A 144179-nucleotide genomic window follows, 5' to 3' on the forward strand; every position below is an offset into this window, starting at 1 on the left:
AGACGTTGCCTTCCTCACAGAAACCGGGATGAACGCCTCCTCAGCCCCCGACATCGCAATAGCCATCCTGGAAGGCTACAAGATCACCCAGAGGGACCGCATTAACCAAACCGGAGGAGGCATCACCATCGTCCACAGAAACACCATGCGCATCACAACCAACTCCGAAAACGACCTTACTGCCACCGAGCACCTTCACTTCCAGATACACATCGACCCCAAGACCACCCTCAGAGTCACTCTCATCTACAGACCCCGGGGACCACACACACAATTCAACGAAGCCATCGCAGACTTCATCAGCCCGCACGCCCTCACCTACTCAGACTACATCCTCCAAGGGGACCTCAACTTCCACCTGGAGAACAGCAATGACAGCAACACCGCCGCCTTGCTGGACAACCTCGCCAACCTCGGACTCAAGCAACTGGTGAACACCCCCACCCACTACACCGGCCACACGCTTGACCCCGTCTTTTCCTCCAGCAAGCACATCTCCTTCAGCCACTCCACCGGACTACACTGGACTGATCACAGCTGCGTCCACTTCAACTTCAGGAGAACCACGACTCACCACCACCCACAACAGGTTCCCCGCAGGAGCTTGAGCAAGATCACCGTCGACCAGCTCACCACCTCCCTCAGCCAGAACCCTCCCACCAATACAACGGACCCCAACAAAGCAGCCCGCAACTTCACACAGTGGCTCACCAACTGCGCCGATGACCTCGCACCACTGAAGAACCCTCCCAGCAGACCCAGCAACAAGAAAGCCTTGTGGTTCACCAACGAACTCAAAACCTCCAAGAAAAACTGCCGCACCCTCGAGGAAGCCTGGCGCCACAACCAGACTACAGAAAACATGACAGCCCTCTAGAATGCCACCCGCATACACCACCAGCTGATCCGCACCACCAAAAGGGCAACATTCAAAGAACGACTGGACAACAACACCCAAAACTGCAAGGAACTTTTCAGCATCGTCAAAGAGCTCTCGAACCCCAGCGCCTGCAACAACGACATCACACCCTCGCAAGACCTCTGCGACTCACTCGCCTCGTTCTTCCACCGCAAAATCGCAACATACACAACAGCTTCGCCGCACACACCACGCACCCAACCACCGAACCAGCGTCCCCCACCACCACCCTCTGCAACTGGACGCCGGTCAGCACCGAAGACACCACCCGCACGATGAACACCATCCACTCCGGATCCCCAACCGACCCCTGCCCGCACCACGTCTTCATCAAGGACAACTCCATCATCGCACCCCAACTCCGGGACATCATCAACATCTCCTTCGCCACCGCCACCTTCCCGAAGAACTGGAAATATGCTGAGCTCAGCGCCCTCCTGAAGAAACTCACCGCGGACCCCACGGACCTCAAGAACTTTCGCTCCTCCCTTTTCCTGCCAAAGTCATCGCGAAGACCGTCAACAAAGAACTTGCCGCCTTCCTCAAGACAAACGGATACCTCGACCCCGCACAGTCTGGTTTCCGAGCTAACCACAGCACCGAGACCACCCTCATCGCAGCCACCGACGACATCAAATCCCTGCTTGACAATGGGGAAACAGCTGCCCTCATCCTCCTGGATCTCTCAGCAGCGTTCGACACAGTATGCCACCGCACACTAATACAGCGCCTCAGCAACACCGGAATCCAAGGGAAGGCACTGGAGTGGATCGTCTCGTTCCTCACCGGAAGAACCCAGAGAGTCCGCCTCCCCCGTTCCGATCCGCGGCCATCGAAGTCATCTGCTGCGTACCTCAAGGATCCTCGCTCAGCCCCACCATCTTCAACGTCTACATGAGCCCCCTCGGAGCCATCGCACGCCAACACAACTTCAACATTATTTCCTACGCTAAAGACACCCAGCTGATCCTCTCCCTCACCAACGACCCCGCCACCGCCAGTGCCAACCTCCAGGAAGGAATGAAAGACGTCGCAGAATGGATGAAGTCCAGCCACCTGAAATTGAACTCAACGTTGCGGATGGGAGTGATCAAGAGGAAGAAGGCCAATATGGGGCTGTCTGATTTCCCTGCACTGGGCCTACTTAACGAAGTGGCGTCATGATAGATAAACCCCCCAAGCCAAGGGAAAGTCCCTTGAGCATATGTTAGTGAACCTCAAAGTTAAAAATATGTGGCTCAGCAGTCAGCTGGGCAGGTAGCCGACTATAGAGACATGCCTGGGTGGGAGGGTAGGGTGGGGGAATAGCTGGGGTAAGGTTAAGATAATATGTCTGCATCATCTGATTTACAACTCACAACGTCACATGCAATATTGATACTGTGTAAGTAATACCTATTCCAGAATTGGGGTTATGGAATTAACTGGTAAGCACTTGCTCCCAGTGGGATAATTAAGGGGAAACCATATTCTCTACAATGCCGTAGAAATACTAAGACGAGAAAGGCAACCTATTATTGTTTGATTGTAATACTTAATTGAAAATGCAATCAAATCTGTTTGCAAAAAAATGGGGAAAAGGGAAGGGGAATGCACATAGGACCATGCGGAAAAAAGGGAGGGGTAGGGGTTTGACACAGATAAAAGAGGGCAGAAGAAAGGGGCTCCACAGTGGACCATGCAGGGAAGACAGGAGGAGTAGTTGCAGGAGGGAGGGGATAGGGGCTCGGAACTTGGACAGGTAGGGTATAAGTTCCAGAGACAGGCACAGCCATCTGACCATGCAAGACAGGTGGGAGGGGTAGTGCTAGCTTCACAGAACACTCAGAGAAGATAGGAGGCTGGCAAGTCCATTAAATATAGTTGGCAGAAAGGAGGGAGCAGGGCAATGCACATAGCTATCAGAGGGCAGGTGGATTGAGAGTAGGGGCAGCAAGCCAAGCACATAGGCTAGACAGTAGGGCAATGATGGGGCACAGGATTGGAGAATAGCCCCCCACTGTGCATTGCGATGGACATCTTACTTAACGTTTAAAAAAACTTTGAAGTTCAATAAAAAAAACAAAGGTTACAGGGATGTTATAGTTCGGAAAAAGAATTAAAAACCTTAACGATTCACTGAAAAAAACAAAGGGTACAGGGACATTAGAGTTAGGATTAGATTTCACTCATTTAAGACCATTGAAATTCAGCAGTTATAGTTACCTTTGCTAAATGTAGCCGATGCCCCACAATCCACTGCTTATGACCTCACATACTACATCACTGATGACATCTCAAAGGAGCTCACTGATGACATCAAGTCAGTGTAAGTGTTTTGTAAGAGTTTATGAGTGTTAAACACATATACTAACCTACTAGTAAAGTTACATTAGTATACTAGTTGTACTACTAATAAGTGATATATTTTCTAACATTTGATCTGAGAGGCTATGTGACTGTCTGTATCAGTGTGCGAGTGGGTGTTTGAGTGGCTGTATGGGTTTGTGAGTGTGTGCATGTGTGGCTGTATGGGTGAGTGAGTGGGTTTCTGACTAGTTCTGTGGGTTTGTGATTGGTTGTATTGGTATGTGAGGCGGTGTCTACGTGGTTGTATGGGTATGTGAGTTGTTTGTAGATGTGTGAATATGTTACTGTTAGAAATGAGGGTCTCCATTTGTCCAAGTAGGGACCCTTCCTCCTAGTCAGGGTAAGGGAGTGACACTCCTAAAATAACCCCTGCTCACCCCCTTGGTAGCTTGGCATGAGCAGTCAGGCTTATCTCAGAGGCAGTGTGTAAAGTATTTGCACATAACCAACAGTAATACAGTGAGAACACTACAAAAGAACACCACACCAGTTTAGAAAAATATCCAATAATTTATATATTTTAAAACTAGACCAAAATGATAAAAATCCAACATACAGTTACTTAAAATAATGCATTGTGCAGGAATACTTAAATAAATACAGTTGAAGTCTATGAAGTCGGTAGGTCCATCCGGTGCTACTGCGAAACTGAAAACAACAGAATCCAATAGTTCAGTCTGACCACGTTGGGCGGGAGTGTTGGTAGACTTGTAAACAATTATTTTTGTGCTGTGGCCGGCACGTTGGTGTGGGCCGGTCGTGGCAACAGTCATGGCTGTGATGCGAAATGTAGCAGTTTGGCTTGCTGTGCTTTCAAGTCACGGTGCAGGCAGCGGCTTGGTGATGGTTATCCATCGGCGTCGGTGAAAACAGGGCTGTGGCGGAGAGTGAAGGCGGTGCTTGATGCAGTACTGACAGATCACGTGGCAGGCGACAGAGTTAGTCTTGTGGAGCTGGCGTCGGTTGGTTCAAACTGTGGTTTAGGATGGCAGTGCATCATGAGGCTTACGAGCAGTGCCCCCAAGCCACGATGCGGTCACAGAAGTCACGGTCTGCGCGCAGCGACGGCGTCGGTGAGACCAGGTGAAGTGAGTCAGTGCGGAGTGCGGTGCCCACAAGTCTCAGTGCAAGCAGCAGGAGGGAGTGGCAGCGTCGGTTTTCATTGTTGGTTAAACAGGGTTGCTGTGTGAGATGTGGACAGTGCCCTCTACTGTGTTTTCAGGACGTAGAGCCAATGACAGAGATGGGGGCTTTCCCCCCTCTGTGGCAACTGCAGCCACGGTTCCAGAGGCAGTACACAGAGGTCGGTGAAGTCTTTTCTGTCCCTGTGACTTCAGAATTAGAGGCAAGCTCTACTTCATGCCCTTGGAGATACTCAGCACAAGTAAAGAAAGTTCAGTTCAGTTCTTTCACTGCCCAAGGCAGAAGCAGCAACTGCAGGTCAACCCAACAAAGCAACAACTCAGCAAATGGGCAGTAGTCCTCCCAGCAGTTCTTCCAGCTCTTCTTCTTGACAGGCTCAATGATTCCAGCGGTTCTAAAGTTCTGGGTTTTGGGCCCCAATATTTATACTTAGTTTCTCTTTGTTCTCTGAGGCAGAGAGACTCTGGGCTCAGTCCAAAGCAGTTCTGTCCTCTCTGGCCCAGCATCCCAGCATGGGATGGAGACAACATTGTGTAAGGCAGACCAGGCGCATTCAGGTGCACAGAAATTTCCTCCCATTACTGTAAATGAAGCCCAGTTCTATTCAGCCCAGCCCTGAGTCACACAGGAAAGGCAGGACACACATCAACCTCTACAGTGGCTGTCTACAGTGAATGCATATCCCCAGCCCCTGTCACTCCAAAGCCAGACAGTCAATCCACAAAACCTGCATAGGCACACAGGATGGCTAAGCAAGAGAATACCTACTTTCTAAAAGTGACATTTTCAATACACAGAACATAAAAATCAACTTTACTAAAAGATGCATTTTTACATTCTGAGTCCAGGTATACCAAACTCCATTTCTCAATGTTGTTCCAATGGGAAGATATGCTTGTAAGATTTTATAAGCAACCTTCTATTCTATCCTATGGAACAGATAGCTTTGCAGTGGTGAAAAACAAAATAATGTATTTCACCACCAGGACATGTAACACACACCAGTACATGCCCTACATTGAACATACACAGCACCCTGCCTACAGGGGTACCTTGGGCCTACCTGTGGGGTATCGTACATGTAAGAAAAGGGAAGATAAGGGCATGGCAAGTAGGTGCATTTGTCAAGTCTGCACTGCAGTTACAAATTGTGTGCAGACACTTCAGCTGCAGGTCTGAGATCCCTTTTCAGGGCTGCTTGGTTGGGTGGCCCAATCAGTGCTGCAGGCCCACTAGCAGCATTTGAATTACAGTCCCTGGCACTCTCAGTACACTTTACTAGGGACTTACTAGTAAAACCAAACATGCCAATCATGGAAACACCAATCCATAATCCAATTTAAAACTGGAGTACTTGCACTTTAACACTGAATAGCAGTGATAAAGTATGCAGACACAAACAACTAGCAAAAAACAGAGTCAAAACTGGGAGGTCAGGAAGCAAAAAGCAAAGGGAAACACGCCAAAAGATGCAAGGTCTGGATTCTCAACCCTCATCAGCATTAACCATCTGAGAGGCCTGTGGTCTGTCTGAACTCCGAAGTGAGTGCCAAACAGCTAGGGTCTTAGTTTCTTGAGTGCCCAGACCACAGCAATAGCTTCTCTTTCTATGTCACTCCATCTCTGTTCCCTGGGGAGTAGTCTCCTGCAAAGGAAGACTACAGGTTGGTCTAGGCCCTCATCGTTCATTTGTTAGAGCACCGCTCACACACCATGCTCTGAAGAGTCAGTCTGCTCTACAAATTCCTTGGAGAAGTCGGGTGCCTTGAGCACGGGTGCCATGCACAAGGCTGCCTTCAGGCATCAAAAGCTTTTGGCAGGCAACAGTCTGGATGACCTTCCTGGGTTGCTTCCTGGAAGTAAGCTCTGTTAAGGGAGCAACAATGGTGCCATAGCCCTTAACAAATCTCCAATAGTACCCGGTGAGACCTTAAAAGGCTCTCACCTCTGTTTGGGGGGCTCCCAAGCCAGAATGGTGTCAATCTTAGGCAGTTGGGCCTTGATCGTGAGGCCTGCCTTCTGCAGAGCCTTCAACACTTCCCAGAGGTGTTGCAAGTGATCCTCCCAGCTGGAGCTGAACCCTGCAATGTCGTCCAGGTAGGCATCACTGAAATCCTCCAGTCCAGTCAACACCTTGATGACCAACCTCTGAAAGGTTGAAGGGGCATTATTTAATACAAAGGGCTTTACCCAGAATTGATAAGGCCCCTCAGGGGTTGAGAGTGCTGACCTCTCCTTGGCCCCATTGGTTAGAGCAATCAGCCAGTCTCCCTTCGTCATATCAAATGTGCTGAAGAACTTAGCAGCTCCCAGTCAATCAATGAGCTCATCAGCTCTGGGGATGGGATGTGCGTTAGTACTGGTGATGGCATTGAGCCCACGTTAGTCCACACAGAACAGCAGTTCAGGAAGGGCAGCCTTTGGGACCTATACCATGGGGCTGGCCCAAGGACTGTTGAATGGCTCAATCACCCTTAAAGCCAACATCTTAGAGTACTCTTATTTGATGCTGGCCCTGACCCGGTCCATTAGCCTGTAAATATTGTTTTACAGGAGGGCAGTCACCAGTATCCATGTCATGGGTACACTAGTGAGTAACATCTGGGGTCAGAGAGAACAGTGTGGCGAACTGTCCCTAGTTGTAGGACACCCCCGCGCCGCACGGCCACCAGCTGCTGCGTGTGCCCCCTTGCCTTGCCTGCCTCGTTGCCTGCCTCGCCTCCGCCGCGTGACCACGCCCCCTCCTTCGAGCGGCGTGGTCCGTGCTCGCCTGGTGGTTTAGTTTTGTTAGTGTTTTGTTTTTGTCTATCTTTAGTGCCTGTTCTGTAATTTTGTGATCGTAATTGCGTTTTCCTTCCTGTTTGCCCTGTTGTCTTGCCGCCCTTCGTACTCCCTCCCCGCTTCCTGCCACCGACGCTAACCCCGCCCCTTTTTCCCTTCTGTACCCTCCCCGCTCCCGCCTCCCAGCTGCTCCGCCCCCCGCGCACTTCGCCATATATGGCGACCGTGCGAACGCGCAGCGGTCACGCGCAGCGGGTGCGCTGATTGTGCGCCGAAGGCGCGCCAAAGGTAAGCCCGTCTGCACCCGTCCGCGACCGGACCGCGCCCAGCGCCTGGACCCCTGGCCCACGAGGACCCCGACCGACCCGCCTGACGTACACCGCCGCCAACCTCAGCGCACTCAACGCCGGTCGACCCCCAGGATGCTACCAAGCCACCCCGAGACGAACCCACGGACCCTTCAGCTGCCACGCCTGCAAGTTCACCTGCATCCGGACCTGCCTCGCACCAGCACCCGCCAAGTCGAACACCAGCAGCAACCACCTCAAGTGCATCCTGCTCAACACCCGCTCCGTCCACAGACACGCCATCGAACTGTGGAACCTCCTCGACACCACAGCTCCAGATGTTGCCTTCCTCACGGAGACCTGGATGAACGCCTCTTCAGCTCCCGACATCGCCATCCCAGAGGGCTACAAGATCACCCGGAGGGATCGCACCGCCAACCAGATGGGAGGAGGCATCGCCATCATCCACAGGAACACCATCCGTCTCAGGACCAGCACCGACAACACCCTGACCACCGCCGAACACCTGCATTTCCAGATCCACACCGACCCGAAGACCACCCTCAGAGGCACCCTGATCTACCGACCTCCGGGACCACGCACCCAATTCAGCGAGGACATCGCCGACTTCGTCAGCCCGCATGCCCTCCCCTCCGCTGACTACATCCTCCTGGGGGACCTCAACTTCCACCTGGAGAACAACAACGACCGCAACACCAGCACCCTGCTCGACAACCTTGCCAATCTTGGACTCAAGCAGCTGGTGTCCACCCCCGCCCACCTCTCCGGACACACACTCGACGCAGTCTTCTCATCCAGCACAGACATCGCCTTCAGCCACGCCACAGAGCTTCAATGGACGGACCACAGCTGCGTCCACTTCACCTTCAAAAGAACGACGACCCACCACCACCAGCAACAGGCTGCCCGCAGAAGCTGGAACAAGATCACAGCCGACCAGCTCGCAACCTCCCTGAGCCAGCACCCCCCTGCCAGCTCAGCGAACCCCAGCCAGGCCGCCGACAACCTCACGAAGTGGATCAGCAACTGCGCGGACGAGCTCGCCCCGCTGAGGACCCCGCCCAGCAGACCCGGCAGCAAGAAAGCCCCATGGTTCACCGACGAACTCAAGAGCTCCAAGAAGAACTGCCGAGACCTCGAGAAAGTCTGGAGAAGGGAACCAACACCAGACAACCTGACCACCTTCAAGCTTGCCACCCGGAAGCACCACCAGCTGATCCGCGCCGCCAAGAAAACTGCATTCAAGGACCGGCTGGACAACAACGCACACAACTGCAAGGAACTCTTCAACATCGTGAAAGAGCTATCCAACCCCAGCGCAGGAAACAACGACATCACCCCATCGCAAGACCTCTGCAACTCCCTCGCCTCATACTTCCACAACAAGATCGCGGACATACACAACAGCTTCAACAACCAACCAACGCACACCATGACCGAACAACCACCCCCCACCACCACCCTCCACGCCTGGATTCCGATTAGCACCGAAGACACCATCCGCACGATGAACTCCATCCACTCCGGATCTCCGACCGACCCCTGCCGTCACCACGTCTTCAACAAGGCCGACGCTGTCATCGCACCCCACCTGCGAAACATCATCAACACATCCTTCGACACCGCCACCTTCCCTGAGAGCTGGAAGCACGCCGAACTCAGCGCTCTAGTCAAGAAACCCACAGCGGACCCCACCGAACTCAAGAATTACCGCCCCATCTCGCTCCTCCCGTTTCCAGCCAAAGTCATCGAGAAGACCGTCAACAAGCAGCTGGCCGCCTTCCTGGAGACGAATGGATCCCTCGACCCCTCACAGTCTGGCTTCCGAGCCAACCACAGCACCGAGACCGCCCTCATCGCCGCCACCGATGACATCCGAGCCCTGATGGACAACGGAGAAACAGCGGCCCTCATCCTCCTAGACCTCTCCGCGGCATTCGACACTGTCTGCCACCGCACCCTAGTACAGCGCCTCAGCAACGTCAGAATCCAGGAGAAGGCTCTGGAATGGATCATCTCCTTCCTCGACGGAAGAACACAGAGAGTCCGCCTACCACCGTACAAGTCAGAGGCCACCGAAGTCATCTGCGGCGTCCCTCAAGGATCCTCGCTGAGCCCCACCCTCTTCAACGTCTACATGAGCCCCCTCGCGGCCATCGCACACCAACACAACCTCAGCATAATCTCCTACGCCGACGACACCCAGCTGATCCTCTCCCTGACCAACGACCCCGCCGCCGCCAGAGCCAACCTGCACGAAGGGATGAAAGAGGTAGCCGAGTGGATGACGACCAGCCGCCTGAAACTGAACTCAGACAAGACGGAGGTCCTCATCCTGGGCTCTTCACCCTCCGCCTGGGACGACTCCTGGTGGCCTCCCGCCCTGGGCACCGCACCCAAACCGACAGACCACGCACGCAACCTGGGCTTCATCCTGGACTCCTCCCTCTCCATGACCAGGCAAGTCAACAACGTCTCCTCGGCGTGCTTCAACATCCTACCCATGCTACGGAAGATCTTATGGTGGATCCCCACCGAGACCAGGAAGACCGTCACCCAGGCCCTCGTCACCAGTCGACTGGACTACGGCAACGCCCTCTACGCCGGTACCACCGCCAAGCTCCAGAAGAGACTCCAGCGGATCCAGAACGCCTCAGCCAGACTCATCCTCGACATCCCACGAACCAGCCACATCTCCGGACATCTGAGAGACCTGCTTTGGCTCCCCGTCAACAAAAGAATCACCTTCCGCCTCCTCACCCACGCACACAAAGCCCTACACGACCAAGGCCCGAGCTACCTCAACAACCGAATCAACTTCTACGCTCCCAAACGCCACCTCCGATCAGCCAACCACGCCCTCGCCGCCGTCCCCCGCATCCGAAGAGCGACTACAGGAGGAAGGTCCTTCTCCTACCTGGCCGCCAAGACCTGGAACTCCCTCCCGACCGACCTGCGCCTGACCCAAGACCACTTTTCCTTCAGGAAGAAGCTGAAGACCTGGCTGTTCGAGCAGTAGCGGCACCCCCCTCCCCCCAGCGCCTTGAGACCCTACGGGTAAGTAGTGCGCTCTACAAATGTCTTTGATTGATTGATTGATTGAACAGCTGGTGACATTCACTCTGCTTTTCTGGGGTCAGTGTAGGGGAGAGGACCACACATACCACTGACCCATCGTGCTCCTTGATAGAGGTCAGGGAGAGGTTCACTCTACTTTTCCACCACATCATCTTTCGCCAAGAGCATGCTCACTTTGGACCTCTCATAAGTGAGGCTTGAGGTGTTTCACGTGGAGGACCCTCAAAGGGTTTCTGGGAGTCTGCAAATTCACCAGGTAGGTGACATCACTTTTGCGCTCCACCAACTCAAAAGGCCCAGTCCACTTGTCCTTAAAGGCACAAAGTTCCACTTGGGCCATGACCCACACTTTCTGGCCTGGCTAAAACACTTTGCAAGAATACTTTAAAAATTGAGTTCTTTGAAGTCAGTAGCTCTGTCCGGTGCCTCTGCGGTACTGAAAACAACAGAATCTAACAGTTCTGTCTTACCTTGTTGGTGAGAGGTGTCAGCAGGCTTGTAAAGAGTGCATTTTATGTTGCACCCAACATGTTGGTGCATGCCGGTTGTGGCAACCGCTGGGATGCAAAATGTAGCAGTGCGGCATGCCGTACCCTAAAGTCGCAGTGCAGGCAACAACTCGGAGTTGTTGAGACCAGGGCTGTAGTGCAAAATGAAGACAGTGCTTGTTGCGGTGCTAACAAATCACAGTGCAGGTGACAGAGCTGGCGTGGTTGGTCCCGACTGCGGTGTAGGATGGGGCAGTACATCGTGAGACTTAAGAGCAGGGCCCCCAAGCCATGATGTGGTCATGGAAGTCACAGTCAGAATGCAGCATCGGCATTGGTGAGACCAGGTTGGCAAAAGCATGGAGTGCGGTGTCCACAGGTCATGGTGCAAGCAGCGGATCGGTGGTGGTTGCATCTGTCATTGTCATCAGTGAGACCAGGGTTGCGGTGCGAGATGCGGAAGGTGCCCTCTGCAGTGGCTTCAGGACATATAACCAGCGACAGAGTAGGTGACTGAGTTGGTTGCTTTTCTCCCTCTGGTAACTGAAATCACAGTTCCAGATGTAAGTATGTTCGTTCTCTTAGTTATTCTAAGGGTCTCTCAATGTGTATGTAAGGAACTGCATGGATTGCTCACTGGCTGTGTGAGTGAGTTTTCTGGTATTTTACGGTGTATGCAACTTTCTACAGGATATATAAGAGTTGTATGTGTGTGTGAGTGAATGCTTAAGTGCCTCTTTCACTGTCTGACTGGGTGTATTAGTGACTATCGTTTTACACATAAGTATGTCATTACCAGTATGGGTAGAAGACTCCATCTACAACTGGACATATGGGTCTGCAAATGCGCATAAAACTCAATCAAACTTGAAACATGTCTTATCTTTTAAGCTCATAACTCCCTGTCTTATAGTCTACCTACAGCCTATTTTAGGGGTGACTTATATGTAGTAGAAAAAAATATAACTACTGCTCTCTGTGGAAAAGAACAAGTGATGGCAATCTTTTCACTCTTGTTTGAGTGATACTGATGTACTTAGCAAATCGGAAAATTTTCTGTCATTTTTTTCTGTTATTCAACTTCTGAATGGTCAGTTTTTAACATTTTCGTGAATCCATCGCGATGCTCAGCGCGGCCTCCCTGTGTACCTTCGAATCTAATTAGCAAGTCTCTATGGGAGTCTGTTAATGCATTTACCATTATACTACTATTATTTTTCATCTCCATTTCACATACAGTGATAGTGCTAATTTAGGAAATTTGTTTTTCTGAATAGGTAGGATGTGTAAACCACTCTCCTTTCAAATTTGAAAGTACACTGCATTTAGAACATATCCCATACACTGTTTTACCTCAGTTGCCATGGCAACCTCCTTTGCAACACTCTACTCTACCAGTAGGTCATAAGTTCACAGCACTTTCAGTTAACAGCATACTAGCTTCAAGTTCAACTGTAGCAGGTGAAGTTAAGTGTTTGAAAATGTTACCATTTCCAAAACAGAATGCCCTTTTTTTTAAACTAACCAGAACCAACCACAGATCTATTTTCTTTATGTATTGAATCACTACCTATTTTTAGCTACCAACATATTTACAGCATCTAATCAAGTAGGTCCCTTTTAAAAGCAGCATCTGACCTCCATTTTAACTGCAGTTCATTTTGAAGACTGCCTCATCCAGCTCCTGTGAGTAGGTACATTTGGGCCAGAGTGGGCCTGTGAGTGGGTGTAACAGTGTCTCAGTGGATGTGTGAGAGTGTGTGTGAGTGGGTTTGTGAGTGCTTGCATAAGTCTCTGAGTTGGTCTGTGAGTGGTTGCCTGGGTATTTCAGAGGGTCTGTGAGTGGGTACATTAAGGCCATAACGGGTGTTTGACTGAATGTATGAGGGACTGAGTAGGTGTGAGAATGACAGAGTGGTGTGTGAGTGCATTTGTGAGTGGCTAAGTGGGTGTGTGAGTGGGTGTATACCTCTCTGATTTGGTCTGTGAGTGGGTTTGTGAGTGTCTCAGTGGGTCTTTGAATAGGTACATGAGGGTCTGTGTGGGTGTGGCAGTGGGTTTGTAAATTTCTTAGTGGTCTGTATGTGGTTGCGTGAGTGTCTCAGTGAGTCCGTGAGTGGGTTTGAGAGTGTCTGAGTGGGTGTGTGAGTGCATGTGGGAAGGGCTGAGTGGGTGCGTGACTGAGTACATTAGTCTCTGAGTCAGTCTGTGAGTGGGTGGTAGGTGGGTGTCTCAGTGGATCTATGAGTGGCTATGTGAGAATCTGAGTGGGTGTGTGAGTAGGTGCATAAATCTCTGAGTGGGTCTGTGAGGGGTGCGTGAGCTTCTCAGTGAGTCTGTTAGTGGGACATGAGGGTCAGAGTGGGTGTATCAGCGTATGCATGAGTGACTGAGTGAGTGGTGTGAGAATCTGAGTGGGTCTGAGTGCATGTGTTATTTGCTGAGTAGGCTTGTGAGTGGGTGCAAGAGTGACAGAATAGGTCTTTGAGTGGGTTCATGAGGGCCAGAGTGGGTGTGTGAGTGGATGCATGAGTGACTGAGTGACTGGGTGTGAGAGTATCTGAGTGGGTCTGTGAGTGCATGTGAGTGACTAGGTGGTTATGTGCTAGAGTGTCAGAGTGGGTCTGTTAGAACATGGGTAAGCATCTGAGTGAGTTACTGAGGCTTTTTTAAATATTTATTGATAGAATTTGCGAATCTGTCACAAACATACACAGCGTGCTGCACTGAGCACCATGATGAATTTGCGAATATATTCACGCATGGAATTAAAAAATGCCTCTGGGCGTGTTCTTCTCACTAAAGGTCCCTCACAAATCCTTATGTACCTCCCAGGGGTTCAGGGTACCTCTACCCTAAATCTACATTTCATATTTTTTTCTACAGAGGACTGTTCTACAGTATTTAAAATAGTGGCTGCAACTTTATACCCAGGATGCGACCAGCCAGTCACAACTGTGCTATTGGCACATGTATGTATAGTATGTATGTATGTATAGGCATTTATATAGCGCACTACTTACCCGGAGGGTCCCAAGGCGCTTCGACCGCTGCGAAACCCTTCCTGGCTTCCCTGAGAGATGGTCCCTTAATGGGTATCTCCAGGGTGAGACCAGGCATCCCCGGCGGTCTGGTGGGGCCGTTGGTGAAGATGAGGCAAGCTAATGCCCAGAGTTGCCGAGTGTGATCGCTGATCAGAGTGGGCACCGAGGCGAGAGAATTATCGAGTCCGCTGACCCTGGTCCAGAAACCTGCCGCGCCGGGAATCGAACCCTGGTCCCGGGCCGTCCTCTGCTCTCGGGTCTGCCGCCTCTAACCAGTGAGCCACACTACTTCACTTGATTCTGCAGGAATTGCATGAATTTGCGAAGCACCATGAATGGTTGGCAAAGAATTTGCGCCTCTAGATATTTAAATTTGGATTTCATTTAGTGTCTCCAAAACTACTTAGCAGATTTATACCAAATAACAAAAAGTATGCTTTCTTCACCAAAAGTTACCTTTCTGCCAAATGTGGTGTAATTCCATACAGAAGTTCAGGCTGTAGCGGTGTTTAAAATCCCTCCGGAAATTACCATTGAAAATGCACTTTTTTGACTCCCTTCTTTTTCTCTGCCCTTGATTTACGGCTCACCCCGAAAATTTCCAAGCACAAATAGAATTACCAGAACCCTTTTTGGGAAACTTTTGTGATGATTCATCGAACAGTGCCAAGGTTATAAGCAAATCAAAAAACGCTTGGCCTATGGAAACATGGTCCTACCTATAACTACCTACTGGCAATTCCTGCAGAATCCTGTGGCAGCCGAAAGAAATGCAGGCACTACAGGATGCTCTGCAGTAAATACATCATTTATTGACTACACGGAACACAGCGTCCCCGCCGACACATTTCGGCTGTAAACAACCTTTGAAATATTTATTTAGATAGATACATGGATGGGTGGATAGATAGATAGATAGATAGATAGATAGATAGATAGATAGATAGATAGATAGATAGATAGATAGATAGATAGATAGATAGATAGATAGATAGATAGATAGATAGATAGATAGATAGATAGATAGATAGATAGATAGATAGATAGATAGATAGATAGATAGATAGATAGATAGGATGTGAAATTGTCAGTTTAAATTGAACATTGTAAATTCAAAGAACCACTGAAATCCTCCAGTTAAAGTTAACTCAGGTAACTATGGGGCATATTAGCAAGAACATCGTTAAAATATCGCTGTTTTAGCGGCAGGAAACTGCCCCTAAAACGGCAATAATGGGCTTGCTAATATGCGCTTTAGAATGCCAATAGAAGCCCGGGTTAGATGTGCAGGACATCTAACCTGGGCTTCTATGAGAATTCTATAATGCAAATTAGTAAGCCCATTATCGCCATTTTAACGTCAGTTTCCTGCTGCTAAAACAGCGATAATTTTAACAAGATTCTAGCTAATATGCCCCTATATACCTTGCACCCTTACCTGGCACAGTGATGTCATTTCAGTTGTCATCGGTGATGTTATCCATGATGTCATACAACATGTCATGAGTGTTGCAATATGTGAGATTTTAAGCACTACAGGGAGCCAGGTCCTGTTCCCAGCCCCTCAGCGGGCAACACCCCGCAAGCCCAATGGACACCAACCCTCGATTTTTTGTATTGCTTTCCTCAGTCTACGGGAATCACGCAGTCCAGTGTGGGGCTGCGCTGGCTTGGGTGGGACATGCCACTGGAGTCTAGGGGCCAGCAATGGCTCCTGTGGGAGTCCTGTGGGATCATGGTGCACCCCCCATATTTATTTTTTTAATTTGATGCCATGGGGTCTCTCTGTGACACTCCAAAGGACCAGGGGTTCAAAGTTCCCCTTCCCTGCCCCCTTATACTCTATTTTCATTCAGGACAAGGAGATTGAGTCCCCAAACCTGTAATGGCTGCCACAACATTTATGTTCATGTTTTAGCCAGTCAGAACAAAAGCTCCCACAGGAGCGATTCGCTCCCATGGGAGGAAGAGGGCAGGTGGGAAAAAGAGACCTCTCAGGCAATCAGAATCTTTACTTTTACAATTTGCATGCCCCTGAGACTCCTGCGAGCCCAATCTTTCAAATATCCATACATTTTTAACTCTAACATCTCCATAACTACTGAACGATTTACAACAAATCACAAAAAGCACACTTTCTGAATAAACATTTAGCTTTCTGCCAAATTTGGTGTAGTTCGATTTGGCTGTTATTGCTGTAGATCTGTTTGAAAATCCGTATAGAAACCACATGGAGAAATTGCATTTAGGGAACCCCTTTATCTCAGCCCCCACTTGATGGATCGCCCTGAAACTTTGCGGAAAGGAGCTAATAAAAAAAGAACTTTTTATGGAAAGTTTCATGAAGATTTATCAAACACCGCCAAAGTTATCAGCAAATCAAAAGGCAATTTCCCATTGAAACACCATCCTAACTCTAACTACCCAGTGGGTAATATATACATATTTAAAGGTGCATGCATGGGTGAAGAGCACATAACATTCCCAAATCATACTCTAACCTCCAAGGAGATATGCACTCTGGTGCAAAATAATACAAAGTATTATTTCAGCTTAAATAAACAAGGGTGTCATCATGCGACAAAACAAAACAAAGCGTGTGGGTGTGGCTTTGTATATTACTTTTTTATTGAAAATCCACATAAGTTAAAGGTCAGATATTTTTCTGCAAACAAAACCCAGGGAAAGCCCAGAAATTTGTCAGCTATTGTATCCATGGTGCAAAGCATGCTCTAACTCTAGACCCACCACCATGTTTTGCTCTTGGTAGACAGTCTTTTTCCCTTTGGTACCGGCAACATCATCCATTGCAGATGATAGGAGGTGAATTACTGGGATTTTTCTGGCTTGTATTAGCTGAACAATAATTGAGCATCTTTTTCAGTGCTTATTGTTTCTTTATGATGTATGACATCAGTTCGGCATGTTTTTAAAAAGAAATAATCTTTATTATTGCATGTTACATATATATTACTTCCCTCCCCTCCCTTCCACACCCTCCCACCCCACTCAGACAATACATTTCAGTATATTACAAACTTGATTCGTCTAGAGCAACTAATATCATCCCAGCAACTAATTCTATAACAAAATCATTTCCTGATGCATTTTGTTGTTTGTACAATCAGGACCGCCGGGAACCTAACCTGCTCTCTTTTGGCTTTGCATCCACTGCATTAGGAGATCCCAAATTTCCAGCCCCTTTTTCAGTTTATTTCATCCCTTCCTTCTATATATAGCTCCCTCTAAGCTACATGACGCCAGCAATCGTGCATGCCTTGTTGGAATACAGACGGCTTCTAATCCAGCCAAGTGGAAGCTATACATATTCTAAACACCGCCATTGACACAAATATCAGTCCTTGCATGTTACTTGGTCGAATATCTCCATCTATACCTAACATTATTTCTCCCGTTGTAATTTCGTTTCTTACATTAAATATCTTAGATAAAAAGCCAGATACGTCCTTTATCAACTCTTGTAGTGCGTCACATGTTGCAAATATATGTATAATGTCGGCTTCCAATAAGGCACTCATGGACATTCCGTTGCCCTACCAGATCCCCACTTAGCTCTCCTGCTTGGTGTGTAGTACAATTGAAAAAACATCTTGTAATACTGAGCTTGTAATCTCGCGGAAATTAATATAAACTGAAATAATTCATACGATTTAAGACATATTTCTGCTGTTGTCCCCAGTTTATCCTGACATTTTAACAAAAATGTATTCATATCGTCTGGGAGTGAAGCGATCATACTATCATAGATTTCTCTAGTCTTTTCTGATATAATCTTATTTATTATTTTGATGGTTTGGATTTTGGGGAATTTAGCTCTGCCCCCCGCTTTCTTTGTTAGAAAATCCCTAACTTGAAGGAATTTGAAGAAATCCATTTAATCTAACATATAATCACTTCTTAATTCTTCAAATGATTTTAGCCCAGCAGTGGAGTAAACACACCCTAATTGGGTGATCCCTACGTTCATCCATCTATTCATACATACGTCATTGAATATCTCTGTAAGATTATAGTTTTTAGATAATACTGTATAGCAAGAATACCTTCCAATTCCCAGAAGTTTATGCACGTTATTCCAAGCTTTATGTATGTCAATAGTGGTTTTAAAGTGTACTTTTTTGAAGTAGTTATCATATTTGTGTCGCCATAGAAACCCTCTAACTTCAGTACCCAAGATAAGTTCTTGTGGTGTTGGTATCAAACTGCTTGTCCTATTATCTCAGTTTAGCGTCAATAGTTAAAATTCTCCCTGTGAGGTCTTTTTTAATTCCATATAAACCATGAAAACATACTATCTATGGCTTTAAACAATTATGGTGTAAACTCCAAACAAAGTGCCCTGAAAAAATACAATAATTTTGGAAAAAAGCATTTTGATCACATACACCTACATTCAATAGATAGGAGCAGGTTATTTAGTCTGTTAAGATCTTTTTCAGTCTGTTGTATTACTGGATCCATATTAGCCTTTACTAAACTATCAAGATTAGGTGTTATGCACCAGATATATGGCTTTCTCCACTACTCGATCGTTCCTGATCGTAAATTTATTATTAAGCACTATCTTAGTTTTCTCCTGATTCAGCTTATACCGGGATACCTCTCCAAAAAATGTAGCCTCCTCTTCTATTGGCTTTATTGCGACAACTGGATCACTGGTAACCAGTGCTATGTCATCCGCATAAACCAATGTTTTTGTGTCCCAGGTTAGCGACCATATTGGTGAGATTAACAGATTATTTTTGAGTTTACGGATAAAGGGGTCAATACATTTCCAAATAATAGGGGAGAGCATGGGCATCCCTATCTTGTCCCTCTGGTTATATCTCTCTTTTCTAATACTGCCCCATTTACCATCACTACAGCTTCTGGTACTGCATATAACATTTGAATTGCTTTAATGAAAGGCTCCCTATACCACTTCTTGACATCGCTGTCTACTAGTATTTCCAGGAGACCCTATTGAAGGCTTTCTCAGCATCCAGTAGTATGAGTGCCATAGGGTCTCCTGCAACCTCGGTAATGTCAAAAAGTGTGATTACTCTGTACATGGGCGGTGGTAGATCTCCCTGGGATAAACCCATGCTGGCGACCAGATACGATTTTAGGAATAATTGGCGCCAACCGACTACCTACAAGTTTCGCATATATGTTTGAGTCACCGTTTAGTAGGGTGATGGGACAATATGATCCAAGTTCTGTAGCGTCTTTATTTTTTTTTTTTTAAACACAATTTTGGCTCGAGCCCATGATCCCGGGGGATGACCATCCTGGAAGATATGTACAAATAGGTCACTTAAAATCCTCTTTAGTGGCTTGAAAAAATAGCATAAAACCCTGAGGGTATCCCATCCATTCCAGCTGCCTTCCCCTTAGCTAGACTATTCATTGACAGTAGAATTTCTTCCCACTGTGGCATACCATCCAGGCTATCTTGATCCTCTTGTGCCAATATTAATGTTGGAATCTGATCTAGATATTCCTCAGTCTTATGCTGTCGTATACTGGTCTCTTCATACAACTCTTGATAATATCTTTGAAATTCAGCTTTTATCTCTTTAGGATCAGCCTTATGACCATATATTGGACCTTTAATCTCCCTTATTACGTTGTCTGTGTTTTGTTGTCTAGTTCGAACTGCCAATTGGTGACCGACTTGCTCGCTCAGCTCATATATATTTTCCCTATTCATTGTTGCCTTGCTTATCGCTTTTTCTGAGAAAATATCAATAATAGTATTTTTAGCAATTGTCACCAATCTTAGTTCCCTTTCAATTTTCCAACCTTCTTGAACCGCCCTTATCAGGCCCTCCACGGCTAAGGCCAGATTTCTTTGCAATATCACCATTTTCTGTTTAGCTTCTTTGTTAAGGTTTAATGAAAATCATAACGCTTCCCCGTTTATTTCTGCTTTCAAGGCGTCCCAAACGATCTCAATAGAGATGCTACCCAGTTTAACCTCCAAAAAATGTGGGTATCCATTTGTTCATATGTTGGCAGTACTCTTTGTTCAGCAGCAAAGTGCTCTCAAACGCCCAGATATTAGAGTCATTGTTCTTTCCTCCACTTTCTACACTCATAATTAGGGGGTTATGATCCAATAGCATCTGTGGTAATATCTCTATTGAAAAACTAGAATTTATAGCACTAGACATAAATATGTAGTCTAATCTAGAAAATGTTACATGTGGGTTAGAGAAAAACATAAAATCTGGATCAATTGAATGTTTTGTCTGCCAACAGTCCTTCAAGCCATGGGTTACACATAATTCTTTGAGGACCTGAAAAATCTTTGGCTTCCTCCCCTTATACGTAAATCCAGAGTCTAATGACCAATCACATAGGATGTTCAGATTATAATCGCCACAAATAATCAGTTTTGGAAATAAATTCTAATACGCACGGGTCATCAGTGACACTTCCGTATATTGTATATACAGTCATCTTTTTATCATTATTATACTGATATTCCACAATTGCTCATCGATCATATTTGTCGGCCGCTGATCTAGCAAATTGTATCCCACTCGCCTTTGCCAGAATAGCAACCCCCCTTGTTCTTGTGCCCTGCATTGTTTCTGCAATCAATCTATACCCTAGGGTTTTAAGAAGATGCTGTTGTGATCCCTCGATGTGTGTCTCTTTGTTATCCTCTCCGTCCTCAGGATCAGCTTGTGGTATAAGTAGGCCACCTCCAGATCTATCCAAGCCCCGAATGCTGTTATAGCCGTGGGCTAGAGAAGGATCAGGTGAGGGCAAAATAAAAACAGGAAGGAAAGGAAGGGGACTGCAGGGAGGGAGAGCTGTGAAGACAGAAAACAAACAAATAATTTATTGGTATCTATTCTCCTGAATGTCTTCTTATTACTATGGCTATCAATCAGGATATACTGTCTTATACCTGTGACTGGAAAGCGAACAGCACTAACTCAGGAGATGCTTCTCTTCCACTGAGAACACGTAAATTCAGCCTGTGTCTGTCTTCCCCTGTAAACACAAACCTCACTATTGGAACAGCCCATAAGACCCCAGTAAAAGTAAACCTATACTGGTAAATAAGGATACTACATACCATGATATCTTTCCCTCAGAGTCCTGAAGAAACGTGGTCAGAGTTCCAAAAATAATGACAGTACACAGTATCTCCCTGCAAACTAAACAAGGGTTACGTCACCCGAAAGTAATGAGAATAACGGTTACCTGAATAGTCGTGCGTTCAGGTGAAATCAAACAAAACTCTTCGTCCCAGCCTGGGACCTATTAATGGAAATCCTCCGCAATAGCCGGTGCAAGAAGGCTTTCCAACGGAGGATTTAAATCGATAGATAACGCTTATTTAACAACCAAATGTTTCCTCCGCAATAGCCCTTACAAAAAGGCTCGCCAACGGAGGAAACGGAATCGGAATCAACTCCCCTTAACTGGAGTATAGCAAACGTGTCCTCCGCAAGAGCCGATGAAAAGAGGCTCGCCAACGGAGACACGCTAATGGTAAACACTGCGACGGAAAAACCGTCCTCCGCAATAGCCGGTGATAAAGGCTCTCCAACGGAGGACAAAATAGGGAAACAATGCGGTTTCACTCACGACAAACTCTCTCCAAACCTCAAGGACGACAGGAACAATGGCGGTCACGAACCAAAATATCCGACACCGGCTGCCGGAAGTGGTGTCTAATTTATACCCCGCCTCCTAACCGCTGAGCATTCTGGGACATGTAGTTTTTACCCGGTCCTTACCCGTTTGTTACCTCGAGGCGCGACAGAATCTGACAGTACATCCCCCCTCACCTAGAGCGCCGAAGGGGACCGGGGCGCTCAGGGAATTGGCGATGATAAGCAGCCACCAGGCGAGGAGCATGAACACCAGATGCAGGCTCCCACGAATTCTCTTCGGGACCGTAACCTTTCCAAGCCACCAGATACCTAAGGCCACGTCCCCGCCACCTTGAGTCTAGAATACCCTCCACCTCGTATTCCAGGCCTTCAGGGACCAGCAGAGGGGGAGGGAGGCGCCGTACTACCGCAGCTGTCGGCTTGAGCAGGGACACATGGAAAACGGGATGTATACGCAGATGTCTCGGTAGCAGCAACTTCACCGCCACCTGGTTGATGCGTTGCACAACACGGAACGGACCAATGAAGCAAGGGTTAAACACACTGTAGTGCCTGAACCTGAAGTTCCGGGTGGACAACCATACCCAATCCCCCACCTGATACAAAGGACCTGGACGACGTCTTTTGTCAGCCGTATTCTTATATGCCACCTTGGATGTTTTCAGGGAGTCCTGTACACGCTCCAATACCATCTTGAGTTGGGAAACCCTCCTGGCGGCTTCAGGCACCGTCTCCTCAGTGTAAGGCTGTACAAATGGAAGAAACCGGGGATGATGACCATAAGTACTAAAGAAAGGCGATACTCTCGTGGCAGAATGTGTCGCATTGTTGTATGCCACCTCCGCAAGCCAAAGGTGCTCCACCCAATTATTCATACCCTGGGACACATAGCATCGCAAGAATTGTTTCAATGTCTGGTTGAGACGTTCCGTCTGTCCATCAGTCTGTGGATGGAAGCTCGTGGACAGAGCTGTTTCAATATGAAGAGAGGAACACCATGCCTTCCAAAACCTTGCGGTAAATTGAGAGCCCCTATCTGACACTATGACTTTTGGCAGGCCATGCAGACGCACAACATGGATCATGAGAAGCTGTGCCAATTGACCTGCCGTAGGCACCTGAGGACAAGCAATGAAATGCCCCATCTTAGTCAAATAGTCAATGACTACCAACACTGCTGTACAACCCTGATCTCTTGGTAGACCTACCACAAAGTCCAATGAAATACGCTCCCACGGGGTAAAAGGGGTAGGCATGGGCTGCAGAAGCCCTGCAGGACGACGGTGATCTGACTTGGCGCGAGCACAAACATCACACTCAGTCACCCATCTCCTTACATCGTCTTTTATCGTTGGCCACCAACATCTACGCTGAATTAGGTCCATAGTCTTCTCTCCTCCAACGTGTCCAGCACTGGGAGAATTGTGACACCAAGAGAACATTTGTTTCCGCAAGGATTCAGTGGGAATCAACAATCGCCCTTGATTAATCGGAAAGCCATGTTGTAAGTGCCATTCAGGATGTGTCTGCAACCATCTCTTCCAGGGGTCCGTCCTTATCCCATACCGTATGCCCTGCAAAAAGGCATCAGGTTGGATACCACAGACCACCTTGACAGGGTCCACTATAGGGGTTTCTAACATGGCATCAGATGACTTCGTGGATGATTGACGGGACAAGGCATCCGCCTTTCTATTGTCCGCTCCGGGCCTGAAAGTAATAATGAAATGAAACTCTGAAAAGAAAAGCATCCACCTTAGTTGTCTAGGGGTGAGATGTCTAGCCGCTGACATAAACTGCAGATTACGGTGATCGGTATAGACCGTCACCACGTGCTTGGCCCCCATGAGAAAATGTCTCCATTCTGTGAATGCATTCTTGATAGCCAAGAGTTCCTTTTCTGCAATGCAGTAGTTGAGTTCTGCCCCCGTAAGTTTACGTGACATAAAAGCCACTGGATGTAATTGTCCTGTGGTCTTATGTCTTTGTGAAAGAATGGCTCCTATAGCAACCTCAGAAGCGTCTGCCTCAACTATAAACGGGATATCGGAATTGGGATGTGTCAATATTGGAGCAGTGACAAACGCTTCCTTTAGAGTTACAAACGCCTCCTGAGCTTTCTCATCCCACCCGAACCTTTGGTCTTTTTTCAGCAGTCTGGTTATGGGAGCCACCACTTTCAAGAACTGGTTGATAAAGCGCCTGTAGAAATTGGCGAATCCTAGGAAACATTGAACATCCTTGATGTTTCGAGGAATCGGCCAATCTCGCACTGCTTGAATCTTTCTCTCCGCCATTTCCTGCCCCTGAGGGGTGAGCATAACCCCCAAAAATTCTACGGTGGTAACGTGAAAGTCACATTTGGACAGTTTGCAATATAGATGGTGTTGTTGTAGGATACTCAAGACAGATTTGACATGCTGCACGTGCATGTCCTCCGACTCAGAATAGATGAGTATATCATCTATATACACTATGACGTGTCTATCCAGTATTTCTCTCAATACGTCGTTTAAGAAAAACTGGAACGCTGCAGGGGCATTACATAGCCCGAAAGGCATGACCAGGTATTCGAACAACCCATACCTGGTCTGGAAGGCCGTTTTCCATTCATCCCCTGCTCTCATTCTCACGAGATGATATGCTCCTTTCAAGTCTAACTTGGTGAATACCTTGGCCTTTTTCACCTGTTCCAATAGTGCGTTAATTAACGGCAAAGGGTATCTGTTTTTTACCGTTACTGCGTTGAGGGCTCGAAAGTCTACACAGGCTCTTAAGTCCCCATTGGCCTTGGGGATGAAAAACAAAGGGGATGCTGCCGGTGATCGTGAAGGGCTTATGAACCCCAATTCTAATAGTTTGTCTAGATATGTTCTCAAGTAAGCGTTTTCTGGCTCCGTCAACGCATACAGCCTACCCTTGGGAATCACTGCCCCAGGAACTAATTCAATCTGGCAATCGTATGGCCTATGTGGAGGCAACTCTTCGGCCAGTACTTCATCGAATACCCCTTCATAGTCCTGATATACCTCTGGAAGAGTTACTGCCTTTTCCGCTGCCGTGGCTATCCGATCCCCACATGCCAAAGCAAACGAAGGACTCTGTGCGTATCTAAAACAATGCTCCTCGCAATGTTTGGAATTCATCGTTATGGTGTCTGTTTCCCAATTGATGTCAGGGTTATGTCTTTTCAGCCAAGGAATGCCTAGGATCACCCCATACTGCGGTGCCTTGATTATGCTGAAAGAAACTCTTTCTCTGTGATACCCAAACCTCATCTCTGTCAGGGCCGTCTGATAACTTATGGGCCCTGTATTCAGTTTCCTGCCATCCACTGCAAACACATCGGTACCATCTTCTTTAGGGATCAGCGGAATGCCTAATCTTTCTGCTTCCTTCATGTCCATAAAAAAGCCCATGGCCCCTGAATCCACCATGGCTTGTGTATGCACCTCCATCATGCCTATCATCAATATTATCTTGATGAATAAATGTTGCGCTCCCACTACCATACTCAACATAGAAGGGATACTAACATGACTCCAGGGAACCCCTTCATCAACCCCAGAGCCCTTCAGTTTTCCGCCGGTTTCTCTGTGGCCGTTGAAACCCCCTATTCAAGCGGAATTTGGAAAACTTGGGTTTGACAGGGCATTCTCTAACAAAATGGCCCTTTTTGCCACAATAAAGACAAAGACCAAACTTGCGCCTCTGTTCCTTTTCGGTAGCGGTTAAGGCCGCACGGACAGCTCCAATTTCCATAGGCTCAGGGGTGTGAGATACCGAACTGTCAGGGGTCTTTACCGGTACAGAAGAGGGAATTGTCCGGTTCTTAGCTCCGCTACCGCCTTTACGATTCTTCATCCTATGATCTAATCGTAATACCAAATTGATCAAATCCTCACATGACACTGGTTGGGGGTCTATTTGAGCTATGATGTCTTGCATTTCCTCAGTTAAACCCTGATGAAAGATTGATGCTTGTTTGGCTTCTGGCCATTTAGTTTCAGCAACTAGTCGTCTGAAATGATTCAGATAAGTTACTATATCTTGATTCCCCTGACGCAAGCCTAACAGCTCTTTATCCGCCGTATACGTATCTGCTCTTCTATCGAACACTTTCGTGAACGCGTCCCAATCATGTAACATTGGGTCATTTCTCTGGACTATCGGAACTGCCCATTGAGCCGCGTCCCCCACTAAATACGAAATGACGAACGCAACCTTTGACTGGTTGGTGGGGAATGATCGGGGTTTGCAGGAAAATTGCATCATTGCTTGCGTCAGAAACACTTGCACTGACCCAGCGTCTCCGTTAAATCGTTCTGGATGTGCTAACAGAATGCTAGGGGGGATCTCCACCACTACTGAACCGGCCGTACCAGACCCTGAAGCCCCAGCACTAAAAGGGTTTTTCTGGATGTTATCTAACCGGTTCCTTAAGTCAGTGCTTTCTTGTCTGGATGCTATCAACTCAGATTGCACCATGACTAAAGCAGCCATCACCTCGTCCAGAGTAGCCATAACCCTTCAACTGATCGGGAGGAATACAACTCTTGGGTCGGATATTCTGTTATCCTCTCCCTCCTCAGGATCAGCTTGTGGTATAAGTAGGCCACCTCCAGATCTATCCAAGCCCCGAATGCTGTTATAGCCGTGGGCTAGAGAAGGATCAGGTGAGGGCAAAATAAAAACAGGAAGGAAAGGAAGGGGACTGCAGGGAGGGAGAGCTGTGAAGACAGAAAACAAACAAATAATTGATTGGTATCTATGCTCCTGAATGTCTTCTTATTACTATGGCTATCAATCAGGATATACTGTCTTATACCTGTGACTGGAAAGCGAACAGCACTAACTCAGGAGATGCTTCTCTTCCACTGAGAACACGTAAATTCAGCCTGTGTCTGTCTTCCCCTGTAAACACAAACCTCACTATTGGAACAGCCCATAAGACCCCAGTAAAAGTAAACCTATACTGGTAAATAAGGATACTACATACCCTGATATCTTTCCCTCAGAGTCCTGAAGAAACGTGGTCAGAGTTCCAAAAATAATGACAGTACACAGTATCTCCCTGCAAACTAAACAAGGGTTACGTCACCCGAAAGTAATGAGAATAACGGTTACCTGAATAGTCGTGCGTTCAGGTGAAATCAAACAAAACTCTTCGTCCCAGCCTGGGACCTATTAATGGAAATCCTCCGCAATAGCCGGTGCAAGAAGGCTTTCCAACGGAGGATTTAAATCGATAGATAACGCTTATTTAACAACCAAATGTTACCTCCGCAATAGCCGTTGCAAAAAGGCTCGCCAACGGAGGAAACGGAATCGGAATCAACTCCCCTTAACTGGAGTATAGCAAACGTGTCCTCCGCAAGAGCCGATGAAAAGAGGCTCGCCAACGGAGACACGCTAATGGTAAACACTGCGACGGAAAAACCGTCCTCCGCAATAGCCGGTGATAAAGGCTCTCCAACGGAGGACAAAATAGGGAAACAATGCGGTTCCACTCACGACAAACTCTCTCCAAACCTCAAGGACGACAGGAACAATGGCGGTCACGAACCAAAATATCCGACACCGGCTGCAGGAAGTGGTGTCTAATTTATACCCCGCCTCCTAACCGCTGAGCATTCTGGGACATGTAGTTTTTACCCGGTCCTTACCCGTTTGTTACCTCGAGGCGCGACAGAATCTGACACTCTTGAAGACAAATGATATTAGCCCCTATCGCTTGCAGACCCATCGCCACTCTTTGTCTTTTTTTCGGGTCATTGAGACCACAAATATTGATAGAGAAAATCTTCAGTCTAGCAATTAAAAGCTATATTTTTGCCTGTCTGCCTATTCTTCTGGTTCAGAATTACCATCCTTTTATGCCATTCCTGGCCTTTGTTCTGTTTCTTGAGCAATGATTCACCTTTCCTGATTAAATGCCTTATATCTGTTTAATGTCTGAGATCTCTCTTGCCCTCCCCCACCCTCACCCCCAAGTCCACCCCCCACCCATCTTAGGGCAATCAGGCTCAATCCTGAGCCTGCATGAAAGAGTCCGGATCATCCTTACCCACACTCCTCCCCCCCGCTGCCTCCCCGTGCCCATGATCACGAACAAAAGAAGAATACTGTCCTTGTATATATAGAGAAAGCACATTTTGCAACACACACCTATTTTTCATTTTTCAGTCTTCATAAATATTTCAATCAACCAAACCAGAAGAAGACAGAGAGCCGCTTGTTTCCCAAACAAATGAAAAGAGGAAAAAGAAGGAAAAAAATACTATACATATAATGTCCTGCTCCTGGCTTCCTTATTGTCTTAGTATGAATCATTTTGTTTAGCTATTTAGCCTTGGCAGTCCTGCCTTCCCCTGTTGAGATCTCCTCTAATAGTTTCTGGGCTTGTATTCTGGATGTAAAATAGTAGTTCCATCCTTGAGAAATGACTTTTAGTTTAGCCGGATTCTGTAGAAAGGCTGTAGCTGTGGCTTTTTGAAAAGGAGATATAAGCTGCCTGGGTCTCCATCTTCTTTCCATGGTGGGGTGTGCAAAGTCTAGTTTTGTGAAATAAGAAAAGTTCTCCCACTTCCAAATCATATTGGGTCTAGCCAGATCATACACGGCCTGTCCGAGCAGAAAGTTTCCAAAGTATATTAAAATCACACAAGGGTACGCTTGAGTATCTGTAGGGCGCTTGGAAATTGACAAAGGAAATCTATGCACCCGTTGGATTTCCTTATCCCACTCCCAGTGTGCTAGTTTTGGTTAGGAGTTTTTCAGTATGGTTATTATAAATTTCCTAATATCATTGCCTTCGCTATTTTCTGGTATTCCGAGTAGCCTCAGATTATTGCAGCGTTGGCGATTTTCTGCTTCTTCTAATTTCTACATTATGTCCTTTAGCATGTTATCTTGCAAAGTCGCCTGCTCCTTCAAATTGTCTATGGTATTTTTGAGATCCTCTGTACATTTTCCACCATGCTTAGCATCTCTGCAATCTCTGTGCAGGTTTTCCCAATTTTTTACATAGTACCTTGAATTTTCTTTGAGGCTAGCCGCGCTTGATGGTTTTCGATTTTGACCTCATCCTGGAACGATCTCAATGATTGAAAGATCAACAATAGGGAGGACTCTGCAGGTTTGTCATATTTTTTATGTGCCTTCAAGCCAGTTTGCTGTTTGCTAGCGAGTTTTCCTGCCTCTTTCGGGCTGTTGGGAGGTAGCAGTTTTGTGGATGAAAAGTCCAATCCTAGTTCTCCTTCTTCTTCTCCCAGCGTTTTCTTGTGATTGTTTCTTTTCCATTCTGACACCCATTTATTTCTCTTTGGTATCCTTTTCTCGTCTTGCTAGCTGTAGATACTCGTGGATGAATCCTCGCATTCCACATTTTCACTACTACTAGAAAGTCCAAGATCTGAATCCGCTGATTTTTCATTTACGAAATTACATTTTTCCAGGGAGTCCGGGGAGAGATATCCCGCCTCTAAGCTCCTTTTCTGGATGGTCTATTGTATTTGCTCTGACATATTTACCCACTCTGTGGTCTCTCTGATTGCATTATAAGCGCTGTCCTTACCCGGGGGTTTTCCCTTTGCATTATCCTCTCTTTGGGGGGGCCCAATTATGTTCTTTGGGTGAGTCTCGTACTGTGTTCTCATTGCACAACCCCAGAAGGGCCTTCCCTCCTCCACAAGCCCCAGTGACACATCCAATGTGGTCTTCTGGGGATTTTCCGTGTTTACTAACTCTTTACCATCAGCGTCAGCTAGTTTATTCTGCACACCCAACTCTTTTTCTTTCTTACTGTCCATGGGTGAAAACATACTAGTTATCGCAACTTGTTTTTTCCCTCCTGGCCCCCCCAGTGGCAAGCCTCTCATATCGGTATTTTTAAGCGCCTCAGTTATTTCTTTATTTCTTCCTATTTACACCCCCTAACCGGAGAGTATCTCTGGTTTCTTTGTGTCCCTATGCATCTTTGAGTCACTCTCTTTACGAGCAGCAGACTGCACGTTCAGGCGCGTCTTACCTCGCCCTCCTCGCGCTGTCATGGTCTTTGTGCAGTAATCTCTGCGGCTTCTCTTGATGTCATCATTGCTGGACAACTCCAGCCGGCAGCCGGCACAGATTCTCCCCCGTAAACTGTCAGGAGAAGCCAAGCGATGGATTCCCAGTGCGTACAGCAGGCTGTCACACATCCATGTTCCCCCTGTCTCTGGACCCCGTCAAGCCTCCTGGTCCACCGGGTCCATCGAATGTTTTCTGCCACTCGCATTCTTTCCTTCCGATACCGCCTCGTACGTTTCGTCCTTGTGATCTGCTTCAGGTCTCCTTTATCCCTTGACGAGGTGATCGTTTTTCTGTCGCCCATCATCCGTCCTGTTCGGTAGAGAGTAGAGCAGGTAGTGGAGCGGAGCGGAGGTGAGTGACTGTGATCTCACTCAGACGCAATCTTGCCTCCCCAATTTGGCATGTTCTCCATTGCAGAATTGGCCACAGGGCCTGGCCTACTCTCAAGACCTGTTCTCAACCCATCGTGGTTGGTGAAACCCAGCCAGTTATACACCAATGAGCAGCCTATCTGCTCAGCCTTTTGCTGTGAACCATAGGGTTTAGCTACAGGCCCTGTAGCTAGACCCTGCTAGCTACAGGGCCTGCTTCAATCATGCTGTGGCTGTACACAGTGTCTGGCCATCTGTACTAGAGTATGAACACAAGGAACAACCTCTAATCAGGCCTGCAGCCCCTGCTCGTGCGTCCCACCAAGGGCTTCCCTCATCCATGGCTTTTTATTTATTTGAAAAAATAAAATTCTCACAATTGTGATTGTTTTTAGAAACTGAAGTCTGTTTTTACAAATACAACATGAGTGCCAAATCATCACAATTTACTTGGACATTACAACTTTGACTTCATGATTTTTGTTCTGTTTCTTAACCGACCTAGCCATGTATTTAAAGTGCCACCTCATTGCTTCAAAAAATTCAAATGTAACTGACTGAAGTCACAATTTTCTCAATCGCAATTTTAAATACACAGGATATACAAACGTGTTATCCCTGTCATATACGCCTGCTACCATTTTAAAACCATAAGATCTCAAAAACGTCTGGACCAGCAAAAGTAATTGAAACTTTATGAGTAAAGTTCTTCTTTCTCCATTGTCTTCTTTAAATAAACTAGAAATTCTCTTCAGTAAAGGTGGATTCTGCCTCCTTAGCCTAAAAGAATATCATTTATAATACATCATTCATCTTTTATCAAACAACAGTTTCTTCCCCTCTAAAATGAGCTACGTGAACAGACAGGCAATACTTTCTTTCCTGTTTTCAAAATGGTGGAGGTCAGGATTTATCAAGCAAGATAGAATGCATTTAGCTGGATCTGCATTTTAATAACTCATAATGAAAAACAATTTTTAAATGTATTGCTTCATTGAGCTCTGATCTAGGTCTAGGACCGTGAGAGGTTTAAATGACACCAGCGTAAATCGTGTAATTTTGTGTTACTTCGCATAGTTATGTGCCAATTGCTGTAAAAATGTACTCAAACACACCATTAAGAGTAAACATTTACCACAAATGCACGGAACCAACAGAACACAAAGAGCTGTTGTTCACAGTGCTTTTGTTTTTGCACTATTTTTTGACACTTAGGTCCTAATTTACAAGGAACGGACGCATCTGCATAGATGCGTAAGTTTCCTTGTGCCATCACCAAATGTCCTTGCGCCACCATGGATGAGCTGTATTTACAATGCAGTGATCCATGGTGCAAGGATTAATAGATGTGTCAGGAACTCTGACGCATCTGTTGGTGCAAAAGTGACGCATTGCCGGAGTTGCTCATGAAAGTGGCGCAACTCCAGCACTGCGCAACAACAGATAGGTGAGTCCCATTCAAAAAGCCTTGTGTCATTCCTTACGCCTGGTCTTAGCAGGCATAGGGGCTTTGATGCAGTAAAGACGTAGAGTGATGCAGTAAAATGTTGTAAATTTAACTGCGTCAGATCTACATGGCTTTTTGAGTGGGAACGCCCACCCTGCATACATTATACCTGACGCAGGTATAATGTGGCGAAGGGCTTTACAACGTGACGCATCTCTCTAGATGAGTCACCTTGTAAACGGCCTGTAACATGGCACAGTGTTTACGCAGTCACTGCGTCACAAAAAGTGATGCAACTGTGGCACAAAAGTGTCACAAAGGGCTTGTAAATCTGCCCCATAATGTGTTCTTATGTTAAAAATTGACATTTCACATTACAGCATTAAATGATGGATTTTCATTTTGCATAATTTTGCATAATCTTGCTAAAATTGTTGTGTACTTATGGCAAAGCAAATAACTTAAATTTGGCACATCCACATTTTGTACAATGGGAACATATATTCAATGAAAATGAGAATATCACTTCAAAGCAAATGTTGCCTTAAGAAGAACATCTTTTCATTACATGAAGTAGTAATTGAAAAGCGTGTGGTGACTTACAACCAACAGATGAGAAATTACAGAAAACAGTATAAAATCGGATTTGCCTAGGAGGACAGAGCACTATTATCGGACATTAATCCAATTATTTTACACCCATGAGAGTCCCGTTCTTGAAAAATGCATTGACATTTGCTCAATGACAATGTATTCTGCCTCTCTAATCATAAAATGGATTGGTATCAGATTGAAGGTAAACCATCTCTATTCAGCAGTGATAGTAATATATAATTCATATATTTCTTAGATACGTGTGTCTTACAAATTTAGGGCCAGATTTACTAACAGTTCATGCAACACATTGCAGAGAGGTAGGTTGCTGTGCTGCGTTGCATCAAAAGGAAAGAACTGAATTGCACCATATTTACAAAGATATGGTGCTGTTCATCTCTGCGCTGGACAGATTGTGGCATCTGAGCTTCAAAGCATGTACCCTTGCACCATTGATGCCTACGTTTTAAGCAGGGCGGTGTTTGTGCAGAAAGGCTTACCTTCCTGCACAAAAACTACCCTCAGAGGTGAATTCCTCTTTGTGTGAGGGCTGCAGAATGCAGCACATAGAAGAAGTAACAACTAGAAATAAAGATATTCCTCTTCGTTATTCAAGCCTCAAGTAGATTCCTCCTTTTTATGACAGCCTCAAGTAGTGAAATCATTTTGGCACCAACCCAGCTTTACATAGTTTTGTAAATCTGGGTTTGTGTCAAAATATATGGAAGGATGCACTAAAATACCCATGCTCCACTAATGTAACACCTCTCTGATGTAAGGTAACACAAGGCAATCCTTAGCACTGTCTTGTAATACTTTTTATTTTCTAAGTCATGCAAGCCATGCAAGTCTGTCTTTGCATGGCTTTGTAAATACCAAACAGATTTTGTGGAGGGGCTGTGACAAAAAAGTGTTACATCCCTGATGCAAAATCTTTAATAACCTGTCCGAAAATTTGTCTACGAGAAACTATTTCTGACAGCCACTTGGACGGGGCATAACGTGGAAAAATAGGCATATTTACAAGCCACTTGCGCCACTTTTACATCACGTTTAACATGGGAAAAGTGACGCAAAAGTGGCGCAAGAGGCTTATAAATCTGCCCCTTGATGTTTTTGTTGAATTTTCAAAAATATTAAACTGGTGGAAAGATTTAGCTGACACAATAACCCTAATTATATCTACTAATTTAAAATCTGTGGTGTGCGCTCTAGTCTACCGGCGTACACGCGATGACGCGTGACGCCGTAGGCTAGAACGGAATAGGCGCGCATGCGCAGAAGAGCTAAAGTGTAAGGCGCGAACGTTAGGAAACGGAGTTGGCGACCGGAGCTCTCCTCAGTTAGACGCTCGGCGCCCTTAGCTTGTATCCTGCATGTAAATGAGAATAAACGGAGTTCTACATACATCCTTGTGTCAGAGTGTCCTGTGGGGGAGAATACAAACATTACAGTGGCGACGAGGCTGAGATCCGGACACCACCAGGTGCAGTGGACGACGGCAAGGAAATTAAAACCCCCCACAGCCCACACCCACGAGCCAGCAAAGGCACAAGTCCTGCAAGGAAGAGCAAGGGCGTGGCAGCAGCGCAGCAGCACGGCCAGGAACAAAACACCAACCTCACAAGCCAGGTTAGTGTGGCCCAAGACCCCAGGAGCCCCCAGGCAGCAACCTGGCTACCAAGGGAGACACCCCCAAGCCAGAGGAAGGGGGGAGGACAGCGCAGACAGCGCACACTACGAGGGACAATACCCCAGGTAGCCCAAGGGGTCAAGGTGACACGGCAGAGAGCGCAGGAGCGTCCGGTGAGCCTACCCAAAGGGCCCAGGAAGGAGGACCTAGAGGCGAAGGCAGAATGGCGAATCAGGCGTCAGCCCTAATGGCACCAGTCCCGTTCCTAACCAGACCAGGTGAACCCCAACTAAAATGGGAAGACTGGAAGGAATATTTCCTCAATTACATTGAGGCCCTGGAAGATGAGAGCGAAGGGGAATACAAGCCGGAAAGAAAAAAGAGGCTGTTGCTCCACAACTTAGGCCCAGAAGGGGTCAGGGTGTTTAAGAACCTGGTGCCCAAAGAGAGGGGTGCGGCGGAGACGGACGTCTTTGTGAACGCACTGGACGACCTGGACAGCCATTACCGCCCAGCGGTTTGCGTCTCGATAGACCGCTATAACTTCCAACAGAGAAAACAAGAGGCAGGAGAATCCATTGATGACTATGTGGCAGCTCTCCGCCGGCTAGCAATCACGTGTAGGTATGGGAACCTGCAGGATGAATACATCAAAGACCAAATTGTAATGCACACCACCAGCAGAGCAGTCCAAGACAAGCTATGGGCGATGAATGAAACAACCCTGAAAGAAGTCGTGGCGATGGTCAAGAAGGCGGAAATGTCGAAGAGAGGGGCAGACGCGGCAAAAAGAGAAAGTGGGCCGAGACAGATGATCAACAAGATCGATGAGGCGCCACAATCCAGCAAGCCCAAAAGCACCTACGGAGACCCAAAGAAGGACACAAGAGGGTCTGGGAAGCAGATACCTCGCCCCAGCCAGGGAACGAAATTTGCGTGCTACAGATGTGGCAGTGCAGCGCACGCGGCCCAGGACAGGCGGTGCCCCGCGTTTCGCGCCAGGTGCTCATTCTGCGGGTTGACCGGTCACTTTGAAAAGGTCTGCCGAAAGAAAGGGTCGAAGTCCACGGTCAAGTGCATCGACGCGGCCACGGCCAACGTAAGTGAGGAAGACGACCAGGAAGAAGACGACCTGGTGCTGTGCATTGAGGATCAAGTGCTGGACGTATCCGGGAAGCGAAGGGATAAGCCCCGCACCGACATGCGCATCGGGGGCGTCAAGGTATATGTGGCCGTGGATTCTGGGTCCCCCTGGACCATAGTGCAAAGATCGATATGGGAAGAGGATTTCGTGCCAGTATTAGGACCCGACCTAGAGCCGCCGGACATCAGACCCATATCGTATACCGAGGATTCCATACCACTGGTAGGATGCAGGGACTTGGAGTTCGAATTTAGAGGACGGTCAGCCACGTGCACCCTGTATGTAGCGGAAAAGGGCCCTTCCGTCCTAGGATGGAGAGACGCAGGTGCTCTCGGCATCATACTCAATCCTGGAGGGAAAGAACAGATCCTGCTAACAGACGAATGGCCCCTCTCGAGGGAGGAAGACTGGAAAGCAGCATACCCCAAGGTTTTTGAGGGCACGGTTGGCAAACTGGACAAATTCGTGCATAAAATGGTCCTTAAGGAGGGAGCAGTACCAGTAGTGCATAAGGTCCGGAACATACCGATATCCACGAGTGAGGCAGTGCGCCAGGAACTACGGAAGTTGGAAGAGCTGGATATCATCGAGCCAGTGGACAGTGCGGAATGGCTATCGCCCTTGGTAGTGGTTAAAAAGCCCAATGGTAAGGTCCGGCTCTGTGTGGACCTGAGGGAGCTTAACAAAAACCTCATAGTGGAGAGGTTCCCGCTCCCCAGAATAGAGGAGATGCTAGCAAGGACAAAAGGCATCACCCACTTTTCCACCATAGACCTCACGTCTGCATACTACCAGATAGAACTGCACCCGTCGAGCAGGAAGTACACAGCCTTCATAACGCCCTTTGGATGCTACCAATTCAGGAGAATGCCCTTCGGCCTGGCATCCGCTGCGGCCGTTTTCCAGAAGTTGATGCACAGGTTGTTTAAGGACATCTCGGGAGTGCAATACTTCCAAGACGACATCCTAGTGATGGGCTCCGACAAAGGCGATCACGACAAGAAACTACATCAAGTGCTGGGAGTGCTGCAAGGCAAAGGACTGACGGCGGAATGGAGCAAGTGCAGAATTGGGTCTCGCTCAGTGACCTACCTAGGGCACGAGATAGGAACGCATGGCATCTCGCCGAAGGAGCAAAATGTGAAGGCAATAAAGGACGCCAAAGCCCCAACAACCAAAGAGGAAGTGCGGTCATTCCTGGGAATGGCCGAGTATTACAGCAAGTTTGTCAGACATTTTGCCACGAGAACGTACAGGATGAGACAACTAACCAGGCACAATACAAAATTCGAATGGGATAAGGAGGCCCAGTCCGAATTTGAGTCCGTTAAAGACTGTATCAGCCATGCCATCCCACTGCAGGGGTATGTCCCCACAGGCAAGACTATGGTAACAACAGACGCAAGCGACAAGGGCTTGGGGGCTGTCTTGGCGCAGGAAAGGGAGGACGGAACCAAAGAAACCATCAGTTTTGCATCCCGGGCGCTGTCCCCGACGGAACAAAGGTACAGCGTAATTGAAAAGGAGATGCTGGCGGTCACGTGGGCGTTGAGCAAATTTCGTCAGTTCATATGGGGCACGAGATTCAGGCTCCAGACGGATCACAAGCCACTTATCAAAGTATTGACGTCATCAGGCCATGACACAGCCACCCCGAGAATAGCGAAAATGACCCTGAAGTTGCTAGATTATACATACGATGTAGAATACCTTCCAGGTACGCAGAACAGGGTAGCTGATTACCTCAGCCGGGCATCGGCCATGGAAGAGGCGCCGGGAGAGACCCCGGACACAGAGGAGATGGTCGCCAGCATGGAGGATCATGAGTCATCCATCAGTGCGCAGGAATGGCAGGCGGCCTACGAGCTCGATGAGGAGAAGATGGAAGTAAGGAAACATCTTACGTTGGGGTGGCCGGACAAGAAGAAGCTAACGGAGGGTGTCCGACGTTTCTATGAGATGAGAGAAGAATTGTCCCTGAGTGACTCGGGGATATTCTTGTACAGAGGAGAGAGAGGGGTGCCCCCAGTGACTCTGATACCCCGACTGCTGAAAGTGCTCCACGAGGGGCATCTGGGCATAGTGAAAACCAAGGCGTTGGTCAAACAGATGTATTGGTGGCCAGGAATGGATGCCCACATCGAGAGACAAGTGCGGGAGTGCGGACAGTGCCAAGGAGCGGACAAGGTGCTCCGCCCACTCCGACCTGCACTGGGGAAGTTCGACACCCCGCATGGCCCCTGGGAGGATGTGGCCATAGATATCCTGGGGCCCGTCCTGGACAGTAGAGGCGTGAATAAGTACATCTGTGTGTTAATAGACAAGTATTCTAAGTGGCCAGAAGTGGACATACAAGAGTCGATGGACACAGACACGATCTTGAAGTTCCTAACCGGGGTGTTCCTCAGAGAGGGAATACCCAAAACCATCCTCAGCGACAATGGACCGCAATTTGTGTCGGACAAGTGGGGGAGATACATGAAGAGGAACGGGATCGAGGTGAGACACACTGCCGTGTACCATCCAGCTTGCAACGGCCAGGTCGAAAGGTTCAATAGGGTGCTCATGGGCTCCATCCAGGCAGCCATATCGCAAGGAAAGGACTGGGAGGTGGAAATGATGAACATGATATGGGCCTACCGGATAACGCCCGCTGTGGTGGGGTATAGTCCGTTCCAAGTGTTAAGAGGACGGCATCCCTTCACCCGGGACAACGTAGCATGGAGGGAGAAGACCATCACCAGCAAGTGGTCCCCAGCCGTGGTGCAGCACAATCTGGAGAAGGCCCAGAAGATCTATGCAGCACACTATGACAAGCGACGTAGCACGAAGGAAACGGCGCTGGAAGAAGGGGAGTGGGTGAGGATCAAACTCCCCACCCTACAAAAGAAGGGCGAAAGCAAATTCAGCCAGCCGCTACAAGTCAAGGAGGTGCGTGGCAGGGCGGCTCTCCTTAGTGACGGCAAGGTCTGGTCGCAAGATCGCATGGCCAGAGTCAACAAAATATTAGTCTGGCCCAAGGCCGAGGAAGTCGAAAGATGCATGGATCACCAGGAGGTTAGACCTCTTTCTGAGTTCGGCACAGACAACCAAGGGGAAGCTGCAGGTGAGGACAATGAAGAAGTTGTCCAGAGAGCCAGGCTGACTGACGGAGGAGGAATACAAGCGAGTGCGGAGCAAGGAACAGACGTGAGAGAAGCTGGGGTGTCCCAAGGAGAGACAGAGGCGAGAGAGAACATGCCGGTAAGACACACCCGCAGCGGAAGGGCAGTTGTAGTGCCCTCTCGTTATAGTGACTTTGTGATGGACGGACACTAGCTTGGTTCCGGCCCCCCTGGGCGCCCCACATAGACTATGTTCACAGTTGGAGGACACTTACCGTTGGGGGGAATGTTATACTTTGTGTTTGGTAAAGGGGGGAGATATGTGGTGTGCGCTCTAGTCTACCGGCGTACACGCGATGACGCGTGACGCCGTAGGCTAGAACGGAATAGGCGCGCATGCGCAGAAGAGCTAAAGTGTAAGGCGCGAACGTTAGGAAACGGAGTTGGCGACCGGAGCTCTCCTCAGTTAGACGCTCGGCGCCCTTAGCTTGTATCCTGCATGTAAATGAGAATAAACGGAGTTCTACATACATCCTTGTGTCAGAGTGTCCTGTGGGGGAGAATACAAACATTACAAAATCGACTTAGAAAGAAATTCTCTTTAATAATTTTGAGAAAGTATGCCTTAGGTAAAAACAAAATTCTTTCTATGCTCAAAATGCACCATTGGGATATGGCTAAAACTCAGAAATAGAGAAAGCATATGCTGAAATATTAGTTAGCTATATACAATCGCCTATAGGAGTTCTTCCAAAAACGACATGATTGTTAAGATTGTACTATTATTTTGAATTTGGATAAACAATTTCACTTGTAGAGGATTTTTGGGGAATAACGTGTCCCCATTACGTGCTAGATCAACTTTTGGGCAATATGCCTGTTCATCAGGTGGTCTTCATATGTTTCATGTGTTTACTAATAAGCCCCCTACTTTGATCAAATCTAAAGATTATTTTATTGGTTAATGTTAATCATATCAATGTATTTATAACCCCTATTATAACTGTTTAGTATCAAACAGTAAACACATGAAACAAAGATCTACATCTTCGACCGGGAAGCTAGCAGTGTTATCATATGGTGGAAAAGTTTTTTTATTTAACCCCTTGCGTGCTCGTGACGGAACCACTCCGTCACGAGCCACGGACGTGCTGTGCTGGTGAGGGAGTGGTTCTGACACGGCGCAGCCCCCCCGCCCACGCTGCAGGTTTTTTGCACCTGCGCGGGCGTTCTATTGAGCGGGCGGGTCGTGATAGAACTATATTCCGCCACAAGCACAGCACGCCCGTGACTGAGTGGTTCCATATCGAGCATGGCGGCGCAGCACGGACCCCCCTCCCCCCAGTGCCTCGGTGGAATTAACACTGTGGCAAGGGGTTAACTTAGTGTAAGTGTTGCAAAATTGGGTGCATATTAGCAAGAGCCTCGTTAAATTTATCGCCGTTTTAGCAGCAGGAAACTGCCGCTAATACGGCGATAATGGGCTTGCTAATATGCATTATAGAATTCCAATAGAAGCCCAGGTTATATGTCCTGCACATCTAACCTGGGCTTCTATTGGAATTCTATAACGCATATTTTAGCTGCAGTTTCCTGCCACTAAAACAGCGATAATTTTAATGAGGTTCATGCTAATATGCCCCTTCGTTTTATGAAGAATGTCACCCATTTCAATAGCTGCAATAGTGGCATTTAAACGTTTGCAGTAATTACCAAAATATGTTTTGGTATCAATGATGAGTACATAGTAATTACCTCGAATATCTCCGGCAGGTAAAGACTCCTGGAATGTGAATGTGGCAAGTGGTAACAGTGTGACTGCTCATTATCACCATTTTTTTTGCAAGCAACTAAATACGACCGCATATTGTAATGTAAATAGGCACACTGGAAGGGCATGGTGTTACTTATATGCTTCCAGCTAGTAGATTTCTATTTTGGGGTTGTTGCTTTTGCTTGTTACAACAAGAGGATGTGGCCTAACAGCTATGGCGGTCGATCTCAAATCTGGGGAACCGGGTTCGAGTCTCAGCAATGACACTCAACAGCCCGTGTTTCTGGCAAATCACTTAATCTCCCTGTACGTAACAAAAAAATTATGAATGTGTCCTTGTGTGTAATGCAATTTGTGCTCATGTAAAGCGCTCTGATATTTTCGGGTCGAATTTGTGCTATATAAAACTCAAAAAAACAATTCACAAAACAAAATATAATGTATTCATGTAGTATGTGTTTTTTATTAGGTTTTGGCTACAGAACAGCTTTAGCTATCTGTAGGAAGACCTATTGTTTCCCATATATTTAGAGTGCGCTTTGGATCAGGCTTTTGCTCATGACAGGATGGCTTAGTTGCAGTGGTGGCTCACAGTGGGAGTTCTGCAGGGCAGTGGGGTGGGGCGGGGAAGGTGCAGAGTAGGGGTGTGGTGGAGTCAGACATACGACGGCCACTAGTAGAGTAAGTAAATACATTTAAAAAACTATTTACTTTTGCGCTCCCTGCATCGCCGAGTTGTGTTCTGGAGTCTGGAGTTCACTCACTGAGTTCTAGGATACTAATGGATTCCCCAGAAAAAATTGGAATTATGGCATGTACAGGCCCTTTCCCTTTCATACAGTGCAGCAAGGTGGCTTGCCATGTTGTATTGATATTTATGAAATATGAACCCTAGGGTGCCATAATGCACACATGCATGCAAGACAGTAATGCAAGGTAGCTTGGTGTGTAGTCCTGTGTGAAAGGTGGTGTGCAGGATATTGTGAGGTTTAACAACATAGGACATCCCTTGGCTAGTGCTCGGATGTAAACTGATGGCTAGAGCAAATGCAGGCACCCCTGCTACATGGTGCAATGGTCTCTACAGTGGTGCTAAGAAGCCACGTTTCCATCAGTGCAGATACACAGCAGAAATGCTATGTAACTTGTAAAATGTTCCCTATTCCTGCACTCACTCTTTCAAGCAGGGAAGCAAACAGCCACCTAGCTGTGTTGCATTGTGTGAAATGTACACAAACTGGACCCCTTGTGAATACTGAGGTTGTGTGGAAAACGTACATGTATTACCATCTAAAAAGCAAAAATAGTACAACATGGCCATATACACTTGTAGAAACATATGTTCCACATATATCCCTAAATAAAAATTGTGTCAGAATGTTATAGAAATCACTTATGTCATAATCAGAATAGCCTGCCCGTGATGCTCAACCTGTTGAGGACACCATCCTGACCCCCATGGATGAGACACCTTCCGGCAGCTCCTGGACCCTTTTTGAAACTTTGCCACCAGTATTGGCAAAGGAAGACAATATTGTTGGCTCTCCAGATGAACTAACACACAGGACATGGAACATTATGCTGTGACCTCACAGCTGAGGAATCTGAGGATCCTCAGGTTGCTTTTCAACAGCGACTGGTAGGAGTCCAGCAGTGAATGGCTGATGAGGTTCAGTTGGGGATGGAGACCATAGCGGGCACTCTTGAAGGAGTCCCTAATAGTCATAATTAAGGGTTGACAAAGGCTATCACAGTCACCTACTCTTGGCTGACATCACTGGTGTCATACTGCCGAAGGAACAACAATATCAGCCTTCTGTATTTGACAACAGTGAAGTTGTTAGGCAGTTTTTGGCCATTAATACATCCATCCAGTCCCCAGAGGCCAAGATAGACTTCTTCATAGCATCACCGAATGCCCTCAATAGCAATGTTATTGTTTTGTAGATTAACCAACAAACCCTTCCCAGGGACCTTCAGGCTGCCTTACTGGCACTCACAAATGTTGTTGGACACATGGGAGTTACATCTTCTGCCTCTGAAGCGTGTTTTCCTGAGGCTAGTAACATCTCTCAGCTACCTTCCATTCAGACAGACACCATAACTTCCAGGGGAGGCATAAAACGCATCAGAGGAGGAAGATGTAGAGTTCACTAGTTTCCAAAGAAGAACATCCCGAATAAAATCTGTGAATGCCCCCTGGCCAGTTTTCCTATCTGTCCTGTGTAGGGTATCAGGCAGCCGCGGTCGGTAGTGGAATGACCTGCAAGGCGGTGACATGTGGAGGGGGAGGGGCAGGGTGGGGGTAGTAATGTATGGATTACAGAGTTTTACAGGTAAGTAAACATATAAATACATAAAACGAATTTTGTTGCATGCACTGCATCGCATTTGGTGATGCAGTGCATGCAACGAAATTCGTTTTATTTATTTATGTTTACTACCCCCCACCCTGCCCCTCCCCCTCTCCACGTCACTGCCCTGCAGGTAATCCCACTACTGACCGCGGCAGGTATCAGGCCACCCTTTTTGCTACCCAGGTCTGTATTGTTTGTTTGTGCGTTTCTTTATACTGTTGACTCATGCCGCTGAATAGTATGCAACACTTGAAAATGGCAATTTATTGTTCCTCATTGATCTCACTACCCACATGTAAATTTGTAGAAACGTGCAAACTAATGTCTTTTTACAAACAATAACTAATGATTTGACATATGGGATTGTAAAATTTTCTAAAAATAAAAATACTCACATGTTGTCATGTGAGGATAGGAAACTCTGGAAGAAAATAATTTTGATTTTTAGAAAGCATGATGAGATTTAGATGGGTGTTCATAAAAAGTCTACAAACATAATGTAACCATAAGCCCATCACTTTTTTTAACCTTAAGAAGATTGAGCACAACTTAATTGCAAATGCTTTCAGAACATCAGTGCCCAATCGCACCTGCAACCCACCCCTCAGTGAGACACTCACGAGTGAGCAGTCGCTCTTAACAAGTACTGATTGATTGATTGATTGTATGTGCATTCACATCAATTACATTCATTACAATGTTATGATGAGTAATGTGTACCTTATTAATGTAGTCAAGAGTGTATGAACAAGATGCATTTTTTTATAGACATACAGTGAGAAGGTTCTTGCAAAGTACACACAAACTTACCACCTATAAATGTCATGTCATCTCATGTCAAAGGTTTTTATATAGCGCAGCTTATCACCGTGAGGTCTCAAGGCGCTTGCAGCACAAAAACGGTTGACCACATGTGAGTCTTTATACAATGTGCCAGGGCTACTTTGGAAAGAGCCAGGTTTTTAGAGGCATCCTTCGATATTGTGCATCCCCAGTAATCTGGCAAGCCACATCTCGAAGGTGGGGGCGGTGGTATCCTTCCATCCTGCAGATATAAGAATCCAAAATACCGCTACCGCAATAAAAACCAAAGCTTCAGCGTCTCTCCCCAGCTTCAACTTATTATCGATTCCTGGTAACACCAAAGAAGGGGATAGATTGATTTTCTGATCTAGCAGCCCCTCCAAAAAGATAGAAATGTCCCCGCGGATCGGGACAAGTTTTGCACAATGAAAAAACATATGTACTAGGTCCCCCGGCCCGGTATTACACCTGGGGCATCTGTTGTCTTCCCTAACTCTCCAGTCGAACAACTTCGCTGGGGTCTAATAGAGATTAAACAGTGTCTTGTAATGTTGAGCCCTCAGGTTTGAAGACCGAAATATTTTCTTGTTCAATATTAGGGCAAGATCAAGGTCAGCATCGGGGTCCCTCAGTTTTTGCGCCAATGAGCTTTCAGTTTTCTCCAGATCATCATAGAGGCCCATTTGCAGAAAATGATACGCTATTCTTATCTTCTTGCCCCCTTTTATCAGATAATCAATCATTGGATTAATTGTGTGGAGAGAGATCCTGGGTCTTACAGCCAGCAGTGTTTGGACAATTTGACGGTATACCAACCAGTGATTTTGGGGAATGCCAAATTTCTGCTGTATTTTTTAGAACCCAAGGATTTCCTCTCCTACCATAATGTCCCGAGGCTCCTCACCCCCTGCTCCTTCCAAAACTGACAGTCTCTACTTTGACCTAAGTGGGGAAAGAGACTAGAGTTCCAGAGACTGATGTTGCCCGTAATCTTCGGGATATTTAAAAATTTCCTGACGGCTTTCCAAGTCCCCCAGACTCCTTCCATGATCTTATATCGGGCCCTCTTATACTATCTGCAGTCAACTTCAGTCATCAGGACAACCAAGGCCTTTCTCCCCAATAAAAGCTCAAAGATAGTTGGAGGAGTCTGGTAGTCATACTGCTCTTCCCCTGGAATTAATTCAGCTTGAAACAGTATATTCATTTGTGTCAGAAGACATACCCAATGATAAAGTCTGAGATTTGGCATAGACAGACCTCCTCTTGCCCATGGTAATGACATATAGTTTACTTAACGTCTGATCTTACCATACTGCCAGATATACCTAATGAACACCGATTCTAGTTTCCTCATGACATCTTCTCCTCTCATTAATGGGATGGCCCTAAACAGATATAGCACTTTGGGGAACATAGTAATTTTTAAGACATTTACCCTTCCAACCAATGAGAGGTGAAGCACATCAATTCTTTTCAATTCCGCTTCAATGGAGGCAGCCAGGGGCAGTAGTTATCTACAATGATCTTATCGACATTAGCATCTACTCTTACCCCCGGATATACGGCTGCATCCACAAACCTTGCATCCGCCTTTATAATGTTCTTAGTGCAAATTATTTGGGTTTTCCCCTCATTAAGCCGATACCCTGATTGTCTCCCAAAGTCTTTGGCTAATTGGGTCAAAATCGGCATAGCCTGGTGGGGATCTGTGGTTATTACGGCCAGATCGTCGGTGTAGGCTAAAAGTTTAGTAGTGAAGCCATTTGGTACAACTGGACTGATTTATTTTATTTATTTATTTTATAGCATTTATAAGGCGTGCAGCTACCCACAAAGGGTTTCCCGGCGCCGAAAAAGTGATTCACGAAACCAGCTAGCTAGAGAAAAGATCCAAGGGTACTTATATGTCAAACAACCAGGTCTTTACACTTTTCCTGAACATCTTGTAGTTTTCCTCTTTGCGAATTTGAATGGGCAAAGTGTTCCACAGGGTTGGACCCAGATATGAGAATGATCTCCTGCCCATTCTGGCCCGTTTGTACCTGGGAACCTCAAACTTCGCTAAAGTAGCTGAGCGAAGATTGCGATTGGGAACGTGAAGTTTGGCAAGATCTTGGAGATACCTGGGGGCGGTCCCAGCTTTAATTTTAAACAGATAGCTCAGAGTTTTGAAACGGATCCTATTTTCGACCCTGAGCCAGTGTAGATCCCTAAGATGTTTTGTGATCCTGGCTTGTCTGGGTATTCTACAAAGCAGCCTGGCTGCGGCGTTTTGTACCAGTTGTAAGCGTCTTACTACTGCTTTGTTTGCACCCAGGTACAAGATGTTACCGTAGTCAAGCCGAGAGGTGACTAAGGCATTGACTACGGTCTTCTGGGTGGTAAGTGGCTACATCCAGACAATTTTTCGGAGCCATCTGAGAATCGTAAAACATATGCCCGCTACGTTGGCTTGCTGTGACATTGAGAGGTTGTCAACGATGATGACCCCAAGATTTCTAACCTGGGTGGCTGGAGGCGGTAGCTTGCCTAATGCTGTCGGCCAGTGGGGATCACTCCAAAGGTCCTTGTTGTTCCCTTAAAGGAGGACCTCAGTTTTGTGCCCATTTAGTTTAAGTTGATTGGCCGACATCCAGCGGAATATCTCATGGAGGCCTATTTTGAGTGCGGAAGGAGCAGACATATCAGATTTATTAACTGATTAACGGACATGATAGGATCTTCTGTATTAGAGGGTCTATGTAAAGGGAAAAGGGAATCGGGGAGTAGGGACAGCCTTGGTGCGTCCCCCTCTTTATTAGTATTTTATCGGAGTACTCACCCATAACTTGAACTCGAGCAACTGGGTCCCTATACATAGCTTTGATAGCCCTCATGGTTTTATTTCCAAAGCCTCTACCTGCCAAAATACCCCAGAGGAAGTCCCAGACCACTCGGTCAAAGGCTTTCTCTGCGTCTAAAAGGATCATGGACATCTCTCTCCCCGAGGCAGCATGGGCATCGAACAGCGCATTTGCCCGTCTTGTGTGGTCTGTTGTACCTCTACCTGGCACGAACCCATGCTGCCACGAAGCAAACGAGACGTCCTATGATCCGACCCAAGCGCTTAGCCCACACCTTGGAGTATAGTTTTGTGTCGGCATTAATAAGCTAGATTGGGCAATACGATCCTGAGATCTCTTTTGGTTTCCCTGTCTTGTGAAATATAATAATATTCATCTCTCTCCAGGAATCTAGGATTAAGCCTGAACAAAGTATACCGTTAAACAGATCGAGCAGAATGGGTGCAATCCGGTTTCTAGGCATTTGTAGACCTCCAAAGGGATTCCGTCTGGGCCTGCCGCCTTACCGGCTGCTAAGTCCTGTAAGGCTGTTAAAATCTCACTTATAGTTATATCTCTTTCCAATTCCTCTATATCCTGATCATCTAACCTTGGGCCTACATCCTCGCAATCCAAATTCTGATCATGAGTACCTCCCTCCTCATCATACAGTTTTGGTAATAATTCTTAAACACTCTTAATACCTCATTAGGCTCAGTATATTCGGTTCCCTCTTCCTGTATGCTGGATATTAAACTCTTTGTCCTGTCTTGTCTGATCCGAAGTGCCAAATCCCTCCCTGCCTGCTCTCCTGTTTCATAACGCTTTGCCCTTGAGGATTGATATTGGCTGGTTTCCTTCTGCGTTACGATCCTTTGTAGCTCTGCCTTAATGCTGGTAAGTTTGCTTTGACTCTCCTGGCCATCCACACCTTGTCCTATGTCCTTAAAATGCTGCTCTTCGGCCATTGCTAGATCACCCATAAGTCTCTCGATCTCAGTTCTATCCTCCCTCCTTAGCCTTGCTGAGCAACTTATTGTTCTTTCCTCAAGATTTGACACCCGGTCACCTAGGTTAGTACAAGCTTTTGAAAGCTTTCTAACGGCACCCAGCATTTTCCGCATAGCGGCCTGGGATTTATGGTTGTCTTGTCGAGTTTCCTCCCTGTGTGAGATGATCTCCTGATGAATTATCTCCAGAAGTGACATCTGTGCGGATTCGCCACATGGACTGCCCTGCAACGCCATAGCTGATGAGTAATCAACTAAGCTCGCTGTGGGGAGGCTCTGTCCCTTTAAATCCTACTGGAGGTTTGACTGCTGTCGGAGAGGGCTCTTGCTCCAGGTCGCTCTTGGAATCCAGGTTACTATCCTCCAAGTTGCAGCTATGGCCTTCCTCTTCATCCTCAGATCATTCGCCACCTTCAGAGACTGAATAGAAACATTCACTCAGGACTTTCTCCTTGTCTTTTGCCAGTTTCCTGGGTACCTTCATTGTTATTGACCAGGATCGAGGCCACGCCCAGATCGCCTGCAGCATTCTCAGCTTGATCTGACATGGCTGTTATGCCAGATTCGGTAGTCTTTAGAGTCTTTAGACCTTCTTGTTCGTTCCCCAAAAGCTCTGACTGCCCAACATGCTTGCGATCTTTCTCAGCTTGCCCACTGCTTATGAGAGCTCTCTCTTCTGTAGCTACAGATACTTAGCTGGAGCATCCGTGGAGCTTAGGGTAGCTACCCGCTCTAGGGGGGCAGCTGCAGGGGTATCCGCTTCGATATTCTGGGGAGGAGAGTTTTCTGCTTCTGAGCCGGCTATTGAAACCTTCTTTGGTCCCTCCTGTCCCACTGCCCCTTGAGTGACGGCCCCCTCCAACGTGCTGGCAGCCCCCTTGGCCCCCTTCTCCTTACCGCCTTTAATGAAAATGTCCGCTATTGGGGCAGTGGCGCTGGCGGTAGCCAGTCTGGTCCTGCCTGCTACTTGCTGCTTTTTGCTGCGGGCGGGAGAGTTTTCTGATGGTTATCCGATTTCTCAGCTGTCATTTCAGCCATTTCAGCCCCTGTTTTCTTCTTAATGACGGGAACCTTCGAACCAGTATTCGTTTTTGGTGCCATTGCTCCTCTTCGCCTCTCCCTCCTAATATGCAGCCGGGTTTTGGAGCAGCGGTCTCTGCCGTCTTCTATGTGCTTGGATTCCGCCCGGAGCTCCGCTCGATTCCACAGTCTGACTTTGTTGCTCCGCCCCTCTGCTCTAGTTCGGCTTCGGCAGCCCAACGTGAGGGCAGGTACTGCAAGCGTCAGCGTCCGTAGCAGTCGTCCTGCAGATCTGCGGCAGGTAAGGGAAGAGATCATCGCCTTCTTTCAATCCGTCTGATTCTTGTTATTCTCTGCCTGTTATAATCCAGTAACTCTTTCCGACATTGATTTTTTGGTAGAGGAGATGGAAAGTACTATTGGGGTTGTGTCCTGCGCTTCACTGCTCCGCTGTGTACGGCCGCAGTTAAGCGGCCGCCATCTTGCCTCGTCGAGCTCCATACATAACTCAAATGTGAGGAAGACTTGCAGTTTTCCAGAGGACTCTGACAATGCAACATATACATGTCATATACTCAGGACAAATCGTACATGATGTACTCACCTAACACAATAGTACCAACTCATGACAAATAAATAATCTCCAATTAAAAAAAATTATTACATTAATAATTAGGAAAAAGTATTATCTAAAACCACTAACAAACCTTAACTGTCCTACACTAACTATCCTTAACACTGGCCTATACTACCTTCTCTAAAATATTATCCTTAACTCTAGCCTAAACTACCTTCTCTAAAATGTAACCAATGTTAACCACTATTGACACATAACAAGTTAAACATCAACCCCCTTAATACACATAGCTCAGTACAATACAAACATCAAATACTTCCTTAGCGTATACTAACTGCACATAGAAGCCTAAACAAATACATTTTGAGGGTGTTTTTCTTTTTATGTCCATATTTTTTAAATATTTTTTCCTAAACACAAAACATTAACCCCCACCCACTTACAAGCCTACCATAATAAAAACTCACTAAAAAATACTACCTAGAAACTGCAGGTCAGATTCATAAAGGTAAACTTCGACCAAAAGTCTAAGCTTATAACTTTCGGTATTCATAAAGGTATACTTAGACCAAAAGTCTAAGTTTATGAATTTTGGTAGTCACAAAGGTAAGTTACAAGTAGTGTCTCTACGTCCGCAGTCGAGGAGGAATCTTCACCCCAGGTGCAGAGATTCCACTCCATACCCGGAGTGTACTAGTGTGGAGAGTAAACCCCAGATACGGAGTGGAATCTCAGAACTCGGGGGAGATTCCACCAAAACTGCGGATGTAAAGATACTACTCATACCTTACCTTTGTGAATACAGAAAGCCATAAACTTAGACTTGTGGTCTAAGTTTATCTTTGTGAAGCTGGCCTGCTTAATTTTCTAAAACTTACCTAACTTATACCTACACTAAACCCTAACTCTAACTATCCCTACTAAAAAAAACTTTTTAAACTATTAAAAAACATGGAAGGGTATGTTCCAAGGGAGAGTCAGATCTGGATGGATCTGGAACACTTTCAAATGAGACAACAGCGCCGTGAGGGGAACGGCTTGGCAGACATACCTTGGGCAGCCACAACTCCGCCGTGAGGGGAACGGCTCGACGACAGCACCGCAGCCGCATCGCCAGCATCACCGCCGTGAGGGCAGGGAATCCATCCCCCAGGTGCCCCGACCGTGGTGACGCCAGCAGAGCGCCCGGAGGCGCTTAAAGGAGTGGAGCGCCGAGCGCTCAGTGGGAACACTTTCAAACGAGACAACAGCGCCATGAGGGGAACGGCTTGGCAGACATACCTTGGGCAGCCACAACTCCGCCGTGAGGGGAACGGCTTGACCGACAGCACCGCAGCCTCATCGCCAACATCACCGCCGTGAGGGCAGGGAACTCCATCCCCCAGGTGCCCCGGCGGTGGTGACACCAGCAGAGCACCCGGAGGTGCTTAAAGGAGTGGAGCGCCGAGCGCTCAGTGGGAACACTTTCAAACGAGACAACAGCGCCATGAGGGGAACGGCTTGGCAGACATACCTTGGGCAGCCACAACTCCGCCGTGAGGGGAACGGCTCGACCGACAGCACCGCAGCCGCATCGCCAACATCACCACCGTGAGGGCAGGGAACTCCATCCCCCAGGTGCCCCGGCGGTGGTGATGCCAGCAGAGTACCCTGAGGCGCTTAAAGGAGTGGAACGCCTTTCGCCCCGCGAGTCGTGCACGGGAGCGCCCGGGCAAAGCCCGGGCCTAGGGCGGGCCCGTTTAAGCCCGTTCAAGGCCGAGAAAGGACGGGACGGGCCACCCCTCTAACACCCACCACTCTATAACCAAGGTTAGTGTCATATTGAGACTCTTTAAATTGTCTATTGTGCAACACTAAAGGATGTCTACCCTACAAGAAGGCGAACCTAGCTGTAGGAAATCTACTGGTGGCACACTATTAGAGACTCTTGATAACTTTCTTATAAGGGTATCAACTGCACTTGCCAAAGACATAGAACTCACAGAAAAAAGACTATCCTTGGATACGTCCTTTGACAAAAGGTCTTCTCTGGGCCCTCTGGCACACGCTAGATCACCTACTATTCCAGATTCCAATTTGCAGGGTTCGCTTCCTCCATCAGGGGTGGTAATTTCTTCCCCTTCCCAATCGGCGATTATGGTCATAAGCGATAATTCTCCAAAAGAAGGAGTGCCCAGCAGTGACTTTAGTCAGAGAATCCTCTCCTAAAATTAAGACTCGATCCGCTGGCTAAGTGAAAGCTATCATGATCCAACCAAAGGGGAGGGAGCAAACAAAAAGGAAACGCCCAGGTTCTCAAATTAACGCCGGTGGGAAAAAAGCCAGATCTTGTAAAAATAATGCTCCACTAATGATCCACCCGATGACCCAATCGTGACGTCGCAAATCAGCCCCATATTATTGAATGGGGCAGACAGAAGTGGGCAGGGAACCCATCTGGACAATAGGGATGAAGATCCACGTGTGGAGCTGGGTCCTTCTTTCTGGAAAAGACTGGAGGCCACCTTTAAGAAAATGTGTCATCCTTTGCATAATCGGCTGGACTCCATCGAAAATAGACTGTGTGTCTTGAACTTTCACTGGCATCAGCTCAGAAACAGGCAGGCCCAAGCCGTAGTACAAACATTCCCAGACCAAAATCGAATGTAGCCAATGACCCTTCTACCTCTCATAGTGCAACCGGATCAGGTCAGACCGTAAGGCCTGTTCAGGTTGTTGAAAAGGGGCCAATTGCTAATCAACAATCTGCTCCCCAAAAAGGAGTGGGAAACACACACCAAACTAGTGCGATAACACAAGCTACCCTGTCAGGAGTAGTTCCTTCCCCGGTAACTAATCCCGCAGGGGCGGGTGCAAAGTCATCGAATAGAGAGAGAGCTGTGGGTGATGGAACCAAGTTGCAGGATAAACAGCCAAATATACCTACTTCAAGCAGAGCGCATAGTGTGCCTCCCCTTCCTTATATTAACCTCCCTCCTCAAGCAGCCCCTTTCGTGGTAGTTCTGGTGGGGGTCCCCCCACTAGCACATGGGAAACGTGAATCTTACCAAGATCTAAAGCACAAATCTATTTTCTGGCTAAATAAAAATCGCCCATTGCCAGTGAATATGCGTGCTGAAATTATGGGTGTCATAAAGAGTTAATTGGATAGGCACAGGATGTAAGACAGTGGCAGGAGATTGTATCGTTATTAACTTTAGAGACCAGACATGTGTTAATTTCATCTGTAACTGGTCACATAGCGATATGACTACTGGGATACAAGCTCTACCCCTAGCCTATTTATATGGCCCCCCTACCCCAGTTTCCTTTGAGAGGGTTATGTTTTCTCAGAACTCTGTACCTAATTTCTGCCCCTTAGGGAATATTAGGTTGTTCAACAGATTCCAGACCCTGTCGGGGTTAGGAGACTGTGATTGACAGTATGAACAAGAAAATTCCATATTGGTTAGTAGGGGAGGGGATGGTAGAGAAGGGTTTGAGACTGTTAAAGAGAATGTGCAGGCACAGGGTAGTAATGGTGAAGGGCTGGCTGAATTTGGGCAAGGTACCACATGCGACATCACCCTAAAAGCTCTAGTGGTAGATCAGTCCATAAATAGACACCTTAATATACATCCTGATCTAGAGGGACAACCGGTTCGGGGTGAACCGGCCACTCTAGTTGATGGCCCTCCAAGTGGGACATCACTGGTTTCCTGGAATGTGGCAGGGCTAGGGTCAAAACTTAACTCGGAGGTTTGGGCAGACTTCATTGATCATTTTGATATCTGTCTATTTCAAGAAGTCTGGGCAGTTGAACCAATGTTTAGAGTTGGCTATCTGAACTTTTATGTCCCGGCTAGAAAAAAAATAAAAGGGCGACCTATGGGAGGGCTGGTTATATGGGTCAAGCAGTCCCTAAAATGCAAAACCCAGTTGCTCCCAACAGAATGTGATGACATTCTTGGTGTCAGGTTTACCTTTCACGCAAATGTAGAAGTTGACATCTTTGATGTTTACGCCAGGGGGCTCCCAGGTGGTAGGAAATCGGAAGTTGTAGCTAAACTAGATATATTACTACAGGCTTCCCCTAATAACACAAAGACACTGATTGCTGGGGACTTTAACAAAACTTTTTAACCCCTTGGTTTAGATGATATCCATTTGACAGAAGAGGAGGATGCAAGGTGGGGAGTTCCCCAACTTAGCATTAAACCTATAAAAAAGTGGACCGAGGCTGCTATTCAGCTAAAGGGTTTCTGTTTGGAGAACGAGCTGAGGTCCGCCAACGGGCGTACACTTTCTGATAAAATGGGGAAAGAAACCTTTGATAATGGCACTAGGGCAAGCAACATTGATTATCTGCTAGTCTCTCTCAATCTGTGGTCAATTCTCCTTGATATGGAGGTTGTGGCACGTATTGAAAGCGACCATAACCCCCTGTGCGCAATGTTAAAATTGGGCTTTTATACAGGGGATGACGCTCACCAAGGGCATTCCTACCCGGACCTCGTAATGGCAAATGATGAACGACACCTTAAATGGTGCCAAGTTGCTGGGCATCAAGAAATAATTAGTTCTATTGATGTAAACCTGGAAAGGGCCTTAGAGGCGATGGAGGACGTTATACGGAATGGATCTCCCCCCTATTTTTTGTTAGAGGCTCACAACAGGCTCTTTACTAAACTGAAATCATATTTCTGTAAACCCAGCCTAGGGAATAAAGAGCTATAACTAAAAAACCAGAGAGCTGGTATAATAGCTCTTGTCGCCAAGCAAGGAGGGACCTGGGTATAGCCCTAAAGCTTAAAGATATGGGAGCAGTAAGACTGGCTAGGGCAAACTACAGGCGCAAGCAAACTGCTGCTAAAAAGGACTGGGAAGAGGGCCTGTGGCAGGATTTGAAAGTGGCATGTTCGGCAAAGAATTCCAAACTTTTTTGGGAAATCTTTAAGTGGGACAGGGGAGGGTATGGAGAGAGTCCCCACAATAATGTTGACCGTAATTCCTGGGTCGACTATTTTAAGCCCCAATATGCTGCCCGTGCCAATGGCAAAAACATAGGCCATCACCCACATATTGTGTACAAGGAACCTCCCTTTTCTTTGAATGAGGTGGACAGGGCGTTGGACCTAGTCACTGAGGGGCGTGCTACCGGCATGGATTGTGTCCCTGCAGATTTATTTCTGAACAATAGAAGGCGTTGGCGACTTTATATTCTTTATCTGGCAAACGCCATAGCTCAAGGGATGGAAGTGCCCATCTCATGGAAAGGGGCAGAAATTGTGCCGGCGTACAAAAAGGGGGACAAGTCACTTGCAGCCAATTATAGACCGATAAGTCTAATAGACTGTTTACAAAAAATCGTGGTTCGGTTGGTTTTGGGCAGAATTCAGTCCTGGATGGATAATGACAATATCTTAAGTCACCTCCAGGCTGGGTTCCGCCCAAAAACAAGCACCATTGACCAGGTCTTTAGGTTCATCATGTTATATTGGTGAACCGTGGTTTTGGAAAGGGGTACTTTGTATGCCGTTTTTGTCGATCTAAAAGCGGCATTTGACCTGGTCCCTCGTAATATATTATGGAAAGTTCTAGCAGATCTGGGGATGGCACCTGATTTGTTGAGTCTGATTATCCGCCTACATGAGGATACCTTCGCGCGGTACGGTGGGGATCCCAGGGGGAGGTCACTGAGCCCTTTCCGGTGGAGCGTGGAGTAAGGCAGGGTTGTGTCATGGCACCCACCTTGTTCTCGCTCTTCGTGAATGGGGTTGCGGATTTCCTCTCCCTGGTCCCGACCGATGCCCCTGTGAGGTCTGGCGAGCGGGTCCCGATCCTCATGTTCGCGGACGACACTCTCATCATTTCAAAGACTCCGAGTGGACTCCAGTAAGCACTGAAAAGGTTTGAAAATTTCTGTTTGGACAGGGGACTAGAAATAAATACTACAAAAACTAAGTATATGGTTTTAACTGGTCGCAAAACGTGCGGGTCAAACAGACCTTTTAGAGGGCTGATCAATATGAATGGTTCCCCGTTGGAGCGTGTAGACGCTTTTACTTATCTGGGGGTGACCCTCCAGAAAGACTTGGGGTGGTCCAGCCAAATAGATATTGCGGTTCTAAAACTCCGCCAGCAGGCAGGTATCCTTCTAAAAAAAAATTCCACCTCAACAACTAAGCCCATTAGTCCATTACTTGAAGTATATGGGATGAAGGTCCTAGGATCTGCCTTATATGGAGCCGAACTATGGGGTTTTGAAGATCTTAGGAAATTAGCGCTAGCTGAAAATGAATTTCTTAGAAAAGCTACTAGCGTCCCCATAAGTACCCCCTTAGTGCCGCTAATGTGGGACCTTGGAAAAAAGGCGGTCCAGGGCTTAGCCTTTTTGCGTCCGGTTCTTTACTGGCGCCGGCTGTGGACGACTGAAGAACTACAGCACTATGCCCAAGGCCTAAAGGAGGTAATGCCTAAGGACACGTCCCAAAAAATTCATTGGCTTAAGAACATCAAGTCGATACTTTCCAGGTTAGGGATGACTGATTTATCGGAGGACCCAGAAAATGCTCATTTTCCCTGTAAAAAATTATTAAAAGAAAAATATTGGGAAATGGTGATCTCTGAAGCCAGGTCAGAGGGTCTTTCCACGCACTTAACTAGTCGCCTTATGGACATTAAAGCCCTACCGAAACTAGAACAATACTGGGACATTATTGCCAAACAACAGGATCGTAAGCTCTATTTCCAGCTTAGAGTAGGATCACTCCCAGTAAGATCTTTTACGGTTAAATGGGCAGATAAAAGTGGAATTGATAGATGCCCCAATTGCGAGGAGGAACAAGAGACAATCAGCCATTTTTTATTCTTTTGTCCCCTGTGTAAAGCCCCCAGATCATTGTGGATTAAGCCTTTATGTAAACTACTAGGGCTTCAAAGACACGCTGAGGCTCTGAGAATTTTAACTTTAGACCCGATGCCAACAATTGCTGTTGCCGTGGCTAAATTTTTTAAATGGGCCTGGGTAATCCGCACAAATTACATAGCGGTAAAAATGTGAAGACCATGCTGTATTTGTCCTTGCACTTACGGGCCACCACTCGCGAAGTTTGCACAATATTCCCCTGTACTAATGTATGATTATGAAATAGTTTTTATAGCTCTTTTAAACTGTAATTCGACATAGTCTACTCTAGTTTAATACCTTTTTAAAAAAATTATTTATTGTATGGATTTTAATGTCTTTTTTATCTCTTTTCGTGTAATATATGTATGTATACTTTTATGACTTAATTGTCGAATAAAGTTTGTGAATTGAATACAGAAAGCCATAAACTTAGACTTGTGGTCAAAGTTTATCTTTGTGAAGCAGGCCTGCTTAATTTTCTAAAACTTACCTAACTTATACCTCCACTAAACCCTAACTCTAACTATCCCCACTAAAAAAAACTTTTTAAACTATTAAAAAACATGGAAGGGTATGTTCCAAGGGAGAGTCAGATCTGGATGTAAATCTGCACCAGTACCTCCTACCATGTCAGTAAAATCTCACATATGCATGCCCGTTTTTTTTTTAATTCAAGCCACTCTCCTGTTTTGCATCTGTTGGACCAGCAACAAGTAGAAAGTGGAGGGAGAAGCATGTCTACCCTCTTTCGCCTTGTGTCTTCCAGCTGCTGTCCACTTGTTGGTCCAGGAGTGGGCTGTGTGCAGCCCTGTTGCTGTGTGTGTTACCCTGAGATCCTGTTACCATAAGGTTTTTCTGTGACCCCGACTAGGTACCTGATCCCCAATGTCAAATAGCCTTCTCATAGATATGGTCCATTTTTAGGATCCCATGGGCAATCTTAAGAATGTGCCCCTATCATGCCAGTCGTAGTCAAAAGATTTTGTCCATGTCTGCTGTCATATTAGCTAGTGAGTAAATGTAAACATTTTCCACAATTTGTCTGACATTGTTATGCAATCATAAGTGCCAGTGTACACCTATATCAAATCTTGGGTTAGATATATGTACAATATACCTTCAGCACAATGCCATGGCATCTCCTAATACAATATGCCAAACTGACCCAAGTAGGATCAGTGTAGGTGTACAATATATCCATTTAGCCACAATATAAAAACATTAATTTCACTCATACCAGTGATCGTCACTCATTCAGATGTGTCAATGGCAAATTCCGGACATGGCCCAGATATATTCACTTTTGCAGTTGGTCTTGCATCATGCAAGTGGGGTCAAAGGTCTTGGCAATATCTACACCAGATGTGTAAAAATAAAGTGGTCTGGCTTGTATGACTCTGCATTTCATAAGTAATCTGGAGTTATTCAAGGCAGCACACATTGCTGACTTGCCTTACTCCCCGTCAGGGATCCAGTCCAGAGATGGAGGGTGGGTGTTTCACTGCCTCAAAACTTAATTTTGAAGACTTCACAGATTCTGTGCCAGCCGCAAGCTCCAGACCATAAAGAACTCCGTAGTCAGACTTGTCCTTGGTATCCCTCAACATGAACACATCACCCAACACCTGCAACACCTCCACTGGCTCCACGTCGAGAAGAGAGTAACTTTCAAGATACTCACCCATACCAACAAATACCTCCACAACAACGGACCCCAATATCTCAATGAAAGAATCTCCTTCCACATACCCAAGAGAAGCCTCCGATCTGCTGACCCCGCCGAAACCCCGTGCATCCGGAGAGCAAGAACAAGTGAAAGAGCCTTCTCCTACATTGCGGTAAAGACCTGGAATGAGCTCCCTATCAACATCAGACGTGCCCCCACCCTGCACACCTTCAGAGAGAGCCTCAAGACCAGGTTCTTTGAAAGACCTGGAGCTGCATCCCCCCCAACCCCAAGCTCCTTGAGACCCTCATAGGTGAGTAGCACGGTTCACAATTCCTTGATTGATTTATGAACCTGGTAACGGGAAAAATGCATCATGCACACTATTCTATTCTATTCTATTCTATACGGAATTTGTTAAGCGCACGGTCACCCAGGGGTTTCATGGCGCTGACGAAAGCAGATGGTAGATGGTAAGTGAAGGGGAAGATGGTATATTGCTCTAACCGTACGCTTGTTTGAATAGCCAGGTCTTCAAGGCTCGTCTGAACTCTGTCAACTTGGTGCAGCTCCGGATGGACAAGGGCTGGTGTACCAAAAGGGGAAAGTTTGGAATTTTACATTTCTGTAAACTCATTCTCCCTGTGCTGCATTCAGCAGAACACAAAGAAAATGCTAAAGGTCTTTCAGGAGTTGCAGGTGTTGCACGCAGCCATACTGACCTGGCGAAGAAATATGTTGTCTACAGTGCAGGTCCGCTGGCACCATGATGTACGGGGGACTGCATTGCATTGGTGCTAGGCAGGCAAAAGTCCCCCCCCCCCCTCAGTAGGAAAGGACAGTAATGTGCTGCATCATGGTATCACTGTGTATACATGAACTTTCACTTTAACACAGTGCAGCAAGTTGGCTTGCAGCACTGCACTGTATGAATGCTTCACAGAAATGTCACATAGGGGAGATACTGCCCATGAAGCTGGCAATGTTATGCCAATCTAATGTGTTTGTCCTGCTGGCCACACCTGTGCCAATGACAATGTATCCATGCAGTGAGGGAGATGCATAGATTTTACAACAATGAGATTGGCACACTGTGCTCCACAGATGCAGATATGACTTAGATATGGAGACTGCAACCTCTTTACAGCTGCTAAGCCACAGAACAGGAACCCTGCCATGTGGATCTACCCTCACAATATGCCTCACCAAGGCTGAGAGCTAATGATCTGAACAACACCCTGGATCGATAGAGTAGCTGCCCTACATCCCTGCCGCCTCCAGAGCATCGATGCAATTGGTAATCCGTCACTTTATTTTACACAGGTATGACATGGGCATCTCTGAGGGATAAGAGGCAGGATTACAACAGCCATACCTCAGTTAAGTGTTCATACTGTTGGAATGTCCGGACTTCATACAAATTACTCACACCCCTGCAGAACCACATGTTGAGATGTCATTTGTGCCTTTTCATGGGTTGATTTCCCAATTCTAGGAAACTTTGGGATGTAACTGCCACATTTCCTGCATCTATCATTTGTGCAATTATTGCAGTTTGACGTCTACCCTGGTGACACTGCTGATAGCACAGAAAGAGTCCAAAATTACTGTTCAGCACAAGTTCAAACCTTTCACTTACAAGAATGGACTCTAACCTAATGCAATAATTTCTTCTGCTTGAGGAGACAGATCTTTGCCACCGTGTTTTGAATAGAACCAGCTCAAGTCAAACAATACATTAGCATAATATTGCATTTAAGATCAGTCAATTATGAGAGTTTTAGGCAATTTAATTTTTTTTATTTCTCTTTATGAGATTAGTAGTTCTTTTGATTTGTCTTTTATTCAATTAGTAAATCAATCTTCTGGTTACAGAAATGATCATGACAAAAATGGTTAGAGTCATCCATAAAATAAAATAACAGTCTGCTCCATAAAGAAATTGATCCCTATACTATTCTATCAGGAACCGAACCTATCAGCAACCATAAAGATTTCTTTGGAAAAGAGGAGGATCAAAGCAGCATCAAAATCAAAATCTGAAACAAGTCAAACTTCTCATAAAGAGTAGTTCTTGATACTCAGCGGAGTTTGATTTCTCCAAAAAGCCTCAACTCTCGATCCAGCAGGTTAAATGAAGCAGATGCAGCAGTATCTGCACCCGTCAGGGCAAGGAAACCTAATTGTCACCTGCAAAGTGTCAAGCAACAGCAATCACCCATCAGCAGTAGCTCACAGCAATACTACCATGTGTACAACTGGGGAAAGCTGCCTTGGTTTACAGGGTAGAATCTTGTAGTGTTCAACCTATCTACTTCCTAGGTTTCACTGAGGAACAATGAACTACGTTCAGGCCCGGACTGGCCGAAGCTGGCACCGGGCAATGCCCCGGTGCGCCGCACGGTTGGGGGCCGGTTTTGGGCCCGTGGGGGCCGTTTTTGTTACAGTGCCGTTTTTGCAGCATATCGGCCCTGTAACAATATCGGCCTAAAACTGGCCCTGGTAAAGGGCTCGGCAGGGGGGGAGGAGGCTTCCGAGCACTTTACCATGAGTAGTTTTAAGACAGAACCATTTACGTTGCAGATCTCCTGTTAGGTAATGGTATCCAATCTCTTATATGCATAAATCTATTGTTAAATCACAATTCTCTATTCATATCAAAGAATAACAGGACGAAGAAGGAAGTTCAGTTCTTGTTTATAAAGAATGTGTTGCTGAAGAATATAATACATTTTATGAACACGGCACATTCTGCAGTTATGATAGTATCTAAGCAAGTCACATTAAGGTCAGCTATTGAATGTGTTTTTGCAGAGTTCCGCATTTTCCTAAAGCATCTTTATTGTAGAAACTAAGAGGCCTAGCTGTAAGCTTGAAGCTTGTCAAAAAGAATGTCCACTTTGTGCTCTGCATAATTTTCTGCGTGCCACTTTTTAAAATGCATTTTAAATCTGCTGCAAATTATTTCATTAGTGCTCAATTTTTATAGGCAATCATTTGCTTCATCAAATCCCCCATCTAATTGTTGAATTAACCATCACATCATATTTATTTCACATGTAAAGTCATTTCAGAGAGCACTCTTGTCATCTGTTAAATCTTGCCTTTTTCTCTTTTGACCTCTATATTTTAGTGATTTCATATAATGCCACTTAGAGCCAAATCTTTTTTAAATTTCTGTTATGATTAATTTTCCCTTCTTTTTCGTAGAAAATATCTGCAGCTCCAGAATAATATGTCCAGAAACATCAAGCATAGCCTTATTATTATTATTGGCATTAATACATCTTTAGAATTTCCCTTCCTGCATTTTAGAACCAGTTTCCAATTGTTTGAACTACCTTTCGACAATTTTCAAAAACTCCTGATGTTTCTAGTTCTTCCAATTCAGGGCTTTAAGCCTGGAATATTCTTTGGAAACCTTACATCTTCTTACTGTAAACAGGGATTCAAGGCCACTTCTTGCAACTTCAAGCACTTGAATTTGTTTTTCTACTTGCAAATCTTCACCCCTCTCTTGCAGTGGTGGACTCACTAGTCTAGGTGGTCTCTCAATTGGTGAGTCAGTCATCAATGCTATTCACATAGGATCAAAAACCACAACCGCTTCTTCTGGATTTCTCACTTTTTTGGTGTGAGAAGGATGAATCCAGTTCGGAACTCCAGCAAATTTAACAGCTGTACTTCTGACAAGGATAATCTGGTAGAGGCCTTTCAATCTTGAGTCCCAGCAAATCTTCTGAACAAGCTTCTTGAACATAGCCTATACAGCTGGATTGAGGTTGTGGCACTGTTCTTGGTGCGGACCTCTTGTGACAGCTGCTACCTGATAGGAAACAGAACAAACCACATCAGCCAATCCTTTGAAATAATCTAAAATTATTATTTAATCTATGATGTTCAGTTGTGCATTTGTGGGTACAGCAGGCAGTCTTATTGCCCTGCCCATTAATATTTCATGTGGCCATAAAATTGTCTTCCTATCTGGAATGCTTTGGAAATTCATCAATACCAAAGGAAGTCCATCCAGACATTTTAAAGATGTTGGAGCACAACATTTTTGATTTAATTGTTCTATTGACTGTTTTCACAATTCCAGAGGCTTCTGGTATCTAACTGCAATGCAATCTTTGCTCAAGCTGTAAGGCTGTACACATCATCTTTAGGACTTCGGGGCATATTATCAAGGACAGGCGATACAATATCGCCGCTTTAATCGGCAGCAAACTGCCGATGAAGCGAGAATAATGGCCTTGATAATATGCTCTATGAATTCCAAACGAAGCCCATGTTAGATGTGTTCACATCTAACATGGGCTTCGATTGGAATTCATAGAGCATATTATCAATCATGGCCATTATCCCCGCTTTATCGGCAGTTTCCTGCCTATAAAAGCGGCGATAATGTATCGCCTGTCCTTGATAATATGCCCCTTTATTCTTTAAATGAGTCCCAATTTTGTCTGTCATTTCTTTTGGTTTGGTAGGCTTCTACCCGTCTCAAGAAGACGCACGCTATTACCAGGAGTTTTCTCAGTCCGAGGTCAGCAGGCATCTCAATAAAATCCATCTGCATCCTATTGAAAAAACCTCCTGATCTACCTATGTGACTTAGTGTAACATGTCTTCTTTTCTCTGTGTTAATCTGTTAACAAATCACACATCTGTAGCAAACTTTGTCTGCCAGCATTCTGAATCTGGGATTTAACCAATTCTTCCTGAACAAATGAACCACTGCATTCCTGTCTAAATGTGTATAGCCATGATACCACCTTGTCATTGGAAACAAGAAATGGTCAGGGAACTAGCAAGGAACACTGGCCTCCTATCTGCTGACTTCCAACTATCATTGGAGTGTGTCTCGCAACCTGCTTTTATCCAGCTATTTTGGTCTGTCTTTAACACATTTTCTTGCACTATTTATAACTCATCCCAAGTATCTATCACATATATTAACATTGCGAAAGATGTCTCATCTTCTGATTCACATGTGAAATTTCCATTACATGGGCAGGCCATTACAGCACAATACCGTGCCACTGAATCTGCATAGCTATTTCACATGGCAACTCACCCATTGCCACTCTGATGAGCTGCACATTTAATCATTGCACTATCTTACGGTAACTCTAAAGCTTCCAAGAGATTTTTAACCTGTATTCTGTTTCATATTGGTGTACCTGAGGAAGTAAGGAAACCTCTGTGCAACCACAATTTCCCAAAATCATTGACAACACCAAAGCCATACTGGCTATCCATAAAAATAATCTCTCCCATGTTTGCAGTTAAACTACATGCACTTGTAAGGCCAATCAATTCTGCAACCTGTGCTAACAGATCGCCTTGAATCCAGAAAGCTTCAACAACATCATTGATGGTGTACACAGCTTATGCTGCTCTCAGTGTACCTTTGTTAGTCCTGAGACAATAACTGTCTACAGAAAGAACTTGGTCATGCTCAGTCAGTTGTCCGTCTTTAATATCTGGTCTTGGCTTGGTAGATAAGTCTGTAACATATAGGCAATCATGCTAAAATACATCACAATCTGTATCATTAATTGGCAGTTTTGCAGAAGGGTTAAATATCTGGCAACGTATTAAATCTATATTTTCAGCTGGCAATGTTCGCTGCTCATATTTTGTCAAACGATTGTGGATCATATACTGTATTTTCGTTCTTGACAATAGAAGTTCCCCAGAGTGTGGGCCCATAACAATTAATGGCTATCTCATCACTATGGTCTCATTCTTTTCCAAACTAGGGCTCACGTAAACTACCAGGAAGACTGTCAGCCACAGGATCAAGGGTGGTAAAAAAGTATGCAATTGGCTTTTGTGCTTTTCCTTGCATCAGAGTCAGCAGTGAGAGAGTGCAACCCTCCTGCCCAATGCACAATAATGTAAATTATTTTATATAATCTGGCTATCCTAGTGCAGGGGCATGACACAATCTCTTTTTCAGTTCTAGGAGCCCTCTCAAGCACTCATTGTCCCAAGCAATCGGTTCAGACACATCTCAGTTTGTCAACCTCAGTAGAAGCTTTGCCACTAAGGGAAACATGGTTATCCATATGACATTTGTAATGATTCCAAAATCTGTTTGAAAATGGATGGACTCTCTAGGTACCCTTCTGGAACACTAAACCATGCTAATACCCTTTGCTTGAACAAGATTTAAAATAAAAACTGACTATCCTTATGCGATGGCAATGAGAAGAAAGCCTGACAAAGGTCAATCACAGTAAACCACTCTGTAGTACACGGAATGTGAAACAATATTGTGGCTGGATTGAGTACCACGGGACAACATGGAACTACAATTTCATTTATCTTCCTCAAATCCTGCCCTATTCTGTATTTTTCACTGAGCTATGTAAACCCATAATGAATGACATGGACTCCCCATCAGTTATCTCAAAATTCATTTCTGTAACATGTCCTCTAATACAGGAGTTATTCCTTCAATTGCTTCTGTAGTTCGATGGTAAGTAAGTGTTCTAGGGCACAATGCACTTGCTTTCAATGTAATTTGGACTGGTTCTACACCTTTAATCCATCCACAATCTTTTCCAGTGAAAACTCAAAAAATTATATTTACACTGACTCTTAAATCTGCAAGTAATCTGCAGGTAATTCACCAGCTCTTAGTAAAGGAAACATGTTGGTAACTTCAATCGAATCCATTTAAATTCCATGTCCTCATCGTGGGTCTGAAATGCTGTATCATCTGGTGTGCAATATATTGTGCAATTTAACTTGCACAACACATTTCTCAGTAGCAGGTTCACATGACTTGAATCACAAGCCACACATCTATGTTTTTCTTCAAACTTTCCAATTGTATTGGGACCTTTTCTGACATTAGATTTATGAATTACTAATTTGTCACCCCTCAAAAGTTGGATATTTTTCACCTAGAGAGGTAGGTTTGAGACTTCCACTGCTCTAACAGTGGATCTGGTAGCCCTTGTATTTATCACAAATGATACAGGGTGGCCATACAGTTCAGCATCAACATATGGTCCACTCTGGTTTACCTCTAATACAGTGCTGCATATGCAATCTTCCTCCTCTCTCAGGCACCTTCATTAAGAAGCTTTTGAATTTTAGCAATCATTTTCAAACAATGGATATTGTTCAACAGCATTTTGATTGTAATTTGGAAATGTCTGCGTTGCTTTTGGTAATTAATTGGCATTTATTTAGCCATTTCCTTTAAACTTGAATATTGGTTCCCCATATTTTCTGGGACAATTTGAGGTGGTGAGACTGGCATAATTGGAACCTGTCCCAGCAATATCCACTTGCATTTGCAGTGCAGGCATATTTTGCATCTGCATTCCTCTGGGTATTTGGACATTTCCACCTACATTTAGAGTATTATATTGACATTCCTGCTTCCAATGACTGACCCTACAGCAGATGTGGCACAGAGTAATATTTTTCCTAGCATCAACATCTGTTTCTGAATTTGTAATCAATGTAACACATCTACCTCTACCCTGTGACACATTAAACCCTCCTTGATTACCCTGAGATCCAATTTGCAGAACTGCAACACCTTGTATATTTCCCTGAAATTAGACTGAATATTTCTCTGATTTCCTGTAAAAGAAGGATTCTGAGAACCATCTTGAGCCAATGTTGTCTGAGTCAACATAAGCTTCTCCTTGATCTTTTTCTTCTTCATATCCAGCTCATCACTGCAGTACTTAACATATCTTAAAACGTCATCAATCGATTTATTCTGCCAGCAGATCACGCTGTGTGTTATGTTTGAACTGATCTCTGGTTTCAGCCCTAAAACTAACTGAGACACAAAAATCCCCATGTCATTTTCCTCCAGATATTCTCGTCCTCTGTGCTGCTGAAATTCCTGTAACAACTGTTCATAAAATTCATATACAGATGCCTTTTGCTTTTGAGTCATTTGATTAATCTTAATCCACTCCAAATCTGTTGGTGGCACTCGGCCTTTCACAAAGGTATTTAATCACTGCTTCATATTTCTCAATAACCCTTTGAGATGGTACATTAGTCTGAATATTTTACACTGGTTAGCACCACAATGTAAAAAAAGTATCCAAATCAGCCCATAACACCTTTTAACTTTTTATAAACCGTTCTACCTGTTCGCACCACTGCACTGCTTGGCTCTCAATTTTGGAGAATTGTTTGAAAATGCAACAAGATAACCTCTGCTCCGAGGCACATGCACATTCATTCCTCCTGCTATTTCTTGCAAAGGATAGGCTGTGGTCTATCCTTCATCATGCTCATCCTTTTTTCCTGTAGCTTCAGTTCCTCTCTTCTTCTTTTCACATTTTTGTGACCATTTAATTTCTAACTTATCAGTGTCAACCCATCAGCGCATACACTTCACAAAATTCATGATATGCAATTGCATCTGTGTGGCACACATGTTCTCTATTCCTTCAGCATCCAACTGTATCCTGTAACTTTTCTGTAAATGTAAATTTCTAGAAAGATCAATTTCAGATTTTTTTGCCAAACCTGTCAATTTATCATGAACAATGGCTGCACGTCTTGTAATTTCCTTACACAGGTAATTATGTCTTTCTTTTGATACTTTTCCAGATGTCTTAGCTCCTAGCATCCTATTATTATTTTACCTAATTCCAGCTTTAATTTAGCACTGTTTAAAGGTCTTTCCCTTTCAGCCTCTACGTATTCTCGCAGAGTCCCCATCTATCTTTCTAGTTCCTGTCCCTTCCTCCACTGGGCTGAAGTAATTTCCTCTCCGTTTAATGTTATTTCAAAGAATTTCAAAGAATTTGTGAATTCTTTGAAATCGGGACAAATCCTTTTAAAGCTGTGCCTCCTATTGTTTCTTGAACATTTGGTAGCAAATCCATATTTTAAGGGGTATTGAGAACTTGCCTTGGTAAAGTCTGCACATTTAATAGTGGTATGGATACTGCATTGTTCAAAGCACGTGTATTGGTCTCAATAGAATCTGCTATTTGTGGCTGAGACACAATTTATGGAACTAACCAAAGTAATGGTATAGGTCTATCAATATGTATTGTGCTTATTTTAATTGGTGCTGTAGCTATTGTACTGCTTGTACCGGCTCTTGATTCCCCTTGCCCCATGGGTGTTGAATAAAGTGGAGGCCTTGTAACTAACATTTCTTCCAAAATATCATCCCCTGAATCCCTCTAACCTGTTGTTTTCCTCGTCCTTCCCCACTAAGTTCTTCTTATTTTCTTTCCCCACATCTTCTGTCGCAATGACTGGATACAGTCTAGTTCACTCAATTATAGCGTTTCTTCATCCCAGTGAGCATCTGCTGTTTTTGTCCTTCTCTGATATTTCTCTCTCTCTTTATCTCGAGCAACTTCCTCCCATAAATTCGAAGCTGCACATTGGGCAGGCCCCGAAAGTGGCTTCATCTTATTTAATTTTGTCTTTACATTTTCAAGAATTCTCATTTCAAAAGTCCCATATCTCAGGAAACTCAATGGACCCTCTATCTCAGTGTTCTAGCACAATTTTCGAAGCCAAAAACATGTGTATAAACCTTGTTCTATTGTGCCGCTTCCCCTTTCCATACCGGAATAGTAATATTCCCCTTCCTCTAACTATTTATTTAAAACGTTTCATGGTTTCTCAAATTTAAACCACAAACACGTTTCCAATCAATATTTAGATTTTGTTCCGGATACGTCAAATTTCATTGAACCCCTCCTGTAGTGGCTAGTAATTTTCCAAAATCAATTTAACAAATCTCAATACAATATTCAGTCTGATTTGAACCTATATCAGCGTGGCAGAACTACATCACCAACTAATCGCAGTGCAAAAGTTCAGGAACCGACAAATTACAAGGCAAGCCCTATGACGTGTGACTTTGCTCCTTGCAGCTGTTAACCCTGCTTTACATTTTCTTCGTACTTACACAAACTTCCACAAAGTCACAACAAATACAAAAAACATCACAGTTCTTGTTTGCTCTAAGTAGGGAAATTTCAGAAGTTTACTGCACCCAAGAAACTACATCTGCAAATGAAGTTCCGGCCAGCGAAAAATCATTCTAATCAATGCTGCATCCCTTTCTACGCAATCAGGTTCTGCTAACATTAATCAAATACAACAAAAAGTTTTTTGGATTTCTAACTTTTGTAGAAGTGATGGTACCTCACACTCTACTTTAAACCTGCAAGCAAGAAATTTCGCCTTCATCTCATTTAGGAATATCCCAGGATCGTAGACTATGACGAGTTGGACACTCTTCAACTTCTTCACATTAAACAAAAAAAAATATATCAATGCAAAAAAATTTTACATCATACTCACACCTCCAAACAACAACTGCCTTCTAAAACGGCTTTTGAATAGTGCCTTGTCAAATCCTTAGGTTCTGGGTATTGGAGTAGGGGATTTGGTATTTTAATCTACCTTGCAAAATTATTTATGATTCCATTCAAAGTGTGAACCGTACTCTGCTGCCAGAGAACTGATAATGCGGAAAAAGTGCAAAAATACTATTCAGGATAATTTCAACCCTTTTACTTACAAGAATTGACTCTAGCTCCATGTTACAATTTCTTCTTCTTGAGGCGACAGATCATTGCCACAATGTTTTAAATAGAACCAGCTAAAGTCAAACCATACATTGACATAATATTGCATTTAAGATCAGTCAATGATGAGAGATTTAGGACATTTTCAAAACGTTATTTCTCATTAAAAGATTAGTAGTTCTTTTTATTTGTCTTTTATGCGTTTAGTAAATCAATCTTCTGGTTACAGAACTGATCAAGAAAAATATGGTTACAGTCATCAATAAAATAAAATAACATTTTGTTTCATGAAGGAATTGTTCCCTATACTATTTTATAAGGAACCTGATCTATCAGAACCCGTGAAGAGTTCTTTGGAAGAAGATCAAAGGGGAATCGAAATTGAAATCTGAAATAAGTCAAACTTCTTATAAAGAGTAGTTCTTGAAACTCAGCTGAGTCTCATTTCTTCAACATGCATCAGTATTCAGTTGCAGTAGCAACTGAATACATAAGGCTTGATCCAGCAGTATGAAAGAAGCAGATACTGCAGTAGTAGCACCCGTGAGGGCAAGAGAAAGAAATCGTCATCTGCAAAGTATCAGGTAACAGCAATCACCATCAGCAGTAGCTCACAGCGAAGGTATGGGCGTAGAATGGACTAGCTATGGTACAATGGCTCTATGCTCTCTCCACATCATCTGATAACACACACCACATGCTCTCTCCACATCAGTTAGACACACCACATGCTCTTTCCACATCATCTGATAACACACACCACATGCTCTCTCCACATCAGTTAGACACACCACATGCTCTCTCCACATCATCTGATAACGCACACCACATGCTCTCTCCACATCATCAGGTTATATTGAGCAGTTATGTTTGTTCTAGTTGATTCAATGTCCATTAGATTCCCAATGTTAGACTAATGTTCTGATTTGTTACCTTTGCATCTAATTGTAAAGCGCTTTGCTATCCTTCGGGATCAAGTTCGCGCTATATAAAACTTTATAAATAAATAAATAAATAAACTAAATAGAAACATGTACTATTATAATACACATAGAACACAATATTCCATTGTTTCATTTCCCATTTTGTCTTGTCCAATTAAAAGGCATTCTTCATCCGTAAGTGTACTTGATTTTTTTTTCCCTCTGCAAACATGTGTAGCTCACGGTCCGTTATCAGAAAGATATCATCTCATACTAACATTTGTACAACTGAGGCAAGATATCTTTAGTTCCCAAGAAAGATTCTTGCAATGTTCGACCTATCTACTTCCTAAGTTTCACTGAGGAGCAATGAACTACGTTAAGAGAGAAACATTTACGTCGCAGAACTCCTGTTAGGTAATGGTATCCAATCTCTTATATGCATACATCTATTGTTAAAACACAATTCTCTATTCGTATCAAAGAAAGACATTAGGAAGAAGGAAGTTCAGCTCTAGTTTATCAAGAATATGTTGCTTAAGAAAATAATACAATTTATGAACATGACACATTTTGCAGTTATGACAGTATCTAAGCACGTCGCATTAAGGTCAGCTATTGAATTTGTTTGTGTAGGTTTCAGCATTTCCCTAAAGTATCTTTATCATGGAAATGAAGAGGCCTGAATAGAAGCTTGTCAATAGGAATGTCAGCTTTGTGTGTTCTTCACCATTTTCTGCGTGTCACATTTTAAAATGCATTTTGTGTTAGAACCTGAGGCAAATTAATGTCATTAGTGATGACTTTTTATAGGCAATCCTTCGCTTCATCACTGTCATTAATCTCTAATAAAATTGGGTTTAGGTCTGACACACAAGCACAGGAACAGGTATGAGTTCCCCATATTTCAAGTGTGGATCTGCAGGAAACTTTACCCACACCCATGTTGACACTACATACACATTAACATGCCTCCTCGTAAATTCAAAATGAGTCTGCGGACACAATCTGTTGTGTTGGCTCACTGAATGTAATTTCTTGCCAGGTGATGAATACCTCTCCATACACATAACAATGTTACATCTATCATGGATCACACACAGAATTCACAGAGCAGTGAACATGACCTCATTACACTTACATTCCTCATCAGGATCCCAGAAGCGATCAGTTTCAACCTGGGTGAAAGGGCAATGTCCCCTTGCAAGAAATCAATTAAAAATGTATTTGCATTTTTAATAGTGCAAATACACACAGTTCAAGTTCAAAACTAAGCACTATAATATCCCAGTGTAATGGCTTAGCAGCAAGGTGAATTGATGTGCTGTGTGTTATATTAATAAATGTGACACTTGGTATATACATACTAGCCTTGCCACACATACATTATTTATACTATGTGCCTTGTAGAAAGTGATGTGTAATGTGAATCAAGACATTGTGTCAGTTTTCTTAACAGTGTGCAGTGTTAGTGTCATCTGAGTGAGCCAAAACAGCAATACATTATGAAAACTATTATACTGACATGCCCAAAAATTCATCTCTGCTGTTTATTGGTAAATATTGACCCTCAATTTGGGAAAGGGCTGCTTGGAATGACTTGTCGCCATAAGTGCTTGCTCCATATAATGCAACTCAGCATTTATGCCAGGTGGGCTACTTTGTGTGACAGTTTGATACATCTGCCACTTGGTGTCACTCTCTCTTGCCTTGTGTGTCACAAAGCATCCACACATTGCAGCTCATTTTGAGGTTAAAATATAGCCTTATAGCCAGCCGTAGAGGGCTATACCGGCTATTAAAGGCCCTCTCCAGCGTTAAAGGCCCCGAGCCGAAGGCGAGGGCCTTTAACAAGGGAGAGGGACTTTAATAGCGGTATAGCCTATCTACGAAAGGCTATAAGGCTATTAGAACATTCTGTCACTAGAGGAAAGAATGTTCTAACAAAAAAAACAAAGCCTTTTGGGAGCCTGAGGGGATTGGAATCCCCTCAGATTCCCTGAAGCCTTTGTTCACAGCCAGAGCTGTGAACAAAGAAACGTTGGAATGTTGGAGCTCCAGGCTTATACCAGCCATTATAAGCCCAGAGCACTCCATTGTTTTCAATGGAGCTCCCAACATTCTAATGTTCTAATTTTGCTTAAATGATACTTCCACATTACTACATGCTGATGGTACATGAATACATACCTATGGGACCTTCAACCTTCAAACCCAGCAGGTCCAGCACTTCCGCTTTAGGGGATATAACATCCGTCCAATTATGTTTTAGCTATGAAACAGCCCTGTCTTCAAGGAACACCTGGGCCATGTGCCACAGCACCCTCTCCCTTTGGGGGTAACCTTGGCTTATCCTACCCCCGGAAAGTACCATGGGTGGCAGGTAGTGCCTGACCATCCAGATCAATGCAGTGACCTCTCCCTCGGTAAAGTTCTTCCCTCTACTCTTGAGGCCCTATTCTTCCTTACAACACTAAACAAAAAATATCACCCCTTATACCTCAAACAGTGCCTAAATTACAAATACCCTAAATAGAACAAAGACCGGATAAATACAATTACAAAAACACTAAGACACAAAAAGTACACAATCTATAACCAACAGGGACTGACCATACACTGACTACACCACAAACAGCCAAATTCCCCTCCAAACTCTCTTTGCACTCCAGCAACAACCAGCACCAGCCGACAGACACTAACAGAAAGTGAAAGTAACTTTTCACTACCTGATATGCAGTTTGCAATAACAGTTGCATAATTTCCTGGGTGTAACCAGCATTTTCAGGACATTTACATTGATTTTTCTGATGAAATGCTTCGAAAATATACATTGCTTGATGCACTGTGCAATTGTACCTATGCAGCAACGCTAAGAGCCACACAATGGCAGCGAGATGCCTGTTCGAGCTGCGCAAAAGTGGCAAAGTGCAGGTTCTGACTGGTGCAGCAGAGGTGATGTGCTGGTTCTGAAATCTACAAACAGTGAGCGGCTTCTGCTGGAGCACACTCTCACTGTGAGAGGCCTGCCAATGAAACCTCTGTGATTGGAAGGATCCTTACTCATCAACGTGCAAACAGATACCGGCCCTCTTACTCTCTTTCTTTTATATCGGCCTCCACTCTCTATGCCATCTTTTTCCACTATTATGAGTGAACAACTGTCCTCCCTCCTAACACTGCACTCCCGTTTTGCTATTTTCGGCGACCTAAACTACTGGTTTGGCGACACTAATGCCGGCCCTCATGCCACTGAGCTCTTTGAGACTCTTAAAAATCTGAATCTCGCCCAACATGTCTCTCAACCTACCCATATTAAGGGACACATATTGGACCAGATTTGGACTTGTAACCTGGCGCTGTCCCCACCAGACATACTTCCATGTGCCTGGTCTGATCACCACTTGGTGGACACCACCATCATAGTCGTCGGTCAGACGCCTGCCCCCCTGATGGCTGGTGGCCTCTCCCGTAAATGGAGTTCATACGACTCCCAGGGCTTTCTCATCGCCCTAGCCGACTCTTGCTCAGTTAATCACGACCCCAACGACATCGATGGATTAGAACAAGACATCGCCTCCTGGTTAGAGTCGGCTAGCGACTTGTTTGCCCCCCTAGTCAAATTCCCCTGTACTAGACACCGGAATTCTCATAGGTGGTTCTCCGACGACCTGAAAGCCCGGAAATTAAAAACACGCCAGTTAGAACGCATCTGGAGACGTGACTACTCTGACTTAGCCAAGCAATCTTATTTGGCCGCACGCAAAGACTTTAAAACAGCTATTCGCTCAGCCAAAATGGAACACTTCTCCAGCAGGATTTTCCTGGCAGTCGACAAATCTAAGGAGGTGTTCAGAGTCTTGAATGAGCTAACCACAGACGACAGAACCCTCCCAGCCCAGACCCCCACCCAGGAGGCCTGTGACACCCTGAACTCCTTCTTCTTAGAAAAAATTGCAATAATCAAAAAATCTATCCCCCCACTTCCCCAATCACCACTACCGGATAATTCCTTTAACAATCCCTCGACCTTCACCTCCTTCCCTGCTCTAGATTCCACCTCCTTGGCGGAACTAGCCACCCGCGTGAAATCTGGCTCTCCGAACGACTGTTGTCCACCATCTGTCCTGCGGAGCATCTGCCTTAACTTACCAGATAGTGTTCTACACCTACTTAACAGATCGCTCAGCAGTGGCATCTGTCCTAGCTCCTTTAAGGAGGCCATCCTGGTACCCCTTCTAAAAAAAAACGGGTGCTGACATGTCAGAGCCGTCGAACTACCGCCCCATTTCCCTCCTCCCTTACTTCTCCAAACTTATGGAGGCCCATGTCACCCGCTGCCTGTCAAGCTTCATAGAATCCTCCTGTTATCTCGAGCCGACTCAGGCCGGCTTCAGACCTGCCCATTCCACAGAAGCTGTCATTTTGGCAGTTCTCGATACACTCAGGAGTAATGCGGACGCGGGAACCCCCCAAGCCCTCGTCCTATTGGATTTGTCTGCTGCGTTCGACACGGTGGATCATAACATCCTTCTCCACCGTGTCGAACAGGCGGGCATCCAAGGCGTTGCTCTTGAGTGGGTCAAATCCTTTCTCACGGGAAGAACCCAAGCGGTCCGCCTAGGTCCCTACACTGCTAAACAAACCCCCACCTCCTGTGGTGTCCCCCAGGGCTCTTCCCTTTCCCCGCTCCTTTTTAATCTTTATCTTCGGCCACTTATTCAGACACTTTTGAAATGGGACATCGTCACTTACAATTATGCTGACGATCTACAAATCATTTTTTCTCTCAACTCACCACATGCCATCAAAACTTTCCATGGAGCCATGCTTCACATCCAACTCTGGATGAACCAGAACCAATTGAAGTTGAACCCCGGTAAAACTGAGCTCCTTCTCCCTGGGCTCAGTCACACCTACTGGGGCCCACAGTTCTGGCCTCCAGAGTTCGGCTCCCCCCCTACCCCAGTAAACACAGTAAAGAGTCTGGGTGTCATCATTGACACCGAGCTCTCCCTCAGGGCTCAAGTTGGAGCGGTGGTTTCCTCCTGTATGCACCAACTTCGGAGGATCCGCAAAGTTCGCTGCCTTCTCCCCCCAGCGGCACTTACTCAAATCGTTATCTCGCTGGTACTTTCCCGTTTGGATTTTTCTAATGCCATCTACCACGGTCTGCCCCAATTTCTGATACAACGTCTTCAAGTTGTCCAGAACCAAGCGGCCGCTTGATTCATGGAACCCCCAGATGGCAATCAGCCAAGCCTCTGCTCATGAGCCTTCACTGGCTCCCAGTCGATCGAAGGGCCGCCTTTAAGGTGGCATGTCTCACCTTCAAGGCACTTCACTGCCCTGGTCCCGCCTTCCTAAAATCCCTCATTCACCCTCACTGTCCCACACGCAATCTGCGATCAGCTCACCGCAATCTGCTGATCACCCCCAGGAGTAAAACTAAGAGATTCGGCGGCCGCCGTTTCTCCTACCTAGCCCCTGTGCTTTGGAACCTCCTCCCTCTCCCAATCAAATCCTCCCCTTCCCTCTTGAACTTCAGGAAAATGTTAAAAACCCACCTCTTCCCCATCTCTGGCTAGTTTTTGTCATCTATACTCCCCCCTCACCTGTTCTGTCTGTCAGCGCCAGGAAGCTTCGGTGTCAGCGCGCTCTATAAGTCGCACTTAACATAACATATGCCAACATGTGAGCCATCAATTTGGCGTGTGGTGGAATGGCATTGGTCCTTCCAGTTGCTGGCTGGAGACTTGGCACTATTTTTTCCTGCAATTCCATGGTATACTCCCTGTTCAGTCTGTAGAACAGAATGACCGCCTCCTCACTGCGGTTAATTAGAGATATCCGCTGACGGAAAACATGCTCCTTCCTCCTTTGCTGCCTATGTGGTTGCCTCCTAGCTCCTCCCAGTTGTAGTATAACAACCTCATCTTCATGGTTGAGCTTGCCAGAGTGTACAGTGATGGCGGGGGCTTTGTACTAAAGCCACTACGTCAGTTCCTACGCCTGGGTTCTCGATGCACAGCAATTCTGGGTCATTTCTAGGGTTCATTGCAATAATATCAGATGCATGAAGCAGTGATGAATTAATAAATACCACTACAGTACAGTTGCATTAGAGTTTGAATGGGAAAACTGCATATATTCATTCCTGCGTAACGCAGTAGCATTCATCCCAGCTTTTGCCCCACGCAGTCCTTAAAAATTGAGGGGCCTTATTTATGAAGGTCTTGCGGCACTTTTGCGTCACTTTTAAAATGGGAAAAAGTGACGCACCGGTGGCGCAAGGACTTCATAAATGAGGCCCGAGGCATTTTGCAGATGCATCGTTTTTTAAATATGACTTACTACTCACGCCGGCCTTGCCTCGCATTACATGACACCAGGCTGGTGCAACCTCTTGATAAATATGGCCCATAATCTTTCATCACTTGTTGTCTCTTTAAATGTATGACTTAGCTGGACTGTCCCACCAACTTGAACCATTATCGTACAGTAGTGGCTGGTGTCTCGATAGAGCAGCATGGTAAGGCGGAGGAAGGGGAGGGGACGGACGGACGATGAGACAAGTAAAGAAAACAAAGAAAACACTTAACTACAGGATCACTGCATCACGCTCCTCTCCACTGCAGGCACAGGCCACCAGAGCCCACTGCTGCCAATCCTCATGCTGCTGGCAGTATGAGAGCAGTGCCAGGATTGCCCTGAGTGCCCTCAATTTGCACTCCCAGTTAGATTGGAAGCCAGTGCCTGCTCTCTCCAACCCAGCAGGTGTGCAAGACGTTTTGCCCGTCCAGAGACAGTGCAAAAGACTCCCCCTACTGCCAGCCATCAACCTCTCCCCCCCCCCCCCCCACCCCCCCAGACTTGGCTCTGAGAGCAAAAATAGAATTATAATGGCCAGGATTTGTTACAGTATTATTTTAAAACATTTGGCTGCTGACAGAGTGGAGACGCTCCTCCTTTCATAGCAGAGGAGCCGCTGCTGTTACTGGTATCTGTTGGCCTAGACATCACGTTTTTCCCAGCATTACACTAAAAGGCTTACATTCAGGCCAGTGTGCCAGTTACTAATATTATCATCACATTGCCTGATACATTTACTGTAAGCTGTGATTTATTGTGCCACATGAATTAAATTGAAGCATGTACATGACTGGAAGAGCAAGCCATAATGTTCGTCTAATTAAATACATTGACAATACTTGAGTCGCCTTTTCTTTCATTGTTCCAATCAAAATGAAGAATGTAAACTAGCATTTCATATTTCCTTTGCTAAATAAAAAGCACTTGCACAGCATTATACTTATTTCCATGACTGATGGCAATTGGTTTAAATCATTATTTTCCCTTGGAAAGTTAAAAACAAAATGATTACGACAAGGAGCAATTTGTTATGTTTGCAAACTGCAACGAAATGTAAAGTCTGTTTATTTAAACAAATAGCTGCCATCTCACTACTGGGATGTCTACATGAACTGTGTTATCACTATCTTCAGTGTAAGTTTAACACGTTATACTTTTGAATATGTATTTATCATATTGCAAATGTCTCTTGGTCACAAAATATGTTGCATTTGTATTTAAAATGTAACAAATTACCACAACATGCAAAATTAAACTCATTATGCCAAGATCATCATTTTCTTTCCAATTAATTGACATGATGGTTGATATTATGGCAGGGTTGCCAAAGCAGCTCACGATATGTTCTGAATAGCCACTATTATGCCAGGGTTTGCACAATCATACTAATCATTCGTACAATATGCCAAGAACAACACATGTTATTGCAGGGCCACAGTCACCCCAAGAATGAATGCAGTTGTGCCAACAAAAGATAGTTTTACGCCAGGGTCAATATAATACCGAGAATACTCTGCCTGATGCCAAGAATGTATACCATATGCTATCTTGTCTTCACTAGATTATGCTAGCAAATAATTAAACACATCTATAGACCAGTGAAAGCCACCTAGCTTTAAATAGGTAGATGCACAAGGATGTGCAAAGATTATACCAGATATGCCTTCAGAGGTTTCTTGGCATGAGGAAGCTGAAATTCTCACCTCATGCACGTTGAAATTTCACTCTAGTGGTTAGGGACGTAGGCCTTCATTACAGGTTGCACAGTACTGGTAGCGTGTGAACTCTGCACCTGTAATTGATGGTACTTTCCAGCAACATTCCATTGACCTTGGTTTGAAACTTTCCTGTTACAGGCACTAGGCCAAGCTGCACAAGTTAGGCAGCATTTTTACTGGCACAAGTGGGATAATGCAGAGTGGTAGGAGTTTTGTAGATTCCTACAGATCCCGGAAGGTTCCATCACAGAAATGGAAGGAAAATGCATTATTTCAGAATGGTTTGAAGTTAGAAGAGTATTGTGAGTAGAAAAATCACATGGGATCCATTCAAGACACACACCCTAGACTCCCCTGACTGTCTAGTTTTCAGAAATGTCTGTGGTTAATAGGGCTGCATGAGTGACACCACAGCGTGGCCTCAAATACCGCAACTACCCTACTGCTTATCTCACAATGTAGCAATTTAGTACCTTTTGTGTCATTGTCTTTTGGCCCACCCACACAAGTGGGGTACAGTTCTTATCAGGAGATATGTGGGAACTCAGTGTAGTAGGAAGCCTGTGTCTCCCCGCAGATTCTAGGTCTTTCTGTGAAGGAAATGTGAGAAAAATGTGTGTTTCTTACCAAAGTTTGATGTTTCCAAGGGATTCTGGGCAAAATTACCTGGTGAGAGACCTCATGTCAAATCTATTTACCCAGTCAAATGTGGACGTTAGGTACGTAAATGCCATGGACATGCACGCCTTTGCGGCTTTTATGTATTTGCTGACCAACATGAGCAAATGTATGCATTGGTTCTCAGTCCCCATTTTTTTCTGAAGCCATATTGCAGCTCTGAAATTAAATTGTTATCATGTAGTCACAGCTAGCTTTAGGTGCTCCAAAATCACCTTCCCCATATTTTTTGCTCCTGAGTTGAGTAAGGATATCGGGCGATAATTTAGTCCATGTTCAGGGATCAGCCTTATAAAAATCTGCAGGAACACCGTTTGGCCCAGGCGATTTTTTCCCATCTGTGGCCACAATGGCTTTATGAACTTCGTCGCCCTAAAATTCAATGGGTGCGTATCTGAGCTGGGTTTCCAAGGAGTATCCTTTCCCCCTAGGTCCACCCTTCTATAGATCTGCTCAAAATGTTTAACCCAACTATATGCAGGGATAATACAGTCCACTCTCAGGAGGTGTTGATCTGCGAAGACAGGGCTGTTAACAATTTCCAAGAAATTGGCGCTATTATACAAGACACAGACCTGAGTGAAATTGTGCCATGCTTGTTCCCTTATATGTTCTTTCCTTTGCTTAATAGCGGATTTATAAGTTTTTCTGCATGCCTTAACCTGTACTTCATCCCTAGGTTTACCTTTCAACACGGTCATGAGAGATCAATGGGATTTATAGAACTCTCCATCAAACCATTTTTCCCCCTTTGGGACTGCGGCCCTGCCCATAACTATTAGGTTATCTGCGACTCTCTGCACTAAGTTATTATAGGTGCCTAATACCCCACTGGCATGTGAATGAATATCAAGACAAAGTTCAATGTCTCCTTCCCTTTCTATATATATCTTGTCTAAACTTCTCCCATTTAATTCGACAAGTCTGGTCTGTTAGTTTAAAATCCTGATTTGATAGACTCTTTCCCTAAGCTCCATGATAGGCCAGCTCCCCCACCATTTCCAAAATCAGTGGGTTATGATCACTATGACAACTCCATCTGGGGCTTATTATAATCATGGCTGGAGTAAAGAAGCTGATAACAAAATTAAGTCAATAGTGGAGAAGCAGCCCCTACCAATAAACAATGTGTCTGACCCGGTTTCACCAGTATACTCGAGGCACTGCAGATATTTGCTGCAAGCAGGCTCTCTAACCAACAACCTTGGTCTTAATATTCAAAATGAACCAAAGGAACCATAGTGTCCCAGGGTCCCTTGCCTAAGGTGCAATTAGATTGGCATAAATGAACATTAAAATCCCCCAGAATAATGACCTGATAGTATGGGAAACACACCTCTCCGTAATGCTCAAGAAAACCCTCAAGAACGGTGATATGTTCAATGTCAGTTATCCTGCAGAATGAGTTATAGAAATGAATCATCAAGAAAGTAGGGCACTTGGAAAAGGTTAATGCTATAGCCAAAAGATGGGGTGAGTTTCAGGTCAGCACATTAGTTGTACAGGCAATTTTGAGCGATATCAAGGTGAGCAAGCCTCCCTTTGCACGTCCTAGTGGGGAGGGGGATGAAACTTTAAATAAAGGAATAAACCTATCCAGGACAGCAGAGTCAGACGTGTCCCAAGTTTCCTGTAATTCAACTATATGAAAGGACCTAATTTTTGCTAGTCACTGAACATCATCTTTTTGGCCTCGTCCTGAAATATTCCACAACATTAGTTTAATGTTCAGTGTACTCTGTAAAATGGGATCAGGCTTTATCAATGTATTTTGCACCACCTGCGGTAATGGAAGAGAGCCTATAGTTTTCACATCCCCTGATGGGGACATATGTCAGTCTGTACTATATAAATCCCTCAATGGGGCAAATCTATTAACTAGGGGGATGGCTGTACTTGTATTCAGACATTGTAATGCCTTCTCTTGAAAAAGGTCTTGTGTAGTGTTGGAACTGGTTAGATATAACAGCCCAGTAGGATAGAAGAAGTTGAGGTGGAGAACCTTAATTCCAGTTTTGGACCCTCGTTTCCAATAGCCATTGATCATGGCTTTAGTGTGTGTTGGATGTCTTAAATTTACAACAATACAGTCACCTGTCCTATCTTTTTTTTTTTTTTTACACTGGATCCAGTCCGCCCACTCTTCTGACCATGATAACGTATTGTGATATATAATGACTGTTTACTATTGTATTGTCACACCAATGGGTGACCTTGTGCAGCAGATGTACTGTAGACTCCCTTGTACCCTGCTTAATGGGTGGAACACCTGGCAGGATGGCCACTAAGGGGGCTAACTCTGGAGGTAGATCTAAATAATCAATCCTTCCATGGTAGAATTGGAACCATGTTGACTAAACCGTGGCACAACTCGAGAACCTGTCCTGTTAGCATCAAGGGGCCTCCTGGAAGCTACGACCGCACTGCACCTATCTATATCCACATTTTGAGGAGATCCAAGGGCCCTATCAAAATGTGGACCCTCCTGTAACGGGTATTTGACCCTTGACCTGGCTGTAAGGTATATTCGTGGTCCACAAACTTACTGCCATTTCTTGAGGGAGCTAAGGTTGCAGGTCCAACCATCTGAGTTCAGCCCATGCCCACAGCTGCCTCTGTCACGGCTACTTCCAACTTCTTATATGGAGGGATGGATTTTGTCTCAATGAATTGAGTAAGCACAGCTTCAATCTTTGCTAACCATGAAATGATAGGAGACAGAAGTGATTTTAACATATCTTCAATTCTAGGTATCAAATTAACCACAGCTTGACTTAGGTCCATCTGGTCCGGCACTGCTAAACCAACGTTCCTTTCTTGTGTATCTGTGCAGACTTTTTCCGTCCACCCTCTTTCTTTTTACTGGGTGTTCACACAGAAGTGTGGATTCTTCCTGGATAACATCGGTATTGTCTAACAGTTCGGAAGCAGTAACCCGCTAGGTGTGGTGTCACCTGCATCTTCCATTATTAAATGGTCAACAAGAGTCAGAGATTCCTGCGGGTGATTAATGATTCCCAACTAGAGTCTCATTTCCGTCAAAGCAATTTCTTTAGACAGGATGTTTGCCACCCTAGTTAGAAATAAGTCTAGGGTAGTGGCTGTGCCCCCCCCCCCACCCTGGGAAGGCCCAGGATTAACTTCTTCTTGCCCATTACTCTCGACAGCCCAGATGTGATGAACTACTGCAACCACATTTTTCTCAACAAGTCCACGTTGTCTATGTAGATGTTTAAATGAGCCAAATGCGAGCCAGGTGTGAGGATCCAATACCATGGTAGAGGAAATCTACAAAGTACTGGTTGGTATGATATGGCTCAGTAGAACAAGAGAGATATGTTGGTATAAAAAAAGAGATAAAATAATACTGTACCTTATCAAAACTATATCCTTCTCCCCCAAGCAAGGAGCAAGGGTGGTGGCGCAGCCCAGCCTCTGTCGGCCACTGATGGGTGCAGACCAGCCAGCTCTTGGCCCGGGCATGTCCCGACCTGCAGGAGCCCCATGCAGTTTAAATAATGCACACCTCTGGGCGCGTAAATGGGGCGAAGGCATAGGCAGCAGCTGTTGCAATTGAGGCCGAGAGCTGTGGTCTTGCCCCTTATTAGAAATGGGATCTCTGGTTGGCTAAGGCTTGCGCCAAAGCAGGGCAGAGACCACCACTCTAGTCAGGGCGCGGGAGTTACACGCCAAAGATAGCCACTGCTCACCCCTTTAGTAGCTTGGCACGAACAGTCAGGCCTATCCCGGAGGCAATGTGTAAAGCATTTGCGCACGCACTCAGCAACAACATCCCAGGCGCACTAAACAGGAACTCCAGACAAGGTTATATCAAAAATAGCCTTTGTATTCTCATAACAAATTAGACTAGTAAACACATAATATACATGGTGCCACCTGGGACTGGGTCATATCTACAAGGGATTATTTAAACCTGACAGGGCCCACTGGACGACTGTCATAACCATTACAAAGCAAACTTAGTAAAAGTAAAAGATGTCATAAACATATAACCAGTAACCACTGGTAATCACTGTACTTGGCATCAGCCTGTAACATAAACTGCATTATGCACAGTATCCCATTTAGGTGCGGAATACATTCTGCGCAACCTCACCAGTATAAACACATTATGCAATCATATCATATCCGATTTCTAAACACATTAGACGATAACCTCCTAATTAGAAATCACATTAGGCCTAAAATGCAGTAGAGAATATCTCAAACCTAACCACAGTAGGCACAACCTGTTAATCATAAAAAACACACTAAGAGGTATAAAACAAGGTGCATCAATTAAACTATATAAATCAAATTTCCTAGCACCATAAAATCACATTAGGGCCTGGCGGCCTATTGACCTAACAGTCCCCTGGCCAACTGGCCATCTCAGAAAGAGGCTCAAATGCCCTGTGTTCAGAATGTCAGGGTGCTCTGCCCATGCAGCAGGAGTCAAGGGTGCGCACTCTGTGCAGGCCTAAAGGTTGCAGCTGGCACTAAGTGCTGCACAGCTATGAAGGGATAGGGCAAAGGAGTGCATCTCACTCCTAACTCAATCAGAACTGCCCCCAAGAAATAAATGGCCTAAACATGCAGCTTCCCACTACTTGCAGGGCAGCTGGGAAGATCAAATGCAGGCCTGGGCTCTCAATGTTCCCTTTGAACAATTTGCCAACATTGCAGCTGCCCAAGCTGGTGTGGTGCAGCTGTGAGTCCTGAGATGGGCCCTGGCACCACTGTGCCTTCTGGGCCTCGCTGGGGCTGTCAACAAACATGCCCTCTAAAGACGTTGCAGCTGCCCTCTAGCTAAACGAGGCAGTTGAAGCAAAAAAAGGCCAGAAATGCCCCAAACACTGTGGCCCTCGGGGGCCCTCAGGACCCCCACTGGGGCCTTTAAACAACTATGGCCCATGTTGGAGCGGCCCTCTGCCTTTCGGAGCCGCTGAGACTCTGTACTAATGCCGCGATCTGCACCAATACTGTGCCTAGCCTCCCCCTCTTAGCCGTCTCAACTCACAGTTTCTTAGTGGGGGGAGGACTCCTCTCTTCCTAGTCTCCGCTCTTCACCCGGGCCCCCTACTGGGACCCAGGACTTTTCCATGGAGCCCGCGAGGTTCCACCGGCACTTCCTTTCCGGCGCCAGGGCTCCACACAGTTCATGGGAGCCCCGCGTCGGCCCACAACTCTGGCGCCTCTTTCGGCCCTGCTACAGGCCCAGCCCACTTCACAGGCAGACGTGCCTGAATTTGGCTCAGGCCACAGAGGCAGCAACTTCCCTGGGCAGAATATGAGGGGAAGACTCCCTCTAAATCCAAAATACACAGCGGGGTGGGCACCCACAATTATGTTCCATAAGCTGGGTGGGCACCAGTATTTTTTAATATAAAAATAAGCGGGGTGGGCACCCGCGATTGCAGAAACACGCGGGGTGGGCACCCGCAATCATGGCATGGGGATTCCCTCGAAGACAATTGCAGCCCAGCGCTGACAGGGCAATGCGCAGAGGCCCCTCCTCACAATAAAGGGGCAAATTAAGACACAGTGCTCCCAGGCGCTAGGGGAAAAAACACTCCTCCTCAGGACAAATAACGCACTCTGGAGAATTAGAAATAAAGCGCTCACCAGGCGCTATGATCAGCGACAAGCTCTGCAGTAAAGGTCCTGGAGGTCTCCCTAGGAAAATTCCATGATAGGTCTCAGGGGCAGAGCTGGGCCTAGGGCCCAGCACACAGGGCCCTCCAGCAGGGAGGCAGCCCCCATGGCCGTCCCTCCTGGGCCCCAGCAGCAGCAAGCCCCCTCCGTCAGGAACACTGAACATTTTCATGGGGTCACAGCCCCTATATTTATGCCACTTTTCCATTTGTGTCACAGCACAGGGCTTGGGGATATCAGTCAGAACTGGTTTGGTGGAGCTTTGGAGCACTTTGTTTTGCTCAGCTCCTCTTTCCTTTATCAGGTGGGGGCTCAGGGATCAGACGCACCACAGGGGGCGTAGCCGGCATTGTGGAGGGAAGGCCCAGCCCTATTCAGGTCCCAGGTGCAACTCCTCCCTCCCATCTGCATGCAGATCTCTCTATTCACCACTTGAAAGACTACCCCTGTCTCCTGGAGCCACCCACACCTCTTAGCTCCTGTCAATCACAAGCCAGACATGCAATTCACATCAGGCAGGCAGACACACAGTACACAGATATGCCAACTTCTAAAAGTGGCATTTCTCCACCAGTCACCATAAATCTGCGCACACCATTGCGCAGCATTTATCCTCACGAGTTCATACATACTAAACTCGCCCCTGCTCTCCTCTCATACCAGGAATTACCATGGACACACATATCTCCCATGCATTCCTATGGGAGAGTAGGCCAATCTCACCACATGCACTCAGAGAGCGCACGCACTTTACACTGAGCCACAGTGCTAAAGTGCGCAGAGGCTTAAAATCACTACCACTTTATCAGAGCTTAACGCAAAAGGTTCAGGGTTGAAGCTGTCAAAAAAGGGCCAAGTCCAACACCCCTACATCTTCTCCTCACACAGACTGGGTGGCCCGAGCTGCGGAAGTCCCATGCATTCAAATACATGCCTCCCGGTGTGGAATTGCGGCGAAAGCATAGGCGATGGCTGCCACAATTGAGGACGGGGTTGTGGTCATGCCTCCAACTCTTCTCCTCACAAGGACTGGACGTACTGCACTGCTGGAGCCCCAGGCAGTTTAAATATGCTACTCCGTGTGTGGAAATGCTGCAGGAGCATAGGCGGCAGATGCCACAATTAAGCCAGGAGTTGTGGTACTGCCCCCACCTCTTCTTATCACACGGACCGGGCGTATTCAAGGCTTTATGTTTTTTCCACAAAGGGAAATTATGTTCCCTCCACCATTATGTGCAATGTGGGGACTATAATGCACTTGCCAATCGGTGATCAGAAACCTACCACTTTCTGATGGTGGAGAAAGGTGTTGAGCAGGCCATAGGTAAGACCATGATATCCTCAAGCAGAGGAACATAATTTCTATGGCTTCTTGCCTAGTGAAGTAGTTGCCCATGGAAGGTACGTATCCATGCACAGCCATTAGAATGTTTACCTTTTGGCAGCTCCACCACAGTCAATTTCCCCATTCTTCACTTTCGTATGGTGCAACATAAAGCAAGTAGGAAACCCTAGGGCTGACTGGGCTGGGCAATTGGGACAGTAAACATGACTCTTCTGCGTCTTTCCCTGCTTACAGCAAACTCTACTATGACAACATGGCTGAGTCTTTCTAGGTGTTCCAGGAATGTGATCAGCAACGTGTTGATCCTGAAGCCTTCCCACATCCTCCAGAGCATATGAAGTAGAGGTTGCAACTTTTGCAGCAGTAAGACTTTCAATGAGGGTCAACTGAAAGTCAGGGAAAGACATGAGGCTTTCCTGTGGTGGCTTGGCGATAAACAAAATACGCATTGTATGTTGCCACCTGAATCAGGTGGGTATACAGATTTCTATACCAAGTGCGAGTTTTACGACACACATTGTAGGGTCATTCTTGTCCTCTCTCCCCATCTCCTTCTTTTAATCAAGTTAGAGATGGGGAAAATCTTGCATTTTTCTACAAGTACAGAATTCAGGGCCTCATGGAATTCATAAAACCTAAAGATACATAGAACATGAATGTATGTGTATGAAAGAAATCCCTACTTGTCGAAATATGCAAGATTTTTACCATCTCTAACTTTAATAACATACTGAACTTCAATGGTATTAGCTTGTGCAAAATATCAACATATACAAACATGATGATGCCTATTTTCTTGTACAGGATATTTTCAAATAATAATATACTATTGCATGTATTGATTTTAATGTAAAATTAATTATTATATGGCTCTGATAATAATGACAGGCACAATTGCACTTTTACAATGTTAAGATTGCCGCGACCAACTGAGAACTGTATGTCAATATGAGTCCGTCTTCTAATGTGATGAAAAGAATAACGTTTATATTGGTGAAAAATTGGTAGCACACTGACATTGACAAAGGTTGTCATGGCCAAAATGCATTTGTCAACCACTGTAATTACATAAAATAAAACGTAGAATTTAATTAAACTCAAGTTTGCGCTGCGAACTTTGTGGGAGCAAAGGACTTTGAAACTATTGAATTGAGGTTCACCACCAACACATTAAAAAAATATATAGTAGCCCGCAAAGGGGGTCAACCCATTAGCTGAGAGCAGGAGAGAGAGCACTCACCTACACCTTCCTGCTGCTCCAGAAGTGAATCTGTGATGTCAATGTACCACAAGGTGGGGGGGCCGGGAGGTTGACGATGAAGCAAGTTTGCATTGCCCCTGCCATCTGTTTGTAGAAAAGGAATCCTCCAGTGCGAGCACTGGATGATCCCTTGAAGCCCCCCCTGCAGCATCGGCCAATGGCCGACACCTGCACTGGGGATGGGAGTGTGGCTGTCAACCATTGTCCGACAGACAACACACAAAGGCTGAACATGGACATCTCTGTTAACCAACAAGTTTACACTGTCGACCTGGCTGAGAAATGGGTCACCCGCCAATATATAAATCGGCCTCTAAGTTTGGATTACACATAACGTTTGTGATCTATATTGCTTTGAAGCACATTGTATGACCAGCATTAAACCTGATCATTTTGGGGTGATATTCCCCCAAACGGTTTGCCTTCACTCCTCCTGTTTGCTGAATTAGTGTTTGATGCTTTAGGACTCTGAGCATTTTACCACTTCCAACCAGTGCTAAGGTGCTTATGCTCTCTCCTTCAAGCCTTGTAAATTGCACTACACATTATTGGCACCTTGTATTTACTTGTAATTCCCTAGTAAATTGTACTTCATGTACCTAGGGACTGTAAATTAAGTGGTACCAGTGGGCCCACATCACTCATTTGTGGCCTTTTAAAACATGTCTCCGGACTGCCATTGCAGCCTGTAATACAGTTTTAAAAAATGCCATTTTGGCCAAGCAAAGTAAATCTTTTGCCAGTCTTATCATACCTCTAAGATAGGCCCTAATGGCTCACAGGGCAGTGTGCATTGTATTTCAAACGCAGAACATGTGTACTTACATTTTACATGTCCTGGCAGTGAAAAACTACTAAAGTGCTTTTTCACTGCTGTAAGGCTTATCTCTTCTATTGACTAGCACTGGGTTACCCTATTACATTTAATAAGTGATAACTTTAAATTGGGAGCACATAGAGATATGCTGTTTAGACTCAAATAAATTGCAATTTAAAATCCTCTTTAATGGTAAAGTCAGATTTTAAGTCACAATTCCCAAAAGGCCAATTTTCTAAAGCTTGCATATGTTTGTCTAAACCATTTGTGCCTTCTTCCAATATCCTGGGACCTGGCAGTTCAGTATGGACTGTTACTAGTAAAGCAGGGTCAGGACTGATTTGCATATGTAATAGGTATTTGGCTCTGCATGGGGAAGGGCATTCCCACAACACATTTACAGCGTGTATCTGTGCATAACACGTTTACCAAAATAGATATTCTGATTTTTTTATGGTTGTTTGGCGACTGTTTAGCAACAGTAAAGATGTAGTCGCTCTTCCCACGTTCTTTATTTTTGCAACAATTATTTAGTGGTATATCAACTTCATTTCAGTGGCACCAAGCACCTATCATAACGTACAGCGAACATTAAAACAATGTGCACATTGAGCAGTAGTATAAAATAAAGAATCAAATGCTAAATCCGGAGAGTCGCAATCAGCATCAAGAGTACACAATTCCAGTGTGGGGCATGCGCGCTGGATAAGAATCAGTCAAGGCTTTCTCCTATTGTGAAGATAATCAAATATGAGGCATGTGAACTAGTGCATAAGTATCCCTGCAGGAGTCAGTAAATGTCACTTATCAGTTTATCAAGGAACAGGAGCAGTGGATCCTTTGAATACTTGACTTTTGATGGCAGCAGTCTGGAGAGCCCTCATGGGCTGGATCTGTGTGGTCCTCGGTCGGAAAAACTGTTCTCAGGTTTGGGAGCATGCATCCATGTGATCATTCCTCTTATATATGATATGTTTGTACTCCTCAACTTCATCCAGTTCAAAGAGCCAGTTGCTGCCAGTAGGCACCAACGGTTTCCTCCAGTGCCATAAAATACAAAGTTTAGCAGTAGCTATATCGATCTCCAACCATTGTTACTAAGTTTCATTGGGACATCACGGCCAGTCATGTCAAGAAGGAGGGTCTGCCGGGTGGTGAGTAACAGGCGGATTGTTCCTAAGGGTGGCTCATACTTCAGACCAGTAGCTATTGAGTGCTGGGCGGGACTGCAGGATGTACCCATATCACATCTCCCCTTCGTAAAACACCAACTCTTGTGGTTCAGTAACAGGCCACCCTGAACAGTCGCACTGAGGACAAGTACTAATTATGTAGCAGTTTAAAGCAGGAGAATTTCAACTTGGCTTTCTGGAGGAAGGAATTGTGGGTCTCAAAAGGTGAAGCCCAGGCCTTGGGTTGTAGACATGGCCCACAGATTTCTGGCAGAAGAGCTGAAATGCCTCCAGTGTAGACTGTGAAAAAACGTAATCGAAAATAAAACAATAGAGTCCATATATCACCCCAGGGGCCATTTCCCATATAGTAAGATATGCACAGATCAGCAAAGTGTTGAGGTGAATTGTATCCCTCCAACTTTTCCCCAGAGGCTGTGGCAAACCTAAAGGAATTGCCAGCGGGCTGTGTTAGGATACTGTATTCCCAGGAAAGATCATCAAAGGACCAAAAGGAGGAATTAGCAAGCAAATCAACAAGCATGATAATGCCACACTCCCTCCACATTGGCCAGTTTATCATCTGACCACTGACACGTATCCTAGCATTGTTTCATATAGGAGCAGCTGTTGGATCCACAGATCCACCTTCAAGGACTTGTGGGCCTGCTTCCAAGTACAGCATATGTGAAAAATGATGGGGTTGTCAATTAATCGTGTCTCCGGTTACGCAGCATAAAGTGCGTTGAGAGTGGCCCCACACATCAATATAGTACTTTCTATTTTACACCAGATTGGTGGGCCCACATTTATCCTCAACCAGCTTGCCATTTGTGAGAGGTTACCCCCTGCTTCTGTATAAGCATATAGTTTGGGCATTTAAAGCTGGAGTTTATTGGCTTCCCATATGACGCCTTTGATGAGGGAATTGATGGGGTCCAAAAAGGAGCTGGGAACCCAAATCAGTAGCATCCACAGTATGTATATGAACCGTGGGGCCATTTAGAAAAGTCTAGGCGAGGGGATACCAACAGAGGGAATTGGCTGCCTGGTACTAGATGGGGCAGTCCCCTGGATAGGTAAATCCCTAGATATTTCAGACCCTCTGGCATCCATTTCCTTCCCTCACCCCATATGCAATCTGGAGTTGTGACTATGGACTTCAACATTGCCTCAAATTGTCCCCAATTCACTCAGTAACTGGAAAATTCAGAGGAAGAATCTAGCAAAGGCATCAGAGTGGGTATGAATATCAGTGGTTGGGAGAACTTCATTAAAAATCAAGGGGTGATGTCCTGATGACAATGTCTAACGACTCAAGAGCCAAGAGAAAAAGTAAAGGGGAGAGCAGACAACCCTGCCATGTGCCTCTCTTGATGCAAATTGTACGGGATAGGTGGCCTCCACAGTTCATCTATGTAGCAGATCCATCTTAAAGACATTTAACAATAGAAATAAAGTCAAGGCCAAAGTGCCTCTTAATTCAAAACAGGTAAGGCCATTTGACTCGGTTGAACAACTTCTCATCATCAAGGAAACAGTGCCACCGGCTTATCCTCAACATTTTTGAGTCACATGGAAGGTGGGTCAATATCTGCATATGATTCAGAGAAGGGAGTCCCAGCATGAAGCCCACCTGTAACACATGAATCAGAGATGGTATAACCCTTCAAAGCCAATTAGCAAGGATATTGGCCAGAAAATTCATGCCAACATTCAGCAGGGAGTTAGGGTGGAATGATACATAGGTGAGAGGGCCCCATCTTTAGATAGTACCATGATGATTGTGTTATTTAGATGCAGTCCCCGAGTCCCAGATGCAGACGTGTCCTGAAAGGGTTGGTGTAATATCTGTGCTAGTTGCGGCACATAGGTCTTATAAAATTTCCCAAGGAAACCATCCTCACAAGGAGATTTGCATATTGGTAAACTGGCTGCAGCATTGATGCGATTATTAGAGGTAAATGCATCTGCAATATCCGTGGGGTGTAAGAAGTCGGCCTGGAGGGTCGGCAATAGTTGGTATGGACAGTTGGGCCTCTCGTTGGCAGAGTTGAAAGGCTAATAGGCGGTCTGCCTTTTTGTCTCTCTCATAGTGTCTCAATTTGAGTTTAGTAAGTGCCTTCTCGGCAGCAGATGCATAGAGTTCATTGTATACAAATTTAGAAGTTTCCAGCCTTTGATGATTGGCAAGTGAGGGTATCTTGTTATAGGGTGCTGTAAGGGAGGACACTAGCATATCCAGACAAGCCCTCTCAGTTATGTAGATAAGCTCATCAAGGGGCCCATCCAGGTGGCCTCTCCAGCTGCCTAAACAACCTGTGGCGAGACTACTGAGTGCTCATTATCTGCGAGGTGGACCCTACCATGACAATTCAACATTGCCTTATCCTCCAGAAGGCTGGGGGGCATACATACACCACAAACCAGTCACCGGGGGCCTAGTCCCCAAGGTCAACTACATCAGTACTGGGCATTGATCCAAGAGGCCCCCCAGTAGGATTGTCAGAGTGAAATGAGAGGGAGAGGAGTGGGTGGTTTGGCCAAAAGTAATAGAGTCTAGAGGAAGTATTATGAATAATCAAAGTGTAAGTGTTGCTCTTATCAGAGGGGTGGGTAAGGTGCCAAACATCCACTAGGCCGTGGTCAGCCAGCAGATCAATGAGCTGAGCCCTGCCCGAGGCACTGTATTGGTCAGATGGACCAGTGTGGTCCAGGATAGTTTTTGGTGTCATATTCTTGTCATCCCCTACTATCAGCCTCACCATGCCAAATGCCGTAAAAAGAATGTTAAGATCGCTAAAGTAGGCAGATTTACTGCCCATGGGTGCTTCTACTGAACCCAGGACAATAATGTGGGTTCCCAATTTCAGTTTTGCAAAGATGTACCTGTCCTCAGGATCGGTCCAAGTTCCCAAAAGGGTATGTGGAGCAATTTATCGATCAAGATAGCAACCCTATCGGGAAGAGGTCTGGTGAATAGGGGACCCAAGATCCACAGCTATAGTGTGGGTACTCCCCAATGTCCCTGAGTTACCTTTTCACTTCAGATTTGGGCAAGTGAAAGTTGTGTAGGAATGCCACATCAGTATCATGGTGGCAGAGGAAATTAGGAATCTTTTACATTTAACAAAATCGGACAGGCCATTAACATTCTTGGACATGTCACAGAGAGGACTGTCTGGAGAAGGCAGATGAAGGAGGGTGACAACATGTATATTATACTGTGGAGGTAGGTATCCATGCCTGAAAGCAAGTACCCAGAGGGAATGTCGCCCCATGAGAGCAAAGTGTATAAACTCTAACCAGGTATGAAAATTGTAGCACCAGCGGATAAACTGGGGGAGGTAATAAGCATTGTGAGTTCTCAGTCAATGTGCACAGGAGGCAACAATAACTAGCAAACTCTGGCATGTGGATTTAATCTGGCTGTGAACACCAGGAGATCTCATTAGCCTGTTGGATGCCATCCAGTAAAGGTATATGGAGGGTCACCCGGGCACATGTGGGGAGATAGGGCGGCCGGTTAGTAGGCACATCTCTCCCTGGGCTCTGCATCTACAGGTGTGAGGGAATCAGACCCCAGACTGGAGAGAATCAAGCACCTCACACCATTAACACCATGAGATCCCTCCCCCAAAAGGTGCAACCATGCATGACAATAAAAAACGATGCAAACATTGGATCATAAAGAAAACAGTTCCCCAAGCATGGGAAATGTAATACAAAACTTCAGCAAAGGAAACAATCATGGACAGGACCATGGTGAGCTTGTTGGGCAAATGTAGCAGTAAATATAAAGGGCTAGATTGCAAAATGAGGGCAGGCTTCAGCTTCCAAAGAGTTGTAGGCCTGTCCTTCAGAGGGGATCAGGATTTGCGCCACCCACTGTCCTGGTTTAGAACATCAATCACCCAGTCGAGGCCCTCTCTGTTCACACGGCAGTGTGAAGGGGGTGAGTCCTGCCATGAAGAAGACTGGGCTTTGGTCCACCAGCTCATGCAGAGTCGTCACCTCCCTCCACTTGGAGCATGGATAAAGCAAGTTCAGAAGATGACTCCATTGTGTCTGACATAGTATCCAGGAATGATGCAAACCGGCCTGGGACGTCATCTGTAGTGTGGCCTTGTAGATTAATAAACAGCAAGGGTTGGTCCAAGAGGCCGAATTTAATACATGCATCCCTCAGGTGAGAGGCAGTGCGTGCAGTTTTTTACATTTCACCACTGTCTCGTGCAAGATATCCACTATGATATGCATTGTGGCCCTACTGTATTGACACAGTTCTCCATTTTTTCTGACTACCTGTAGAATGGCCTTGATTTGTTAGCGAGATACATCGCGCACTCGAACAAGACTGCCTTATGTGATTTTAATTGTGGCAAACTCCATGTGGAGAATCAGATTTTCAAAGAAGTTATCTCACTGGATGGTAAGCCCTTTTCTTCTGTGTAGCTGACAGTTATTTTGCTGATTGCTCTCTTAGCGCCAGGATGCCCGTAGGGTTCCAGTAAGCTCTACAAATGCTAAAAATAATTACAATAAGAGCACCTTGGCAAAGGACAGCTGTCTCGCTGTTTTGTGCCGGGCATGAACAGAGAGAATGAGGCAAAGGCAATACCCCTAAGCACAGACATGCAGTGATGTTTGTTGAGATGAGGCCAATCAACACTGTGGAGAGCAGCTGCAGAAAGGATTACTATTGTGGGTCTCGCCCTACCGTACAAAAGGCCGAAGCACCTGAGGTGCGGTGACTAGTCGAGCAAGGGCTTGCAGGAGTTGATTACCAGAAGGCCTGGTGCAACGGGCATGTACTACAGGGCTGTGCTGGGTTAGATCAGGAACCCGACAGGGTGGGAAACAAGGACGGTGTCCCAGTGGTCAGTGTATTAGCAAAGCACTAATCCCATCCTGTGCCACGCTACCATCATGTGACTCTTCCGACCGCTAGCAGTTAGAGGAGGGAACTGCTGTCCGAAGGGCAGATGGAGACAACAGAGCCACGCGGGCAATCACATTGTCCGGAGATCCAGGTGTCCAGTACATATAGTCTCCACTTCCAACTGGGGCACAGAATGATTAGTGTCATGGAAAGTCCCATCCCTAGGCTAGCACCTACGCAAAATCCACAGTCCCCACAAGTAGGCCGGGCACAAAAAAGAGTAGGCATGAGGCCTGAGTTCATTATTGGGAAGAGGACCCTCTGAGCAGACCTCTACTCCCCCCATGACTAATGGAAACCGCTAATGGCGAGCAGGCCTCAAGTGGTGCAGAGGACCCCAACACAAAATGCACAGGGCAAAGAAAGAGCACTAAAGTAGGGAAGTCTCTAGCTAGGCGGGCCAACCAAGAAGGAGCAGATATGCGAGGCGCATGATGCTGGGTCTCTCTTCCCTGCAGGCAAGGTCCGAGGATGGGAGCGCCTCGCTCCTAGATTGTCTGCCATCTATCTATTGCTGAGGCCATGCAAAGGTCAGGCTTGCTGCTGCAGCCCGTTCTGTCTCCCTGAAGCAGCCACACTCATTCCAGAACGTTCGACAGGGTAGCATGTACAGTCTTCGACTTCGGGCGGCTGAGAAATCTTGTGTGGGGGAAAGGGTGCCAGATGCTGCTATCACACAGTACACCAGCATTCCCATTATTGGGTATGCCGGGGTCCCCCCTCTAGAGTCACTCCACCACCAGATATGCAACCGGGGATCATATATGTGGTGTGGTAGGCAGGCTTAGATCTTCCCCGGTGTCTTTCAATGAGCCGCCATCTTGTTCCATGGCATAGCTCTGTCCTTTTCCCACTTTATAAGTGTACACTACCTTGCTGTATCCTGAGGAGGCTGCTAATAGTGAGGCCAAACCGTGCTAACCAGTTACAAGGAGAAATCCACCAAAAAGTTTTATACATGTATTGATTTCAATTAGCCATAAGGAAGACTGATTACCTACATTCACTGTGTCTTTCCTTTGAGGTGGACTATCTATGGACATACCACACATACAGATGTAGGATTGGCTGCCATATTGTGGCAAGGGTTCTATTAACGAGGACAGTGTGTCTTGGTAGTGATGATTTGTTAGGTAAATATTGGCGTAAAATAGATGAATTGCACAGACATTGTTGCCATGATTTGTATACACACTCAACACACAATGGGGGTTTACAAGGTCGTATCAATGATGTGAAAATATGAACTATGTGTGCGAAATAATATGCCCAATACTAATTTATGATGTATTGTTGATTGAGTATCACTGGTATAATATCCTGCTAGAGTTCCCTTTATTTTACTGTTTATGCCACAACTCTAGAGGGTTATATGAGCTTTCCCCGTATTACATATATATGTGATGCTTAGAGCTTTTAGGTGCTATTTTTCGCCATATATTTTAACAATTCTTAACTCTGATTCTACTGATTGGGTTTAATTTGATTTGATGTCATTTTATGTTTTAAAATGTACTGTATTTTCCTAAATTGGTGAGAGATTTATCGTTGATTGGATATTCACTTTAATACTGTTTGTGCTCTGCATATATACTTTACAAATTGCTTCTAAGTAAAGCGTGACTACTTTTATGCCAAGCTACTAGAGGGTTGAGTACATGTTAATTTAGTGACGTTTTGTAATTCACCCTGACAGGGAAAGCGCTTGCTGTCTGAGTGGTGTTTCCACCCATTCAAACAAAAGCCCATTTTCTTACAATCAGTAAGATATTTTCATTCCCGTAGCACTGCAGGCCACAATGTGATTGGCTTTTTCTTCCTTTTGGTATGTGTACAATATTCTTGCATTCTTATATGGTTTTCTATTTGGTTTTAACTTGTTGGACCAATAACATTTGATTAACTCCATGAATCATTCTGAACAATTTTTTCGAACTACCGTCAAGTGCTACCAGAAAGCAGCAACTCTGTAAAACTGATTTGGAGAGCTGCAGAGACAAAGCACATCTTTCCACAGAAATGTATTTTATTCTCTGAGGGTACTTCGGTAGTGTAGTGTTCTTTGAGTACCAGTATATTTTGTAACAACTGTTTTGCTTTCCTTTTATAAATACCTCATGATTTCTCTTTAATTTTATTGTGTTGTTTACTAACCTATCTAGTCATGTGCTGCACGGTGGTAACAAAAGAATCAAGGTCACGTTTTTCCATCACTTCCTTGCCGCAATTGAGAGATTTTGCTCCCACCATTGCAGTGCTCCTAACTTTCTTATGCAATGCATAGGTAAGCCAGATGTAAAATACCAGGAAATGTGTCTCAAGCCAGAAGTACAAAAAAAGTGAAAGGCGTCTAGTTACAGGACATTATTGTGAATCACACATAAAATATGCCAGGTCGACGAGCAATTATTTCTTCTTGTGGTTGCCTGTCCCAAAACGCGTTGGGGCCTGTCCACTGAGGCATTTTGGAGTATTGAAGTTCTCTTTTATGTACTCTTACATGTCTATCGAGATTGGCCTCAAACATGTAAAATAGGAATATTTATGAAAATATCTGGAGATTTCTCATATATCATTAGTACCAATGGAATGGTCTGTACCTACTTTGAACTTTTAGCAATTGGAAAATGGAAATGTCGGGGTTGGTACATAAGGCAGGTAAGAGTACATAAAAGAGTATTCCTGAAGCCCTATTATAGATAGGGTGCCTCTAGAATGTGCTGCCCTCAGGGCAGCCGCAAACTCCTGCTGCCCCCAGTGCAGCACATTCAAGAGAAATACAAAGTATTGGGATTATTTACTAGCCCCTTATGCCGTTGATGCATCACTTCTGGTATGGAAAGATATGACGGACCGGTGGAGCAAGGGGCTTATAAATAAGCTAAGCCCCAATCTGCTCTGTGTTTCACCGTGCAGGCGGCAACTCACTTTAAAGAGGGATTTGAGATCCCCTTGCAGGCGGGTGCAGTGAGTGATTGCACCCGCCTGCAAGGGGACATCTGCGTGGTCCATAGGACCCCCTTTCCCCCAGAGGGCTGCAATCAGGGGTGCACTGACAGCATCTCTGCCTCTGCACCAGAGTCTATAATAAGGCACAGGCACAAAGGCAAAGGGATTCCCTCATTTGCATGTGGTCTCGCCCCCATGCAAATGAGGGAATGCCTTCTTGAGAAAGTGCTGGAACTATATGTGCACCAGCATTTTCAGTATTTCCGAAGGGTCTGCGGCCCCTTCTGTAATACCAACTTGCCCCAGGGCCGTGAAAAGCGGGCGCACATGCCAGTTGCGCTCCTGGGGCAAGTTCTGAAATAAGGCCCCTGCAGTAATACTCCCCATACTCATAAATATTTTTGTGAATCAGACCCTACATTTGTCTCCCTTGTACATTAAAATGACATATATGTCACGGGTGAAACCCAGACCCCTGCTGTCCCCACCCTTCAGGGCCCTCATACAGCCTCAGAGTCTCCTTGCCAGAACCTGCAGGGTGTCCATCATTTTGTTTTCCACCATCCTTGGAAGCCGATGTAGTGACTGTTCTGCATTGGTGCTAGAGGTATGAGGCGGTATCTTGGTAACATCACACCAGCTTACCAACACTACACAGTCATCACTGCAGCCGGAAGATGTATTCAGGTAGCAATCACAAACCACATATTGGCTTTTTCCAACCTGGCTGAATTAGTTGAAAGATTAGATATGACTCGGCATGTTAATGTTGCCATCATTCATCATTACATATTTTGTGCCAAGGGAGGATGTGTAAAAATTCTCAGACTCAGAAAATGATGCGAAAAGCTCACCGCACTCTATATTTGGCCGTGCCGGGGGGCATATTATCAACAACTAGCGATATTTATAGCTAAATAAGCTTAGCAAATTTTTTTTATCGCTGTGCATAGCCGGATTTTATTGCAGAGATAACATGCTATTAGCAACGTTTATCTCCAAAGCGATAAAATATCCGGCAATAGCGGCAAAATGCATGAATATCGCTGGAAATGCAACGATATTCAGGCATTATGGCTAATAAGGACTTAACCTGAATATCCACCTCCCATTGGATATACAGGTTAAGAAGTGGTCTGAGCAGGCGTTAGGATTTAGCAATATTCGCGCTTAGCACAAATATCTTAATCTCTACGCCTGTGTTGATAATAGGCGATAGCGATGTTAGCGACTGCTTTTAGTCGCTAACAGGTTGGGTACGCCCACTTTGCATGTCATTAGCGATAAATATCACTGACATGCGAAGCGGGCCCCAAACAGCTCGCTATCATCTAAAAGCTGTCGCCAACTGATGTTAGCGACAGCTTGCTAATAGGGCGATGAAATTATCACCGCTTTGCGGACGAAAACGGCCGCAAAAGCGGCGATAATTTTATTTCGCCTGCCTTGGTAATATGCCCCTATATTTGTTATTTTAGTCACAGTAGTAAATTATCATTCTCCAGATTTCTCTCGAAAATGTATCTGTTATAGTTTTTTTGTTTTAATTTCTTATGGTCTTTATCTTTTATTCGTTCGTATACTGCTCTTAAATACTAGTGTAGCAAGTGTGCCCTGGGCCCCAATGGAATAATTTTCCTTTGCTCTGGTAGGGTAGTAAAAGATAGCTATTATTAGGGTGCTAATGCCCCTTAGTCGTCTATGTCATTGCACCTGGTGTAACTTCGGCACTAATGTTAGCCACGCCTCTCTGTTTAAAAAGGAAACCTGTATGCATCTCCTCCAGTACATTTGTGGTCATTCTGCGGGCATGCGAGTCAAGCAGTGGCAGCTCGCACAGGTAAACGCTGTGGGGCAATGAGTCGTGGTGGGGCAGGGTGGAGGTAGTGGATTTCGACATAAGACTGAAACTGGAAAGTAAATAAATAAAACCCCCTACCTTGCGCTCGCTACATCGCTGACTCGACACCGACAAACTCCACTACCCCCCTCCAACTGCCCTGCCCCCTGCCTCACCGCCTCACACCATTTACCTGTGCAAGCCGCCACTGTAACCAAGTTGGGGCAATAACCACCTAGGCTGGTTATTTTCTTTATTTACCTGTTTGACTCCAGCTGGATAAGTTGATATGTCTCCTTCCTCTAATTCTCTCAAATAGGAGGTTTTCAGATGCAAAACGTTTCTACCATTTAAACTATTGAAAATTCACAATGTTTTGTGAGTCCGCCGCAGATAAAATCTCTGGCTTTCATGCCTGCAGAGGTATATTACAACATGCCAGAATTAGGCGGAGGAAGGGACAAGGGATGGCACACATATCTCTTTCAGACCTATATGTAGACAATGCCTTTTGGGCACGTACCATACATGTCAGAGCTGGCCAGACATTTTGATTTAATGCTGTTAATTTCTCATAACATGTCATACCAGGTGTCCGTGCACAGGTAAATCCCAAATTGTTATTTTTAGGGCTTTAGTTGAAAGCCATTGTAGTGCATAATACATGCAAGAGTATTATTACAAAGTTGTATCTAAAGCGAAACATATTTAATGGTGCATTTCTTTAGGGGTTCTTACAGGCCTAATTTTAGCACCAACAGTTTTCTGTTTAGCAGTGTTAAGTACTTAGCTGTTATTACCAAACATGTGTACCTGAATTCCATCTATGTTCATTTTATGGACTTCTTACTGCTAAAAGGAGTCCAAATTATGTCTCTTTAGAAGAATTTTAATAAGACAACGCACTTGATGCAGCAGTGTAAGGAACTGCTCTGTTCTCTGCTGTCGTGGAATGAATTGAAGGCCCCCTCCACCCCCACCAGTGGGTTGTGTAAATTTATTGTATATTATCTATATAATTTATTCTCAGAACATTAAATCTAGAGCCCCATGATGTTAGAAGGGAGAAACAATGTGAGATTTAACAAGCATATTCTTGTTAAAGACACCATACATTTTCATAATCATCAATCATTTAAATGAATACTTGAATATGTGAACTAGAAGCATACTATCATAATGAATGCTAAATGTAATACGCCTTATCGCATGATAGTGAACATGAGCAAATCAGCTATTGCAAATGAATAACAACTGCTATGCAGTCACGGCTACTGGCAATAAAAAGTGGCGAGGCAGCAGCGGAGGGGGAATTACTAATTAAAAAAGTCTTACCTGATGCTACCGACCTCCTCACTCCTCGGTTGTCCTCTGCTTCCTGCTTCCAGCAGTCCCTATGACACCATCAGAGACTTGCCATTCAAAACTCATGCTGCTCTCATGCTGCATGAGAGCAGCACAGAGATTGGTCAGAGCGGACAGGTTTAACATTTTCTCTGGCACAGGGAATATGCCTGTTTTTCAACACAACCGTGGAATACAGCTGGGGTGGAGAAACCTAATTGCGCATGTCGTTTTGACCGTCCTTAGAAGGCTGGATAAACTGACATTCACACTTATAAGTGCATTCCACTCCCCCTCCCTCCCTTGGCCCGGCCCGCTCCTCCCTGCACCGCCTGCCTCAGCCAGCAGCTTCCGGCTCTGAGCTAGTGGGGCGACACTCCTCCGGAGGAGCCGCCGCAGCAGGTATGGCCTGAGGCCTCAATAAGGAACTAAACAAATCCTAGATAGGGTGGCTCCCAAGCAACATATAAGGCACAATATATAAACATACCTTTTCTTTTACTGGGTTAAGGTCATACCTGAGTCAACCCTTGTCATTCTAGTGTGGGGTGCTAATTGCATCTTGCTATTAACATATGTCAAATTATGGGAAGACACTCTACTTCTTGACTTACAAAGCTTATAATTAAATTACTGATGTACTCCCAATTCAGTACCTCAATTAGAAAAATTCTGAAGCTGAAAGGCATTATTGGGAGAATAACCATTGGTGCTATCCATGTCCCAAAAGGGCTCATTTAAATCCCTGTTGTCACCCTGTTTGCCTGAGGCCAGAATAGAGGCAGGGTAAAGATTCTACAAAATCTGATGTAGCAAAACCGTTGCCACTTCTCTTATTCCAAGACATCCTCCTCTTCATGGTCTAAACTGGATGGATAAAGCTGTAACATAGTGAGCCTCGAGCAGAACAGGGTAGGGACTGATATACTGAAGGTAAATATAATAGTTTGGGTGAAGAAGGATGCTCCCTCCACCTATCAAGCTCAAAATCAAAGAATGAGAACCAGTTTCGGTGGTAGATGAATTGAATCTATAGATGGCCTAACTTTATTGAAAGCTATACTGTACATGAAATACTGGTCTCAATTTGCAACCAGTATTTTTGAGACAAGTAAATATTTTTAACCCTTTTGCTGCTAGGCCTCCCATACCACTCCCTCCCCTCCAATCCCCCAATATACCATTAGACATGCTAGACCCTTCTAGTCGCAAAGTTATATAGGGTGTGCGGTTTTCCAAGAACTCGAGGTACCCAGACACAATAACTGAGCTGCACTTGAAGTGGTTTTTCATTGTTTTCCATGTATCAAGTAATTCATATGGTAATATATAAACAGTGAAAATAGGCATCAAGGCAACCTATGTACTTCTGATATGGGCACAAGATATGGCATTGTGTGTACCCATACTAGCATGTGAATTAGAGGGTTTTTCTTGAAATGTATTCTATCTCACACACTGGCTTACATTTGGAAGGCACAAATGCAGAGAAATACAATTTGTAATAAACCTTGTTCTACTATTCTGTGTTTCCCTAAGTTTCCTGATAAAACTGGTACCACACTTGTGTGGGTATGGCTAGTACCCGCGTCATGAAAGACCCCAAAGGGTAACATATGCACATCAACTTTTTCCACTCAAAACTGATCCTTTTTCTGCAATGTGCTTAGCTGTGGATTTTGGGCCCTAGCTCAGCCAGCACCTAGGAAAACCTAGAAAATCTAACATTTTTTATAACTAGAAACCTAGCGGAAGCCAGGATGGGGCGACTGGCATGGCTATCACCAAGTTGCTTATCCAGAATTCCTTGCAAATCTCAAACTTTGACTAAAAACACATTTTCCTCATATGGAATCTTTGGGACGCCATAATCTGCCTTCTACCCAGGATTCACCCAAGTCTTCTGCTAAAAATGGTATCGCACTTTTGTGGGATGGCCTAGTGGCCACAATAGGTAACGACCCAAAACACAACATGGATACATCACATTTTTGTACTCAAAACTAACCCGTTTTTCACAAAGTGGGTAGCTTTGGATTTTGGGCCACAGGCTCAGTTGGCACCTAGGAAACATGTACATTTTTTAAAACTAGACACCTCGGGGGATTCAGTACAAGGTGACTTGTGTGGATACCATGAGATTTTTTTACCCACAAAGCCCTACAAACCTCATATTTTGACTGAAATCACACATTTTTCTTACATTTGTGTGATGGAAATGTACAAAATCTGCAGTGATCCACAAAATTGCTACCACTCAGCAGTGCCCCACCTGTGCCGATACAACTGCTGCCCAACTTGTGAGGCTGGGCTGGGCTGAGCGCTTGCTAGGGACCCCTATTGACCTAAGTTAGATCTGTTTGTGTCGCTGGGGCTTGGCCCAACCACACAAGTGGTACAATTTTTTTATTGGCACAAGTGGGACAATGCAGGGTGGTAGGACTTTTGTAAATTCCTGCCTATTACGAAGGTTGCCTTTACATAAATATAGGTGAAATGCCTGATTTCAGGAAAAGGTTTGAGGTTTGCAGAGTACTGTGGGTATGAAAACCTAATGGGATTCACACAAGATACACCACCCTGGAATCCCCTGGTTGTATGCTTTTGGAAAACATCTGTAGTTGATAGGTATCCATGGATGGTGACTGAGCATTACAATAAATACTGCAGCTACCCCTGTTGCTGATCTCTGAAATAGCACTTTAGGGCTTTTGTGTCAAGGTCTCTTGGACCACCCACACAGGTGAGGTACCATTTTTATCAGGAGATCTGGGGGACTGCTGTGTGGTAGAACATTTGTAGCTACCCACAGATTCCAGAAGTTTTCCTCACAGAAATGTGAGGAGAATGTATTTTTGTACTCAACGTTTGAGGTTTGCAGAGCATTGCAGGTAGGAAAATTGTGTGGAATGCATGCAACGCACACCACCATGGATTCCCCCAGAGCTGTCTCCTTTTTAGCATTGTCTAGGTCTGGTAGGTTTTACCAGATGGCAACTTACCCAAGAATAAAGAAATGCAGCCGTTCAGCATTGCAAGTGGGATAATAGTCATAGTTAGACAAAAGATCCTAGTCCATTTGTAAAAACAACACCCAAAAGATTGAAATCTCCTCTTGCTTGTCATTGGGATGTGATGAGTTAGTCCACAGGAGAAGAGAAAGACTGTTGAGGTTTTAGAGGTGAGGGTGAGGCCTTATGCTAGGCTGCAAAAGACCCAACCCATTATTTTATAAAAAACTGATTTGGCTGCAATACAGTGGGAAAGTACCCCATCTAACTCTAGAAGGGCAGAGAGACTGTTACCCCATTTACTTGGGGTGGGGGCATATGCATGCCCATGCTAGGCAGCCCCCACCCATACAAATTTAAGACAAAAGTAACTCCTGGTGTCTAGTTAGCTTTCTGCATACCTGGGGGTACAGATGGGGGTAATTGCTCCATCTGTCCCCGTGGGGCTGAAATATTGTTCCCCAAATTTTATGTGAGTGGGGGCATGTTGGGCTTCCCCCACCCCATTAATAAAAAAAAGTAATCCCTGGTGTCAGTGGGCTGTCTTCACCCTGGCAGGGGGGCACAAAGATGATTTCCCCATGTTTAAGAGGTGGGGGCATTGCCATGCCATTACTGGGTAGCCCCCACCACTACAAATATATATAAAAAAGTATCCCTGGTATCTAGTGGGCTTTCTGGCCCCGGGGGGGAAGATAGGGGTAACTTCCCCATTTGCACCCTAGTGACCAGGAAGACTGCATAAAAAACAGCAAGACAGAGCACAAGCCCTTGCCCAAAGGGCTGCTCCCCCTCTCCCTGGTGTCTAGTGGGTGGATTCCTGCTTGGGGTTGCCCTCCTGAGGCAATCCCCAAGCAGAGATCCACTGGGGAATGGTACCATTGGAAGAGATTTTACACTTTGGTGGTCATCGGGCTGAGGTATGCCTCCAAGCACTGATGCAGTGAAAATTAAATGAGCTGATCCGTTGATTTAAGTTTCATTTTCAATGTAATAACGTCAGCTCGCCATGCGCGTCGATGTCATTATATTGAAAAACAAAAATACCCATGTCTGCTGAAGAAGCACTTCCCCAGTTCCAGAGTGTTAGAAATGGGGTTACCAATTCTACAGGGGGTAGCATGGAGCAGGGCGGGCAACCCAAACTTCAGAGGACATGTGAAGCATCCGCGCAGTACCCACAGACGACACACCAGGCACACCACAAAAGAGACACAGCACTGCTTCTGGTTGGAAAAATAATAATTTTTGGATTGTCTCCAACCTGCAAAGGTAAAACAAAATAATAGCAGTAATCACAATGGGGAGCCAACTGGCGCCAGAGCCAAGTATACCAGGGGGATTATTACAAGGAAAATGGGAAAAAGAATAAAAGGTAAGTAAGTCCATTAGTTTCCAGTTGAAATGAAAAGAATGTTAGCAAAGGAATAAAAATAGGGTCAATATCGCATGGCCAACACAGGCATTAATCCTTAGCATCTCCTGGGTAGAAGGCTGTAGCGTAAAATAAATCATTAGGCGTGAAGACCCATGATGCATGGCATCAACATACAAGCAATCTATAGGCGTAAAATATTAACCTCAGGGGTAACATCAGTCTGCATATAACAGCCAGCCCTCTGCATAAAGATAAACTTTAGGCATAACACATTTAACCTGGCCATCAATAGCTCATTAGAGAGCTCTGGGGCAGGTAAGTGCACCATCAAATATACCACTAGGTGCAAACCATTGGCATCAGACCACCTGTCATCATAAAGGGGCTATGGGCAGAACGATTTCATTAGGCACCCGCAAACATTTCATTACTCAAGAATAAACATTTCCTTATTCTCATTAAGCCAGCAATAACACTTCAGTAACCAAGGGTAATCATTTCTGTAGGTAGAAGTAAGAACACTGAAACAGCATGTCACCTCAGTAATATCCTCACTGCTCCTTCAGTCTAGAAGTAACCATCCCCTATTCAGGGGTTAACTCAAGTAACCAGCAGTTACCGCGGGCCTTAGCAATGTTTTGGCTCAGTTCAGGTAGTTTTCATGGGCCTGTTAGGGCCAACGGAGCCCTACAACAATCTTCCCCGGGGGAGGGGCGAACTCGGGCCTCCTCCGGCCTTCCGCCCTCCTCCCTGGGGGTTACCTTGGTCTTCGGGCCGCTCTGGGCCCCTTGCGATGGCGTCTCGTGGTGGGGAGGGACCTCGGTCCTCCCCGAGCCCTCGGGTGGTGTGGTGTCCTGTTCCTGGGCCCTTGGTGACGTTGGAGGGTCCCGAGAACCAGTCCGACATGAGGCGCGAAAGGGGCTCAGCCACAGTGGCCAATTGGCGGGCAGTGCTGGCGGGCGCGGCGGCCACAGCCAATGGCTGCACGGCGCTTTGCGGGGGTGTGGTCGATGACGACGCGTCCCCCGTCACGTGATGCGGGATGCAGGCTTCGGGGCCTAGGGAGGCCCATTGCGAGATCGCGGCGGCCTCCTCAAGTCTTCCGAGGGGCCGCTTGGGTACTCCTCGACCTGGGCGCCGGGCAGTGGCGGTAAATTGGATAGCGCTGCGAAGACACAGCAGCGCGTTCAGGAGGCAGCAGTCTTTTGGGCCCCACACAACCAGAGGACCCGGGGCAGCGGCGGTGAATTGCCCAGCTAGCGTTCTCTTCCCACAGCGCTTTACAGGTACCGGGCTGTGGTGGTGTTTGCGGGGACAGCGCAGGGTAGGCTCCCCCTTTAAATTAGATTCACCCAGTGGTGCCAAAATGCGGGGTAGGCACCCGCGACAGTAAGACTTAGTCCAAGAGCACCAACACGCGGGCCGCCTGGCGCTGGTCAATTATAGCGCCTCGGGCCACAACAATCTCTGGAGCCACACAGCGCTTCTGCAGCACAGCGCTTCCACGGGGCACACAGCGCTTTAGGATTGTGGAGCTCAGGGCGCAGACAGCTTCCTGCAGACCCAGGTAGTATAGTGCTTGACAGGAGCACTCATCCAGGGCCAGGCAGCGCTTCGCAAGCACAATTCCTTCTGGCCAGGCAGCTCTTCTGCAACACAGCGCAGGGAGGGGGACAGTCCCAACAGCAAGCCCCAGGGTAACACTTCTCACCTCCTGGGGGTCCAGTCCACGATGCTCCTGCCCTTCTAGGTGCTTCTTTGCGCAGCGCTTGCGTGGCGCAGGGTCTGGGCAGCTTCAGGGACCTATGGGGGCCCTCCTACCTCAGGGGCCTGGGGGGACAGAGCAGTAGGCACTACTGGGCCAGGTCAGCAGTTAGTGGGGGCATCATCAAAACAGGGTGGTAGGCTTTCACCATTCCCATTGCAGCGTGGCCCTCCTCTTGAACAGCAGCCTGAACTCCTGAAGTGGGGCTTTCACTAGCCCTGGGGACAGTAGGGGGGTTCTGGATGGGTGCAGGGTCCAGCACACAGGCTCAAGTAGCGGTATCCCCTGGTAGCAGGTCCCCTCACATTCCTGTCGCAGCTCTATCTCTCACTCTCCCCACATGGTGGCACATCCCCCTTACTTATACCCTCCTCCCAGACAGTGCCAGAGCCTTCTGGAATTCTGTGGCAAACTGGTTTAAGCTGGCTCAGGGGGAGGTGTAGAGCACCCTGGGTGCCAGACTTTCCCTCCAAATGCTGGGGTGGCTGGGTACTAAGAACTAGACTGCTAACCTCCTGCAGTCAGGTGGCACAACGCACAGCCTTGGCATCCATTTCAAATGCAAAACACATATGCAGCATTTCACCAGGGTACATGTTTACAATGGGGGTTAAATCAGTGCACACACTATTGCATGACATTTAACATTAACATGGCCTCTCATACCTCACATGGCGTATTGAGTGACCTTTACCATTGGGGAGACATCTCAAATTAGGGGGGCAAAAAGCGAAAAACTTTGGGGGAAAAGGGCCAAGTCCAATACATAGGCTAAAATTTAAAAAAGCAAAACACACAAGATGATAAACGGAATGTTGCACAATGGCAAAACATTCACCCCCAGTCACAGATCTGGGTTTAATCCATCATTATTTTTCTCACCAAGCCACCCCAGTTCAGACATGGCCATAGCAAATCAGTCTTGGGCCTGTGCCTCATGGGAACAGTCCAGCCCGAACTGCCAAGCCGTTTCCAGCTTTGTTCGTCAGCACGTGGGACGTTTCAGTCAGAGCGCGGAGAGGATTTGCACGCTGGTAATCTCACGTGTGACTATTGGCTCCCTTATTCTGGGATTCCCGTTTAGCAAGGGTATTTTAAACACAAACCCTGACAGAGTGTGTATATACGACCACATTATTACCGCGTGCGTGACTGTGTCACTCCACATTTTTATTTATTTTGGCACATGTTGTCATTTACTAAGTCTGGAAACAACACAGAATATAAGTGTCGTGATCCCCTAATCACTATCAAGATACATTAGGAGGATAACATTGTTTTAACTTTGAAGAGATAATTCGCTGGACGAATATCTTTTGAGATTGAGAAGGAGGCAGAGTACCCCTGATCTTACTTTGATTGACATAAAACAATTGAGAACCATTGGGAAACATTTATTGTAATTGTCCTGATGAAGGTGGTTAAAGATTAAATATACCGCCGAAACGCGTCGATGCACAAGGAGGAATACGCGAAAAACAGACTAAGGAAAATTCTGAGCTTTTGTTGGAATTTAGTCCTTTACTTGTACCTCCTTTTTTTATAGGAATGTTGGATTTATTTCTTTTATAGTGTTCCGTTTTGTATATGTTTCCTATTTTACCTCATGGGAACTGTCCAGCCCGAACTGCCAAGCCATGTCTTCCCTGGACCGGAATCAAGCATCCTAGGACCAGTTTCTGGCTATCAGCCGTCTTCAGCCAGGATAGCTTGACTCCAGTGGCTTAGTGAGCACGGGACCCACGTCTGGGCATACCCCCCCCCCCACATAGGGTGAACAGCAAAACACACAAGATGATGGACGGAATGTTGCACAATGGCAAAATATTCACCCCCAGTCAAAGATCTGGGTTTAATCCATTGTTATTTTGCTCACCAAGCCACCCCAGTTCAGACATGGCCATATGCAAATCAGTCTTGCCCTGTGCCTCATGGGAGCAGTCCAGCCCGAACTGCCAAGCCATGTCTTCCCTGGACCGGAATCAAGCATCCTAGGACCGGTTTCTGCTATCAGCCGTCTTTAGCCAGGATAGCTTGACTCCAGTGGCTTAGTGAGCACGGGACCCAGGTCTGGGCATACCCATCCCACATAGGATGAACAGCAAAACACACAAGATGATGGACGGAATGTTGCACAATGGCAAAACATTCACCCCCAGTCACAGATCTGGGTTTAATCCATCGTTATTTTGCTCACCAAGCCACCCCAGTTCAGACATGGCCATATGCAAATCAGTCTTGGCCCTGCGCCTCATGGGAACAGTTCAGCCCGAACTGCCAAGCCATGTCTTCCCTGGACCGGAATCAAGCATCCTAGGACCGGTTTCTGGCTATCAGCCATCTTCAGCCAGGATAGCTTGACTCCAGTGGCTTAGTGAGCACGGGACCCACGTCTGGGCATACCCTTCCCACATAGGGTGAACAGCAAAACACACAAGATGATGGACGGAATGTTGCACAATGGCAAAACATTCACCCCCAGTCACAGATTTGGGTTTAATCCATCATTATTTTGCTCACCAAGCCACCCCAGTTCAGACATGGCCATATGCAAATCAGTCTTTGCCCTGTGTCTCATGGGAAAAGTCCAGCCCGAACTGCCAAGCCATGTCTTCCCTGGACTGGAATCAAGCATCCTAGGACCGGTTTCTGGCTATCGCCGTCTTAAGCCAGGATAGCTTAACTCCAGTGGCTTAGTGAGCACGGGACCCACGTCTGAGCATACCCTTCCCACATAGGGTGAACAGCGAAACACAAAAGATGATGGACGGAATGTTGCACAATGGCAAAACATTCACCCCCAGTCACAGATCCGGGTTTAATCCATTGTTATTTCGGTCACCAAGCACTCCTATGTACTCCTACAGCAATTCATAAACATTTGAATTGTAGTGGGTCAGTATCTGACCCATTCATGCATTCTAATGAGGAAGGTCACAAATTCCGACGCATTGCAGTTCATTGCTCTCCTAAAGATGGTGACCTGCGGGAGTTAGCAGACCACCATGTTAGTGATTGCTTTTAAATAAAGCAATACTTTTTTTAATGCAGCATTTGTTTCTTAAAGGAAAATGGACCGTATTTTAAAAAAATAAAAGTTTCTCTTTGTTTTTTTAGCAGTATTCAGAGGTCCTGTGGACCACTGCCTACCCCGTAACATTTTCTTTTTCAACACTCACAAGGTGGAAGTGTTTGCTTGTGGCACCTTTCCTGTTTGCAAATGGGTTGCCACTACCTTTGTGTAGCCAGTAAAATATTAATGTTTTGCAACTGGAATTAGGTTGAAAAACAATAATACATATCATAGGAATTGGTGTTTAAAGGGACAAACTAATTACGCCCCTTCAAAATATTGATTTGTTATGGTTTCTTAAACCTGTTTAATGATTAAGTAAACCATATCCTGCTCATTAGATGTGCTCAGTACCTTTGAATAAGTGTTCTGGTTTTCTCAAACCTCTATTACAAAATCAAAAGGTTCATAACTGCTAAAATCCTTTGCACATTTGACCATAGCTGCCTAGGAAGTTTATTTGGTACTTTTTCAAAATGACTGAGCCCTCCAGAGACTTTTAGTAGGTTGAATCCACAAATATCTCCTGGGTATATGTACACTCTCTTAACACAAAAGGGTTTGGCCCTCAATCAGTAAGGGCCCGATTCACAGAATGAACTTACTACTTTTGGCATTCACAGAATGCACTTACTACTTTTGGTATTCACAGAATGAACTTACTCATTTCGGTATTCACCGAAGTTAGGACTACTAACTTTAGGATTCCTAAATGCCTTCTGTGAATACCGAAAGTCTTAAAATTAGGATTTTTCTCAATTTAGTAGTAGTAAAGTTAGGACTACTAACTTTAGGACGCCTAAATGCCTTCTGTGAGTACCGAAAGTCTTAAAATTAGGATTTTTCTCAATTTAGTAGTAGTAAAGTTAGGACTACTAACTTTAGGACGCCTAAATGCCTTCTGTGAATACCGAAAGTCTTAAAATTAGGATTTTACTCAATTTAGTAGTAGTAAAGTTAGGACTACTAACTTTACTACTACTAAATTGAGAAACATCGTAATTTTAAGACTTTCGGTATTCACAGAAGGCATTTAGGCGTCCTAAAGTTAGTAGTCCTAACTTTACTACTACTAAATTGAGAAAAATCCTAATTTTAAGACTTTCGCTATTCACAGAAGGCATTTAGGCGTCCTAAAGTTAGTAGTCCTAACTTTACTACTACTAAATTGAGAAAAATCATAATTTTAAGACTTTCGGTATTCACAGAAGGCATTTAGGCGTCCTAAAGTTAGTAGTCCTAACTTTACTACTACTAAATTGAGAAAAATCCTAATTTTAAGACTTTCGGTATTCACAGAAGGCATTTAGGAGTCCTAAAGTTAGTAGTCCAAACTTCTGTGAATACCGAAATGAGTAAGTTCATTCTGTGAATACCAAAAGTAGTAAGTGCATTCTGTGAATGCCAAAAGTAGTAAGTTCATTCTGTGAATCGGGCCCTAAGACCGGACCATGAATACTAAACAACAAGAACATTGCTAATACTGATCACCATTCAGTCACCCATTCCAAACAAGGTCACACAAACCAATTGCTATGGTCCACAAAATGAATTATTTGATTTTTAAATTATTTAACATTTTTAATCTTTGAAAAAGGTTTCTTTGAATGTTTTTGGAAGATTTGGTACATACAAGAGTTTCATTATTAATCGATATACACAGGAATCACAAAAATGAAAATAACGTACAAATCACATAACATAATACATGGAAAACATAAGATCAAAATCACATTTAAAAAGATTTTCGTATCAGGTTCTTCACAGTTCAAACTTCGATAATGTCATGGTACCCCTGACTACTATCTCACTAGGAAAAGTTTGTAGGTATTAGCAGAGGTAGAGGCCAAATACTGACCCTACTGGGCCCACGCCAAACAAATATTTAAATACTTAAATGTGAGCCACAGTGGTAACACATAAAGTTGAACACTTATTTTGCCAAGAAAGAAGCTGTTGACGCGTTTCAAACCCTGAACCATTTCTTTGAGGGTTCTCCTCAGGACACAGAACATTGCAAGAGCTGGAAGTTAAAAAAAGCTATAATTAACCCACAATGGGGCATATTAGCAAGAACCTCGTTAAAATTATCGCCATTTTAGCAGCAGGTAACTGCAGCTAAAATAGAGATAATGGGCTTGCTTGAGACCTATAGACTGCCACAAATTGACACCAATCTAAATAAAAAACACCAAGACTCAATATTAATTAACTTACTCTGACACACCTGAAAAGGCTGAGCTAGTGCCTCACAACCTTGGAGCACTTACTTTGATTAATGCACAATCTCTGAACACCATCTCTTCCTGACTCAATATTGTCTTCTCTTCTGTGAAATTTAAAGAAAACAATGTTTTAGTGTGGCATTCCCCTTTGTTGTGTGTGTGCCTTAATAAAGATCATTAAAGTATTGCTTCAATATGTATAGAATGCAGGCACAACATTTGAAATCAGGTCCTTTCAGTCTTGCTTCCATTCCTTTATGCAAAATGTGCTTACACAAAGTTTTTTTTTAAACGTGTTTCTTTGAGGATTCCCTGTTTCCCAATATGTGTATTTACACCAAATCTGTACTAAAAGTGAAAAGATTGCTTAGAGAGTTGTTGTCAAATTTTTGGGCTGACACTGCTTAAGTTATTCACGTAAAAATAACCGTATTTTGTTCCCACTAGACCGTAAGGGGGTAGCGGGCATTTGTAAAAAGCCACGTAACCTTCACGACCTCTAGGCGCCGATATTGGTGGAAGTGTCACTATCTATAGGTACAATTCTGACTTGACGTCCAATATTTCAAAAAAGAAGTATTGTAAACCAGTTGGCAGAGTGGGGCTCACACAACTTACCAAACGGTCTTGCCGTAGTTATCTTGTCTTCTCTCACAGACAGTTGCCGGGTTCCCGGGTAGAATACAATCTCGACTGGAGCTTCCGTTTTTTTTCTAATCACGCTTTTTTCACTTCCAGGTTAGGAATGCAGGCAAACATGCTAGGACATTCTAGGACAGGTTTCAGGTTTTCAGCCCTCATCAGCCAGGATAGCTTGACTCCAGTGGCATGGAGAGCCCGAAACTGGTCCTAGGATGCATGTTTCCAGCCCAGGGAGGACCTGGCATGGCAGTTTGGACGGAACTGTCCCCTTTGGGCGCAGGGTCAAGACTAATTTGCATAAGGCTGGGTCCAAACTGGAATGGCATGGTGAGCAAAAGAACAATGGATTTCGGCCCAGATCTATGTACTGGGGTGAATGTATGACATTGTTCTGCATTCTGTCTATCAATTGTTCTTTTTGTATTTGTCACCCGAGTGGGACGGGTATGCCCAGATGTGGGTCCCGTGCTCTCCATGCCACTGGAATCAAGCTATCCTGGCTGATGGGGCTGAAAACCCGAAAATGGTGATAGGATGCTTGTTTCCGGTTAAGGGAGGACCTGGCCTTGCAGTTCGGGCTCGACTGTTCCCATTGGGCGCAGGGTCAAGACTGATTTGCATATGGCTGGATCCAAACTGGAATGGCATGGTGAGCAACACAACAATGGCTTTAGGCCCAGAACTGTGTACTGGGGTGAAGGTATGACATTGTCCTGCATTCTGTCCATCAATTGTTCTTTTTGCATTTGGCACCCTGACTGCTGCAACCAGAGACTGTCAGCGGCGGTACTGCGAGCCGGTCCTACCTGAGGCTTCTTGTGCATGGCAACAGGTGCGCAACAGCACTACATGCTGACAGAGACGGTGAGGAGTGAAACAGCAAACATAGGGGTATAACCAAATAACCCACCCGAACCTTGGTAAAGAATACAATACTGCAAAAAGTGGAAGTGGGTCGGGGGGGATAAATCATCTAATACTTATCATAAGGGACTCCAAATTCCCTTATATTCAGAGCATTAGTCTCTCCATCAAGTAAATATATACATCAATGATTGCATACCTAATACGAAAACTGGATTATCAATTTTATTTATGATAATCCATCTAGCAAATCAATGCTTTTATAAGATTCAATCAGATACAATTAATTTACACATATACACACAAATATCTACATACAATCTGTACAGCTAACAATAAACAAAAAAACATACATTTTTTTCATTAAATACATGAACACTTTTCACCCAAAAGATGTACTCAAAAAGGACAGTGCCCCCTATTAATTCAGGGAGTCCACTAGGAGGAAGTCCTGTCTCAACACAATAAGTTCTACTCAATTAAGAACAATAAATCAGAAATTGTGATGACTCAAAATCTCATTATTAAAGTGATATCCTCAGACTTCTCTTATGGATTTGAAGCATGTCGACGCATACGCGTTTCGGCCTTCTGATATCTTGGCCTCCTCAGGACAAGGGTGAAATCAAAGTATCCTAAACAGGTATACCACAATTAGCTGTCCAGGTCAATCACCTGCATCTGTCAAACAATTCTGCGCCATCGTGGTCAGAGACGGTGAGGAGGGCGTCATTTGGGCCCTGCTGGCAGAAACTGGATGTGAGACAGTGGGTGCTGGCAGGGTGCAGGAAGAAGCGAGCCCTTGTTCGGCTCTCAATCCAGATCCCCAATATAGGGACTCTATCTGAGAGAAAGGAAGCGAACCATTTAATCACAGTGCCCTCCATGCCCATTCTCTGTTGAAGAGTGTTGTGGAGGGTGTTGTGATTGACAGTGTCAAAGGCTGCAGAAAAGTCAAGGAGAATTAGAAGACAGGCCCCCCCCGAATCGAGTATCCTCAGCGCGTCATCAACCACTTGCAGTGGGCTGTTTCAGTGCTGCAGTTTTGAATGAAGCCGGACTGACAATGGTCAAGAAGATCATTGTCCTTGATATGATGAGAGAGTTGTTTCGCTACACATCTTTCTGTGATCTTTGCAAGAAACGGTAGGTTAGTGATGGGGCGGAAGTTGTTGAGGTCATTCGCATCAGCAGTGGGCTTTTTAAGCAAAGGGGTGACCTGCCCAGTTTTGAAGGAGACAGGACAGGAGCCTTGACAGAGGGAGAGGTTGACCAGAGTGGTCCAGTAGGAAAGGGAATGGGTATAGAAGTCAATGGCAATGGCACTGGGAATGGGGTCCAGAGAATGGCTGCAGGACTTTGTTTCGAAGATGCACTTGAGAAGGGCATCTTCAGATATGGGGTCAAAGTTCTGCTGAGGATTTGCGCTCCTCTGGAGGGGTAGGATGAGCGACCTGATCCACAAGTGATTTCACTTTGTCATCGAAGAATATAGCGAAATCCGCTGCTTTCTTTGTAGAATCCTCCAACTTGGAGGTTGGGGGAGAGCAGTTAGGAATCTTGATGAGATCGAATAATATTTTGGGTCTTTTTTTGGCTGAGTCAAGGAGGGTTTTGAAGTGCGTCGCTTTCCCAAGGAAGATGTGCTTGTGGTACGTGCTGAACAAAGCGTGGCTGAATTATTGGTGGAGGGCACTTGCTTCCATTGTTTCTCCAGGAATCTTAGCTGCTTCCTTTATTCATAGAGGGATTTGTTGAACCAAGGTGCTCAGGGAGTGGGCCTTATCTGTTTGCTTTTGAGTGGAGCAACATTATTGATTTCGGCTGCAAGGACTGTGAGGCTTTGGGAGATGAGTTCGTCAACATCTAGGTTCGGGTCTAGCCCTGGAAGTGATAACAAAGAAGATTCACAGAGGGGACCGACATCAATATTTTTAGTATCATGGAACCAGGAGGTAGCCCTCTTAGGTTGGCCAAGAGTTATAGAGTGTGGTAGGTGAAGAGAGAATGGGATGAGGAGGTGGTCAGACCAGTCTACATGAATTGGGGTAGTGATAGAAAGCATGCCTGCTTTAGAAATAACAAGGTCCAGGATTGAGCCCCTAGAGTGTGCTGATTCTGTGCAGTGTTGGATAAGATCGTTTGCAGAGAAGAAGGTGGCCAGCGAGTTCGCAGAAGAGTCTAGCGGTACGCCCCAATGAAGATTGAAGTCACCCACGAAGGTCTGATTTTCACTTCGCGAGTATTGGTCGCTGATAAAGTCAGTGAGTTCCTCCATAAACAAAGGGACACTACAAGGCAGACGGTAAATGACATGGAATCTGAGGGGTGAGCGGTGGTGCAAATGAAGCTCAAGAGAAAGGCATTCAAAGGTGTTGAAGGAGCTGATAGGAGAAGCCTTAAGTTGAAGGGAGTTTCTAAAGATGACTGCAACACCTCCCCCAATGTTGTCAGTTCTGTCATTCCTAAATATAGAATAGCCTGTGGGTAATAGGAGATCAAACATAGAGTGAGGGTATCGCTGAACCAGGTCTCTGTGAGGAAGATCATGTCAATATTGTGATGGGTGATGGTATCGGAGATTTCAAGTTTGTGTTTCACCGCTGATCTGCTGTTGTGGAGCAGACAGCGCAGCTCTGTCAAGACTGTTTTGGTGACGGGGGCACTTGGGCTCTGAAGGGTGATCGGGATAGTGTACTTATGCGGAGGTGCTCTGGAGGGTTTAGGTGGATGCCTGGTTCTGACAGAGGAGATGGTCGGAATAGTGTAGATAGTAGGGTTACTAGGGGATGCGGGTTGAAGAAGGATGGCATTCAAGGGCTTGTGTGAGTTAACAAAGTTTGCTGACGACAGGTTGAGCTTGGCTGCATTGGGGTGAGGGGGTGAGGTGCATCTCGTGGGAAGTTGGGAAGGAGTAGAGGTACATGGAAAGGTGGAAATCTTGGAGCTTAAAAGTGAAATGGCAGCGACAAGCTGGGAGATGGAGGTGATAAGAGAGCCTAGCTTATTTTCCAGAGAGAGTAAGGCAGAGCACAGAAGGTTGGGTGGCTCGATGGAAACAGGAGGGGGTGGAATTGGTGGTGGAAGGCAGGGAGAGGTGGGGGGACAGGAGGTGAGTTGGGGTATAGGGTTCAAGAGTGGGGAAAGGTGGAGGTTGAGAGCGGGAGTTGGTGAATCGGAGGTGAAGGGAGAGTTGTCTTTGTTGGTGTTGCAAGAGGGAGAGTAATTAAGGACATATTTAGGGGGAGATGGGAGCGGAACAAGGCGGTAAGGTGGAAGGAGAGGGGAGGACTGTGTGGAGTCATGGGAATGTAGGAGGTTTGAGAGGAAAAGAGGCGAGGTGGTTGTAGAGGTCCTATCAGCTAGGAGAGGTGGCTGTGAGGGAACGGGCATCTGGTAGAGTGAGGGGGGTTGAGAGAAAGGGAAGTTGAGGAAAGGAAGTGGTTCTGCTGGGCCCGAGGGAGGGAAATAGAAAGGGTTACCAAGGGGGGAAAGGGAGTAGCACAACATTGCTGGAGGAGTGGGAGGGAGGAGAGAGATGTAGTGGGTTTGTGGAGAAATCGGGGTGAATAACGAGTGGAGGAGGGGGTAGAAAAGAGGGGGGGAATAAGGGGAGGGTAGGGAAAGTTAACTGGGGGAGAAGGTTGGAGGAGAGGTGGACTAAATAGGGGAGTGACAGGAAGGCATATGGGGAGGAGAAGAGATTGGAGTACCGGGATGGTGCAGATTGGACGAGGAGCGTATTAGCTAGAGGTAAAATTAGTACATGAGGATTTTTTAGAAAAACATTTTTATCTAAAATAATGGCGCCCACGGAAGACTCAGGTTCGATCTAAGTCCGTCTTTACTCTCGGACACTAATAGATCTAACGCGTTTCTCTGACACCCATGCTGTATCCATTTAAGTCCGTCTTCATTTTCGGACACAAACAGATCAAATAGAAAACTACCAAAATGGCGCGGTTGTCCGTTAATTCTATCGGAATTAATATCAGGTGTAGCTAATTATTAAATTAACCACATTCCAACCGCGTATAAATAGAACCCTCACACCCTGGTCTCCACACCGACTCTGGAGACCGGGGAGACCAGGCGGACGGCTTGTAAAGATACCGATCCAGGTAAGAATATGCCTACATACACGGAGATTTCCACCCGTGTCCCGATAGTAAACTTTCTGGCTATCAATCAAAGTGTATTTTTTACTTATTGGTTACCTCCGCTGTTAAATTCTTAAACTTTAAATCCAGCATGCGCAAGCCGTTTTTCTGTTTGTAGAACAAACCTTGCTCATGTTGAAATGTGCTGCTTGCATGAAAAAGACAGATTAACTAGTACACTTTAATTAATATGTGCCTTACGGTTTTATTACAACTGTGTGCTAAAACTTTAAACTCCTAGCATATCACGCTGAGGTTTTTCTGTGATTCTAGCATGAATTACTATCAATATGGCTAAGCACAAACTATCTGGCCATTTTCCCACGTGCATTTTACACTCAACCAGGACACTCTAGTTAATACGTGCCCACTGGTTTTGTCACATTCATGTGCTAAAACTTTGCAGCTACGAGCAAAGCACGCTGAGGTTTCTCCATGATTCTAATACGAATTACTTGCCATATTTCTAGGCGCCCTTCGTGTTAATGTGATTTTATGCACTCAAACTGACTATAAACTAGGTACTTAAACCGAACTTCCTTATTTAATTACGTATACAGGTGAGAAGCCCGCCTAAATCTCTACTATAGAAGCGATTTATTGGAAGTAGCTCTAAAAACTTGGAAGAAGGTACATGAACATATCAAGGCGACCTTGATATACAACAGGCGCTTGGATAAGTCTCCGCTAAATACCGCATATTATCTGCTTACCACCATCAAGTAAGCATTGGTGTTTACAAGAAACAATATATGTATCACAAAGAGAACCACCTGTGAACCCGAGTACTATTGTTATCTCTATACTTAAGATCCTCTAGATGGTCAAGCTGAGGTGAATAAACAAGATAAGGATTACTCCACTTCAGGATCAAGACTGGCACGGCAAATTGAAAATGCTTTAAGAGTAAGACAATTTGACCACTAGTAGCTATGACCCTGTATGATTTTAGATAAAAATGTTTTTCTAAAAAACCCTCATGTACTAATGTTATGTCACATATACTTTTCTAGATTTATGAAGTTTTTAACCATAGTCCTGAAGAAGGTGTTCTACCCAACTAAACACCGAAACGCGTCGACAACACTGGCTTTTATTTGTCTCTATATGTTTTTATATTGTAATGTTTGGAAGAAAGAGAATATGTATGTATTTCTATGATAAGAAAATGTTTATGTGAAATTATTTGAATCATTTGATATAAAAACCTTTTTCTTCTTTTTTAATAAATTTGATATTTTGATACAATCTATGGTCTGTTGGTATATGTATTACTGAGGAGATTTAAGTGTTTTTACAACAGGTGTCTTGCTCTACTGGTCTGATTCGTTAAATAATTATAATGAAATAACCACAGAAAGGAATCCCCCTTTTTTGTTATACCTTTTCCCAGTCCTTTCTGGGTTTATTAGGGAAAACTCTCTTCTGTTTTTCGCTTAGCTAGAGGTAAGGCTGAAGTGATGCGGGGGGCAGACGGTGAGGAGGAAGGAATAGGAGAGGAGGTCACAGGGTAGGGGGAGGGAAGAGGGCTGACCTGTGCTTCTCGAGAGTGTAGCCAATTGGAGTGAAGGGGGTTCATGGCAGGAAAAAGGGAGTAATGGGTGGAGCTAGAAGGAGAGTCAGGGGAAAAACCGGTCGCAGAGGAGGGGAGTAGGGAGGGGAAGAGGTGGTCAAAGAGTGAGAGACAGGTGTCTTTGCCTTGGATCCTGACAGTACCATTGTTATAGAGTGAGATAGTGAGGTAGCCGTTGAAACACACAGAGGGGGACATTTTTAGTTGTTTCCCATGAGGGGTAGAGGAGGAGGAAGTGATGTTAAGGGAATTGTATAAGCTGGTGGACCAAGAGGGGGTGCCTTGAGTGAAGAAAACGACCATTGTAAAATTGATCAACAAAGAGGGAATCCGGGAAACGTTCAATAGTGTTAAGCTTCAAACGTTTTATTGCAACTTTAGTCAGGTTGGGAGGATAATTGATTTTGTAGCAATTAATTCCAGCCTTAACTCAAGTGGTGGCCATGTTGGGAAAGTCAGGCGGAGGAGGGTGGGAGGATATGAGAAGGGTGTTACTGGGAAAGCGGTGGTAAGGAGAAGTAAAAGGGCATAAAGGGGGCACATATTCCAAACGTTGGGTGAAGATATCAGAACTAATGTGCCATCCGGGAAGTGAGATAGCTATTTGTTGGGCCCTTCATCTAGGAATACATGATGCCACCTGGCACTAGATAATATTTCCAAGGGAATTGTTTGCATATGATAGAACCAACTTGACCACTTTCAGAACCTTCACAAAGCAAATATAGTCGAAGTAGAACAGAATATAAACGAACACCCAGTGACCATTGGTGAACACTGTACCCATGATCTCAACAGACTACTATTGGACCCTAAGCTCCTGAGAATCACTAACATTAGGGGCAAAGAGCATAGGGTGGAGCAAAATCTGACTAGCAAATTCTAAATATGCACAACAACCTTGTCATCTTAAGACCACCTGTAGAGGTACTCAGAAGAATGTGCGGAAATCATACTACATGAAAAACATTTCCTAGCACCACATATACATACAAGGGCCAAGCGCCCTACAAACCTCGCAGTCTCCCTGGCCAAACGGCCATCTCAGAGGGGGACTCAAATGCCCTGAATCCATAGTGTCAATGGTGATGCCAATGCAGCGGGAGCCCTAACTCAATCAGACCTGTCCCCATGGGTAAAGTTGCCTAAATGGTGCAGCTGGCAATACTTGCTGCCCAGCTGTTAAAGGTCTAAACGGTGCAGCTGGCACTACTTGCTGCGCAGCTGTAAAAGGCCTAAACAATGCAGCTGGCACTACTTGCTGCCCAGCTGTTAAAGGCCTAAAAGGTGCAGCTGGCACTACTTGCTGCGCAGCTGTAGAAGGCCTAAATGGTGCAGCTGGCACTACTTGCTGCGTAGCTGTAAAAGGCCTAAATGGTGCTGCTGGCACTACTTGCTGCGCAGCTGGAAAAAGGCCTAAACAATGCAGTTGGCACTACTTGCTGCACAACTGTTAGTGACCTAAACGGTGCAGCTGGCACTACCCGGTGTGCAGCTGTAGAAGGCCTAAACGGTGCAGCTAGCACTACTTGCTGCGCAGCTGTAGATGAGGCAAAGGCCGCCAGGGCACTGATACTACCATTTTCTTCTGCAGAACTTCCGAGGCTCAAAAGTATCCTTTTGGCCCTTTTCTGCCCTATGTAAACTCCCGGGATGGATGTTATTCTCCCCAGTTACACAGAGCCTCCGGGGCCCCTCTCGTCAGCATTCCCTGTGTGGGGTGGGGAACAGACACAAAGACACCAGTGCGCTATTATTTTGCAGAACTTTGCTTTCTCTAGCATTTCAGCATGAGATTACACTGCAGACATGGAAAATAGCAGGCCAAAGTCAGGTAAACACGCGTAGCTCACCAGACGCACTCTCCCTCTCTCCTGATCACCGTGGTTGCTCCGCCATTTTGGAAACAAATTTCCTTTTACCCTGATCGTTATGGTGTGTGCATATTATGTGTGGTAGATTGCTTCTGGCAGATGTGTGGGCAACAGCATGCGTTTAGATGGGCTAGCGCTGCTTTATAATGAGTACGCTTTGAATTATGGCGGCGAGTGTTACCAAGTAACATGTAGCAGATCAGAACACTCGGGCACCATTGCAGGGTCAGGCATGACTAGATCGCTTCTGGTAGATTGCTTCTGGCAGATTTGTGGGAAACAGCATGTGTTTAGACAGGCTAGCGCTGCTTTATAATGAGTCCGCTTTGAGTTGTGGCGGCGAGTGTTACGGAATAACATGTAGCAGATCAGGACACTCGGGCACCATTGCAGGATCAGGCATGACGAGATCGGACAAGCAAATCCTTCATATTAGCCATAAATGTATCCAAAAGTGCAGTCACCCACTTTCATTCGCCGGGATTGCTGCAAGGCAGAGGAACTTGATCACTCAGCTTTTATTTCAATGTTTTATCTTCCGAACTCAGACGATCCAGACGCCGCCATTTTGTTAAGTTTGTGTCTGGCAGATCTTGCCAACTTCAACTGCAGATTACAGCCACTCTGCTTGCTCTCATCGTTCACAAGCTCAGCTTTCGCTGTAGCAATAATCCACCCACGCGCCCCTCCTTCACAACTGACTGCGTGGGCTGCTCACCTCTGGGTCTCGCTGCTGCTTCCCGGGGTCTTTTCGGACATCAGGAGGGTACTGGATTGCACCTGGACATTCGGCTGGGTGTACACTTGGGTGCTCAACTACAGGCCAAGGAATTGATTTTCACCCCGGGGTCTGTGTGCTAGTATCAAAGGACAAGATTAAAGGCTGGCTGCTGCCACTGGTAGTGGACCCCTAAGAACCCATCAGCAATCATGGTGAAGGACATAGTGGCATGGTCGGCCCAGGACAACAACATAGTCAACTATACCCATGTTGTGCCAGTGGCTCACAAAACTGGAGATTGGCCAGCAAAAGGTTCTATAGATCCTACTAGCCAGACCACGATCCATCCCTGTCAGACTAAATAGAGGCCATCAAGGGTTCTCAAACAGAGTTAGCCACCAAGATTTAATCAGTCATAATCTATGATAACCTCCAGAAAGTAGCAGAATGGTTAACAGAGGAGAATGTAGGAGAACCAAAGCGGCAGGTCATCACCCTGCAGGAAACTGTGTCCTCATTGCAGAAGCTGATGGTGAGCCTGGAAAAATGAATAGAATATTCTGAAGGGAGGTCCAGGTAGAACAACCTACATTTTGTGGAATTTCCAGAGTATGCTGAAGGGCAGTCAATAGACCTATTCCTGGAAGAATGGATTCCAACTACCATGCTCCCCCAGAGACTGTCAAAAGTCTTCACCATTGAAAGGTACCATCAGGCGCTGGTTACTCTGCCATGACCTGGTGCACTACTGCTTGCAATCATCACCTGTCAATTTAATTACAGGCACCGAAATGCCATCCTGCAACACCTACAAGTATGGAGTCCTCCTGAATTTGAGGGGGAGACAATTTTGATTTTCCCTGACAATGGTCAATAGGTAAAAAAACTGCAAATTATGTATCTGAAAATGAAATAGCACCTGAGGCACCGTAATTTGGAGTTACAGCCTCATGTTTCTGGCAAAACTAAGAGTAGCGCACAATGGAAAAGTGTTCTTCTTCACCACGGACAAGGCGAGTGATTGGTTGGACACTCTGGCTGGAGGACCTTGACAGAAATCTACACAAAAGGGCATGGCATTCCCAAACATGCAGAGACATGAGGCCCACTTGCGGAAACAGAATGGACAAGGTAAAGACTCAGATGCATCAGGCTGGACAATACGCATTGTGGTATACCAAGACGACACCCTCATGGATACTGATACAGTGCCAGACTCCCAGGACTAATTTCAGGGGCAATGGATCAATACTGGATTGGGCAATAACAGCGCAGATGGGGGCCCGGCCTAAAGGACAATCAGTGCAACATGAGTAAAGACACCACACTGCGGTGGTGGAATAGACTGAGTGCCACGGAGGTACCAAGTGGGGCTGTGGATAGACCCAAGCACCTCCAAGACTGATCATCATGTGACGTTTCCATTGGGGGAAGGCTGACCTTGATTTTAGGATGCTTTTGAATATGGCTTTGATCTATACATTCTCCAAGGGGAAGAGTACTAGATGAGAAGCATCAACTGATTATATACTTTGAATTGCACTTTGGGCTGTCAGGAGCAGTAGGGTCCAAAGAGTTTCAGGATTGGAGGGGGCTCCTTGAGTGCTGCGACCTTGTGGCACATGATGCGTACTGGCCTCTAGCAAAGCGTAGAGTTATTGAATTTAGATACTTGGTTTGATTGTACTCCAAATGAATGGGAATAGGATGGGAAAAGCAAGTGCATGTTCTGCCTATTACTTGATAGGGTGAGTTAGCTTTACTGCCCAAGGTGTGGGGTGCATGGGATGGTGTCATGTTTTGACAGTTTCACAGTTTTGGGGAAAAATAAGCTGCTCATCTGAATGGAAGCTCTGGTGTCTGGTGCTGTGGGGCCCTGAGATTCTGATGTATTACATTGGGCCTGGGTGGGCTGTTCTCGGTGAGAATCTGAAACGTAAGGATAATTGTGGAAGAAGTGTTAAAATTTATGACATGGAATGTCAGGGGCCTGGCCCAGTTGGAGTGTATGCCTACCTGAAACGCTATCATGTATCAGTTGCATTCCTACAAGAAAAACGTGTTGGGGAACTGTATCTCTAGTCTCTGGAAGAGGTTGAGGTGGCAACTGCATGCACCTTCATACTCTGGATATGCATATGGTGCTCTGATATGGGTGGCTCCTGGGGTCCAATTCCAGCATATACTTGACCCAGAGGGGCAATATGTAATCCTATATGGTAACTTAGATTGGTGTGCGATGTGCCTGATGAATAGCTATGCCCTTAACAATGATTGTAGGAATGTTTATAGTGGGGTGACGGCGGCATACCTGGCAGTAAACTTTGTTTTAGCGGGGGACTGTAATTGCGCCCTTAATTGGGTGCTTGACCCTGAACCACCAAGAAGGCACACAAACCGCTCATGAACGGTCAGCTGGTAGATCTGCTACAAGCTCTGAATTTGATGGATCCCTGGAGGGAAAGATACCAAGATTCTAAAATGTACTCCTGTTATACACCTGCGACCATGATGATTTGCTACCTACATTATTGTTTTGTATTCCTCCGGACTGGTCCAGGGGGCAAAAGATATTCCCCACTATGGATGACCTTGGGGAAGGGACGTAACAGCCCTGCAGTTCCACTTTGGGGTCTTTGAATAGAAGCAATAATCGACCCAAGATTTGAATTTATGGTGAGAGAAGAGCTCCCTCACTATTTCAACGAAATTTGGGGAAGCTACGAAAGTAGTGCCCATAAATGGGATGCCATAAAAGTGGAACTTAGAGGGGTCTTCCTTGTATAGCATCAGAAGACAGTTAGGTCAACAGAAGTCACACTTGAGTGCACTGGACAGAGAGCTTCCCACCCAGCAGCAGAAGTTTGGGGAATGGCAACAAATCCGTAAAGAACTATTACATGACTGGCATAGACTGGAGAAAAATACATACATGGCACAACATCAAAGGTTACACATGGAGGGAGATAAAATGGTGGCAACTCTAGAACTCTTTGTTAGGCAATGAGAAACCCAAGACCCAGGGATGGTGCTACAGGATGAAAATGGGACCCTAGTTAACACTCAACTTATGAATAATGAGGTATTCTGGGCCGATTTCTGCAAGACATAAGGGAGTGATTGGGAGGAAACGTGTGATCACTGAGATCCCTTCTTGGCAGAAATAAATCTCCCAAGGCTGGTGGAGGAGTAGTGTGCCTCCATGGATGAGCCCACTACTCTGTTGTAAATTCAACGGTGATTAGGTTAAGTATTAGCAGAAGACATCTTAGTTCTAGTCTTAACTTGACATTTAGCTGACTCCATTTTGTATTCACGGCAGCCATTTTGTCTGCTGCATGCTGCCTCGTGTCGACCATGTGCTTTGTCCTATCTTCCTGTCCACGGCGCCTAAAATCTGCCCGGCAACAAGTTATATTTAGCTTCCCTCACTTTCGCGCATGTCAAATAGAGTCCACATCTGCTATTGATTAGTTCTAGATAGGAATGTGTTTGTCGACCCCCAAAACTGTTAGCTCCTCCCACTGATTGATTGTGCCTCTCGAATATTACCTTATATGTACATAAACTGCGCTCTTGTGTTTGTACCTCCTTCTTTTGAGCCCCTGTGCGGGTATAAATAAACCATGCTTTCTTAGCTCGTGGTGCTACTTCTTGCAATACCGAAGGGTGCTGTTTGAATTGTAGCACCACCTCGAAAAAGTTACGTTTTGTATTCCAGTTTCTGTGCCAACTTCTTCCTATGGTCTGAGGTCTTGTGCTGAGAAGGGCGAACCCCTTGCACTAGCGGGTCTGGCTGAGGCCCAGTACTACAACTCGTGAGGGACTTCTGGCTGCAATGTGACAGCTAAAAACTGCAAAAACGCCGGGAGGCAATAGTCTTCCGGCTGAATTCTATCAAATGCACTCAGACATGATAGTTGAGACATTAATGGAGGTTTATCAAGAGGCCCTTCAGAGGGGGCGTTTGCCTGATACTCTGTGGGAGGTCGTATTAGTGACAAAACCAGACAAGAACATGATAGAAGCCTCTTCCTATAGACCACTCTTATTTTAAACGTATATGTAAAAATACTTAGCGGTATACTTGAGTCGTGGTTGCGCCGTCATTTATCAACACTTATGCACACTGATCATTGTGGATTTCTACAACAAACATGCTCAATGTGTAACCTTAGATGACTGTCACATGTCTACCTGGCACCTCTTCTGAGGGCGGAGCCCTAGCAATCCTAGCTATTGAATAAGCGTTCAATTCGGTATACTGAGAATACCTCAGGCAGTTGATGAAGAAAGTGGGCCTTGGGCCATTATGCATGGGCTGGACTAAAGTATTATAAATGGACCCAGGAATTAGGGTATGAAGGGCAGTATAGTGTCAAGCAGGTTCCAGTTTCATAGGGGCACCCATCAGGGGTATCCTTTATCACCCCTCTTGTTTGCATTGGCCATGGGGCCCATGGTGAAGCTGGTACATTAAGCACTAAGGCCCTGGGGGATCCCGGTGGGAGATGGCACCCATGTTGTACCCTTGCATGTGGATGACGCTCCGGTATGTTTGCGGAGTCAGGAGTACTTAGTCCCCATACTCCTGGACATCCTACAAGCCTTCAGGGTGGTATTGCATCTCTTTTTTTGACATCCATAAGTACCAGCTGTTTCGGTTAGGGGTGCTAGCTGGGGTCTGGACAGAGGAGCTTTCACTGGTTAAACTCCCATGGGGCGGGGGGGGGCGAGTCAAGGGGATTAGATATCTGCTAGTCAAGATGGTCCACCCAGAACAAATATTTCCAGACCTCAATAGAGGCAGGATACTGGAGGGCCTGAGAGTGGCACTTTAAATTTGGAGTGACCTCCCTCTGTCTCTGATGGTCTGGATGGTCTGGGTGGGAGTTGTGAAGATGGTGGTGCAGGGTACACGCTATGAGATCCCTCAATGCTACTTTTCTGAGCTAGATAGTTTGAGTATACATTTACCATGGGTCAATAAGAGGAAATAAAAATGGCTACCTATGATTAAACAGACCTGGGATCAAGGTGGAATTGAGATTCACATCATAGAACTCTACTATATGGCGGCTCACTTACATCATGCAGTCCACTGGCTAGACATAGAGGACAGCTGTAAAAAGAGTCTCTTGAAGGGATCCACAATAGCCAAATGTTCCCTGCACTGCTTATGTGTGGAGCACCTGTGCCAACAGATACACCCTTCCTTTCACGTCAGGTGTGCTGGGTATGGGACCGCGTGGTCAATAGGGTATTACAATGAGTCTCGTATGCGTAGGATAAGCCGATATGGGAACTGAAGTTGTTTGCAAAAATGGGTGAGGTGATGTCAGTAAACAAATGGAAGGACGTGGGCTGTGAAATAGAGTCCTTCTTGCTGGATACAGGGCAGTATTTACATGGTACAAAGATATCCGCAATGACGTGGGAGATATGGACCTGCTTCTCAGAGTATCCAACATCCTCACAGACACTGACAACGCTCCTCACAATGGCAGAAAGGTGTAGACTGATATTGGACATATACCGTGTGTTAAGGGAGGATTTGTCAAAGATAACCCCTCAAGCACATCAGAAATGGGAGGTGACCCTGGAGCCAAAACCCGTGCCCACCCAGGACTGGGAGAAAGTACATGTAGGGATGCAGAATGGGAGCTCTAACTCCTGATTTAAACTAATACAGTCTTAATATACGCATTAGGAGTGTCTCTCACCCAATATTTTACATAACATCTACACCACCTGGTTGGACCAGTGTACCTACTCGGTAACAGAGATCCTGGATTGGATGTATCACTCAGGCCACTGGCATTATTGTTGGGTCTGATATCAGCACCAGCAAAGAAGAAACTTAATTGCAAATTCATTTTACTGGATCTATTGCTTGTGAAGTGGTGCATTGGTATAAAGTGGATGGGTGCAGACTGGCTCCTGGATATGTCAGAGTTGGCAGTGGTGGAAGAAGTCAAGATTAAACGTGCGGAGGAATGAGAAACTATCGGATGATTTAGCTGCATGGGCAGGGGCGGCTCTAGTCTCATGGCGGCCCTGGGCAGGGAGCGTAGGTAGGGGGCCCCGGAAGAGGGGGTCCGGGCTCGGCGGGGCGGCGCTCCCCGGAGCTCAGGAAGGTGTTTTAGTAAAACGACCAGAAAAGGCGTTAGATGACCAGTACCTGCGGCTGCTCCTACCATTCCGAATTTGTCTCAGAACGATAACATTTAGGAGGAGGAGGGTATTGTGACACACGATGTGGCCAGCAGTGGGTAGGGAAAAAAAGAAGCCAATCAGGAACCAGGAGGAACGCAGGCACGGAGGCCACTGAAGAGGGGGGAGGTCAGGGTGTTTGAAAGTGGAACAGAGCCAGAGGCTGCCAATTCCCTGCCATGTGTATCCATCCTCAGAGGATTATTATATTAAGTATATATATTGGCGTGGTGGCCCCTGGGGTTTGGTGGCCCTGTGCAGGTGCACAGCTTGCACATGCCTAAGGCCGCCCCTGTGCATGGGCGCTGATGCTGATTGAATTGTGTAAACTGGCATGTACGAGTGTGGTAGCGGGAGGAGTGTGTGTGGTGGGGCAGCAATGACCAGTGGTGCAGTGGAGGGCCATAAGCTGGACAGGGAGTGGGAGTGATTATTCTAGAATCCCAGTTAACCCTCGGTCTAGACCAGAGAAGAGGTAGGGAGGATACACTGGGGAACCAGGTTTAGATCTCAGCCAGCAGGCGAGCAGACCAAGAGAGGCTATATTAGACCTAGGGGATGAAGCTGGAGTCTGTAACATTACTTGTTATGTTATGTTAAGTAAATTTATTCAGCGCAACAGCTACCCGTAGGTTTCCCAGCGCTATGGAACGTCAAAAACAGAGAGGAAGAATGCCAGAGAAGTGATCTATTGATTAAAGAGCCAAGTCTTTAGGTCCCTACGAAACTTATAATATTGTGGTTCTGTGCGCAGCGAGAGTGGCATGGAGTTCCAGAGTACTGGGGCCAAGTATGAAAAGGAGCGTCCCCCCATCCTGGATTTCTTAATTCTAGGCACTAAAAAGTAGTGCTGACGAGCAGAGCGAAGGGTTCGTGAAGGGTGGTAGTGGTGCACCAACGCTTGAAGATAGTGTGGTGCAACTCCGGCATTTATCCTATGCATAAAGCAGAGAGATTTAAACTTAATGCGACTTTCCACCCTCAACCAATGGAGATCACGAAGTGCAGCCGAGACTGACATCTTTGCAGGAAGATTGCAGAGCAGTCTTGCGGCCGCATTCTGGACTGTTTGTAATCTGTTCAACACCTCCTTGCCCACTCCTTGATACAGCACATAGCAGTAATCAAGCCTAGAAGTGACAAGCGCCTGAATTACCGTTCTCCAAGTGGGCAAGCGAAGCATCCAGAGTATCTTTTTGAGCCATTTCAGTATGACAAAACAAACGGAGGCTGCTTTACTTGCTTGTTGTCTCATGGTAAGCTGGTCATCAACCACGAAGCCCAAATTACGGGCAGATTGAACCGGGGTTGGAGGAGGCCCCATTTGAGGGGGCCAATGTTGCGGGCCCCAAAGGATTTTATCTTTGCCAAAGAGCAGAAGCTCCATTTTGTTCCCGTTTAGCTTCAGTTTGTTGTCATACATCCAGCTGGCAATGTTAGTCAATCCTGTTTTTAGTGAGGAAGTGTTATTATTAGACTTGGTAGAGAAAGAGTAAAAAGGCTGGGTGTCATCGGCGTATGAATACACCGTGAGCCCTGCTTGTTCTGTTGTAGCCGCCAAAGGGCTAACATAAATATTAAAGAGCAACGGGCTCAAAATTGAGCCCTGAGGGACTCCATGCTGTGACCCATTTATCTCAGACTTAGAAAAGGTGGAGAAAACCTGAAAGGTACGATCTGTCAAAAAGCTCTCTAGCCACTTTAAGGCCTGGCCCGTGATGCTGCATGATTGAAGGGTTTGTAGAATAATAGAGTGAGAGACATAATCAAATGCGGCGATTAAATCCAGAAGGATAAGCGCCACAGTTTCACCGTTATCCACTAGGCGGCGGATGTTATCAGTAACGCCCAGCAGTGTTGACTCAGTGGAAAAGCCTGCACGAAACCCTGACTGGGAGTCGTGCAGTAGATGATGTGTCTCAATATGTTGAACCAGCTGGGTGTTGATGTATTTTTCTAAAATTTTGGAAAAGATAGGCAAAAGTGAGATGGGACGGAAGTTGGATGATATTTCCGGGTCTGAGTTTGCTTTTTTAAGAAGGGGCATGACCATGGCGTGTTTCCACGGTGGTGGCACCACAGCTTCTCTTAGGGAGGCATTTAGTAGTTGCATAATTAAGTTAGTTGTTGGGAAACTGAGAGACTGTAAAATTGACGGGGGAAACAGGTCATCTGGGGAACCAGACTTAACTCCATTCAAGGTTTTATAAAAGGAAGTAATGTCCAGTTCATCCCATTGATTTAGAAAAGCCTGATTAGGATTAGAAATATCTGTCTTCATGGAAGTGGGCTTTTCTGAAAGGGCGGATGTTACTAGATTCTGCTTTCCAAAATCTTTATAGATGGTTTTAATCTTGGAGACAAAGAAATCCGCAAGATCATTGCAGCGTTTAGCATCCAAACAAGGAGGCTTGGGCTGACATGTGGCTCCAGAAAGCTCTTTTACTACTTTAAAAAGAGTTTTTGGGCAGTTTTGAGCTTCTTGGATGGTACATTTAGTATGCTCAGCTTTGGCGTTGCGGCAAAGTAAGTGATAGCTGCTCAGAGCTAGTTTATATTGTGTTTTTGTTTTAGGGTCATACAGCTTCCGCCATTGCCTCTCTAGATTTTTACACTTAGTTTTTTCGTTTTTTTAAGGCCTCTGAACACCAGAGGGCAGGGGCATGGTGGTAAGTATTCACTTTCTTATTAGAGACAGGCAGACATACGTTGATGGCTGATTTAAGCCAAGAATGCATGACCACTTCCTCTTCCAAGGAAGAGATTAAATCAACTGGTTTTGTATTTTCGAGAAGCAAATTAAGTTTTACAGTATCCAAATTTTTCCAATTTCTGCCCTTGATCCCATCAGACTGTAAGTTCTTCCATTGTCGTTGTTGCTGGATTTGAAATTCTATTAAAAAATGGTCGGACCAAAGGACGGGGATTGCAGGTTTACACATAATCGTTATGAGTGGGCCCTGAGTTGTGAAGAATGACGTTTAGTGATGCCAAGTCCACTATAAAATTAGCATTTATGGGTTGAGATGTGTCATTTAGATGTACATTTAGGTCGCCCACTAACATAAAATTGGGAGCTTGAAGCATGAGCGGGGCAATAAAGTCCGGAAGGGATGCCGCCCATATATTGGCTGGTCTTGGCGGGCGATACAGTAGTACACCAGAGAGTGTAAAGTTGGGCGAGAGACCAAGGTTAAATAGGCCGCTTCACAGTCAGGAATGGTAAGATTAGTCCACTTACAGTTATACTTGTTCTTTTATATAATAGCGATCCCACCACCCTCTTTACCCACCCGATTTTTTCCTAGCAAGGTGTAGTTAGGGGGAAGGCCACTGGCGACATCTGGTCCCGAGCTGTCGCTTAGCCAGGTTTCAGTGAGAAAAATGGCATTGGGGGAGAGATCAGACAGTAAGTCATATATTTCATTTTTATGTTTTGGGAGAGATCGACATTTAAGACTTAGAAAAATAGGTTCTACACATTTTTTCTTACTGACAAGACTTTTTGTACTGGGTTTTTGGGATGTAGTCGGGAAACCACATACATGGCAATGGAATAGTTCAGCCTCACACCTTAAATGATTCAGGGAGGCACAGGTGTGATGTCGAAGAGCTAAAAGTGACTTACGTGAATATATTAGTCTGCTGCCGTTAGTTTGAGCAGGGGGTATAGCCCCCAGCCCCATCCGGCTGCGGACGGGCGCAGAAGGGCTTGCTTTTGGCGCGCCTTCGGTGCGCCATCGGCGCGTCTGCTGCGCTGCCGGAAGGGGAGACACATTTAATGCTATCAGTTGTTGGCCTCCCAAAGACTGGTGCGGCACCCCTGGACTACTCCCAAGATGGCGGCAAGTTTCCAAGCAGTCCCCCGAGGCAGCACCTAAATCGGCTGCACGGGTGGGAATGCAGTGAAGTGAGGGTAGGAGGGAGGGTACGTGAAACAAATTACAAGTTAAAACACAGTATTTAAAAAATAAGCAAAATGCTCTCAGCTTTCCGCCTCAAGAGCTGTTAATGTTCTGATAGTGAATGCGCGGTGGGCGAAGCGCGATTTAAGTACTATCAGCTGTTGGCCTCCCAAAGACTGGTGCGGCACCCCTGGGCTACTCCCAAGATGGCAGCAAGTTTCCAAGCAGTCCCCCGAGGCAGCATCTAAATCGGCTGCACGGGTGGAAATGCCGCGAAGTGAGGGTAGGAGGGAGGGTACGTGAAACAAATTACATGTTAAAACACAATATTTTAAAAATAAGCAAAATGCTCTCAGCTTTCCGCCTCAAGAGCTGTTGACGTTCTGATAGTGAATACTTCTAGGTAGAATGATCATGCGCACTCAAGATGTGAGGGCAGAGGAAAATGAGCAGCAGAGCAGGGTGGGTGTAATTGTTATTGAGCAATGTATTTCTGCAAAATGTGTATAGGTACTGCAACACTGGAGTCTTGATACAATGTTTAAATACTGCAATAATCAATAAGAAGTTTCAAAGACATAAAATACACAAGTAACGCTTTTATATCAGATAACACTTCTTTCCAAAAAGCTTAAAGTTTAGCACTTTTACCAAACGCGTAGTCTATGTCTATCTTTATACAGACCACTGATTTCTGAAGAGGATGTATGTATTTCATAAATGTTATTTGGGCTCATGTATTTATGTTGGATTCTAGACTCAATTTAGGGATTTCAGAATGTCCATCCATAGGGTAAATCATTGTTGAATTCAATATTCTTTCCATATCTGTCTCTTGTTATTTCATGACGTCTTTCATTATGCCTCCCCTCTCCTGGCCAATGATCTCTGCATGAACTGCATCCCCTAGTGCTCTGTTCGAAGGTACTGATGGTATTCACACTATGTGAAGATGAAGTCACTGTAAAAGGCTCAAAATCCCTAAACAAACATCCACAAACATCTCTCAGTATTCTGTATTCCTGCTGATTCTACAAATACATAAGGTTACACAAGTCTGCTGCAAACACTATTATATCTACATTTAAACGTTGACATATTTTCATTATGATGTTCATCCCTGTTATGTCTTGGATTCATGTAAAGTCCCCCGATGTAGGGTAAAAGTCGGTCAGCCCTATCAAAGAATTGACCATTTTATTAGAGAGACCTGTGCACCAGTTTATCACCAGAGATCCTGGTCTGCCACATCATCCCTTCTTAGACTAAGAGCTGATACAGAAAGAAGAAGAGCTACACCCAGCGGGCATGTGTTTTGCTTCTGAAGGAACACTCTCTCCTGTTGTGTCGTGTAATGGGGACAGGTCTGCCCTAGGGAGATCACTCTGGGACCTGCACTCAGGGGCATCTAACCCTAACTAGGCCTGACACGTGGCCCTAGAATAAACTCAGTCGGACACTGGGAATAAGTTTGCTTGCTCGGTCTGTGCGTCTCTCTCTCTGAACGCCCGCGCACGTGCTAGACCTCTTTTTATTATAGGGAGCCACATGACCAACGCGTCCAGCCCTCGGGGCGCCGGGGGCGGACCTTCGGGAACATAACATTCCTCCTAAAAATAAGGAAAAACCAACAAAATGCAAACAATGAACACAATCAACCTGTAACATTTCTTGCTCATGAAACATTTGGACCGATACCTTCAGCGTCCTTTAAATGCCAACGCATTCAGTTCAAACAGCACAGGTATATATGTAAATGGGAACAGTCTTACGTAAAGTAGTCTCTCAGCCAGCCGGAGGGGGTGGGATTATCACGTAGCTGACGTTGGGACCCCCGATGAGTCATCAGTTCCGTTCCAACCTCCAACTCGTGTCTTGGCGCCTCTCTGTCTGCCCCCTCCGGATCTGGGGCCTCGTCCAGGGCCTCCGCGCCACCTCCCACTTCTTCGCTGGAAGCCTGATGCTCGCTACTTTGCCTGACCTCGTGACGAGGTGTTAATTCAACGGCCGGCACAGTGGTTGCAGTTTCGGTTTGTTCACCGCCTTGCTGGCGCCCTGGCTCAAGGCTTGAAGGATGATACAGTTTGAAATGAGACACATTGCGAGTCACCCTGTCTCGTCCTCGAATGGCCGTGAGGCGTGTGCCTTTCACTCCAGTGACTCGCCATGGTCGCTTCTCGTAGTTAAGTTTAAACTTGCCACCAGTTACACGATTTCTGATGAGCACCACATCACCTCTTTTGAAGTGCGGGGCCACAGCCCTGCGTCTCTTACTGATCTTTTCACATGCAGAGTTTCTTTTCTTCTCCACTGCGCGTTCATCTATCATTGCAGGGGCCCACTGGGGGTGATGAGGAATGGAGTCAGATATCACCCTTCCTAGAAGGAGGTGTGCGGGGGCCACCCCAGTTGTGGAGTGTGGGGTCTGGCGATAACTTCGGAGAAATGTGAAAATGGCCATTTCCACTGACTGCCCCTTGTCATGGGCGATACGGATAACCTTGTTCAAAGTCCTCATGAACCTCTCGGCCTCCCCATTGGCTTGAGGCCACCGAGGTGTTATGCGCCTGTGACGTGTTCCCAGAGACGAGAGGTATTCCGCAAAGTCTTGACCCTGGAATGGCGGTCCATTGTCTGTTCTGAGCTCTCTCATGGCTCCATGAGTGGCAATGATTTTTTCTATTTTGGGGATGACACAGTCTGCACTGGTGCTTGTGACAATTTCGACTTCAGGATATTTTGAGTGGTCGTCTATCATTACCAGCGTGTGTCTTCCATCCGGAAGGCTGCCAAAGTCCATACTGACTCTCTCCCAGGGTCCTCGTGGCCTGGGTTCCACAATGATGGGGGCCTCACGGGGGCTGTCGCCCGTGACTTGACAGGCTGCGCACGATCGCACCACGCTCTCCACCATGTCATCCATGAGCGGGAACCATACCTTCGTCCGCAGCCGGGCCTTCGTCTTGACCATCCCCTGGTGGCCTATGTGGGCCAGTTGAACTACTCGTCCTGTCAGAGCCGTCGGGATTACCAGGCGATGCCCCCGCAGGAGGCATCCCGCCGCATCTTCATTTAGTTCAGCCCTCACGTGGTACAAGCTGTCCATTATCTTCTGAGCCTCCGGTGTGAGTACTTTCCAGCCCTCCTTGGCCTTCTGCCAGTTGGCCGTTCGGAGCAGATCCTTGGCCCGCTGTATGCAAGCATCCTGAGCCGTGGTGCTCACGATCTCTTCCAATGATATGGGACGCGGGCATGATCTGGCCACGACCCACTGTACATAGGCTTCCGTCTCTTCTGCCTCATCCCTCTCCTCAGGGGTTGCGGGCCTAGGGTGCCGTGATAGGTAATCCGCCGGATTCTTTGCCCCTGGCTGGTACTCGATGGTGCAATTATATTCTTGCAGTTGTAAAATCCATTTTTCAATTCTAGGGGGTGGCTTGGAGGAGGTGCCTGAAAACAGAGCCAGCAGCGGTTTGTGGTCCGTCACCACTGTGAAGGGCTTGCCATAGACGTACAAGTGGAAGTGACGACATCCCCAATGTATTGCGATGGCCTCCTTCTCTATTTGGGAATATCTTTGTTCCGTGTCCGTGAGGGACCGGCTGGCGAAAGCAACAGGGGCCCAGTCTATCTCATCTCGGGCTCTCTGCATCAGAACGGCCCCCAGTCCCGCCGGTCCGGCATCTACGGCAATGAGAGTGGAGTGTCGTGGGTCAAAGAACGCCAACGTGGTGCTGCTGGAGAGTGCGCTCTTAATGTCTTGAAATGCCCTTTCCTGTTCAGGTCCCCAGCTCCATGGGGTGGAGTCTTTGGTTAGTTCACGCAGAGGGAGAGTCAGGTTGGCTAAATCCCTTATGAAACGGCCACAGTAATTCACCATCCCGAGAAAACTCCGGACCTCCGTGACCGTTGTGGGCGGTGGTGCATCCTTGATGTCTTTGACCTTGTCAGGATCAGGGTTGACGCCATCGGCTGAGAACACGTATCCGAAAAATCCCAGTTTGTTCTGGAGGAAATCGCACTTGTCTCGGTGCAAGGTGAGCCCGGCACTTCGGAGCCTGCGGAAAACCTGCGCCAAGCGTTGGTTGTGTTCTGGGATTGTTCTTGCGTGCACCATGATGTCATCACTGACATTGATTACTCCCGGTATGCCGGCAATCAGTTCCTGGATGACATTTTGGAAAACTTCGGCAGCACTGGAGATTCCAAAACTCAACCTGGTGTACCTGCGCAGTCCAATGTGGGTGGAGAACGTCGTGATGTTCCGGGAGTCCTTGTCTAGTACAAGTTGATGATACCCCGCCCGGAGGTCCAATTTGGAGAACCACCGGGCTCCAGCCATCTCTCCAATCAGGTCATCTATCGTGGGGGTGATATGGCGCTCCCTCTTGATGGCAGCATTGCGTAATCGCATGTCCACGCATATCCGGACCGCTCCAGGCTGTTTTGGCTTCCTCGTGACCACGATGGGCGACACCCAGGGGGTGGGACCGGACACCTTCTCAATTATCCCCGCTGCTTCCAGCTTCTGCAGCTCTTCCTCAACCAGTGGTCTCAAATGGAACGCAACGTGACGGTGTCGCAGGGCCACCGGTTGAACAGTGGGGTCCACGTGCAGATGTATCTCCTGGCCCTTGAAACAGCCAATTCCTTCAAATAGGTCAGAAAAGTCTACAATCAGTTGCTGTACCGATTCCTCATGCACACCAAATGCAAATGTGACCACCCCCAGGTCCTCTGCCGTCCGGCAACTCAGGAGCATGCCTTGACCCTCTTCCGACACAAAGATGTTGGCTCGCGTGATTTTGTCCCCGTGTCGGACCGCTGCCTTAAATTTTCCCCGGATGCGGAGGGGAACGTCCTGACCGTAGGCAAAAACGGTGATCGGAGTGGAGCGGAGGCTGGGAGGAGTAGGCATGTCTCCGTAGAGGGATGCACTCATGAGATTTATCGAGGCGCCCGTGTCGACTGTCGCCATGATGTCCTGATCGGCCACCTGTATGGCGCACTGTGGCAGCGTCTTGGTGCGTCTGGTGGCAGTGCCGATCATGTGCACCTTGTGTACGGATCGCTCCTCCACGTCATCGTCCATATCACTGTTGCTGGGTTCTCCTTCAGCACCTTCGGGCTCCGCCACCGTGTGTATTGTCTGGCGAGGCTTGCCGAACTTCTTGGACCGGCACACTTTTTCAAAGTGATTCATTTTTCCACAACCTGAGCATCTCTTGCCCCGTGCTGGGCATTCTGGCGCCGGGTGTTTTGGGCCGCCACAGTAGCCACATGACTGTGCTGAAGCTCCGCCCTGAGGAGTTGCTGTTCGTTTTGCCCATTTGGGCTGTGGGCGGACTTGTATTTTGTTAACCGGCTCCATTTTCATGTTGGCTTGCAGTGCGGCTTCCATGTGGGCTGCTCTGGCCTTGGACAGCTCCTTCGTGCGACCCAGCGTGAGGATGTCTGGTAGGGGCTTCCCCGACTCCTCCAGTATTCTCTCGCGCAGCTTAGCAGAGGCACATCCTTGAATTATCTGGCCCCTGATCTCTTCCGTGACGTCCTGGAATCCACATGTTAGTGCTAGTTTCTTTAGCCTGGAGTGGTAGGCGTCCAGCGACTCGTCTGGCAGTTGCCTTGCTTGCCGAAAAATGAAACGTTCATAATCCTGGTTGGCCATTGGCTCAAAGTGCGCGTTGAGTGCATTGATTAAGGTGTGATGGATTTTGGGAGTCGCCTCCATTAGGGTCCGGGCAATAGAGTGGATGTCCTTGCCACCAAGATGGAGGACCATGGCGCGCTTCTGTTCCTTATGGACCTTGGTGGCCTCGAAGAATATTAGGAGCCTGTCCACCCACTCCTTCCACTTCGGTGCGAGAGTGGAGGGCGCACCCTCCACCACAAACGGTTCAATGGGCGGAATGGTAGCCATCGCCCTGGACGCTCTGGAGTAGGTCCGTGGGCGGCCGGGGGATGATTCGAAGGGGCACCCCGATTAGTGCGGAGGGAGCGGCGAACGCGCTCCGGCGAGGTACGTTCCACGGGCCGAGTGAAAGATGGTCCTGGCACTCCAGAGTCGGGTAGTTGGGTGAAGGCCCGGGACGGGTCAGCACCACGTCCCCTCGAACAGCTGGGTAGGACCGGGCGCCTACCGGAGCGCCTCGCCAGGCGGGCCGAGGTGCGATTCACGCATGTGCAGCCAAGCACGGTGCGGCACCGGACGTGGAGGGTCCACAGAGGGAGGACCTCGCGCGACCACTCGAGCTCCTGTGCGCAGCAGGAAGGTGCAAGCCAGCGCCGCTCACCTGTCGAGGGCCAGGGATCAGAGCCGTTCCTCCAGGCGAGCAGTGCGGGGGAGTGTGTGGTAGCAAGGCACGAGCACCGCAGGCAATTGGGAGCGCCCGCAGCCGCCTCACCCCAGGAGGGGCACACACACACCCCGAGCGAGGGATCGACAACCACCCTCGTCGCCAATTGTTGTGTCGTGTAATGGGGACAGGTCTGCCCTAGGGAGATCACTCTGGGACCTGCACTCAGGGGCATCTAACCCTAACTAGGCCTGACACGTGGCCCTAGAATAAACTCAGTCGGACACTGGGAATAAGTTTGCTTGCTCGGTCTGTGCGTCTCTCTCTCTGAACGCCCGCGCACGTGCTAGACCTCTTTTTATTATAGGGAGTCACATGACCAACGCGTCCAGCCCTCGGGGCGCCGGGGGCGGACCTTCGGGAACATAACATCTCCCAGCTGAATTCTGATAACCACAGCCAATCCTCTATGAACAGGTATGCAGTGTGCTGAGCCCCAAGAAACTCTGCAGACAAGTTAGCTATTCCATGCTTCCATAATGTAGTGCATATAATTCGTTTTTAGGATGTTAGGCTGCCAGGATTATTCTGTTCATGTTAGAAATTATCATATTAATCTTTCTGCTAGCAACATGCATTTGTGCTGTTTTAAGTAAATTCCGTGCGGTTATAACTCATGTACTAATGTTGAAATCAACATTTTAAATATGTATAGTGTCTTTTCTGAGTACAGTGCTTGTATATCTTATTCTAAAGAATGACATTGGGGTTGAATTTCCACCGTGCCCATCCAGAAAGAATGGGCACCACACCAGCAGGTTTACTCAGTGGGGTTGTGTGGGGCTACAATAACCTGGACTCTCCTTACCAAGATGTGATGCACTGAACTCAGTACAGGCACCTGTGTGTGGGAAAGCCACACCTAGTAGACCTAGGCCAGAGTCCTAGAAAGCACAACAACTAGGGCTAGATGTAGGTAGGAATGATTTACCAATTTTAAATTACCGAATTTTACAGATTCGGTAATTTAAAATCGGTAAATCAATGGGTCCGACATGTAGGTATTCCAGATGTGCTGGAATACCGAATCGGATGAATTCGGTATTTACCGATTCGGTAAATACCGATTCGGTAATGCCCATTCATTCCTATGGGCTTTGAAGCCCATAGGAATGAATGGGCATTACAGATTCGGTATTTACCGAATCGGTAAATACCGAATTTCACAAGGGTGCAGGGGGTGTCACTTTGACACCCTCTGGCACCCCCAAAACAGGCACATGTGCATGCACACCGGAATCGGTATTTTACCATCAAATTGGATTTGATGGTAAAATACCGATTCGTTAAGGCTCCTGGGACTCTGAAGAGTCCCACCTACATATGGGTGGCTCCGAATCGGTAAATTTACCGATTTTTTATTTTACCGAATCGGTAAAATTACCGAATCGGTAATTTTACCGATTCGGTAAAATAATGCCCCCTACATGCCATTCACCTGTTTACCGATCGGTAACGGACGAAAATACCGATTTTCGGCCGTTACCGACCGACCTACATCGGGCCCCTTGTGTATATTGTATTGCAGTGTGATGCTCCAAAATATTTGATAATGCCAGAATGCAATTATGTTTTGGTAGTTAAACAATGACGACTCAAATACTGGGACTGTTTCTTACTTCTCAAAGGAAATATTAGAAGATTATTTGGTATCATTTTTATGTTGATATAGCTTATTCTTGATGACATGGAAGTCCCCCTGAAAGTGCTTGATCTATTTAAGCGAAGTGTTTGATTTGTGGCTAATCCCCCATCAGTTTATGTTGCATGGCAATGTGATGCTCTATTATGCATGTGAATGCCAATACTCCTAAAGGCTTTGATACTTACACGACGGCTGCTGAAATACTTGGTTTCCATTCTGTCAAGTTGAACATAACAAGGCAGCCATTTATTAATGCTGATTCTACACACCTCTTTCCTCATAACACAATCCAGCCACTGAACAGTGCATGTCTCTTCCGCCACCACTCACTCGATTTCCCTCAGCAAGTTAAAGTAAGTTTCATCCCGAATAAAGGAATTTTCCATCTCAATTGTTCATATCTATCTGCGACTCTAACACAAAATATTTGTATCAATACTCTTAGAGGTGATGTCACCCTGCCCTCAGGTCCCTGTCACATATTTAAAGGTACTGGGGCAGATTCATGTCGGACTTGCAGCACTTTTGCGCCGCCGTTGCGTCACTTTTGTGACGCAGCGGCGGCGTAAACCCAGCGCCACGTTGCAACATACTTACATCGTGACGCATCTATGGAGATGCGTCACGGTATAAGGCCCTGCGCCACATGAAACCTGTGTCAGGTTTCATGTGGGCGTTTCCACGCAGGGAGGGGGGCGTTCCGTCGCAGGAACGCCTCTGAAAAGTGACTCAGTGAAATCTACAAGATTTCACTGAGTCGCTTTCCCAATGCTGATGCGTCAAAACCCTGCGCCTGCTTGAAGCAGGAGTAAGGCTTGACGCACCACGTTAGAGATAGGGCAAGTTGGAATAGTGCTGGAGGTGCGTGCCGCACGCAACACAACTTCAGCACTGCGCCAAATTCAAGCCCTAGATGCGACACGCATCTGTTTATTCATGCGCCATGGTGCGACGCATTGTAAATGCAGCGCATCATGGATGGCGCATGGATATACTTGCGTGCCGTATCTTTCCTGGCGCATCTCTGCCGATTTGCAGAGATGCGTCAGGCAACATAAATCTGCTCCACTGTGTTTTATTTCGTCCTCCAGTCATCTGACATTAAGGACGGATGGGATAATTTTAGACATCACAGGATTACCTAGCGCCAGACCTCAAATTGTGTTCACGTTCAGCTACTTTTCTTTGTTATTTCTCGCCGGGTGGTGCACTAGCAAACTATTTTAGTGGGTTCTCTTCAAGGGTACTGTATATGTCAGTGCGTTTATGTTGATGTCTGTTACTCCTTTTGTGTTTCGAAATGTGTGGGATATTGCTTAACTAGATATTGGGGTAAGAGTGGTGATTCGGGAAACAACAGCGGGCATTAGCCTCTTGTTCTGGAGCTTCCCTCCTAAGTCAATATCTCTACTTTCAAGCCCTGCTACAGTTTTCTTGTCCCCGGACAAATTATTTGGGCTGTTGGTTTCTTCCTGTGACCCAACTTATAACTGTGGATTTTCTTGGCGTCCTGTGTATTTTTGCTTGAATGTATTGTTTCCTCCACTAAGAGGCTCTGTAGGACTGGCAACCAGCTCTGTTATCGCTCATGTGAAAGAGACAAAATTGCAGGTCACTGGTATTCTCGGCTTACGAATTCCACATGGAGGTCTGTGAAGAATGGATGTCAACCCATTTGACCCACCTAGGGCCAGATCCACAGCCGTTAGGGTGTGCAAGTCGCAAATTGCGATTTTACATGAGTCGCAAAACCTGATGTACAACAGTGTCTAAGACACTGTTCGCGATACCCAAATGGGTCGCAGGGTACTTACCTCATTAATATTTATGAGGCAGGTCACAATTTGCGAGCCATTGGGAATGGCCCACACTCACAGGGATAGTGGCCTGCAGGGGGCAGAAGACCACCATGTCTGTGACTTCTTTAGAAATACAGTGTGTTTTGTTTTTGAACGCAGCTCCTTTTTCTCAAAGAAAAATGAGATGCTTTTCAAAAATAAAAATGAAAAGGTTTTTTTTCCATTTTTTTACGAGTGGGCAGTGGCACAAGGGACCACTGCCTGCTCTGAAAAAATGTTGGCGCCCCAATTCACAAAGGGGGAGGGGTCCCATGGGGACACCTTCCCGTCTGCGAACGGCTTACCACCAATTTGAAATTGGTGGAAAATTGAATGTTTTGCGACGTTATTCACAGTCACAAACTATCCCAACATACCAGTGCCATTGGCAATTAGGAAGGTATTTCCTTGGCACACTCCTTCCTAGTAGAGACTCGCAAACCCTATTTTGTGAGTGGTAATAAGTTACAGACTCTCAAAATAGGGTTGGTACATTTGAAAATGCATTTTACCAGCCGCAGACCGGTAAATTGTGTCGTAGATTTGGTCTCCAGATTTTTGCTTTTTAGACTATCCACCTTTTGGATTTCTGCTGTGAGTGAGTCTTCCTGAGTCTCACTGGTGGAAATATTTGTAAAAATGGATGTGGAATGCTAACTGCCAGTAAACACCTTTAAGATAAGGTCCACTGCTGTGCCAGGAATCTCTGGGCTTGTTGCTCGTGAACATGCCTGCCAAATGTGCACACGTATGCAGGCTGAGAGAGTGACATTACCATCTAGCTCAGCCTGGTGTTTTTGCGCCGGTAGAGTGTTGCAGAGGGGACCCCTCATGGATTAGTGCTGTCCTTTTCAGGCCTCATAATGTAAGTGGCTTTCATAGTGTGAATATGTACGTCTAGTGCTTGACAGAAAAGTGTGCTTCACTGTATCATACATTAATATGGTACTCTGCACCAAAAGAAAGTTTCACTATAGATAGTCCTATTGAATAGGTTGACTCACCAATTTAATGATAAATCAGGATTCCAAATGTAGATATAACATTAATTTTCACAAATACACACTCCTGTCAATTCAACATTATTCATTTCTCTCCAATTTATGTGTTAAATTAGATTCTGGCTTTGGGTCACCCTGCTGGGCCAGGGAAATGGGCCTACAGGAGGGTCAAATGCTTTCCCACACAAAAGGGACATTTGATAGTGATTAGGCTTGTCTTGGGTAAACAAAAAGGGTAAGGACAGCATTTGTATATGCTAAATACTTTTAACACTACATCTTGCAGGGGAAGCCTCAACCCTACAGAAACAAAGGAGGGTAGCCAGACTTATGGATTCTGTCAAGGGAGGGGCTACCTTTTGATGTTGTTTGGGGGAAGGGTAGCTATGACTATCTGAGAAGGTCTTTCAACAGACCACTTGATGTCACCATGTTAAAAAGTCCCAAGAAAAGTGTTGAGCACCCACAGGCATGAATTACTTTAATCTTGCTGATACATGCTGTTGGTACTGACCCACTTCTAGTCAAACATTCTCATATGAAAAGTTTATCTTAAGATCAATTTTATTGTGCTTATTTTCACAAATATTTTTTCTTCCAGTTTTTCTAATATTCTATCACAATTGTAGCAAAAGTCATTCATAAGTTAACAAATGTCTACAAACACATTTCAGGTTTCATTTCTATGTATTGGTACACATTTTTAAACATGAATTTCTTTGTGAAAAATACATTAGTATCACCCTAGGTGGAAACCCTTATAATCATACCCAACACTGTCATTCTAACTACCATCCACACTTACAACACTCACATACTCAGCATTCATACACCAGTCCCAGTTATCTACAAATAGAAAAGTACCTCAGCAGTAATACAGCAATTGTTGTTATCCACTGTGGTGTTGTGAGCTGGGATCTGTTAGCCAACAGAGCTCAACGCACGTTTTAGATTTGGCATAAAATGTGCCTATCGCCTTCTTCAGGATCAAAGAACAATGTTCTGATTCATTTCCATTGGAGGGTAAGATATGAAGACTTTACTAAAAGCAGAAACAAAAAATGGGGTCAGGACCAACAGAAAAGACTTCTATGCTTTGGATGAAAACCTTAATATTAAAGGTAGGTTGCCATATGTGATACCAGCAATAGAGGCACTCAAGAATGGAAAAGACAGAAAGTCCCAAGAGACAATGCTGGAAGCTTGAAACAGGGTTAGAGAGATGATGCATCACAGTAGAATTGAACAGTGGTGCCTACCTTCTATCATTTTCTACTCAAACTTAAGAAACCCTGCATAGGGGCAAGGCTTTTAACAAAATTCTGAACCTGGGGAAACCACAACACAGACATGTTAAGCTGGAAGGCTCCTGACTCCTGCTGAAAAGGAATAAGGATTCCTGACTCTTCCTGCAGAGCTGGGCTCAAGGACTTTAATTTGTTTTTTCAGGGACAGTGGTTCTTCCCCCAAACACCCTCTGGGGGACAGTTCAGGGATGATCCTGCTAGACCAGACCCTGGAGGGTTACCCTGGATGTTTTGTAGACATGCCTTGTAAGCGGCTGACTTTCAAAAGTAGGGCATCCCTAATTAACTCTTGACAAACAGGTACCTTGAAAGTGACCAAATGGAGGATGTGGGACCCTGGGGTGCAGGTATGCAGTGTTTTATTCTTCAGTACTGCTCGGTGCTCCTGGAGGTTTCTTTGGGCCGAAGAGAGCACCAGGGGCTTAGAATTAGAACAGGCCATGGCTGAGGTGCTAAAGGGCAGGAAGCCGACCCTGACCTCTCTCTCATTAGAGGGAGAGAAGTGCAGAATATCATGCTCCAAGCGAATATACAGTTTTAAACGCCTGGAGGCCTGGAAAGAACCCTCCCAGTGGATTTAGTGCTCTTAAGTGAAAACTATTTTGTCTCCCATTAAAATTGGCCCAATGGTCCAGACAATACAGGGAGAGAAAGAATTGTGGTCCCCTGGGAGACCAAAATCAGGTGGGAAGCAGCTGCTGGCCCCCTCTCAACTGTTGAAATTCCCCACAGATGGTCAGAGCTCCAGGAGATGTTTGTCTTGGGGTGCATGTGATGTCTCCTCCTTTTTGGTAAATTTGTCCGCATATTCCCCCAAATCCCTGGAAACCAATTCTGAGAAAGCCAGGATCAACAGTGGGTGCCCTTTCCGGCCAGTGCATCAATCCCCACTGGTAAACACCGAGGGGCATATTAGCAAGAACCTCGTTACATTTATCGTCAACGGCGATAATGGGCTTCCTAATATGCATTATAGAATTCCAATAGAAACCCAGGTTAGATGTCCTGCACATCTAACCTGGGCTTCTATTGGAATTCTATAACGCATATTATCAAGCCCATTATTGCCATTTTAGCTGCAGTTTCCTGCCGCTAAAACAGCGATAATTTTAACGAGGTTCTTGCTAATATGCCCCCAGGTGCAGGAGAGGAAAAACTGTGAACTCTCTGACCCTTGTATTAGGGAGTGGAAGTGGGAGGAAAATGCTGTTCCACGCTGACATATAAAGGCTGTGCTGGGTGGAGGGGGCTGGTTAGACTGTGCAGGACCTCACCACTGTGGGCTACCCGAGAGCCCCATAAAAAGGGAAGAAGAGTATCCAAATTTGAAAAAAAGAGCCAATGTGCACAAGTGTGCATTAAAGTAAAAATAAGGTTGAAGAAAACATTTTTCTAGTGATGTTATGCTGCGGATTACAAAATGTAGGTAAATGGCAAAGGCACACCCCAAATTACATTGGGGCCATCTGAAAATTTAGATTCTATGGTTTGTGGTGCCCCAGAAAGGGCCAGGCACCACCAACGAGGAGAACCCCATTCTGGGAGCATCAGGAGTAAAGCAGTCGTCACAGGCACTGTCTTATGAATTAGTGGCCACCTTATGGCTCCCAAAAAGGTTATATTGATGTCATTGGAGGAGTTTTCTTTTGGTTTCAGTTAGTTGCACGCATCTCTGTAGTTAGAGGTTTTAGTGGCATTACTCTAGGCTGCAGGGTTCGCTATTTTTAGGACCTTTACTTCTTTACTGCAGTTTAAAAGTAGACTAAACAATTATGCACGCTGTATATTAAGTATTCTAATGCTTTATTGACACTGAAAAAATTACAATAGTAAATCATTATATATGACTGCCACTGTAAAATGATACCATCCTGAAAGCTTTAAATGTTTTTTCGTATGGCATTTTAATTGCATATTTTTGCCTATGTTGTGACAGTGATACTATGAAAAAGCCAGTATTGCTGATTTTAATAACATCACCCCATTATATTGTCTCTAGTATGTGTATATCTTTTTTGCCCGCCTAAGGACTA

The sequence above is a fragment of the Lissotriton vulgaris genome, chromosome 4_1 (genome assembly GCF_964263255.1).
Source record: "Lissotriton vulgaris chromosome 4_1, aLisVul1.2, whole genome shotgun sequence".
NCBI classification, from domain to species: Eukaryota; Metazoa; Chordata; class Amphibia; order Caudata; family Salamandridae; genus Lissotriton; species Lissotriton vulgaris.